This window comes from Peromyscus californicus, unplaced genomic scaffold (genome assembly GCF_007827085.1).
Source record: "Peromyscus californicus insignis strain IS unplaced genomic scaffold, ASM782708v3 Scaffold_19__1_contigs__length_69161282, whole genome shotgun sequence".
Classification (NCBI taxonomy): domain Eukaryota; kingdom Metazoa; phylum Chordata; class Mammalia; order Rodentia; family Cricetidae; genus Peromyscus; species Peromyscus californicus.
The window spans coordinates 52,797,781-52,936,100 of NW_026294491.1; the positions used below are offsets into that span (position 1 = coordinate 52,797,781).

At 46.8% G+C, this 138,320-nt stretch overlaps 2 protein-coding genes across 2 annotated transcripts; one reads left to right on the forward strand and one right to left on the reverse strand.

Moving 5' to 3' along the window:
* Window positions 1-706: 706 nt before the first annotated feature.
* Window positions 707-77,817, forward strand: Tram2 (translocation associated membrane protein 2). Its single transcript, XM_052745361.1, has 11 exons — window positions 707-911; window positions 41,088-41,151; window positions 61,309-61,418; window positions 61,942-62,058; window positions 67,089-67,147; window positions 67,880-67,964; window positions 68,457-68,527; window positions 69,851-69,955; window positions 70,249-70,392; window positions 71,221-71,387; window positions 72,629-77,817. The coding sequence occupies exons 1-11, from the start codon at window positions 792-794 to the stop codon at window positions 72,700-72,702; spliced, it is 1,116 nt and encodes a 371-aa protein (XP_052601321.1). The 5' UTR covers window positions 707-791; the 3' UTR covers window positions 72,703-77,817.
* A 4,323-nt stretch (window positions 77,818-82,140) lies between these two features.
* Window positions 82,141-121,639, reverse strand: Efhc1 (EF-hand domain containing 1). The gene is made up of 11 exons (XM_052745362.1): window positions 121,419-121,639; window positions 116,805-117,026; window positions 112,620-112,907; window positions 111,819-111,968; window positions 109,166-109,358; window positions 104,522-104,742; window positions 100,774-100,914; window positions 97,304-97,517; window positions 96,511-96,685; window positions 84,410-84,620; window positions 82,141-82,377 (listed from the first exon to the last, which is right to left on the reverse strand). The coding sequence occupies exons 1-11, from the start codon at window positions 121,545-121,547 to the stop codon at window positions 82,306-82,308; spliced, it is 2,016 nt and encodes a 671-aa protein (XP_052601322.1). The 5' UTR covers window positions 121,548-121,639; the 3' UTR covers window positions 82,141-82,305.
* Between the last annotated feature and the right edge of the window lie 16,681 nt (window positions 121,640-138,320).

Here is a 138,320-nt window from a genome sequence, read left to right on the forward strand (position 1 = left end):
AAACTAACTCAGGGTAACATCTAGCCTTTTAAATAAGGGGGTCAAACCTGGGTTACCTGCACTCCATTGTAAAGTAGGCTCTACAAGGGCAGGGCCTTTGGGGAGCTGCGGGCAGGATCTGAGCGGTTGAATCTAGCCCTGTGCAAGTCCTCCAACACTGGAGTAGCCAAGCATTCATTTAAGGTCCAGTGCGGGGCTAAGGCCAGCGAGCAGGCAGGCCGGCGCAAAGCTTCCCGCTCCGGGCCCTTCCTGCGGAGGAAGGAGCTGGGCGCGAGGAGTGGGATCCCGGCCCACTTCCTGTCCGACTGCACGGGCGCCGCCTCCTCCCGGAGCCGGAGGACAGGGCTTCCAATCCCGCGTCCCAGCGACGGTCACCCCTGTGTCCCCCGGCCGAAACCGCAACCGGGGCACGGAGCGAGGGTTAAGGGCTCCAGGCTCGCTCAGGGGGCGTGGTCGGTGGCGCTCGCTCCTGGGGTTTGGGGGGCGGGACCGGCGGAGGACGGGGGCGTGGTCGGAGCGCGCGCCTTGGCGGCCGAGGGGCGGGGTGGACGGAGGAAGGAGGCGTGGCCAGAGGCCGGCGCCTGTGCGGCCGCGGCGGGGAGCGGGCTGTGGCCAGGGGCGGTTCCGGGCGGCAGGCCGGGGGCGGGGCGGTCGGAGGAAGGGGGCGGGGCCCGAAGTTGTTCCGCGCTGGGCAGCGGGGCTGGCGGGCGGACCGGGCCGGGCCGGAGAAGTTTTCACTGCGGCTGCTGAGCGAGGGTGCGGGCCCCGGCAGGCAGTGCACGCCCGCTGCCATGGCTTTCCGTAGGAGGACGAAAAGTTACCCGCTCTTCAGCCAGGAGTTCGTCATCCACAACCATGCAGACATCGGCTTCTGCTTGGTGCTCTGCGTCCTCATCGGGCTTATGTTCGAGGTGAGTAGAGCGGGGAGGGCTGCTGCAAGGGACAGGCGGTCCCATCTCCCGTGCACCGCGGTGAAGACAGGGATTCCCTGACCTCATCTGGGCTAGAGCGCGCCTGGCTGTCCCGCACGTTATCTGCACCTCTGGCTTTGTGCACCGTATTCACCCTGGCCTGGACCTAGGACAGTACAGACAGCACCCCTAGCTCCTGGCTGTGCGGGCCGTGCCATGCTCTGTCGCCCCCTTGGGCACCCACCGTACCCTGCAACTCTCTTTCTACATCTCTGAAGCCCATGTCTGGCCTCGAACCAATTGCAGCGCTGCCTTCTTGGCCCCAGGATTGGGGTTTCCTTTCTGGCGTTCTGGTGCCAAGCTGGGAGACTCCCAGACCCGCAGTAATTGCACAATACCCCCTCCTCCCAAGTGGGGGCTGCCTGATCTTCTAGGTTCTTCCAGTGGGAGGGACCCTAACCCTTCTCCACCTCTCCTGTGGCTTTTTGGGCGTTCTTCACCCTAATCTCTGGAACTTGCTCCAGGTGTTCACGTGCGGCCCTGGCTCGATCCAAGTGGGGACCTTCTACGACCAACCTCTCTTTAAATATGACCTAAAGGGTTAGTTTTAAGATATCCTTTGGCACTTCAATTTGTCACTGTAGATCGATGTGTTAATTAGACCCAGAACCTCATCCCCTTTGCAGGATCGAAGAAAGTAGCAGGGCTACCCTCTGCTTTTAGGTGAAAGGTGATTCTCTTGTAGCTGCAAGCGTGTGGGGTGGGAACAGAGAATAAGATCCTAAATTCAGCAGTGTGCTGCTGTAGGCCTCAGAGAACTGTCTGTGTAAACCAAGGAGTCAGAATCCAAGGCGCTGATGGTCGTTACTATAGAGTGAGAAAAACGATGATATTGAAAGGTGGACTGGCGGACACTGAGTATGGACTTGCTGTGGTAGATATATCTTGTCTCAAGAGCGCCATATGTGACGTGATACACTCCCTCACACTCCCTGTAGTCTCCTGCTCTCCCTTCTGGGTAAGGTGGCTGATATGCATTCTGGGGGATATGGGAAGCTGTACCATTTAAAAGTTGACTGACCATCCCTGCAGCTACCGGTGTCTCCCCTCTGTTGCTGACACAGGTCCTATTTGGCTGATGAACCTGGACACATTCTAGTGGTGGCCAGATCTGGGCTGGATGCATGCCCTTGGCCAGGCTGTAGGGTTTGTAGGAGAGAAGCTGTGACTGGAGTCCACACTCCTGGTAATGCTGTCAGTTCACTGTCCCGCCTAGCCTCCCCTCATGTTTCCTGAGGTTCTGGAGAAGAATGTTTCATTGAAGACTGACGGCAGCCTCAGTTTCCCCATCATCGAAGAAGCCGTTGAAATCTGTCTTCCTTACAGTGATTGTAAAGCTTGAGGCCGAGATTATATTAGCAACAAAAGCCATGCCTCCCTACCGATGACTCTGTTTCTTGCTCCTGGACCCTTGTTATCATTTAACGTAATGGTTTAATGAGAAGGCAGGGGACCTGCCCTGCTTAGCATTGGCCTTATATCTATTTGTTGTCCTCCATTCTAAGAGGCTTCTCAGGGCCACGCTCCAGTTCTTGGAGGGTAGGGCTGGAATGACACAAGTGTCAATCATAAACCGCATAGCCATGTGCTCCGCAGCTGGCCTCGGTCTCTGGCTTAGCCCCTTAGCCCGTGGCTCTCTGCTATCTCTAGCATTTGTTAAGATGTTTTGGCTTTACCTGCCTTAGTGTTGTGCAAAAAAGAGACGCCTAGGGTTTGTACTCCTACCTCCTTTCTTCACTATCTCTAGCCTCAAGGAAAGTCTTTTGCATTGAGTCTATGGAACCAAGTGCAGACACTGTCATTCCTAGTACCCGATGGAAGAGAAAGGACCAAGGTGAGAAGAAAAAAAAAGCCATTTTGCTTTGAAAAGGCCTTAGGGTTGTAGAACAGACTTGGAGATGCCGGTCTTTCCACGGTCCCCGTCTTTTTCTGTACTACTTCAGCCCTTCGGGACTCACGGGACAGACGTTTCTTCCTGAAGATGCTTTGAAGACTCACCAGTCTGAGCTGGTTTAGGAGGAAGGGGGCTTTCCCCTGTACCTCCGCTATCAAAGATTCCTGATCTGTGTGTGCTGACTTTGTAATAGGTTTTCTCCATCTCTTCCCACCTACTGCCTGGAAAGAGATTGTGTCTGTCTGTGCGTGTGTGTGAGCGCACTCATGCTGTGCACGCACACGTGTGGGCTTGCATGTGTGTGATCAGTTATCTTAGAACTCTGATATCATTACTAAGTGAGAACAGAAACATCCTGGAAAGTAGGGGGTGGGGAGACACCTCAAAACCCAGCATAGGATGAACTGACTATTTCTGGGATCTTTCTAGGTGGTGGTGGTGGTGGTGTGTGCGCTTGTGTGTGTGTGTGTGTGTGTGTGTGTGTGTGTGTGTGTGTGTGTGTGTGTGTTTATAGGTAGACATGTAGTAGGAAGGTTTCTCTAGAAGTGAGGACAGAAGGAGCTGTAGGGGACCAGGGAGAAAAGTCATTAGGCCCCTGGGTTTATATCTTGGGCCAGGCTAGGGTTCCTTCCTTTGGGAAGTTGAACCAGGAATTGTAATTCTTTGAATAGAAAGTGACTTTTGTGATCACCCGCCTCCCTAAAGGCCCCTGCCTAGTCTCTGCTCTTTCCTCTACCTCCTCCCCACACCCTGGCAAGCCACGGACTTCACATCCACGTCCACCCTCCCTTGCTAGACGCCTCTGCAGCACTCAGGGGTTTGGATTTCCCTCTCAGGATCCCCAGGGCTTCGGTTCTGTCTTTAGGGAGATGTTGACGCCAAATTCCTTCCCTTGGGATCACTTCCTTTTGGGAACACATGAAAGGCTGTCTGGCCCGTGTTCCCCCAAGCCACACTCAGACGCACTTTTAGTTTAGTTTGGGGTTATCTTATTTCCAAGGCAGAGACAGCTTCCTCCCCAGCCCAGGTTTGGTCCCATCTTATGTCTGTTTGGAATAGAGTTGTTGTGTGCCGACACTGCACTTGGCTAAAAAATGTCAGGAATGTGGAACTTTATTCCCCCCCTCCTTCCTTTCCAGCTTTCTCTTTCTTCACTCTGCTTCGGGGAGAGGTGGTGCTACAGGCAGTCTGGACTTTCTTAGGTGGAGTGTGGTTCTTCAGGGTGCCGGTGGCCAGTTGGGATGTGGGTAGAAGTCAGATTTGAAAGTAGCCACCCGCTCCCCTTCCCTTCGCTTCCAGTGCCTGGTGCCACGTTTCCAGCCGAAACAGGCAGGGAAAGAGGAAAACTCTTTCATTAGTGAGTGGAGAATGAGAAATAGGGGGCGCCCGGAGGAGAGGAAGCCCTTTCTGTACCACCTTTAAAATGTCATCTCAAGACAGAAACTAGTTTCTTCCTCGGTGTCTGCAGCTGCAGGGAAATGGTCCTGAGGGTCATTTGTAAGTTTCGTGTTTGGTTTTTGTATAGGCCATGATGAGGGTGTAAGGGTTTAGGACCCAGAGGAGTTTGGGGACGGTAGCTGGTTTGGGCTTTTGAACTTCTTTCTGAGGCAGCTGTGGAAGGTAGCTCTCCGCCGCCCCCCCCCCCCCCCCCCCAGGAACTACTTTCTTCCCTGTTCCCGACCCCGTGACAGACTTGTCAGGAAGAAATATTTGCAGGACATACAATGGCAGCCCATGGCAGGTGTCCTAAGTGTTTGGACTGGGGTGGGATGGGGATTGAGGGGTCGGTCTGTGGCACCAGTTTATACTCAGGGATGTACCTATGGGTGTCATAGCCTGCCACCAGACACCCAGTCCTGTTTCTTGAGGTTGGGTGAAAAGATAAGTTACGAATTGTGAAAAGATTCTTCTATTGTGTTATTAGAAGCAAGTAAGTGGCACCTAGGAACACCTGTGGATGTCAGTCGGTTTTTTGTTTTTTTGTTTTGTTTTGATAACTTCTAATGCACTTTCGAGGATGTTACTTTGTCAGTTTTTATAATTCCTGACTTTTTGCTTCTCCTCTGGAAGCTTGAGACACAGTCTGCTGGGGATGCTAGAGGCCTCCAGCAGGAGTCCCTCATTCTCATGGGCGCCTTGTGTGGTTGAATTTCTGCATGTGGCGCTCAGTGATTTGAGCCACAGAACAGAGGCTGGCTGTTTGAGTTTCTCTCAATCAGGATTTTGGTTTAACCCTGGTCTGTGGGAAGAAAGGGCATATTCATTATCCTTTCCTTGGCAAAGTGAAGGATCGTATTGGTCAGCTGGTGAAATTTTGACTTCAAGTGCAACATGAAGACCAGTGTTAAAAGACCCCCTCCGCCAGCACAGGAGTACTTCAATGATGCTCTCAACAGTCACATTGATCACCGTTGGCTCTGGCTTCGTTATTGGGTCCGAGGGTCTGCTTCTGTCCCCAGACCTTTCGTTGAGGGCCCTGGCTTGTATTGTCATTTTAGGGATGACATATTTTGAGAAGGATACCTTTCTCCCAAATTCTCCCGCACTGGGCCATCTCCCATCCCAATGACTGTCCCTGACTCCTAATTCCCCTTTCCCCCAAAGAATCCCTGTGCTGTGACTGTGCCATGCACAACACGTTTTCTCTCGGGCATTTGTCTTATTGGAACACAGGGTGTGGGTACCAGAGGGTCTCGGCGATGCCAGTGTCAGCTCCAGAGCAGTAAAGACTATAGGGAAGCCGCCCTGGGAGCTAAATGGATGTCACTTCTGTTCTCTCTGTCTCTGTCTGAACCCTCAGTGGCTTATTTCTCAGAGGCACTCTCCAGGCTGGTCACAGCGGAGCGACTTAGTCCCCGACTGTTTGTGGAATAACATGTGTTGCTATGGTGAAAGCTTCCCCCTGGCAGGCATGAACTCCTTTTTTTTTTGATCTGCTTGGTCGTCGTCGTGGGCAGGGGCCCAGAAATCATTGCGTGGCGTAGCTGATGTACCTCTCATTCCCAGCCTGATAAGTGATGAAGCCAGAGGTCCGATAAGAGCGGATTAGAATTCCCACACGACAGAAACGCTTTCTAATCGGTCACTGTGCTATTAGCTGGCTTGGGAAACTCTACTACTGATGCTATCGGTCTCTTAACCTTCTTATCCAATGCTGTGTATCTGGTATCCTTTGGTACCTAATGGTTAAAGAGAGGAGGGGTGGAGGACAAAGAAAACAGCAGAACTACAAACAGGGCTCCTGAACAGCTCTCCTTATTTCATGGGCAGGCCATTATCCTCCAACCACTCAGTTACTTTGCCCCAATTTGCCTCTACTATCTTAGATGTCCCGCTGTAGAGGAGAACCAGATCCAGCTTAGGCACAGCTGGTCATGTTCTGAACTAACTGTGTGGTTTCAAGAGCTTTGCAAGGGGTTCTTCTGGATGGTGTACGTTCACATGGCTTTTCTTGCTTTTGAACAGAGGAAAGGGAGCCAGATCGTGAGTTGAGGGTACCAAGGCCTCCGGGACCCCTGGTGAGGTTGTTGGAGCCCCAGGGTTGTGAGGAGGGCTGCCACGTTGCCTCCTGATGTCTTCTTTCATTTGTCTGGAGGGACTGACAGCATTTTGCATCTGTGAAATGTTTTACTGGCCTCACCCTGTAATTGGGATGGTTTATGGGGGTTGTCATAGTCAGCCAGAGCCTGGCTTCTAGAGGAGGGATTTGGCCAATGACCATCCACTGTAAGTGAGAGTCAGAGCCAAAATAAGAATTCAGCAATGCCTGGCTCACATTTAGAACTCAGCTCTGATGCCTTCACGAATGGGGGGGCATCCGTGGAATGTAGCCACGGGCGGCTTTGTTTTCCTTTGTCTGAATGGATCTGTTTGTTACCTGGAAGTCACGTCAGTGGGCCGCTCCACTTGGAAGCCTTTCTGCCTAGAATGATCATTGAAATTCCCGTCTCCCTCGAGGAGACTATAGAGAATGACCCAAATGTGCGTGTCTGTCGTATGTGAACACCGATGAACGGACGAGAGCTTTACCCAGCACTGAAGTCCGTGCCTGCCATTATCCAACATCTGCGTGAGATAAGGGCTTTCTGGTTGTCGTTTGCTCACTGACCTTATCATCAAGTTAATATTGTGGTCATAGCTCAAGGGCACATCTATTTTATGAGTTTCTATTTTATGAGTTCATGACCTTAGAGTGCAACCTAAGAAATTATCTACTGTTTACAGAAAAGAAAAATAAGCACCCCCCCCCCCCAAGAGGTTGAGAGATTTGCCCTAGACAATTAAAGTCAATGTTTCACAAACCTGGAGCCACACCCAATCCGTCTCTGGTGCATCTTCTGTGTCTCTGCCCTGAACTCTAGACTTTGTCTTGGAATGCCAGCCTATGTGTGAAGTCTTGAAAGTGCTATATGATGCTGGAGAGCGCCGGACTCATTCATTTGTCAAATACTTATTAAATGGCAGAGTACCTGTGATGTGCTTGTGTGTGCTCAGGGAATGCAGAGATGAGGAAGGTCAGGGTTCAGTCCTCAAAAAGGTCACAGTGGGGCTGATACACTAAACTAGCCGTAGTGGTACAGGCCAGTGAGCCCAGCTACATAGGAGGCCGAGTCCAGAATATTAAGAGTTTAAAGCTAGCCTGGGCAGCATAGTGAGATACTACCTTAAAAAGCAAAACGTGGGCAGTGCTATAGCTTATTAGTGGAATGCTTGCCTAGCATGTGCAAAGCCCTAAATGCAAACTCGTGTACCACAGAGGAAAAAAAAAAGAAAGCAAACTATGGTTATGACTCCAGGCCTTCAGCTTGGTATGTGTGACAGGTGCAGCCTTACACCCTTGGGCTCAACCGCAAGCCACTGTGCTTGGTGGCAGAGCATTTACTGAGAACTAGCACCCTGGCCATGGGGATCAGGATCTAGAGGAAAAGAGGGAGATCTTGCCAGGCACATCTGACACTCATAATCTGTTATTACTTTGAGGCAGGTCATAGGGGCTAATATCAAAAATCCCATAGGGTTGGGGGCTTCAGACAGCAGCAATTCTTTATCACTGTCTTAAAGTCTGAGTAAATCCAAGACTAAGGCTCTGGCAGACCTTGTTTTGGGGGAGGGTCCGTCTCCTGGCTTGTAGTGGCATACCTACATCTTTACACAGCAAAGAGAAGGGAAGGAAGGACAGAAAGGGGTGCTTGATCTCTGGGGGTCTCTTTATTAAGGGCACTAAGCCCGTTCATGAGGGCTTTGTAATTGTGATTAATTATCCCCCAAAGTCCTACCTCTAATGCCATCACACCAGGGATAGGTTTTTCAGCCTAGGAATTTTTGGTGGCCAGCATCAAAAATTCTATCCGTAACAGACTGTATGGGGGGTGGGGAAGGGGTGTCCGTGTGAGCACCTGTGTCTGCATGAGTGTGAAAGCCAGAAGTCAACCTCAGTGTCTTCCTCTATTACTCTACCTTAATTTTTGAGTCAGGGTCTCTCACTGAACCCACAGCTTAATGATCTGGCTAGCCTCGCTGTCCAGAGAGCTCCAGGATCCACTCGTTACAGTCACAGACAACTTGCTTCCAGGCCAGCTTTGATGTGGGTGCTGAAGATCCAAATGTGGGTCCTCACGCTTGTGTAGCATGGGGGTTACCGACTGACCTATCACCCTGACCTGTCATATGATATCTTGAAGATTTTTGTTTCCAGGACTGGAAATGAGAAAGAGGCTTTGCACATGCTAGGCAAGTCTACCACTGAGCTACATCCCTTACTCTTGGATTTTGTTGGGTTTTTGTTGTTGTTGTTGTTGTTTTGTTTTTTGTTTGTTTGTTTTTTGGTTTTTTGTTTTTTTGGAGACAGCATCTCACTCTGTAGTCTTGGCTGGCTTGGAACTTGCTATATAGAGCAGGTTGGCCTCCAGCTCATAGAGATCTACCTGCCTCTGCCTCATGCCTGACTCCTTGCTGGGTTTTTGTTGTTGTTTTTGTTTGTTTGTTTGAGGTAAAGTCTCACTAATAGCGTGTGACTGGCCTTTTAAACTCAAGGCTGTCCTCCTGTCTCAGCCTGCCAATTACAGAATTACAGGCATAAGCCACCGATATCAGTGGGAACGAACTTTTTAATAGAACTAAATTTTACAGCGACAGAGTATGGCTTAACCAGGCCATTCCTCATCTTCTTTATGAAGATATTCTCTCACAGGAGTAAGTCTTCTTTTTCTTCCTCCTCCTCCTTTTTTTTTTTTTTTTTTTTTGTTAAAGAACTTTCTTTTTTTTTCAGGGAATTCTATGGAGTGGCTCACCACCAGCGTGAAGATGATTGTGGTTACTAGGGAGGGGGAAAGACGTGCCCTCCAGGACAGTGGGTAGATACAGATGGAATTTGTAGTGTTGTCTCCCCACCCCTGCTGGCCTCTGCTCCACGAACGGAGGACCGCTTTAGTTAATCAGCACACTCTGGCTTCTGGTTAGTACCTAGGGCAGGACCGGAATCTTCACCAAGTGGGTGTTGAGTCAGTGAGAGCATGGCTCGTGTTTAAAGGGGCCACGGATAACGTTAAGAGCCGTCTGGGGGCTCTTGGATATCTAGTCCTTGGGAAAATGGGCCTCCCCTCCAGCAATTCTTAGAGTTCCACAGGAAACCCCAAGGTCTGCTCCACAATGCCCAACTTCCGGCTGAGACGAATGCCTTAGAACTTGGAGCCGACTTGAACTTTTCAGGCCCCATACTTCTAGACTTTAGAGTGTGTTTTCAACTTGTACTTGGTGCTGGATCAACTTTTGACCTCAGTGGGCAAGGGATAACTTGTTTGTATGGATTCTGTGACTGCTGTGTGAAGAGGAGACGGTGCACTGGGAAAGAATGTTTGATGGTTGATTTATTTATTTCCCTTTTTCATTAGCACTTTTGTCTTTAGCATGGGCAAAATGGCTAGAGAGTTTCCCTCAAGTAAGAATTGGCCATTACATCCAACATTTGAAATTTTGAAATACTACAGTTTGGGGAGTTTCCTCAGGGATGGATTTGTGGCTAGTGCCTTGTGGAGGTGGAAGCCGGGAGGGAGGTGTGTAGTAAAAGCAGTGAGCTGTGGGACACGGATTCTTCCTGTAAATTGCTCTGTGGACCCTGCAAGACCCTTCTCTTCTCCTGGCTACCTGGCTCTATGTGGGCTGAGGTGAGTGGGTGGGTGTGGGGTGGCTTGGCTCTCCTGTCGCTCAGCCGTGTCTTCGTACCATGGGCCTGTCCAACATGGGCAGAGGCTGAGCACAGGGCCGAAATTGCCAGGAAGGGAGAGGAAGGGGATTGAAGGAGGAAGCTGCCTTCCTCCGCCCACTCTGATTATGACATTTAACTTGAGCACAGTTGGGCCTCCGTTAGATTAAGAGCTCCTACTTCTCTTTTTGATTTCCTTGAGTTGGAAACAGTTTCACACTGAAGTTTGACATCTAATTACAGTGAAGCAGAACCCAGGAGGGGAAGGAGAAAAATCCATATGAAAAAGGAGTCATAGTCCGACCCCTTAATGTCCTTCTCCGAGGTTGACCTGGGAAGAGTACAGAGTATATAGCATGGTCCCTGCCTGGGCTGACTTTCCTCTGCACTCTGCTCGGCCAGGTCAGGCTTTGTCACCCCAGCTCTCTGAGTGTGGTCTGGGAACTTAGACTTAAAAACTATTTTTCACGCCGGGCAGTGGTGGCGCACGCCTTTAATCCCAGCACTCGGGAAGCAGAGGCAGGTGGATCTTTGTGAGTTCGAGGCCAGCCTGGGCTACAGAGCTAGTCCAGGACAGACTCCAAAGCTACAGAGAAACCCTGTCTCGAAAAACCACACACACACACACACACACACACACACACACACACACACACACACAAAAAAAAAAAAAAAAAAAAACCAAAACCCTATTTTTCACATTTCATGGTAGATCGATGTCTGTGTGTGTATGTGTGTGTGTGTGTGTGTGTGTGTGTGTGTGTGTGTCTGCCCCTCTCTCTGCCTTTTTCTCCACATCCTGTCCCCACATTGTGCACCCCCCAAGGTAGTGTTCTATGTTGACCTTCCCACTTTATCTGTCCTCTTCTACCCTGACTCACAGTGGCATGCTTTCTTCCGCACAGTATTGGGAATGAACCCCACATGACAAGGAGTAGGATTTTTATTTTATTGTTTTGAGATAGGATCTCATTCTGGTCCACACTAGCCTGAAACCCACTTCTGAGTGCCAGATTACAGATGTGCACCGCTGTACTCACTGCATCAGTACTTAATGCTCTTCTAATGGCCGGTTCCAAGTAAGAATTAGCCATTACATCTAACATCTAAAACTTGGAAATACTACAGTTTGGGAGACCAGTGAGATGACTTTCTGTGGGGAAAGAGCCCTTGCTAGTGAGCCTGATGATTTGAGGTCAGTCTCTGGAATACATGTGAGTAGAGAATAGTGACTCCCACACCTTGTCTTCTGACTTACACGCACACACACACACACACAATAGATAAATGTAATAACAAAATGAAATACTGCATTTTTTTTTTTTTTTTTTTTTTTTTTTGGTTTTTTGAGACAGGCTTTCTCTGTGTAGCTTTGCGCCTTTCCTGGAACTCGCTTTGGAGACCAGGCTGGCCTTGAACTCACAGAGATCCGCCTGGCTCTGCCTCCCGAGTGCTGGGATTAAAGGCGTGCGCCACCACCGCCCGGCGAAATACTGCATTTTTTATTAACACTGCATTTTTATTAACCCCAAGCTGTTCATGATTGTGCCTATCAAACAACAGCCACTTAATTATCGTCATATTTCACTATTTATAAACTAATTTGAAAAAACAATAGAAACCCAGTTTTAGAGAATATTTTGTTCACAGAATGTTCTCTTGGATGGTGCTGCTTACTACATTGCTTTCTGACTTTGTTTTTTGTTTTCATAGTTACAAGATAGGAAGAGGTCCTTGTGACCTGGCTCTGTAAGGAAACTATTAGAGGCTATAGTTTACAGAGATCAAGGTCACTCCTAGACCTACAGCTGGGCTGCCAGAGTTTGCGGTCTGCTCCAGCCCTGCCATATTGGGTCAGTAATTTAACTCTTGTGTGCCTCAGTTTCCTCATCCTTAACATAGGACTAATAGTGTGTCATAGAGATGTCGGGAGTGCTGGAGGTGTTAATATAAATGCAGCACATAAAAGGGGGTTAGATACAGCTCCTTATAAGAGCCTCATACATGCTGCCTGTGCTGTTTCATTCAGAAAGGGCTGGATGGTGACTCAGCTGTGTGTAGCTCCTCTCTGTGGCTGTATCATCCATTTGGAGCACAGCCAAGAAACAGGATGCAGGTCAGAGCTGAGGATGGCCCTAAACTCCGAACTCAGCCTGCCCTCCGGGTCCAGTTCACATCTTACCTGGATTTAACCTGAATATGTTTATTGGTTGATACTATGGTAAGAGTTGGACACAGGGTATTGTGGATGCTGGCAAATTCTCTACCACCATGCTAATGCCCTTTCTCAATACAAATGAATTTCACGTTTGCAGTTGAGTCTCATCCCCAAGTTCTGAAGAAAGAAAGAGCCTAGAATATTTCCCAAACATTACAGGCATAGGCTTTTATATATCCACAACATTAGAGTTTGGAACCTAGAAATGGTCCTATTGGAAGTTAGGCTGTCCGGGACAATTCATTTCCAGAGTTCCTGGGAAGCACTAGTTTTATCACATTGAAATAAATAGTAGAACATGTCTGTTGCCTAGTTCGTTATCACCCTGAATTGTGAAAGAAACAGTTTTGGTGTCGTATCATGCTGCCTGGGAGATGTATTAATTAAGCACTTTTCACCTACCTGGGCTCTTCTTTACCACCCTCTTTCTCTCTAGCTTTTCCTTCCCCCATTCGTTAAATACGCCCACTCTGTGCAAGGCCCTGAAATCTGAATGGGAAGGCAGCTGACGTATTTGTTGACATACCTAGCTTGAGAAAGAAGAGAATGTGGTGTCACCTGTGGCCACGTTTCCCTGAGTTGCTTGAGTGGATATTATTCCAGGCATGGCAATTACAGCTTGCCAGATTGTCGTGGATCGCTCATCATGTCTTTAGCATTCAGCTGTCCGGTAGCCAGGTGCAACTTGTCCAGTGTCACTAGCCTCAGGGAGGTGGTCTGGAGTGAGCTGGTTCTTGTCCCTCGTTCTGCAAGGCGGATTGAATGCTCTTGGTCTCAGTCAGGGTTTCTATTGCTGTGGTAAAACACCATGACCAAAAGCAACTTGGGTAGGAAAGGCTTTATTTCATCTTATAGCTAGTAGTCCATCATCTTGGGACGTCAGGGCAGGAACTCAAGGCAGGAACCTGAAGGCAGGAGCTAATGCAGAGGCCATGGAGGAGGGCTGCTTACTGCTTGCTCCTCATGACTTGCTCGGCCTGCTTTCTTACACATCCCCAGGACCATCATCAGCCCAGGGGGGTGGCAGCCCCACAGTGAGCTGGGCCCTCCCACAGCATCAGTCAAGAAAATACACTGAAGGCTTGCCCCAGGCTGCGAGGGGTATTTTCTCAATTGAGATTCTTTCTTCTGAAAGGACTCTAGCTTGTGTCAAGTTGACGTAAAACCGGCCAGCACAGTGTTTTTGCAAAGCCATCGCTTTTGGGGGCTGAAAGCAGAGTGGAAAAGGATATGTACCACAAAGACATTACCTTTGCCCCTGGAAGGCAGGCAGATAAGAAGCAAGCAGTCACTTGAGGAGGTGGTGTGGGGGGTGGTGCTTTTGTATTGAGCCGCCATATTGGTATTCTGTGTGTAGTACCAAGTAGTGATGAGTGCATGGTCATCTACGAGAGAGGACGCTTTGAGAATATGAAGGAAACGTCCCTAATTAAGTAAGGCCAGGAAATAGAGTAGATGTGGAAGGACCTAGGCAGAGAAGCTGTGTGTCCTCATGAAGGGTGGGGCTAGTGTAGAGCCAGAGTGCTCAGCCAGTGGGGAATACTGGTTGTTCTGGAGGTAGGTGAAGGGGAACCAAGATTCAAAGGGGGATGTTGTTGAAGTTTTCCTGTGTCCCGCCTGGTCCACAGCCGCTCAGACCCAAGTGAACACACAGAGGCTTATATTAATTAAAACTTCTCCTCCATTAGCTCAAACCTACCACCGACTAGCTTTTACACTTAAACTCAGCCCGTTTCTGTTAATCTATCTGTTGCCACATGTTCCACGGCTTTACCTGGGTACCATTGCATGCTGCTCCCTAGATGGCAGGCTGGCATCTACTGACTCAGCCTTCCTCTCCCCAGCATTGCTTTCGTCTGCTCGCCCCACTTATACTTCCTCCCTGGCTACTGGCCAATCAGTGTTTTATTAAACCAGTGTACAGCAGCATTATCCCACAACAGGGGGAAGGTGGGGAAGGTCACAATTGCCTTGGCAGTGGTGCCCAGAGTTGAGCTCTTACCCTGGAGTTAAATCAGGTAAACTTGGAAGAGTTTCCACGAGGACAGTGGTGTGTGTGATGAGCTTGCTCTGGGACTGTGGAGAAAGGCAGGGAGGGTGGGATTGGACATAGCGCCTGGGCAGGTGGCTGTGGGACTGGCCCATGTGAGAATTCTTTCTGTGTCAGCTTCTGGCGAGGAAGGACATTGTAAGAAGTAGTAGGGACCCACATAGCTGAGCCCTCTCTGCCGTTGAATCTCCCCAGTCTTTTCTGTAGGTGTTATATGATCCAGGCCCTTGTGTCAGGTGGGGTGGGCTCGTGCGGTTGAAACTGTCAGTCATCGCTTGGAGACCGTACTGACAGAGGTTTTGCGGTTGAACAGGAATGTTGCTTCCCGAACATCCCGTGTCTTTCCCACCTTTGCCCCACACACCCTGCCCCCGCATCTCCTCCTTATCTCCTTTTTTTGATCCTTATTACCACCTGCTTCTCCTTTAATGCCCACCCCCCCCCCCCCCCCCCCACCTCACCAAACACCTCTGCTCAGGACCCTGTCCTGGCCGTCCTCTTAGGGAATTTATTCTTCCTTTAGGCCACTTTCACTGTTTCTTCCCCCCCACCCCCACCCCCAGCTGAGGACCGAACCCAGGGCCTTTCGATTGCTAGGCAAGCGCTCTACCACTGAGCTAAATCCCCAACCCTTGCTGTTTCTTATTTACCCAGTTAGCTAGGTTTGGCCTGAACATCTGCTGTCTACCAAGATCTAAAACATGAATAGAATAGGTGGGGGTGTGACAAGGTTATTGATAGCTTATGTATATAAGGTAACAGTGACAGTAGTAAAGGCAGCCCCACTCCAATCGTTTATATTGAAAAAGAGACGTTTATCTAGGCCTAAAGCATGTTGGTCAGGCAGACTTGTTATAGATAGAGTGGAAAGTGATGGGTATCCAAATTCCCCAAAATGTGTACTTGGGTATTTCTTACCATTTAGAAAGGGCCTTGCTTTGAAGTTGAAACTGGCCTTGACCCCATGACCCTCCTCCCTCAGCCTCCCCACGCTGGGATCACAGGTGTGTGCACCACACCTGGCTTTCAGTGTATGTGTGTGTGTGTGTGTGTGTGTGTGTGTGTGTGTGTGTGTGTGTGTATGGAAACACTAAGAAAGGAGGTACTGAAAGATGAGTCGGCTGTATCAGAGATGCAGCCCATCAAGACTTCGCTGACCAAAAGCCTGGATCTAGCTGTTGGCTTAGGTAATAGGGAGCCATAAAAGATTTCTGAAGAATGGAGTGACGAATCTACAGCACGCGCAGTAGGGCCTGTGTACGTTCTTGCACTTGCTAGGCCTCTCACACAGCAAGGGCAGGAATGGTTTCGCTCATTGTATACCTGGCTCTGTCCTCATGGTGACGGGAGTTTACCGAGGTGGTCCTGTGTACTCAGGAAAGCATGTGTCTCTCATGTTCTTTCTGTTACTGATGGCCATTTCGAGCTTGTCTCTCCATGCTCCCAGGTAACCATTGGAGGTGCTTGAGAGCACTGATAGATGCTAATTACTTTACATCTACAGAGAACTTGCAGTCTTAGCTTTCAAAGGCGGTGAAGGCGGGGGGGGGGGGGGGGGGGGGATTGCAGGCGGGGGGGGGGATTGCAGTAGTACCCTGATGACTCAAAACCAGAATTGTACCCCCCAACACCTGTTCTTATCCATCACTCCTCCGCCACCATCAAGAACCATTTTTGCTATTTTTGGTGTTTTCTTGTTGAGTTATTTAGGGCAGTGTTATCAGCCGTAAAAATATTACATAGGGCAAACAAGATTGCTTGGTGAGTAAAGGTGTTTTCCACATAAGCCTGATGACCTGACTTGGATCCCTGGAACCCAGGTAAAGGTGGGAGGAGAGGAAAGAATGGACTCCACAAAACTGTTCTCTGACTTCAACATGAATGCTGTGGCACATAGGTTCACACATATACCACTCTGACACATACACATGCACATACATACGAACACACACACAAATAACAGCAACAATAATAATGAAAATATGTTATCAGTTCAGTGTATCAGTATTTATGCACATATCTGTAAGTACATATATTGTCTTCTTTGTGGTGCACAGCAAGGCATAGTTATCTAAATTGATGTGCACCTAGTGTTTTCTTTGAAGTCTGGGAGGACTTCTTATCAGTGCAGAGACTCTCCTCATTCATGTGTTAGGGCAGATAGCCTTCCATTTGTGCAAATTGACCTGAATGCATTCATTGAGTTCTCTTTTGATGGATGTGTGGACTTGTTTCTAACCTTTTGTTCTTATAAACAGTGCTACAGAGTATGTGTGGATACATGCCTCACTTTGCTCCTGTGGGGAAACATCTTTCAGGGTGTTTTACCGAGATGGGGCAGGTGGGCTAAAGTGTAACTGCATTTGTAGTTTTGAGAGACGATGGCATCTTTTCCTGTTTTTTCAATACTGTGTTCCAATCCACGGATCGGTTAGCTACATGACAACATACTATAGTGTATAGTTAGATACTGAAAGCCCTGCCAGTTTCCATGTTGAACTTGCTTGCTGCTACATTCATGTTCTCACTGTCAAGCACAGCCCTGAATACGTAACAGCAACAACAACAACAAAACATCGAATTTTAAAAACTGTAGTGCTTCGTGCCTTTTGTTAAGGGAGCCGTTTCCTACTGATTTTCTTTTTTTAAAAAATTAAAAATGTATTTTTCTTTATTCTTGAGAATTTCACACATCTATACAATGAACTATGATCATATGCACCCCATTTCTCTTCTCCAACTCCCTTCAGGCCCCCACTCAGCATGTCCCTCTTCCAACATCTCTTTTTAAAAATAACCCACTAAGTTCAGTTAGGGCTACCCACATGTGCATAGTGTGGAGCCTTCCGTGGGAGCCTTGGAAATTTGCCAATGGTCACAGTCACACAAAAGAATGATACCCATCTCCACCCCAGCTCCATCCACCCCACCCTATCCCACCTCCTCTTGCCGAGTTTCTCGAAGATTTTCCTGTTGTTTCTCTTCCTCGGCTCCTCCAAACAACGTCTTTCCTCCGGACAAAGTCCTTTCTCTCCACAGCTGTTTCTCCTTCCTCACGCTCCACATGCCTTTTCTGAAAAAGCCTTCTCTTTCCCTGGGCTGGGTAGTAACTCCTTCCTCAGCTCCAAGGTTCCCTGGGCTTCCCCTCTGATGACACCCAACCTCTGGGTGACCCCTCTTCACCCCACTTGACTGGCAGTTCCTGGAGGATGGAAGTGTCTACGACAGAGCATTCGGCACCCTGGTTGTTCATGTCATATTCAGCAAGTAATTGGCGAAGTAGGATTACCTCTTGATAAATACCTTTTCGGACCCTTGTGCCTGAATTTTAAATTATGATACCAACCCGCCACTAATTTACTGTTTTAATGTAAACAGGGGCCAGTGCTTCTTAGAGCCTTCACCGATTTTTCTCGACTCACATTATCACAGCCCAGAACATTTGCCTCATTCCCCAAAGAAAACGTTAGCATTCATTTCTCATTGCGGCCTTCCTCCCCTGTCACCCACCCCAGAAAACCACTAATCTTTCCCTGGACTTGCCTATTCTGAACATTTTATTTAAATGCAATCATACAACATATGGCCTTCATGTCTGGCTTTTATTTAGCACAGTGTTTTTGAGATTTACGCACACTGTGGCATGTATCAATACTTCATCCGTTTGGTGCCTGACTTCGTTCCGTTGTATGGAGATACCGTGTTTGGCTAACCCATATGTCAGCTGATCAACATTTGAGTTGTTTCTGCTCTTTGGAAATTATGAATAATGCCTCCTCTGAGCACTCCTGTGTAAGCGTTCGTGTGGATAGCAAGTGTTCAGGGTCTCCTGAGTGTACTCCTCTGAATGGAATTGCTGGGGTCAGTAAATAATTTCCATGTCGGCAAGGAGCCAGGGTTGAAAGTATATTGAACGGTTTGTCCTTTTAATTCAAGAGTTTTTATCTTCAGGCAAGCATTGTGTATATTGCTCATCTCTTCTGCCTTCACACAGCAATTGTTGACGTTATATTTGATGGACTATAGACCACTCATCTGTAATTCACAGGCAGATGTCTGAGTTCCTATGACACCGTTTACTGCTTCCCAGGCGCCTTGTGCTTTGCTGACTATGGAGATGACAAACACTTATCTTGCCCTGACACCATAATTCATTTCAAGCCATCTAAATATCCATCTGCGTTGAGTCACATATTAAATTATGGTTATAGCCATGCAGGGGGAACGCTGTAGCTGTTTAAAACAGGTGAAGCCGTGCTTTATGTATTGGCATGGATTGATGCCTGTGAAAAGTGTTGTCTGTGGATTAGCATGTATAGTATCAGCCCATTTTAATACAAAACGTATGTTTATGTATGCAGAGGCAAAGCCAGGAAAGGTCGAAACAGACTGTCAATGTTGATTTTATTTCCAGGAGGAAGACGAAAGAAGACTTTTTAGCTTTCATTGGTGTTTCTCTTTTTTTAAAAAAAATCCCCCTCCCAGTAGGTGTGTATTGCTTTTAAATTGATTTCACATCCCCCACTTCTCTTTTGGGGAAACAAAGCAATTCAAATAAAATCATATCCGAAGCACTAGGCATGGATGGGTGTATGATGTGGGCTCCATTATCAGCTCCGCCTAGGGGCCGGCCGGTCTGTTCATGGCAAACACCATGTCTCACCAGTGCCTTCCCAGAGGAGAGAGGGAGAGCTTCTAGATTGTAGCCTGCAGGATGTCTTCCTGAGAGAGACTGGGGTTGGGATTGGCCCTCAGAAGATGGGGGCATGCATGTGGCAATTGACAGTTGGAGAACTGGAGGGTAACACGTGTGTGCAATGAGTTTGCTTCCACCGTGCCGAGCACTGTGATAAGGCCTTCGCCTATATTCTCCCATTTAGTCTTCGCAGCCATTCCGGACTGGAGATATTATTAGTCCTGTTAGACACACGGGGGTGAACAAAGAGTTAGAGTGCGAAGTTGACCATTGCTCGTAAATGCTAGAGCCAGAATTCAAAGCCACATGGCCGACTTCTCAGCACTGTCCTGTGCTCCATTTTAAATAGGAGACTGAGGCCCTTACAATGCCATGCACTTGGCCTCTGATTTCAACTCTGTAAGCTGGGAAGCACATGGAGCTAAGGATTTCCCCCAGAAACCTCTTGTTTCTGTTATATACATGGTTCCTTGGGAGTTCCCAGGACTGGCCATGGCGGGTTGGTAGGTTCTAGTCAGAGAGGCATGTGGGACTCCTCCTGGAGATTCACGTCATATAAATTTGTGGATTGTTTTGGGCTTTGGGGCTTTTGTTTTGAGACAGGGTCTCATGGAGCCCAGGCTGGCTTCAAACTTACTATTTAGCTGAGGTATTGAGCTCCTCATCTCTTGTCTCCACCTCTTGGTGCTAATATGACAGGCGTACATAGTTCATTATATCCTGTTTTTCTCAGAGCTGTGTGACCATCTCGCTTCAGTGGTATGTGGTGGCTTCTGACAGGTTTCACTTTGTAGATGGCCTCTTTGTAGCAGGTGCCGGATTACTGAACAAGCCGAGTGAACAGCACTTGCTCATTGTGTACAAATCTCAATTAGCAAGAGTGTTGGTTGGCACTGGTCTGGGTTGAAGTTGAAAAGCAGAGTTTGGGGAAGTTAGAGAGGGCAGCTTATTGGGTGGGTTTGGGCTGTATGTCTAGCCTCCTGTACACTTAATTGGATCTTCCTGCTTTAGGTCACACGGGAGAGTACCCATCTGCCTGTGCCATTTTGTTCCCATAGATCATGATTCATTGTTGATCAGTTACTTAATTGACTTTCCCCATAAATCCTAAATTCTCCAGCCTACAATCCCAAATTTGATTCAAGCAGCCATTTCTTCCTCCTCCTTCTTCCCCTCCCCCGTGGTCATCCTAATATGTATCAATATGTTCTTAAAGAGATTGTAGGAAAATATATATAATGGAAAGTCAGCCATCTTAGCCATTTGGAGGTATAGTTGCATGGTTCTGAGTGCAGTACAGGGCACAGTCCGTCTCAAGAACTGTTCTCAGTGGTTTCTTCGGCATTTATTGGGCACCTCATGGGCGATGGTGAAGATAGATTTCCTCTCGGGTGTGATGGTACACTCTTGCAACCCCAGCAGTTGGGAAATTGAGGTAGGAGGATTGGCATGAGTTTGAGGGGAGCCTAGGCTACGTGGTAAGTTCCAGGCCAGTCTCCGACAATAAAATTAAAAAAATAAATAAATAAATAAATAAAAGAGACATGGCCACTTAGTCTAGGGAGGATGAATCAGAAGCAGTGTTAGAGTTCAGCATGGCCAGAGAGGTGAAGCATGGCTTAAAGGACTGGATCCTTGGGGATCATCACCCAGAATTAAGGACTGCCTCTCCTCAGGCTCCCCATCTGAAGACACAAATTGTGCCTCACCCTCTCACTCCCTGGAGGAATTGCAGTTTGTGCTCCATGGAGCCCCGGGGAGTATTGAGAGCTATCACCACATCTGTGGATTGGGCCCGTGTAATGGTCAGGAACTTGGTTCTGCAGCTGCGCCCATGTGGCCTACAATGGGGGCAGGGCAGGAGGAGGACACCTCTACCAAAACCAGAACTTTACCAAACCCCAAATCAACGGTTTGCCCGAATATAGTCTCCTGGACCTTCAGCCACGATGCTTACGCTAAATATACTGTCTTTCTGTTCGGAGGCTCCAGGAATGACTGCTATAATTATTACCAAGTGCCTTTTCTCAATTTGTCTTGGAAAAATGGCCGTGGTGATGTGGCCCGACTCTTAGACAAGGGCCACGTGTAAACCTAAAGTAGATTAGAGAGGGCTGGCTCCAGGTGGCATATGGCTTTGTGCTTTTCCACAGTGGCCTCTCATCAGGGATACCCGGCGGTGGTATCGTGTGTGGTGCATAGAGCTCCCAGGCGGAAGGAGGCTGTTACTACGGAGGCTGCCCTTGCAAGCTCATCCCCTAGGAGAGAGAAACTTGAGTCCCCACTGATTTCTCTGTGGCTATGCATTGTGAATCTCCAGTTCCTGTTGCCGCGTTGGGTCAGGCTGATAAACGTGGGGGGGTCACATGTGCACATTGGGTCACATGTACGCAGCGCCACTGCTGACTGAATCCGGAGCCCTTGCTTTTCTGCTAGCTCCCTCACTGAATGAGACACCTTGCTTAAATTACTTAATTGGGCCCATTTTCTTCTCAGTAAAAGGGGCTAAAAGTACTGTACTGCCGCACTGAGGTCTCCACAGGGGCAAGAACGCATGCGCGGTGCTTTTAATGGCGCCTGATGCACAGTGAAGGCTCAGTCCATTGAGATTTTCATTGTGCGTAATAACTACTTCCTTGAATATTGCCTCTGTAGCCAAGCTGCCATTTTTCTGCATCTCTCCTCTTCCTCTTTTGAAGACAAGGTCTTGCTATGTAGCCCTGGTTGGCATGCATGGTACTGTGTAGCCTAGGCTGGCCTCAACCTCCCAACGTTCTTCCTGTCTCAGCTTTACGGGTGCTGAGGTTTTAGGGCTGTGCCTGGTTCTCATTTTCATACAGATTACATTCATCCCGTTCTGCCTGGTTGTGTCTACCCCTCCCAGACACGCCTTCCACCCCCAACATCACTGGGCGGGCTGCTGAAACTGGAATGTGCAGCCTGAGGAGATCTGCTTCGGGCTTCTCTGTGGTGGACTGTGAATCCCTTTTCTCCTGAGTCCCTGGACCCCCATCTATGGATGCCTCTCCCAAGTGCTTTATGCCTCAGAGTTACTCCCTTTCTCAGGATCACGTGGCTTTGTCCTGCTGTCTTTCCTACCATGAAAAAAAAAAAAAAAAACAAAACTCTTGAGGTTAAATTACATGGGGATCAGCTGCTTGAAGCATCTTATACGGAAGCGCGGCCTGCCGCCATAACTTTCGTTTTTTTAAATACAAGCAATTTTGCGTTTCACAAGGTTGTTATTGTTGAAGGACTTTTTGCTTTTTAGTTATGACTTCTACAAACAGATTTCCTTAAACTTTTACGTACAGTTTAAAGCCACCCTGGGGGGCGGGGTGGTGTTCAATGCGTGAGCCCTTGGGAGACATTTCCTATTTCAGCCACAGCATCAGAAAAAGGTTCAGTTAGGCTGCTTCTGATGGAAAAGGGAGAGAACAAAGTTGGATTCTTGGAAAAGCCCTTTACTTGGTGGAGAAGGGGATAGGTGTATGGGACTAGGGTGGGGTGAGCTGGCACACGGGGAGGTGTGGGGAGATGAGGGGCAGCAGAGCAGCTGGGAAGAGCCGCACACCTTGATCTCAGAGATGCCATTCTTGCCTACTGTGATGAAGGCTTTGATTTCTACAAGTTCCAAAGAGCGACTCATAGGTGAAATGGACATCTGAGAGAGCGGGTCTCCTGGTTTACTTGTGGGTCGAAACTGTTTCCTGTGGTCCCTCTAGCTGGGAGGAAGGGGGAGTTCTGGGTGGGGTTTGCCTAGCCACTCACCTGTGAAACCCAGTGTGTGGCTCGAGGACAGGAGAAGGAAGACTAAGTCACAGAAGACAAAACAACAATTCTAGGAAGCGAAATGAAACCAGATACGGCGGCTCCCCCTTGTAATCCCGTCACACAAGAGACCAAGGCAGGAGGATTGCTGTGAGTTTAGGGACAGTCTGGATATGTAGTGAGTTCCAGGCTAGCTTGAGATACAGAGCAAGACCCCACTGAAAAACAAAAAGGAAAAAAAAACTTTAATTTTCACTTGTTGAAGGCCTGTGGTGCTGTACCCAGCTCTGGATTAGCCCTTCTAATTCTGCCAATCGTCTCAGGTATCCTTGTGAGTGTGCTCTGTCTGCCCCAAGCAAGCCGAGCAACTCTCGATTTAGAGTTGGTGAGGGCAGAGTTGGGGTTCGGATGTAAAATCCTGGCTTGTAAGCCAGTGCGCTCTGCCATCTCTCCAGGCCCGGGGTACGTAAGATGTGAGGTGGCCCTGGGGGCTGAGGTTAGTATGGGAAGAAGGGTTCTAGACGTGAGGCCCAGGCTAGCCCACACAGGAAAGCCAAGGCGGAAGGACAAACGCAGGGGAAATCAGAGAGCTGGTGTTCCAGGGAAGGAAAGATGTTCAGACAATCATTGAAAAATAGTCAATAGGTCTAGCCTGACAAAAAGTGTTTCTGTGGCCGATAGGCTGGGCTAAACAAACATTTTTCTTTATTGCAAGACTTGTCAGAGCCTTTAACATAGTGCTGATTCCTATCTTGTGTCTACACCAAGCATATTCATTGACTCTGGGAAGCATTTCATGGAATGATAGTATCAGAATTTCCTTTATATACCCAGGGCAGTGGTACTGAGTCTGTATGGGGCTGTTATAATGGGATAGACACGGAAGGAAGGTATGGGGAGCCCTGAGCAGATCGTCTAGTGTCTTTGGCAGGCTACTGCCATGCGTGTGGATGCCTCCCTTACGGCCCTGGGAGGGAAGATGTATGTAATGAAACAGTGAGAGAGGGGCTAGAGAAACGGCCCAGTGGCTAAGAGCGTGCACTGCTCTTGCAGAGGACCCGAGTCGTTCTCAGCACCCATGTTGAGTGGCTCACAGCTGTCTGTAACTATACCTACAGAGGGATCCAAAGCCTCTGGCCTCATGTGGACCCCCACACACGTATACACAAATACCCATACCTGAAAATAAAAATAAAATCTTAAAAAAGAAAGAAGGATAGAAAGAAAGAGAGAAGGAAGGGGAGAGAGAGAGAGAGAGAGAGAGAGAGGGGGGGGGGGGGGAAGAAAGAAAGAAAGAAAGAAAGAAAGAAAGAAAGAAAGAAAGAAAGAAAGAAAGAAAGAAGGAAAGAAGGAAAGAAGGAAAGAAAGAAAGAAAGGAAAACCCGAACAAGGCTTTGGGGAAGGGCAGAGGACCAGATGGCAACCTGGGTAGGAGCTTGTGTGATATTGCTTCCTGGGTGCCAGCACTCTCGTGTCTTATGGGAGTTCCTGGGGCACTTGCTTAGGAAGGAACTGGGTAGGGAAGCTTGATTAGGGTATCGTTGGAATAGTGGTGGCCAATGGAGCAACAAGAGCAGGGGCTTGAACCCCTTCATCTGGAGGGGCATGTATGTCTCTAGAGGCTCCTAGAAGACTCTAGAGAAGCAAAGGAACTCCAGAGAGTGTCCTTAAGAGATGGGGACATCTGGCATGGAGAGGGGAGGGGCCAGAGACTGCAGAGAACAGGTGCTCTTGCTGCCCGCTTCCTCTTCTTGCTGATGGAGAGTGTACAGGTATTATATATAGCCTCTTGAGGTGGAGGTGGCTGCAGGTGGCCTTCCTAGCAGGTGTGTTCACGCATCCTGTCCTTGTCCCTCTCAGCATCTGCAGGGCAGTGAGGGGTGGTGTGGCTGACTGATCTTGCCCACTGAGCTATCCTATCTCGATGTTTGCCCTCGGGGCCTTGCCAAGGCAGCCGAAGTCTCCAAGGCTGGAAGCCAGTGTGGCGGCTGCCTGGGACTGCTGGCTCTCAATGCTCTCCCCTCTCACCCAGCCTCGGTTGGAGCTGCTGGTGGCCCAGGGCCCTGCTTGTCAGCACGTGGCTTGGGTTTCTGTGTTACAGGTCCCAAATTGGGATCGCAGAGGGGATCAAGTGTCCGAGTTGTGTGATCATGCTGAGCCTTCCCATGCGGCCAGCTGCAGACTCTTCAAAGGGCTGTTGTGTATTTCGTCTGGGAGATGCTGCGGGAGACGACGGAGACAAGGACAAAGAAGTCCCTTTTCAAAAAGCGATGAGGGCCACAGGCTTGGACACTGGGTAGGGCGGGGTGCCTGGGCACACTGGAACTCCTTCCTCTTCTCTTCATAGTTTCCACTTCTACAGCCCCTTTGGCGGTCCCTGTCAGCCCCCCCCCCGACCCTGCCCGTGTAAATACAGCCTCTGTGTCCCCCCCCCTTCATTATGCATTCCTTTAATCTGACCCATCTTCAGGTCGCCAGCTGGCAGAGACAGCGGATTCCAAACCCCAGCTGGTGCCAGAGTGTTTACACGGGCGGGAAGCTTGGCAGACAACTTGCCCCCAAGCTACTCAGCTGGAGGAAAAGGTAGAAAGACACCCCAGCGGGGGTGGTGGCTCATGCCTGGACTCCTAGCAAGGCCAAGGCCGGAGAGCTACTGTGAGCGGAGGCCAGCCTGAGCTACAGTGGGAGACCAGAGCTACAGTGGGAGACCCTGGTTCACTCCCTCCCTGCACCCCCCTAAAAAAAAAAGTGAAAGTCATCCCTGAGATAAATGGGGCTCTTGTTTACAGTTTTCCTTTTTTCGTTCAGCCCCCCTGCCCCTACCCTGGTCTACCCTCACTTCTTGCTGCTCTATCATGAAAAATAAGAGGAGAATCCCTTTGTGAAAGTTGGTGAATGGCTGGGACTCCCAGTAGCCCCTCACCCCACCCCAGGCAACCCTTTATATAGCTGTCAGTCTGAGCACATGAAGGTCCTTGCCTCCCGCTGCGCTCTGTGGTAGATCAGATAGTATTTACAAGACATTATCCAGCCGTATATAGCCAGTTCCCATTCGCGATGGGTGTGGTCTTTCTAAAATAGTAATAAAAGCTATGTGGCCGAGTGTTAAGCTGGCACTGGGATTTGTTGCTGCAGCCTGAGTTCAGCTCTCTGCATCCTACACCTCCTTTTGTGCCCAGCAAAGCCCCTGAGACACCCAGAGGGCAGCCAGCCCTGGTGGGTCACCAAGAACAGTGTGTGTGAGGCCAGATCCAAGGTGTTCTGGACTGGGAACCTGCGCTGGGAGCTGGTTATCAGCATTCAGCCTTTGGGTGATTGCTTGACTCCCATTGGACAGACGAGTGTGTCAGGAATGTCAGAAAGAGAGTTGTCTGTGGTAGTGTTGTCTCGCCCATAGTTCTGCCGACTGGGTCCTGTACTCTCATGTGGTGGTTGGTGTCTTGTGTTTTACTTGAGAAGCATGGCTGCATCAGTAGGTTCCTGTCAGGAAACAAGGAATAACCGAGGAATGGTGTTGAAAGCACTGTTAACTATGTACTGACTGGAGTGGAAAAGCGCTGGAGTGAGGACATCCTATATAAGCGGGGGTAGGAGTGGGGGGCCAGAACTAAGATGGCAGGGTGCTGGAGGTACCTGAGGCTCAGGATTCAGGAAGAGGACTGTAGCACTACCAGAGTTGCCTGTTAGGGAAGGAGCCAAGAAATGGATACTGTGGTGGTTTGCATAAGAATGCCCCCCCAGCCCCATAGGCCCATATAGTGGAATGTTTAGTCACCAGGGAGTGGCACTATTTAAGAAGGATTAGGAGATGTGGTCTTGTTGGGAGAAGTGTGTCATTGATTGTAGGCTTTGAGCCTTCAAAAGCCCATGCCATGCAGGTCTCATTCTCTCTGCCTGTGGACCAGGATGTAGAGCTCTCAGCTACTTCTCCAGCACCATGTCTGCCTGTGTGCTGCCACGCTTCCTGACTTGATGTTAATGGACTAAACCTCTGAAACTATAAGCAAGCCCCCAGTTAAATGCTTTCTTTTATAAGAGTTGCTTTGGACATGGTGTCTCTTCCCAGCAGTAGTACAGAGATACCTTGCTCATGGCCCTTAATCTTCTGCACATCCAACCTGAGGCCCATTGATACATCCCGTCAAAGCCCAGCTCTGTGTTCAGGTTGGAGAGCACTTAAATTCTACTTTGCCTCCTCTGTGAATTCTAACCTCATCCTCTAGGGAGGCAACCAAGGCGAGGTCGGTGAAACACGGTACTCTCTGGCAGCAGGCTCTTTGGAGAGGCATTTTCCTGATGGTAACAAGCCAAATAGTATCACACATCTGTGTTAAGCTACTCACTGCCTTGATTTCTGGTGCGACAGAATCACTCTTCCTTTTTAAAGCGGCAGCACAGTAAATGCCTCTACTTCCACCTTCTGCAGCAAGTTGAGATAACACTCAAGTGCCACTTAAACTCCTTCCCTCTGTTGTCCCCGTGTGTGTGTGTTGTGCACACGTAACCTTGGGACCAACAAGAACTTTCTGTGTAGCCTGATCCCTCAGACAGTTGCCCGTCGCTTTCAAAAAAATATTATTTACTTGTTAAGATAGGATCTCACTGTGTAATCCTGTCTGCTGTGGAACTCATTTGTAGACCAGGCTGGCCTTCAGCTAACAGAGGTCTGTCTCCTTGTGCTTCCCAAATGCTGGGGTTCAAAGCACGCGTCCCCACACATGGCCGAAGAAACTGCTTTCTTGGCAGGTCTCACAGGGAAGCTCGCGCTGACGGGCCCTTTAGACAACCAGTTCAATTGGTAGAGCGTATGGGGAGCATTTGAAGCTTTGTCCCAAGGTGACCTCTTTCACCTTGAGGGAAGGAGTCATTCCTCTCCCTGAGTTATCTTGGACAGCAAGGCTTTGGGATGTGCAAGGTGCTGGGACAGATGGTGTCCTCCCCATGAACAAGGAGACCAGCTGGTTCCACTCTGGGACCTGGAAGTCGGCTAACTTGCTTTCTGCCTTTTTTTCTTCCCTATTCCTTTTCCTTTCCCTTTTCTGTTTCCTTGTGTGCGTGCGTGCGTGCGTGCGTGCGTGCGTGCGTGCGTGCGTGTGTGTGTGTGTGTGTGTGTGTGCGCACGCGCGCGTGCGCGGGGGTGGGGGGGCAGATGACCACTTTGGGTATCATTCTTCCTCAGGTATCATCCACCTTGTTGTTTTTGTTTGTTTGTTTGTTTTTTGTTTTTTGTTTCTGTTTTTGAGACAGAGTCTCCCCTTGGCATGGGCCTCACCGAGCAGGCTAGGCTGGCTGTCCCACGAGGGTGGCCAGCCAGTGAGTCCCCAGGATCTGCCCATCTCTACCCCCTTAGCTTCAGCATCACAAATGTGTGCATCACATGCCCGAACTGTGCTGGGCCTTTCTGTGTGGGTTCTGAGGCTCAAACTCGGGTCCCCATGCTTGAGCAGCAAGCTGTACCGACCAAGCTGTCTCCTCTGCCACCTCAGCGCCATTGTGGCTTCAGCACAGTACCTGAAGGAAGGAATCAGTAAACGAGAGCCTAAAGGAACGTGAGGCTGAATTTCCCTTCCTTTCCCGTTCTAAGCCCGTGTATTCGAGACACACGGGCCGTCTGAGGACTGAAGTTGGACCACACTAGGGGCAGCATGACTACCTTCAGCTGACCCACCCCACCTCAGGCCTCCCTTGGTGCTCTCTCAGCACTGTAATGATGGCTGTCCTAAGCAACCGCTCCCCTCGCCTTACCCAAGGCTTCATTGTCCTGACTCTTATCATCCCTCCCAGAGTCTTTGAGAAAATCTCTAAGTCCCCTCCAAGTCCCCAGGACTACCCGATGTTTTCTGTCCCTTCTTCGTGACAAGGATTGTTGAGAATGTGATGATGAATGGACACTGTTGGTCTGCCTTTGAGCAAGGGACAGAACTGTCTCCATCTATCCAGTCCTGGCTCACCCCATCTTCATCAACTTTAAAGCAGACTCTCCCCAAATCACAATCTCATTGGGTCATTAGGTTCTGGGCACAGTGCTCAGGTAGCATGGGTTCCTGTCCTACTTCTGGAGTTTATTAGCTGTGTGCCTGTGGGCAAGTTTGTTGCTCATTTGAGCATCCCTTTTTTGTGTTCTCGGGGCACATGGGGGTTTAAAGGAGCGATTTCTGTGGGAGTTCAGAGCCCCTGCACATGGTAAGAGGCGGGCGGTCACAGTGCCTGGTAGAGCTGGGGGTCTGGAGGTAAAACAGGTGCTCTTGTGTGTAGGCCAGCGTCTGCCATGCTTAGTCTCACCCATTCAAACATCAATGCCGCACTTCCTCTCAGGCTCAGGAGTGAAGTAGTTCCGGGAAGGGTTTTGGTCTCAACTGGGTTGCCTCAAATGCTCAGAACAATGTGGTTTGCTTGACCAGCTCCGTCTCCAAGGGTGTTAAATTAGATTGATAACCCAGCTCCCGATTTGGGGCCCTGGACCCTTCAGGGAAGGGAGGGATCATGTCATTATTTGAACCTCTCTAGCACTATGTCTTACACAGATCATGTACTCAACAAATACCGAGTGAAAGATTGATTTAATCTGTATAGTGTATGTGTGTTGACACAGTCTCACACTATAGCTGAGGCTGGCCTGGAACTGATTATGTAGCACTGGCTGGCTCAGCTGGCTCAGTCTGGCTGTGATCCTCCTGCCTCAGCATCCTGAGTGCTGGGATCTTTATTTTATTTTATTTTTTTTAAAGACTTCATTTATCTGGAGCCTAGAAACGAGTCTAATACTATGTAAAGATGAGTTTGTAAGGGTTGAAAGTACCTTACCATTGAGCTTTGTGCATGTATACATTCATGTCTGTGTAAACACACTGATGCTTTCTTGCATGTATCTGATTAGAAAACTGACCTGGCCATTGTAAGATGGAGGAGAAGGAGGTGGCCCTGCCCTGTGATAGCTCACAGGGAGCTTATCTGTGTATGTGCTGGCTCTGATTGCAAACCCATCAGTCAGTCAAGAGATAAAGGCAGATGGACCCATAGGAGGCTGGAATTCTGGCTGGAGACTTTGAGGCACCCTAGCAACTAACTGTCCTCCTGGGAACTCACAGAACAAACTTATCCTCATGAGAAAGTGAAGTCAAGGCTGTGGAGAGTGACAGTCGAGTGTGAATTCAAAACAAAACATTAAATAAAAACAACAACAGCCCCCTCCCCCCCCACATCCCCAAACACATAAAAGTCCTTGGGCCCTCTGTCAGGGTAACCGGAAGGGGTGCCTCAGTCTGGCTTTTGCCCCTCTCCCATCCTCTTGTTCTTCATCTGCTCGGTTTGTTACCTAGGAAGGTTTACTGAGCATCGCCCGTGTCCAGTGTGTGTTACAGAGACAAGTGGCTGGACTGCGGAAGGCTCCTAGGGCCCTGGGGCTTGAGGAGACAGAAGTTTCTGGGAGCGGTGTTCCCCCTTGGCATCTCTTTCCTACTGTACCCCAGACTCCCAGGTTTCCCCTGCACCCCAGTTTTCCTGTCTCCCCATGTCTTTCTTCTTCATGGCCTCCCCCCAAACCCCAGGCTCAGGCATCCTTCTACCCCTTCCTTTGCTGTCCTTTGCTTTCCTTGGCAGACCAGCAGCCCGCAGCCGGTGCACTGGCCCCTGACCTCCCCTCAACGCCAGCTTTTGACCCTGCAAGGAAGGTACCAGTGACTCAGCTTCTGGGAGAACACAGAGAGGGCCCCTCGCCCTCATGGGTCTCCCCCTACAGTCCAGGATTGCCCCCCCCCACGCGCGCTTTCCAAAGCACCTGCGGGTGCCCAGTGGACTCCTTAGAACTTTGTCCTCCAGGACCATCCTGGCCTTTCCAACTACATCGTCTGTGTCTCCTCCATCCCCAGCACACTGAGTGACTGTCACCACAGTGAGCGTGCTTTATTTATTCATACATTTCTGGGTCCCTTCTGTCCCAGACCCAAACAGCACTGCTGACAACTCCCTTTCAAGTCATCCACTGCCGTCCTATCTGTCACCTGCGCCACCCCTTCCTCTACATGGTCGCTTCCAAGTTCCTGTGTCTTCTTGTATCCCTCAGGAATAGAGTTGCTAGACGGCCCTGATGGAGGCTAGGGAGGGTACCTGGCTTCCTGTCCTAGACCTTGCTTGAGGCTGGATTCATCAGCAAGCGGGGGTTTGCACGCTGAACACTGGCTGAGAAAGCTGGATGCCCCTCGTCAAGTCCGGGTGAGGTCCAGCCTCCCCTTGTCCCTGTGGTTTTCCTGCTTGCTACTTAGAGTTCCCTGCTGGGACACAGAGGGCTGTGATGGGACCGGGCCCAGCCTGCCTGACAGGAAGCACGAAGTCTGGGTGGGTGTTGGTTTGTGTTGCTCTTGTTGTTTTGTGACACTGAGGCTGGGACCCAGGGCCTTTGCACGTGCCGGGCAGGTCCCCGAACACTTAGCAATAGCCTCAGGCCTTTTTCAGTGTCATTTAAAACATGTCATTCAAATTAGAATACTGAAATTTCATAATAATGTAAATAGCAAAGTGTGGCACTTTAAGGAATTAGAATTCAGAGGTGGGGTTGAAACAGGGTCTCCCTTTATAGTTTAGGTTGGCTCGGAACTCACACTGTGACCAGGCTGGCTTGAACTCTTTCTTAGCTTTCCTCTTACCTCTGCCATCAAGTACTGGGATTATAATGTGAACCCCCGTGCCCGGCTGAAATACGGCGTTTAACCTAACATTGACATTTGCTCAGACTTTGGACCTTGACTAGGGCTGATGGGTGGTGACTCTGGCTTGTGGGTGGATGTGGCTCGTGTCTTCCTGAGGCCATGCCTCTGGTGCTAGAGTTGCGCTTCCGCTCATCATCTAGGAGATCTTGCCTTCCCTGTGCCTTTTCTTCTCTGTGGTGGATTAACTAAACCCCACCCCCACCCCCCCACCCCCGTAGGTTCCTATGTTTGAATGCACAGTCACCAGGGATGTTCGAAAGCATTAAAAAGATTAGGAGGTGTGGCCTCGTTGAAGGAAGTGGGTCGGATTTGCGGTTTTTCAAAAGCTCACGTCAGGCCCAGTCTCTCTTTCTCTGCCTGCAGATCTGGATGTAGCTCTCAACTACTTATCCAGCATGTCTGCCATGCTCCCTGCCATGATGCTAATGGACTAAACCTCTGAAATTGAAAGTGAGCCCCTAGCTCGGGAGGCAGAGGCAGGCGGATCTCTGTGAGTTCAAGGCCAGCCTGGGATACAGAGTGAGTTCTAGGAAAGGCGCAAAGCTACACAAAGAAATCCTGTCTCGAAAAATCAAAAACAAACAAACAAACAAATAACAACAACAAAAACCCAAATGTTTTCTTCTGTAAGAGTTGCCGTGGTCGTGGTGTCTCTTCACAGCAATAGAACAGCAACTAAGACACTGTATCTTGAAGGGACGATGTGTGTCTGGTATTTATTTGCACACAGGGATGTTTGAGTGCTAGATGTTTCTCATTAACCTTCGTGGCTTTGGTTTAAGGTTTTGTGTGTGTGTGTGTGTGTGTGTGTGTGTGTGTGTGTGTGTGTGTGTGAGAGAGAGAGAGAGAGAGAGAGAGAGAGAGAGAGAGAGAGAATAATCACCCTTAAGCTTTACCTATAAGGTGCCCTCATGAAGACAATTCTGGGTGGGTTTTTGCAAACTCCAGCGAAAAAGGGTTCATGCTCACCCAGATGTTCTGATGCTTCTTCTGTTGGTGGGGGATGCTGTGTGAGAGATAAAGGTGATTCAGAGCAAGACTCAACAGGGCCGAGCTCCTGGGCTGACCACTGTGTCTTCTAACTCCAAGCACCCATTGCTTCTTCTCTCCCCAGCTCTTAGCCCTCCATGGAGGAGCCCTGTGCTTAGCATTTGAAAAGCCTCATATTTAAACATGGTAGAGGTGAACACCTTCTTCTGCAGACCCTTACATAAACATCTAGGGCTGTAGTACTCGACCTTCCTAATGCTGCAACCCTTTAATACAGTTTCTCATGTTGCGGTGACCCCCAACCATAAAAACTATTTTCATTGCTACTTCATAACTGTAATTTTGCTACTGTTATGAATTATAATGTAAATATCTGTGTTTTCTGATGGTCTTAGGTGATCCCCTGTGATAGGGTCGTTTGACCCTCAGGGGGATAGAGATCCACAGGTTAAGAACCACTGATCTAGGGGAATCCTGAGGCTTCTTGTGAGAATGATCTTGACCCTGCTGGAAGGCTGGTTTATCTTCCCACCCCCCACCCCCCTACCCTGGCTTCCCTTAGCTCTGACTAGTGAACTCAAGGCTCATTTTCCCAGCAAGCTGCAGTCCATATGCCAAAACACAGGAGTCAACATGCTGAGTGGGAGGGTTCCCCAATGGCAAACTGTTCCTAAAAGCAGTTGCGGTAGATCACCAAGGACCCGGGTCTTCCTAGAAATGTGCAAATAAGCAAACAAAAGGCAAATACACCTGGCCTTGCCTCCCTTCTGCTGCTCTGGGTCCATGGACCCTGTGAAGTGAATCGCCCTTTTATTTCCCTCGATTCCGGCCAATGCCAAACATTCCTTGGGATGTTTTTACCTGGCGTCCAGTCATAACACTTGCCAGCAATCAATGACTGGCTGGCTGTTGCAGACCTATCTGAAACATTCTCGTTACACACACACACACACACACACACACACACACACACACACACACACACACCGGCTTTGTGCTTCATCCTCATGGTATTAAACATTTTTAAAACTATAGTTAAAACAACACTGATACACTAGAGTAGTGTGCTTCCTTTTCCATCTAAAAAACAAGTCTAAAAATGTTACCTAATATTGACTCTTTAAAAAAAAAAATCACTCACAACCCCTAATTCTACTCCCAAAAGTTCCTATCTGGGTTTTAAATTCACCGTAAAGATGGTATTGCAACTTACCATCTATCATTGGATCAAAAGTAAAATACTTGTTTCTGACCAATATGTGTGTTTCGCTCATATCCACACACAGCCAGTGTTCTAAACCCTGATGTGTGCATATGTGTTTCAGTACACTGATATTCTTTTTTAAAAAAAAATGTTTTTACATGAGCAACTTTTTTTTTTCTGGTTTTGTTTTTATTTAATTCTAAGCCCTCACAGGAAATGTTTTGTGGACATGTTATAATATCAAATGAAGGAAAAAGCATTGGGGGTGGGTTTAGGTAGGAGAGAAAATGAAGTATATGAACAAGTAAAGACTGTTCGGTTAGTTGTGGTGGCACCCACCTTTGATCTCAGTACTTGGGGGTGGGGCAGAGGCAGATGGTTCTCTGTGAGTTCAAGGCTAACCTGGTCTACATAGCAAGTTCCTGGTAGAAACTTGTGAGATCCCATCTAAACAAGAAAAGAAAAGAAAAGAAAAGGAAAACATATTCTAAACATCTACTTAGGGCTCTTTTTTGGAGAAGATTGTGTGTGTGTGTGTGTGTGTGTGTGTGTGTGTGTGTGTGTGTGTGTATGTATGTATGTATGTATGTGTACATTTGCATGTGCATGTGTATGGCTATCTGTGCCTCTAGAGGCCAGAAGAGAGCATCGGCTTCCCTGGAGCTGATGTTACAGACAGTTGTGAAGTGGGTACTGGGAACTGAACTCTAGTCCTCTGAAAGAGCCAACAAATTCTCTTAACCACTGAGGCAACTCTCCAGACTCCAGATCTCTATCTTTTTTAAAATTTTTTGTCTTTCATTTTCAAGATTATACTATAATGTCATCATTCCTTCTTCTAAACCCTCCCATATATCCCCCCTTGTTCTTTTTCAAATTCATGACCTCTTTTCATTAATTGCTGTTACATGCACATATAAGCATTTAAGCATATAACATGCTTGTAAAATGCAAGCACTTTTAGGGAAGGATTGCACTATTTCCCGAAAGTGCTTTGAGATTGCATAAAAACACAATTCTCTGAAGGTCATATGTTGTAGATATAAAGGAAATGGAAACGCCAGTCCCTCAGCTCTTCACACTTTATAGCACTTGAAATAGTGGGTGTGAACGACAAGTTTGAACAATCTATATACCATTTTCTTAAGCCCTTTCTTAAAGGTATTAAAAGGGCTGAAGAGATGATTCAGTGGTTATGAGCTTTTCTACGCTTGCAGAGGACCCAGGTTTGGATCCCAGCACCCGCATGGTGGCTCACAACCATATGTAACTGCAGTTTCAAAGGGTCTGGTGTCCTCTTCTGGTTTCTGCAGGCAACAGGCATATACATGGTACACACACATCCATGTAGACAAAACACTTACATAAAAGAGAAAAAAGTTAAAAAGCTCTGCATAAGGTGATGGCATACTCCTGTAATGCCAGCATTCCAGAGGCCAAGGCAGGAGGATGGTGGGTTCAAGGCCCCCGAGGCCAGCCTGGGCTACATAGCAAGCTCCTGAAGCCACCGACCACCTCTCCCTGTGCTCCGGTATAAATTCCTTTTTATCCTCGGATAGTTTAGACTTGGGCATGGTGGATATAATCAGAGTAGCATAACGTTATCATAGCCGTGGCAACAACAGAGTTTCCCACACACCTACACCACCGAACCTTGGTCTACAGCTCCATGACTGGTAACAGCTTTTCTGTTCAGCATCTTGAGCATGGCGGGCTCTAGAGAACCTGTGGGGTCTGTCCGTTTGGCTTCGCCCCATTCTCGTATCAAGGCAGCCTTTCAGCCCAGGATCCAGAATCCCCAGATGTTGCTCACAAGCTACACAGAAAGGTACTGTCAGAACTGTGTCCCCTGGGTCTCAGCCATTCACCCCTTTCCGGTCATCCAGAACGGAGGTTTGCAGAGTGCCAGAGTGAAAAAGCATGTTTGTCCCAGCGGTCTGTCTTCTGCGGAGCTGCAGGGAGTTGCAGACACCATCTCCTGCCATGACCATTGTGCACGAAGGTGATGGCAGACCCACCAGGTTCTCTGCAGGAAGCGGAAGCTTGGGGCACTCCAGAAAAGAAGGCTAAAGAACTTTTTTTTTTTCCCTCCCCTTACATCTCCTCCTCACCAGTTGAGTGTAATTTTCCAGTGTTTTCCTGTCTGTTTCACAGAAAGATGTGAAACCTGTTTCAGGACAGCTTGCCAGAATCATTTGACTTCCTGAGATCGCGGCCAAGCTTGGGAAGGAGGCAAGTTCCCCGGCCTCAGCAGGGTGGCTCTCTAGCCTTAGCTCAGTAGTTTCAATGAATGAGTGTCTGTGCTTTCTTCAGTGTGGGACCTGCGGCACTCCATGTTTCTGCCTCTCGGGCAGGATACCAAGGGTCCACAGCACTTTCCGCAACAGAGCGTTCCTCTTGCCCCAGGTTTGCGTAGTGGACCCATGCAGCCCCTTGCAAGATCCATTATGCTGATGTGTCTGTGGAGAGAAGGTCAGAATTAGCTGAAGTGAAGGATCCAACAGTGTGGTCCCTTTCCTCTTAGTTCTTTGCGTCTTTCTTTGGTGACTGCCATCGGCTTGCAGTGAAAGGGATGGTGCGCTTTGAAGCCCTGGTGTGCCAGTGCTTGGGACAGGCCATTGACTTTACTCTGTGAGGCAGGGAGAGCACCCAGGCTTCCGTTTTCAGAGGGAGAGAAGCAGCACTGTGCTTTAAGCTTGAAGACAGACCCTTCAGTTAGGCTGTGATTTGGGCGTTGAAGGTCAGATGGGTTCAAGAGTGACCGCTCTGTGAGCCTGAACAGAGTTCTCCACAGGCCTTCATTTCAGCCACCTCCGTGGACCTGATCATTTCCATGTCCGTCTGTAACAGTGTCGGTCCTTCCAGGGCCATTGAAGGAATTACAGTTGATCATTAGAACCGTGCCTGGCACTAAGCAAGTGCTTGGTAGCATCTGTTGTCACTGTTGTTAGTACTGGGGAAAGGAGTCCACAGAAGTGACATACACACCTTACCCAAGGGCACCTCGCTGGTCCACAGCAGACCTGGGACTGGACTCTCCATCCTGAGTGCTTCATGGAAGCAGCGATCTCCTGGGCATTCTTCGTATCTCTGTAACCAAGAGCTCAGGTCCGTGTGCCTCTAATAGAACATGGCATGTGGAAGGATTTTGGCTTTGTTGTGGCTGTGTGAACACACTCAACATCTCTGGCTTTGTGTTGCAAACCATGTTCCAGTTAAACTTGTAATGAAGCTCTCTCTTTCTCCTTGTGTGTGTGTGTGTGGGGGGGGGAGAGCCCCTCCCATGTAATTTAGTGCTTTCCTTTTGCATTAGTATATCATTAGCACATTGTCACTTTTAACCTTTCACCCACTGAGCTTGGCGTTTAATATGCTATTACACTCAATATTGTTCCTATAAACAGCCTTAGAGGGATGAGAAATAATTGGAGTGACGTTTTTAATAGGCCCCCCGTTTCTCAGCCTCCGTGCCACGCGAACCCCACATTGCACAGGGGGGGCTTGTTAGTTGTTTGATCCCTGACCTCAGGTCAGGAGAGAGTGATGGAATGAAGATTTGGGGTGCCAAAGGGCTTTCGAAAGCACACAAAGGGTTTTTTAATGAAGGCCACCCTGTCTCTCTGTGTCCAGAGTTTAACTTCTTTTCATGTGAAACAGGGAAACTGGCATCTGGGACACGCTAGCATGGGACAAGCATGATTTAGAGTTTGTTTCTACTGCCACAACCTGGAGGGCAGGTATGGAAAAGTACTGGAGTCTAGTATGTTTGCCTTAATTCTGTTCTCTTGGACTTACATTCAGAAAACATGTGTTAGACATTCATCTGTGGTTACCGACTACTACAGCTGCTTACAGTATGAGTTCATCAAGTGGGCATTTATGAGACCCCCTACTCCATGGGCAGCCCTGGGATGGACACAGTGAGAGAAAACTGTTGTGCAGAAACATAACTGTGAGCAGGGGACTGGCTGCAGCTCAGACAGTTCTGTGGGATGGCTGTGTCCGTGGGATGAGCATCATGTGATAAACGTGTGTTACCTAGCCAGCTCTGTCCTCTCGCCATTGTGAGTTACAGGTTATCAAGGCAAGTAAGTGCTTCATTCTTGTAGAACTTAAATTTGGTGATGTTAACCTCTACCAGGGCCCGATTAAAAAGAACTTGGTGACCCGTGAGACACCGGCAGATATAAAACACTTGCTGTGCGTGCCTGATGACCTGAGTTTGAGCCCTGCAACCCATAGTATGAGAGCTGGATCTGGTGGCTCACATCTATAATCCTAGCACTCTTGTGGGGCGATAGAAGAGGAAACAGGAGAATCAGCTCTAAGTGTACATATGCAGAAACAACAAGAGAGACTGAGTTATAAACAAGGTGGAAGGTCAGACCTAACTCCTGAAAAGTTGTCCTCTGGCCTCCACGTGTGTGCCTGTGCATGCGTGCGCGTGCACCCACACAAACACCAAACAAACAAACCAATCTTGGCCCTAATAGAATTGAAATTCAGGTTTGTCCCGATATGTTCAGCCATCACTGATTGTAGATTTCATCTGTGTGAGTCTGCTTAATTGACTAAAATTCGCCTGTAACCTCCACATTCATAGCTGGCGCTCCACGGTTGTGTACACAGGTGCAAAACCTTGATGCCAGCTCAGGTGAAACTAGGCCTGCCTTCCTGTTTCAGCTCTCGTACTGTAAACAAATCATCCTGGTTGAAGTCTATTTAGGGCCATGGTTTTGCATTTCGCGATGTTTGTGGGATTTCATTCTTTGTGTGATGGCCCCTAAGTATTTTCCTGAAATGCTACCTATGTTTCTAATCTTAAGTAAAAGACAATGTGCCTTAGGAAGAAACTGTATGTCCTCAGTTGCCTCCTTTGGGCATGAGCTACAGTGCTATTGACCATGAGTTCAGTGGTAATGAACCAACAGTCTGTATTAAGTGTGTATTAACTAAGGTGGCCTTTAGAAGCAGGCACCAAGCAAGGCTGTATGTTGATCTCCTGGTGAAAGGTGACTGGTTTGTAGTAACCCAATTCTGCATTTTTTCCTGGGCGCAGCGTTTCAGAGTTCCGTGTTTGCCACGGTTGCATAGAACTGCCGTGAATGAAAATTGACTGCATATGCAGGGCTAGAGCAGAAATGTATGTAATTCCCAGTCCAGATGCCTACTTCCTGCGCTTTATTTATTTGTCTTGTCTTGTTTGTTTGTTTTAAGTGTAATGGCTCCCAGACTTGGCTGCATGTTAGAATGCTGTGGGAGCTGGACCAAATGCTGATGAGCCAGCCAACTGTGAGGGTCTCGTGTAGTTGCCTGGGGGTATGGCCTGGATATAGAAAAAATTTCTAGTTCTTTCAGGAGCTCCGTCACAGGCATGGCTGAACAGTGGTGCTCCACACATAGAATTACAATGCTTCTGGGAAATGGATGCTGTCCAACTTAAAGAGGCCCTCTGGGGGCTCACACTACTGTAGGTCCACAGCTCCTCCAGGGACAGACAACAGATACCACAGCAGAAGACCTGTGGCACTGCCTAGCATACTCACCAGCCCCATTCAGGAGATACAAGCCAGGAGAGGGTAGCCTCAGAGTTGGATGGGTCCTAAGGAAAAGGCCATTGGTGACAGAGGGCAGTTCCCACTAGAGACTGGGGACCTGTCGTTAAAGGAAGCTGAGTGCATTTCGTTCTTCGTCTTGGCCAGTGAGCCGTACCTGAACACTCACCGAGTCTGGGTTAGCTATTTGGGAGGGCATGCGGTGAAAACTGAGATGACAGGATCCCTGCCTTCCAGGAGGTCATGGCCCTCTTTGTGGAGATGGTAGAACAGCAGAGTATAATATGGGCGCTGCTGCCTGTAAGGAAGTGACCTTCTCTAGGAGTAGCCAAAGGCCCTGCAGAGTGTCACATTTGAGGGGAAGCATGATGGATGCAAGAGACAGATACTGACAAGTTGTGGGGAGTAGCAGAAGAAGAGGAGCCTGTGAGTAGAGTCTTTGCGCTTGAGCCAAGCTCATTATTGTAAGGAACAAGCAGGCAGTTGGACTGGAAGGAGGTCAGGAATGTAGAACAAGGTCTTAAGGACCAAGAATCAGTTTCAGTGGGGGTGGGGGGGTGGGGTGGGGAAGAGCACCTTCTCATGCCTGATCTTATTTGTTCTTTCCCTACAAACTTGATAGAGCACACATAAGGCATGAACACAGATGTATGAACACTTTGTACATAGCTACCTCTAAGAAGTAAATGATACCTAACTATAGAGTAACGAGTCCTTTTCTCCTTAAAGGAGAAGGTTGACTCCGTAGAATAGGCTAAGGGTAGTCACCCATCCCTGCCTGATGTGTTTAGGAAGCCTTCCTTCACCTGTTTCCACACTGATTTGACTGTGGCCTGGTGTATCCCCCACCTCCCCCGCCCCACGCTGTGCACACAACTTTCTGCCCTCTGCTTTGGAGGAGAACCCATAACCCCTGGCTGAGGAAGTATCTTCAGAACCTCTGGGGAAGTGGCTTCTCCTCCCCTGACCTTGTGCGTGTCTCGCAGAGTGCTTCTTGGTCCTGTCTGTACATCTGTGGAATTTGAAACAATGCCAATAGAGAGAGAGAGATCATTGCTACTCCAGTCTGTAGCACGCAGCTGAGGAGCGGCACATATCCATGACTTTATAGACCAGGGATTTGGTTCTGGGTGTGGAATGACTTCCTCGTGGCTACATCTGCATCTCCACTTCAGACCTCCACATTTGGTCATCTCGCCCCTGCTGTAAACGGTCCCAAGTACAGATTTGACTATTCGTAACCAGATTGGGACCACAGTCTCTAAAGGCAGCTTTCAAAAATAACAAACCACTATCGTGGGGGTTGAGAGGTCCTTTCCCTGTTCAGTAGGAGGGTAAATGTGAAACGAGCTGCTGGAAGCCACCTTTTCTGAAGCTTGAGTTTAAAACATCAGGGCTGCTGTCCAGTGTGCAGGCAACTGAAATGTCTGGGAAGTCAGCTTCGGAGCTGTTTAAAGCTGTGACCTTCCACAGAGCCGGGTGCCCAGAACTAAATCAATACACGAACCAGTGAATGGCAGAACGGTTTGGACTACCCGTTGCCGATACAGCTTGCTTCATTCCATCTACAGTGAACACAAGTGTAGCCATTATTTGGGGCCCAGGATGGCTTTGCTTCCTCCCCCCTCCCACCCCCCCCCACCCCCCACCCCGCACAGGTCCTGGGAGGGGCGGATCAAAACCAGTGCTAGCTGTGGGGTAGGTAAGCACCCTGCATCCTGGAGTGGGAATGCTGATGTAAAGGATGGGCCCCAGGGCAGGGACCAGCCTCTTCCTGTTCCTTTTGATGTGGCCATGAAAGTAAACAGGAACTCTTCTCCTTTGTTTTCCAGGTCACAGCCAAGACTGCCTTCCTATTTATTTTACCTCAGTATAATGTTAGTGTGCCCACCGCAGGTAAGAAAAAGCACTGCTCTTTACCTCTCCTGGTCCTCTTAACCCCGAAGATGGGAGAAACTTCTCTTTTGCTTTAGACCCGGGAACTTTTCAGATTCTCTCTCTCTCTCTCTCTCTCTCTCTCTCTCTCTCTCTCTCTCTCTCTCTCTCTCTCTCTCTCGGATTAGAAGTAAACCGTGTCTTCCTTCACGCAGGGCCATTTCATGAAGGCCGCTGACCGTAATTGTCACACCACAAGCTGACCTGTATCTAGTCTTTGCAAGAGCAGCAGAGAGCCTAGCTGTCCTGGTTCCCAGTGCCACGTGGTCTTCACTAGCAGCTTCCAGTCCAGTTATGGGGCTCCAACTCAAGGAGTAGCAGGGCCACATGGGAACAGAGCAGGGGGAGAGTGGGCCCATTCTGAAATGATAGCTGCTGCTCGTTTCCAACCGGTCACCGGCCCAGAGGTTGCTGTAAACCCAGAGTGCCTATACGGTCACTCTTATCATCACTGTGACCAAATACCTAACAGAAACAACCTCAGGGATGATTGTTTCAGCTCACAGCTTCAGAGGGCTCCTGTTGTGGCTTCGTGGTTCGGTGTGCCTGAGCCACCATAATGGTGGCAGAAGCATATGGCCGAGAAGAGTTCTTCAGCCCATGGCGTAAAGGAAGCAGGGAAAGGGCTGACTACTGTTATGAGGCCTTGGTGGGTGGAGCCAAGGTGCCCCACAGTGGGTGACAGACAGAGATGCCATGTAGGGGGCAGAGAAATGGGGCGGGGGAGGGGGGGAGAGGGAGGGCGGGAGAGGAGTGGGGAGGTGTGCTACCCTGTGGCTAGAGGGCAAAGAGAGAGAGAGAGAGAGACAGAGACAGAGAGAGAGAGAGAGAGAGAGAGAGAGAGAGAGAGAGAGAGAGAGAGAGAGAGAGGAGGAGTCCTTTCTTAAAGGGTATAGAATGTAGGATGACCTCAGGATGCTGGGTGGGCCAGTATATTATCTGCTTACTGGCCAGGATTACAAGAAGTGGGTCTGAATGCTAACAAATACAGGAAGGGGGCTGGGGCAAGATACCTGCTGGGGTGCACACCCAGGAATCTACTTCTTCCAGGAAAGCTCCAGCTCATCTTGCCATTTGCCAGTGTTACCATCACATTATGACTGTATCAAGGGTTCATCATTTGAATAGGTCTGAGTCCTCAGGTTCTGACACCAGACTGACACACCAGAGCCATGCTCTCCTAATCTCCAGGCATTTCTCAATCTATTCAAGAAGACAATCAAGTTAGGTCATCACAATAGCTGAAGTTGTGTCTCTTGAGATAATTTTTATCCCAAGAGAACCAGAAACTATTTCTTCCTGTGTGTAAACACCTCGCTTTTTAAATGTTGGCAGCTAATTTTGTAAATGCCACAGAAAGTTAAAAAAAAAATGCAGGAAAGTCAATAGAAATAAGTCAATACATCTGCTGGCCAGGTTCAGCTTTTGGGCCATGTTTCTGCAGCCTTAGGGTTCTGGGGTCTCAGCCTAGGAATCAGGTTACAGTCCCTCTCAGCTGTAAAATAGTAAGGTCCCTTCCTTCCTTGATGAAGGAAGAAGGGAGTTTGGCTTCTTCTCTCACCATTTGGTAGTAGAGAGGTGAATGGACTTGACTTTTATATAAGGGTCCTTTTTCTGGCTCCAACAGGTATACCTCAAGGATTGGGGGGCGGGGGTGAGGGCGTCAATGCATGACTCTTTGGCCCATAAAGGTGTAGCCATGAATTTTGCCTGAGTTCATCCCTGCAGCCAATGTAAGCAGACACTGAGAGCATCCTTGCTGCTGCATCTGTAATACAGTTCCTTTTTTGGTGAGTCAAACTGAGAGATCATGGTAAGAGAGGGAGAACGTTCTTTGCTATGGGAAGAGAAACTTGAGGACCTCTCTCAGCCTGGGGAACCAGGAAATGCTATGGCCAGACACGTGTGCATTCCAGTGCACACTCTAGTACTGGCTGGCACGATGAATTTTGTTGCTCAGTGTGCCACGTGGTCCAAGATCAGTGTCAGGCTTCTTTCATTCCCGTCATCTGTCAGTTGTGAGAAACACATAGAACCAGTTGTACTTATAAGTGAGCAGTTTAAATATTTAGTTTTTAAAGTGTGGTAAAATAGCTGGGCATAGTAGTATTTCCCTAGTAGCTGGGCATGTTCCACCCTGTCTAGCCCCAAATTTATTATCGCATCCAGTTTTAAGTGTGTAGTATGATTGTATTAAGTACATTCACATTATGCTACTTTCCATATCAAGAACTCTTTTCATCTTGCAGAACTGAACTTTTAGTTACTAAACAATGACTCCCTGTAACAACCATCATTCTCTTTTCTCTATGAATTTGTTGCCATAGGTACTTACATGCATAGGGGTGTGTGTGTGTGTGTGTGTGTGTGTGTGTGTATGTATGTATGTTTAGATTTTTGTGACAGGGTCTCACACAATATTAAGCCAGGCTGGTCTTGAACTCAAGGAAATCCTTTGGCTCAGCCTTCAAGTGCTAGGAGTACAGGTGAGTCACCACACCAAGTCATAGAATCGTATATTATTTAACCTTTGGTTACTGGGTTAAAATTTAAATACATGTTCCCCCCCCACAATGCATTTACACAAGCATTACATAACTCTTAGAGAAAATGTATATAGTATAGACAAGAAGATAATGACCACATATGATCCCATCACTAAGTAAGAACTCCAGTTAAAATATTTTTAGATACTGATTGATACTTGCTGTTTTGCTATTAGAATGTGATGGATCTTTCCCATGTGATAATAATTGTTGTAGTCTGTGTTGTAAAAGGGCACACAGCGGCCTTGGTGGGTTTGAGCCAAGGTGCCCCATGGCGGATGAGGGACACCATGCAGACGTGGAAGGCAACGGTGTAGCGAGGTGGGAAGTTACTCACACCATGCAGACGTCATATCTGCATGGAAAGTTTTATTATTAAAGGGGGAAGGGAGAGGAGAGAGAGAGAGAGAGAAGGAAAGAGAGAAAGCGGAGGTGGTGCAGCCTCATGGAAGGAGAGAGAGGGAGAGAGGAAGGAATAGAAAGAGAGAGAAGGGGGAGGGGTTTTCTCTTAAAGGAGACTTTAGGTAAGATGATGTGGTCAGGACTCTGGGCGGGTCCCCGGAGGGGCAGGCCAGAATGCTAACATTCCCTAACAGTCTGACATTTTGAAAATCTTAAAAAGTGAGCAGCTAATGCACGATTCCTTCCTTCATCCCCTCCTCTCCCATCCCTTTTCTTTCTTCCACTGGAAGAGGGCTCTTCATGAGCCTTGCTGGGTTGGGAGCATTTTGTTTTTCCTCTTCCTTCTCTGAAAGTTAGACACAACTTTAGTCATTCCATTAACCCCATTGAACTATACAGTAACATCTCAGGATGACAAAATGTAAAATGAAAGAAACGTGGCTTCTTGATGATGTCACACAACTGCCACCCACACTCAGACTCACTGCCTCTGGGTTTCTGTTTCTCCGAAGTAAAATAAGAATATTCTTTTATGTGTATGGGTGTTTTGCTTGCATGTGTACATGTATGTGCAGTGTCCTCAGAAGTACGACACCATTGGATCCCCTGAAACAGGAGTTACAGACAGTTGTGAGCTACCATGAGGGTGCTGGGAATCCACCCTGGGTCCCCTAAAGAGCCACCCATGCTTTTAATCCCTGAGCCATCTCTCCAGCCCTAATTGTTATTTTTTAATGATGGGTTTCATTAGCGTTATCATACATTTGTGTTATTACGCTTTGTCCTTCCTCACCCCTCTCCCATGGTCTTCCCCCATGCCATGCCTTCCTTTTCTTGGTCCCCTCCCTTCTTGACACGGACTCCCTTTGCTTTCCTGGAACAGATGTTACATTACTTCTTTCTTTCTACTTTCATAAGACACACACACACACACACACACACACACACACACACACACACACAAGTTTAAATATAGATTCCTCAAAATTGTCTTGTTTTATTTAATTTTTTTAATTAAAAAAATTTTTTTTCAAGCCAGGGTTTCTGTAGCCAATTTTCTAAGTGGTTTTATTAAATAAAAAACACGGAGCCAAATATAGGGTGAAAGCCTTAGAGATCAGGGAAATAGTGAGAGCCACCAACCAGCCTTTCCTCACCAGCTCTGCAGCTTCCAAAATGCCACCACTTCCTGTCTACCCAGGCTTTTATTGCCTTGCTGTTCTGCCCTCTCATTGGCTCTTAGCCCAGCTAACTCACTTCCTTGTCACTGCCTGTCTGTACAAACCTCCAGGTCTCTATGGTTGGTACTGGGATTAAAGGCGTGTGTCACCATGCTTGGCTCTGTTCCCTAGTGTGGCCTTGAACACACAGAGCCCCTGCCTGCCAAGTGATAGGATTAAGGGCGTGTGCTACCACTGCCTGACTTTTGTGTTTACTTAAAACGCCTTGCTATTTCCTCTGATCTCTAGGCAAACTTTATTTATTAACATACAAATAAAATATAGCCACATTTCAGCACATAAAATATCACCACAGGTTTCTCTGTGTATAACAACTCTAGCTGTCCTGGAACCCGTTTCGTAGACCAGCCTGGCCTGGAACTCACAGAGATCTGCCTGCCTCTGACTCCCATGTCCTGAGATTAAAGGCGTGCGCCACTGTGCCTGGCCTGTCTTGTTTTATTTAACATAATCTTCAGCTCAGTCCATTTTATTGCAAATATCCTGATTTCGCTTGTTTTTATGGCTAAATAAAATTCCACATTTACTCTACTCACGTATCTGCTGATGGACATCTGTGCTGGTTCCATTTCTTAGCTAGTGAGAATAGTGCAATCATTTAATGTGGCTGTGCCAGCGTCTGTGTGGGATTCCGACACGGAGTCCTTGGGTGTATACTTGCACAGTGGCTGTGTGGATTTACGTGCCCACCAACACATCCCATATATCCTAGCCAGCATTTGTTGTCGATTGTTTTCTTGATGATAGCCATTTTGACTGGCGTGAGGTAGGGGTCTCCAGTCAGTTTTAATTTGAATGTCCTTAGTGACTCAGAATAGTAAACATTTTTTCAAATGTTTTTTTCCTTTCGTGATTTTTTCCTTTGAGAGCTGACTGTTTAGTTCATGAGCTCATGTCTGATTGGATGGTTGGCGTGGGGTTGGCTGTTTAATTTTTGCAGTTCTTTATTTATCCTAGATATTAATCCCCTGTCTAATACGTAGTTGGCAAAGACCTTCTCCCACACTGAGGATTAATTTGAGACAGAATCTGGCTGTGTAGCCCTGACTGAGCTGGAACTCACTAGACTCAGTAAGCCTTGAACTTGTGGCCATCCTCCCGTCTCTGCCTCCCTGGTGCTGGGGTTACAGGTAGGCACCGACACAACTGGTTTTTTTTAGGTTGTTCCTGTCAGGTGTTGTTACAGCCACACAAAAGTAAGAAAACTGAACACGCATGTGCCTAAGGCATCCTTTTAACTCCTTCTTGAAGAAATTAGACAGAAAGCAATGCCTTAAACATCTATTTCACCGTCGGGATGACAAGTGTAGACTGTGTTTCAGGCTAGGCCCAAGTCAGAGCTGCTGGGCATAAAGAACTTCCCATTGAGTCTTGGGAGTGTGCCACTATCATGTGTTATTAGTTTAATTAGTTAATTGCTCACTCTAGAGAAATAGTTCTGTGTGTCCTATGTGCCAGCCTTGGTTGTAAAACAATTTAAGGGAGATAAAAAAAAATGGATAATAAATAAGCAGATAATTATAATTGCGATGGGGTGGTGAGGGGAATACACAGAGCTATGAGGTGAAGAAAAAAAAAAAAAAAGCCTGGTGACATAGCCTTCCAAAAAGCTGATTTATAGTGGGATTGGAGAGCGTGCAGTTGTGAATATAGAAGACAGGACAGTCCTGAGGGATCGGCGTGTGTAGATGTAGACACTCTCAATCGAGAAATAAATGCCTGGGGTGTGCTAGTGGCTGAGTGTAGCCAGTGAGCCCACAGCAGCTGGGGTTGGCATCTTCCAAGATGTAACTATTGAATTCTGTTCCTGGTGAAGCCCTTCTAGGTCCGTGCACCCCTGGTGAAGGCCCATTAGAGTGCCCGCCAGATGGAGGGCTTCAGTTACTTTGGAAAGGGAAGGGAAGGGATGGTTCAGTTGTCTATCTGTTGTGGAAATCTTACCATTTGGGACTAGTTGAAATGTGACAAGCAAAAATGGCAGGAGCTAATTGAAATCAGAATAGCGCGCTTCATTTTGTTTTGAGTACCTGTGGTGACCAGCCCAGTATGGTAATGCCTTTTTGCCTGGCCGGCAGGAAAGCAAACTTCTCATGGGACAAAAACATTTTACAATAACAGGATTGTTAAGGTGATGATTTCTAAATCCCTCCTCACAAATCTCCTTAGGGCAGGAAGTGCTTAGAAATCTATCCCTTTTTTTTTTTTTTTTTTTTTAAGTATAACCAGAGTAAGCTCTGCCTTTTAAAAATCTCTTCTTTATAATGAATGTCTCATGAGTTCGTGTTTAAAATTGAATTTCGGTGAGGTGGAAGTTTTGTGCACATGGCAGTCCAGGAGCCCTGCTCTTCCCTGCTGCATTGAACCAACTCCTTCTCAGCCTCTCAAGCGCTGCGGTGATAGATGTGTGCTACCAGGCTCAGCTCTCCTTTGTGAATCCCTGGGTCTTCCTGCCTGGGGTTTTCAGGTTGAAGGAACTCAACATATCCGCGGTGTTGGAGAGGCTCTTCTCTGACCAGTCTTCCCGGTCTATTGTTTTTTTCCTACTCTCTTGCTCCAGCTTCAAGAATCCTACACTTCTCATCCTGAGTAAACTTAACGGCCTAATCATGGGTGATTTATTTTCTCTCGGTTTGGAGTCTTGGCATCTGAGATCCATGGGACTCAGGCCTTTCTCCCTGTGAGGGTATGAGGGAAGATCTGTTCCCAGCTTCTTTCCACATCAATTTCGCATGCCGCTCCCTCCATGTGCATACCAGTCTCTGTCAAATTTCCCTAGTCCATGATGGCCTCATCTTAACGATGATGTAAAGACATAGGTAAAGAGCCTGATTTCAAATGAGGTCACATCCTAGGGTGCCAGGAGGTAGTATATCAAAGTTTGAATTCTAAGAGAGACACAAATTAGCCCGGACCACGTTCCAGTTGCAAGGTAGACTAGCTGCAAATTGATGGTTTTGTTGCATTGTGATGGGCAAATGAGGCTCCTGCAGAGGTGACCACAGCAGTGACTGGGAGAGGCTGCAATGCCTGTCGTACTGACATCCTGAAGGCTGACCTTAATTAAGGTTGACACTTGATAAAACAGGAAGTCCCGCCCCATCCCCCCAACCAAATCCCAGCTCTTCTCAATACTTCTCTTTGGTATGCTGTGAGGGTTGCCAGAGTTTGCAAACACAAAAGCCAGGACTATTTGAATTTCACATAAACATATTTTAAAAAATATAGCTCAGGTAACGCATGGGACACAATTATAGAAAATATAATTATGAGTCTAGGAAATTAAAGCGTTTTTGTTTTGTGGGAAATGGGGTCTTGTTAGGTAGCCTTGGCTGGCCTGGTATTTGATCACCCTGTAGTCCAGGCTGGCTCAAACTCACAGGAATCCTTCTGCCTCAACCTTCCAGGTATTGAGATTATGGACATGTGTCTCACACACCCAGGAAAAATCAATCATTGTTTATATGAAATTCAAATTTAACTCTGTGGCCTGTGTGTGTGTGTGTATTTGGCTACCTAGTCTTAACTTCATTAGATACATTGAGTTTGACTTTCTCTTTAGAATTCCACAAGTATCTGGTATCATGGTCAGAAACTAAGAGAGGTTTGTTTCTTTCCCTCAGTGACTCCTCACCTGCTGGCCTCCCTTCTAATGTAGAATAGTTGAGCTTTTAGGTCCCAGCAATTTTTTTAAGTATTTATTTGGGTTGTGTCTCTGATCTGCTAAATGTTTTTGGCAAATGATTTAACATCTAGGGCACCCCCATCCTTCGCAAAACTGATGGTCATTGCCTCGACTAGAGGTCCCCTTAAGTATTTGCAACATAGATTTTCTGTAAATCAAGACCTTCAGCACGACCTGGGAACTCATTAGAAATGCAGACTCTTAGGCCTCCTTCTGTAGCAGCACCCACCTATAGCAAGCTCCCCAGTGAAAACTGGGGAGGAGTCTGTGCCCAATGAAGTTAGATAAGTTAGGTGTAAATTATGCAGGGCAGGAACTGCAGGTAGTCTCTCAAATGCTCCTGGGCTCTCAAAGGGAAGATGAGGAGAGCCATTAAGTCTGGTTACTCATTTCTATCTTTCTTTTCTCTTTCAGTTTTGGTTTTTTGTATTGTTTGATATTTCTTTTTTTTTCCTTTTTTATTTCTTTTTGTTTGTTTGTTTTTCGAGACAGGGTTTCTCTGTGTAGCTTTGGAGCCTGTCCTGGAACTCATTCTGTAGCCCAGGCTGGCCTTGATCTCACAGAGATCTGCCTGCCTCTGCCTTCCGAGTACTGGAATTAAAGGCGTGCGCCACCACCGCCCGGTGGTATTTCTATATTATTTGGTTTTTCTTAGTTACTTCACTATTGCTGTGAAGAGACACCATGACCAAGAAGAAGAAAATTTACTGGGGGCTTGCTTACAGTTTCAGAGGATTAGAGTTCACGGTGGGAATATGGCAGCAGGCAGGCATGGTGCTGAAGCGACAGCCCAGAGCTTGCATCTGGTCCCCAAGCACATGGCAGAGAGAGAGAGCTAACCAGAAGTGGTAACACACCTCCTCCAACAAGGCCATACCTCCTAATCCTTCCCAAACAATTCCACCAGCTGGGGACCAAGCATTTAAATATATGAGCCTATGGGGGCCATTCTCATTGGAACCACCACACTGTAACTATTTGGTGGGGTGGGGTGGAAGAGGAGGGAAGTATGACTGAGTAGACTTGGGTTTCAGCTGGGCCTGAAGCTCCCCAGAAATCATGAACACTTTTGTGGTACAGTGTATGTGCAACCTAGTTTTTAATGTCAGCTTGTCACAAGCTAGAGTCATCTGAGATGGGGGAACCTCAATTGAGAAATTGCTTCTATAAGATACGGTGTGGGCAAGCTTTTAGGGCATTTTCTTAATTAGTGATTAACGTGGGATGGCCCAGGTCACTGTGGTGCTGCCGCCCCTGGGCTGATGTCCTGGGTGCTGTAACAAAGCAGGCTGAGCAAGTCACAAGGAGCAAGCCAGAAAGCAGCACTCCTCCATGGCCTCTGTGTCAGTTCTTGCCTTTAGTTTCCTACGTTGTTTGAGTTTCTGCCCTGATTTTTTAACAATGAACAGTGATGTGGAAGTGTAAACAAAAATAAACCCTCCCCCTGGTAGCTTTGAGGGTCCTGGGCCTGCCTGCTGCTTTCCACAAAGAACAACAAGGCTGGCACGGAGGGATCTCTCTTCCAGGAGGCCTTATTTTATAATGGCCAAGGTGATAGACCCGTCCTCTCATTCCGTCCATTTCTGTCACTTTGACCATTAGTATCTACCACGCTGTGTTTTGCAGCATGAAGAGGTAGAAAGCCCGGGAACCTCCTACCCCATAGCTTGACTCCTGTTTTCTAGCCCTTTCTGGGATGAGACATACGGCCTGTGAAAACAGCCTCATTCAGCCCAAGGCTTTTGTCGAGGGATCTGAATGGCTTGTTTTCTCTGCTGGCCAGGCAGGCATTAGTACTGTCTCTTGTCATACACTTGAAAGATTGGCATCACATATCAAACCAAGCCCCTGTTGTAAGATGAGCTCAGAGAGAACAAAAAAGGGAAGGACAGGTGGGCAGCAGTGGCTCTGGAGATGGAAGCCGCTTACAGTGAACACGCTCCAACCTGGACCTGTGACCCTTACAGCTGTGGAAGATTGGGAGTGGCCTGATCCTTTTACAATGGGTGGAACTGGGCCCAGGGAGTTGATTGATGTTCTCATGGATGAGCAGGAAGAGCAGAGGGAGGCTGGACTGTCTGTACCTCATACAGCTCTAGGGCCCAGAAAACTGTAGAAAGGCTGGGTTTGTCACGTGGAGAAGCCAACTTGTGAGACACAGAGCTGGCTTTGTCCTCACCTTGTGCTAAATGGCTACCAAGACCACTTTTGGCTCAGGGTACCTCTGTATGAAAAGAAAGCTAAAGCCAGTCCCCCATTGTGTCCGCCGTGGGAAGCCTCCTCCCAGGAATTATGGTCAAGTCTGGACTTGATTTTCATTTCAATAACTAAAATTTAGCAAGCTAAACAACTGTTCAGAAGAAGGAACAAATCATAAGCACTCGGCTTCATGATGCTTCAGAAACTGAGTGAGTCCATGTACATGTGGATGTGTCAACTTCCAGCAGAGCCTTGATTCCATCCAGTCCCCTGTTTATAGCCTGGAGAGTTGGTGCCAGGGGTTCTCAGCCTTCTGAACGCTGTGGACCCTTTAATACATACAGCTCCTCATGTCATGGTGACCCCCCCCAACCATAAAATTATTTCATTGCTACTTCATAACTGTAATTTTGCTACTGTTATGAATCGTAAGGTAAATATCTGATATGCCACCCCGGTGAAAGGGTCATTCGAACCTGACTGAAAGGGTTAGTTGAGAAGCACTGGTCTATGCCATTCAGTGTGGAGCTTCCGCAGGCTTAACTTAGTAGAAGCTCTGAGCTGCTGGGTTGTTGGCTGGCTTGACCCTTGATGGGAACACTGGTATCTCGCTGTTTCCTTCCTTACCATACCCTCTGACTCAGACCCCCACCTCTCAGTTTGACGTAATTTTGTTTCTGTGATCTTTACCTCCCCGTGCCTCTAGATCGGAACTTTCTTGTGTTTCCTTGTGCTGTCTAGCTGGTATTTTCTTCTAGTCAGTTGTTTTTACAACAATTTTTTTTTTGTCCTTCGATTTACAGGTTTGCTGAGATTGTTATTTTGGTATCAGTAAAGGCCATGAATTAACTTAAAATTTAAAATGTAAAGAAAAACTCTACTTTTTTTGTTGTTGCTTCTGTTTCATGTAATCCTGCAGGAGTATGTAGCTGGAGTTATCTCCAGTCCCGCCTGGGCCTGCAACCACTCAGATCCAAATAAACACACAGATGCTCACACTATTTAAACTGTTTGGGCTAATGGCTCAGGCTTCCCGCCATCCAGCTCCTACACCTCAAATTAACCCATTTCCACAAATCCATACCTTGCCACATAGCTCGTGGCTCACTGGTACCCTACATCCTGCTTCTCATGGCAGCAGCTGACAGTGTCTCCTGACTCAGCCCTCCTGTTCCCAGAATTCTCCTCTCTCTTCGTCCCGCCTATACTTCCTGCCTGGCCACCGGCCAGCCAGCACTTTATTCATCAAGCAGCCAGAGCAACATATTCACAGCATACAGCTATCCATAGCAGGAGTGACTTTTTCTTCCTGACTCTTGGTGACTTTTTTTTTCTGAAGTCCGCGTGTCCCCCCATCCATAAGTGATCTGCAGCAGGACAGCCTACTGAATGTTGTGTCATATCCAGGGTGCATTATAAGAAACCACAGGCTGTGGATTAGAAGGATCTGAAGCACGTGTCTGACACTGGGAAATCCTTGATAGATTTCCTTGCAGCCTCACAGAGAGGGCGCTGGTTCTTCAAGGAGACAATCCAGAAGCCATGGCCTTCTGTTCCTAAATCCTCTGTAGTCTTCCCTCACCTTTGCTGCTTCTTTTGCATGCTATAAAAACATTTTTTGGTCTTCCTAAGTTGCTATCAAATGGAAGAAAATGAATTCCAAAACATGCACTACGAGGCCAAATGGTAGCCTGGGAAATTGTTAGCCAGGTCTTTCATTCTGTGACCCTTGCATAGAAAGAGAATGTGTTTCCTCAGGTCCCGGTCACAAAATGCCACAAGGCACAGTTTTGGGGGCTAGAAATCTGAATCCGTGGCGTCATCAGTGATGGTTCCTTCTGTACCTGTCGGGGAAAGAGCCCTTCTCATTGGCTTATGGATGGCTGCCACCTCCACGCCTCTTCATGTCATCGTCCTCCTGGGTGTCTGTCTCTGTGTCATTATTTCCTGGGTTTTTAAGGACACAAATCATATTGAAATGAATCCCCACCCTAATGACCTCATTTTAGCTTCTTACTCCTAGATAGACCCTATTCCATATAAAATATTATTGTGAGGTACTAGGGACTGCAACAGTATTTTTTGGAGTGTGGGGGCACAGTTTAACCCATAACTGTGTGTATATGTGTCCATATATCTGTGTACACGTTCACTCTGAGAACTATCTTTGTTTTATAATTAAGGTATCATCTTCCATGTTGGGAGGTCAGAGATGTTGAAACATGAGTGGAGGTCAGAATCTTGCTCCTGAAGGCTGTGTGCGTGTCCCCGCATATATTCTAGATCCTTTTCTCTCCTGCATCTCAGGGAGTAGATTGAGTCTTCAAGACTTAAGGAATGTACTGTACCTCTGGCATTTGAAGGGCAGTCAGGAAGCAGAGAGGCCTAGTGAGGAGAGGATGGGTTTGGCCCCTGGCTTCTGTGGTTGTGGCCCTCTCTAGCTACAGATCATTTGAGTACCGCTCCTGTTGTCTGTCAGCCACAGCTGCTGTGTCAGTAAACAGGGATAATACTCAGGATTACAGGGAGGCATAAATGATGTCATTTACCAGACATGCTCAGTATAGTGCCTTGCTAAGAAAGGGCTTATAATCGCCACTTGTGGTATTTATTCTAAATGAGTACATAGGACCGTTCTGTCCATCTTCTTTCTGTGGGAAATAGTAATGATAGTTACATCTATTTGTACAGCACTTTACAGTTTTATAAGTTATTTGTCTATTTTATTCTTAGAGCTTTGTGGTAAAGGGTAGTTTTATTTTAGTTTTAGTTTTTGTTTTTTTTTAACATTTACTTTTAATTATGAGGGTATGTGAGAGGTGGAGTAGACCCCTGTCTACTGCACTGTCTACATGTCAGTGCAGGTGCCCAGGAAGTCCAGAAGAGGGTGATAGATCCCTCGGAACTGGAGTTTCAGGTGGTTGTGAGCCATCTGATGTGGGTGTGGGAACCAAACTTGGGTATTCTGCGAGAGCAGTACATGCTCTAACCACTGAGATCTCTCATCAGCTCTGACATTTAACTTTATTTATTTGTTGCCGGGGAGGGTGCCACGCTGCATATGTAGAGGTCAGAGGACTACTTGCAGGAGTCAGTCCTCACCTTTATCTCCAGATCCATCTCACTTATTTTATTTATTGCTGGATAGGGTGGAGACAAGGTCTCATGTCCCACTCGGGCCCTGAATTCCTCTGCTCCTCCTGCCTCTCTCTGTCTTCCAGGTATTGAAAGGACAGGCATGTACCACCAGGCCCAGCAGGCGATTTGCTCTGTTCTCACTGTCCACATGGGTAACTGAGTCAGAGAGTCGTGGATATGTATATGGTGGCAAGGAGCAGCTCTAGAAATGAGCTTTAGACTTTTCATGCATAACCTTTATGAAAGAGTAAAATAAAATAGAGCAGCAAGGTGAAAAAGATGCCACCTTGTTCCTTTGCAGTGACGCCTCAGAGTGTAGCCTTTTAAAAGCTGCTCTGTCTTTGAGTAACCCCGATACATTGCAGGGTGAGCCTCGCTGAGTGTTTCCGATTCTCAGTGGCTTCAGATTGAGGAATATTTGCATTTGTGTATTAAGAACTTTCACGGGGGAACCCATGCCTGAATTAGACTTCATTTATATTTCATATTTGCCTTTCATTCTCTGAAAGTGACTTTGTATGGTATTTCTAGTGGATGTGAATTTTAAGTGCATTCTAATAGGAGCTTTGGTGTGGAATTGTCCAAATATGGCTTCATGTCCATACTTAACAGTGTTTCAGATTTTCAGATTTGAATTTCTGTGTTAACGATACACAGTCTATGTGTCTATATGTACCAGATTCCTATAGATGAAAACACTACAGTGTTGTTTTACTCTTGAAAGCAGCACTCTGGTTTATAAACAGGAGCATATGCCAAGCCTCCCATGGGGCAAGTACTAGCTGAAGGGTAAGTCCCCAAAAGTGGAACTGTTGCAGCAAAGGGTCAGTACCTTTGTAACCTCAACAGAAATGGCCACACGACTCTCCACAAAGATGGTACTATTTTGCACTACCATTCAAGACAGGGATTTCCCCACAGCCTCAGCAAGGCTGCATTGTTAGACTGGGGATTTCTGTCTATCTGATCAGGTATGAAGTGGTATCTCAGTGTGGTTTTAATTTAAATCTCTCTTCCGGATAAAGCTGAGCATTGTTTTCAAGGCATAAGAGCTGTCTGTGTTTCCTTTTTCTGTGAACTGTCTGTTTAAACACTTTGCCCATTTTTCTGCTGATTTTTGATCTTTCATCTAACTTCTAGGAGCTTTTTCCATTCTGGCAAGGCAAACCATTTGTCTGAGAACTGAAAACATTTGCCTCAGGTGGTTATTTGATACCTTTGTCTGTCTGTCTGTCTGGCCGTCTGTCTCTCCCTCTGTCTGTCTGGTTCTCTCTCCACCATCTCTCCCACCACATGCCCCTTACTTCCTTTCTGTTTCAGCAGGACTGGTGCTCAAGCATCCATACTCAGCCTCTGACCCACATCCCCAGCCCCATTTGCCTCCTGATTTTGTTCACTGTAATTTTTCTCACGTCCGTCCGTATTCTGGATTTATATATAACGGAAGAGATCTGAAATAATGTGGGAACTGTCATCACAGAAACCCATAGAATGTTGTTATTGGGAAGGGGTCGGGGGTCAGCCAGGCCACAGGTTGTGAACTGGTGGCTTGTGGTTGGAGTTTTCCTGTGGCTATGTTTTCTTTGGCTTACTTAGTGTTGGCCTATGCAATGTCTAAACTTTTTAAATTAGTCTCCAGCACTGTAAAATCAGATGATCTCTTTACTATAAAAGTACTGGGAATTGGCCTGCCCTGGGCTGTGCCTCTCCTGTGACCACAATGGGAAAGAAGCCACCTCCCCTCTCATCCCCACCCTGAGCACAAGCTCAGTCCTCCATTCCTCCCTTCTGGACCTGGAAGACAGAAGGTGCCCGTCATTCACCATTCGTCTATCCCTGTTTAACTGTGTGTTTCTCTTTAAAATGATGAAAAAGAGGTGGCACTTTCGTGAACTTGTTTCCTTCTCAAAGTTGACATGTGACAGACAGGCCGAGATGGTGATGTGGAAAGAAAGCTAGGTAAGAGCATATTTCTTGGTTGAAAGGCAGCACACTGGCTGCTTCCCGCAGCAGGTCTCCGTGCGGGGAGTGTGCACTTAACACACCAGGACCGCTTTCCCTGGAGACAGTGTGCTGTGACCCCTGACCTTTCACTTCACTGATTTGATAGCCTAAAGACGTTACCCTTCTAGAAACATACGGTCACCGGCAGCACTGTTCTTCGTGAGAGCAGTGGTCCACTTGGATAATAAGAGCAATGTGATTTTTTTTTAAACAATTCTTTTTTAGAAAGATTTATTTTTTAAATTTTATGTGTATGAGTATTTGCTTGCATGTATGTGCGCCACATAGGTGCAGTACCCACACAGGTCAGAAGGGGGCAGTGGATCCTCTGGAACCGGAGTTAGAGATAGTTATCAGCCACCATGGGGGCACTTGGAACCATACCTGGGTCCTTAAAAAGAGCAGCAAGTCCTCTTAACCCCGGAGCCATCTCTAGCCTCAGAAGCTGTTTTAGGTGTGTTAGTAAGCAATTGAGTTTAAAAGACATAAAAAAAAAAAAAAATCAGGTATGAGTTTGTGTGAGCAAAGTTCCAGTTTCCATAGCTCTATAGAAAGTAGGAGTCCAGACCATTTTTTTTCCTTCCTCTCATCAAACAGGAAGTAGATAAGGAAGAAAGCAGCAGAGGTGAGAGGTGACTCAATGTACCTTTGGAGAATCTGGACGGGATGTTGTTCCTCACGATTGTAGGGGGACAACTCGGAGGAGCAACATATTGCCGATGATGAAGCCAAGGATGGCATGGGGTGGTGTTGACCTTGAGGTAGCGTTTGGAGGCTGGGCCGGGGCTCTGGAAACTGGAAGCGCTGAGAAATGTCCACATCCCTGTAACCACCTTCCTCGCCCGCCTCCTGAGATGATTCCAAGGGTCGGTTATGCAGCACGATGCTGCTTGAAGAATTCTGAGGTGGTGAACGAGGCCTGCAGAACGCATCAGATCCCGAAAGGGCTTGAGGCCTGTTCCTGCAGCCAGTTCATCTGTCCGTCCCCGTGGGTCTCCCCACTCTCAGCCGAGAGCAGAGCCCGGGTCCATGCCCACCGTCTGGAGACCCACAGCTACTGACTGATGGCTGCCTCCCTGCCACCCTCGTGACTGTGTGGCCAGAAGTGGATCTTTGTAAGTCTCCTGCTGCCTTTGAGGAAGTCCACAGAGCTCACTGTGGTCTATAAAGCCCTCTGTGGGTTCCCGCCATGCAGCCTCCACCTCTGACCCCAGCCTGGGTCTACTTAAGCATTCAAAATGCCTGGCCACTGCCATTCTGTTGTGTTTTAGTTATGACAAACCACACAGCAAAATTTCTCATCTTAATTATTTTTAAGTAAACAGGTTAGCAATGTTAAGCACGTTCACAGCTTGTTCAGCCAATCAACATGAATATCTCAAATAATCTGAAGCTATAGCCATTAAACAACTGCTCCCCATTTCTTCTCTTTCTGCCCTGAGTGACTGCCGTTCTCCTTTCCGTCTGTAAAAATCTGACAGTCCTAGGGAGCCTAGGGATCCCACAGTACCAATGGGATCAGATATTTCTTATCATTTTGTGACTGGTTTATCTCACCTAACGTAATGTCAGTGTTAAAGCATGTGTCTGGATTTCCTTTCTTTGAAGGCTGAGAAGTATTTCGGTGTGTGTACACATCACATTTTGTCTGTCTATTCAGCCATTGATGGACACTTGAATTCTTTCTACTTTTTTTTTTTTGGCCATCCTGAATTACCACTTTGCACATGTACGTACTAATGTCTTTGCATTGGGGAATATTTGCATATATGTATTAAGAAATCTCAGGGCAGCGAGGGGAACCCGTGTCTGAACTACATTTCATTTATTTTTTGTATTGACTTTTCATCCACTGCAAGTGATTTAGTGCTGTGTTTCTAGTGTTGTTTTCTTTGTGTGTGGATGGGTATGTATGTATTTGTGGGTGGGTGAGTATATCTGGGGTCAGAGGTCAGCTTTGGATATCATTCCTCAGGAGCTTGAGACAGAGGCTGCTACTGGCATGGAACTTCTCAAATGGGTTAGATTGGCTGACCTATGAATCTGGCTTTTTCTACCTCCCCGGAGCTGGGATGACAAGCACATGCCACCATGCCCAGCTTTTCATGTCGGTTCTGAGGGTGGCACTCAAGTCCTTATGCCAGAAATACTTTGCCAACTGAGCCATTTCTCCAGGCCTGAAATCCTGTTTTCAATTCTTCCCAATTTATACTCAACAGTAATGCTGGGACCTATACTAATTATTATTTTAAATTTTCTGTAGTGGCTGCTCTGAGTTACATTCCCACCAACGACGCACATGGTTCCAATTTCTTCGCATCCCTAGCCACACATTTTTATTTTCTTTAATTGTAGCTGTCCTAGTGGGGAGGTCATTGTGATGTGCATTTCCCTGATGCTCAGTGATGTCAGGCACGATTTCCTAGGACTGCAAGCATGCAGAAACCACCGCACCGGGCTTATTTCACTAATTTTAGACTACGCTCACTTGGTTGAATGTGGGTCCCAGTTTCCCTAATGGTGATTTAGATGATGGAACTTTGTACATGCCTGGTTCTTCTGGAGTTCCAGAATATGCCTTAGATTTTCCCCCTTGCCCCTCATTTATGAAGGAGGAAGGGGAACAGAACCTAGTCCTAGAGGTGGCAGAACAGAGACTCTCTCTCTCCCCTTCCCTCCCCTCCCCCCTTCTCTGTGGGTGGATGAACACTTTCTGTCATCCCTACTCAGTCCTTGGCTGCCTTCTCTGCCTCCCTGTCTCTCCTGCGGCCTGGATTGGATCCTGTGGCTCCTCAGCTGGGTCCCGGGGTGGCTTCCCGACAGTGTCCTTACCTGTAGGCCTGTTCTTGTTCACTGCTGCTCAGTACATTTTCCACAATACAAGTTTCACCACTTGGCTGTTGAATTCAAGTTCTTGGATGTTTCTCCACTTCCTTCAGGCTAAAGACCACACCACTTCAGTGGCACATAGACTGTCCATGGTAGCCCTGGCATTCACCCTTATCTTGAGCACCTTTCCTGAGCCCTGGGCCTGAAATGCCCACCAAATGTGCCTTTACCCAGATTTCTATAACTTCCTGGTCTTCCTGGCCAAGAAGACCCAGTACCTGTACCCTAGCCGCTGCCCACCCTTGCCTGCCGTAACCATTGCCTCTCCGCAATGGGCCTGTCTGTAGTGTAACTGTTCCATTTTCAACCCCCAGCTCGATTTGGCCCCCAAGGGCAGGGACTTCACATTAGCCCAATGCCTTTCACAAAGCAGGTATTTGTAAAGAGGTGGAGGGAGATGGAAAAGGAAAGTGTGAGATTTCTAGATCCTGTCTCTGTCCTAGACGCTGCCCTCTGTCACGTCCTCTCAGTCCAGTGTGGCTGGAGGAGTTAGCAGGAACTCCCAAAGTGACCCAGTTCAGCATTGCTTCTTTCTCTGGCCACCGTGAAACAAACTGACCCTGGCCTACCTTCTGGTAAATGCATCCCAGCAGAGATGACTCATACGTGTGTGACTCAGGCTCAGCCGCACAGCTGGAAGGGCAGCCAGCACGTCTGCAGGGGAGGGCAGGCCCAGAGCCGGAGCCCCTGGCAGGCATGGGCTAGCCAGCCTCCTCCAACCCTCTGCCTGCTCACCGGAGCAAGGCTATAAGCTGTCCTTTCTCAGCTGGCATGGCAGCACTGGGTTCTGGTCAGGAGGCTGAGGCAGGAGGATTGCCACAAGGTAGAAGTCTACATAATAAGACCCTATCTGTACAAACAAACAATTCTGCCTGGTTTCAGAATTTTATCTAATAATCCACCATTTGCTAGAAGCCGGCTGTGAGTTTAGGTGCTGTGCTGTAAGCCTTGTCTCATTTAATCCTCACAATAGCCCAGCAGCACAATTAATAGCAAATATGTACCAAACGCCCCCCCCCCCCCCCCCCCCCCCCGCCGCACACACCCCACATGGCGCAAAAAGCGCGCAGCGCACACACACACACAACACACACACACACACACACACACACACACACACACACACGCACACACTTGCACGCTGGCAGGCACGCACTCACGCACACAAACCACACAACGTGCAACACTCTTACTGTCTGAAGTACTTTTCTCAACACAGTAACAAAGTATCTGAGGAAGGCAGGTTAAAGAAGAGAGGGTCTACTTGAGCTCACAGTGAGAGAGTACAGCCTATCATGGCGGAGACGGCATGGTACAGGAGTTTAGCTGGTTACACTGTATCCAATTAGGAAACACAGAGGCATAGGCTCAGCCCCCTCTCTTCTTCTCTTCCATTCCTTGGGGTGGTGCCATCCACATGCAGGGAAGGTCGTCCCTCTTCAGGTAAACATTTCTGGGAACACCTTCAGAGATGGACCCAGAAGTATGTTTCCATGGCGACTCTACATTCAGGCAGGTTGTCAGAATCATCCCACAGTACTTGCCCTGAATTCATCTGTTTTTTATAATACCGAGGGTTACAGGAGCTCTTATCTTTACTTCAGACATAGAAACCTGAGGCACCGAAAGAGACCTTATAGACAGAGGTGCCTCACAGTGACATAGGAAGGACAGAGCTGAGGCATAGGGGAGGAAATTGAGGCCCAGAGAGGTCAGTCATTTACCTAGAGACACATGGTGGGGCAGGGATGGGCCACAGCGCCCTTCTGCCACTGCTTCAGAATCATGCATGCATCACGATATGGACTTGGTTCTCCGTGGCCCTCCCTGTGTGTGCATCCCAAGGACCAAGTCCAGAGATAAGGCAGGATGCTGGGGCAGAGGCTTTCTTCTGAACCTGGGGTGCGGCAGTTGGGGAGCACCGAGAGAATGGTGTGTTTCCCATCTCTTTCCCCTTTGGGGTCTCAGAGCATCTCCTCACCTGAGGGATGCTGACAAGGTCCTTTTCACCCCACAGACAGCGAGACAGTCCACTACCACTATGGCCCAAAGGACCTGGTCACCATCTTGTTCTACATCTTCATCACCATCATCTTGCACGCTGTGGTCCAAGAGTACATCTTAGACGTAAGTGACGAGTTTGGGTTCTGCGGTCAGAAGCCGGGAGGTCCGTCAGGGTGGTGAGCCTTACCTTGATGAAAACCACAGCTCCGATTCGCTCTGTCTCCTAACTTAGCCCCTTAGTCCAGAGGCTAGACTCCTTCGCCACTGTTTCTGTCCTCTCTCTCTCGGATTTCTTTAGTTCACGTGCGAGACTCATAAAGAAATCTTTTTAGGTTTCTTCTTTAGTTCCTAAGGGAGGAAGCTGTCTGAAAGACACCAAGAGCATATTCTCGGGGTCTTTCAAACACAGCATGACTAGAATATGCTTTCTTTCCGTAGATGTTAACAGCCTTAACACCTACTGCTTTCTCAAAGTGCTAACCCGAAACTCAGTACCACAGGCATGCAGTAGACTTGTGCTAAATGGCTTGGGTTGTAAGGAGTTTGAACTACTAACTCTTTTGTAAAGGGGAAACACGGGAGCGTGTAATCTGCTGGGTATCTGCATGCTCATGTATTGACATGCGGAGTTTTCTTTCTTCTCTAGAGAATCAGCAAACGGCTTCATCTCTCCAAGGCCAAGCACAGCAAGTTCAATGAATCTGGACAGCTGGTCGTCTTTCATCTCAGCTCCGTGGTGTGGTGCCTCTACCTGTTGGTAACGGTGAGTGGTCCTCGTGATTGCTGAAGAGTGAAAGTCCAGCCACCAGGCATGCTCTTCATTGCTGATAAAATGACTGTCGGGGCTAGGAACAGGTGCCTTAGAGTTGGAACTCGTTTTGCATTCTCCTGGTACTGTGGGGAGTGGCTGGATTAATTAGTATAGATGCCACTGAATGAAGTCATCTTCTTTTACCAAAGTAAGCACTTTTTACAGTTTTTACCCATGTTACATGATACCAGGTATCCACATGGCTCTATATTGTTTTATCAGCCCTGTCTTCAAGCAATGTCTCACAAGGTAATTTTCCCCCCAGTACTGGGCCTTGTACATGCTAGATAAATGCTCTTCCCGTGAGCTGCATTCTCCACCCACAATAAATTCATATTCATGCAATACCCCTGATGTTGACGTAAGGGTCCCAAGTTAGTTTTTCCAGTGCGTCCGCAGCCACGTACTTCCACAACGGCAAGCATGGAAGCATGGCTTGGACTCGGAGGCCTGCCTCTGTTTGTGTCGCTCTGGCCGGATACCTGAGACAATCCACTGAAAGGAGGGGAGACTCACGCTGGCTCCTGGTTTCAGGGCTCTCCCTTTGTGGTGTCTGAGGCCACTGCTTTGACCCTGAGGAAAAGTGAACCACTGTATAGATCTTGTGGAACCATGTGGCTCGCCTCACAGTGGACAGGAAGAGAGACACAGGGAGGAATTGGGGTCAATGTACCCCCTTCAGGGGCATGTCCCAGTGACCTACTTCCTCCAGCTAGGCCCCACCTCCTCGTTTCTACCACCACCCCAAATACCACAATCCATGCTACATTATCCAGTCACTTCTCCAAAGCCCCAGCCCTGAGCATTGTACCGGGAAACAAGCTGTAAATACATGAGTTTTGGGATGTACTTCAGGTCTAATCAATTAACAAAGGCCAGCATTGCCCTTCTGCACATCGAACCTTTGATATAGAAAAAAAAAAAAATTCCTTCAGACAGGGACTCTGGACGGTCATTCAGGGTTCACTCTAAGGAGACCCTGCCTGCTTTACTGTCCTCTCATCTTGAGCAGCTTTTGTCCCAGCAGAAATCCCGGCCTGGGATTTGGAAATGTCATCAGCTCTCTGACCTCAGAGAGTCTTCGCTTCTCTGCTGCCTCGCCTCTGCTCTCCCTGCCAGAGATGGCCCTCCCATCCTAAGGAACCCTGTCTCCAGAGCCAAACGCAGACTGACTGCACGGACTCAAAGCGGGAGGCAACATGTCCCCTGTTGTGTGTTGCTTTGTTTCCTGTTATCGGTGCATCTCAGAACACTTTTTCTGAGCCGCACACTAGGAATTTTAAATGAGAGACCAAAGACTTCCGTCCTCTCAGAGGGGGCTCCCACATTCCTAACCCCAGGGGACAGATACAGGGCACCCCCAGGACCTCAGGCCTCTCCCAGCTTCCTGACCTTGAGTTCATGCCCACCTCTTGGAGGCCTTAGCTGCTTGTGGTAAAAGGGCCTCAGAACACCAGACGCTGGACTGTTTTGGGGGGAGCATTGCCTCATCTCTGAAGCCCTGCCCATGCACCCTTGCTGTACCATCCCAGCTGTGACCAGACTCACAGTCTTCCGGGGAAATTCCCAGGTCTTTGATCTTGTGGAGAGCCCATTCCCCACTCAACATGCTCGGCGAGGACACGGAGACCAGGGAACCACACAGGCTCCTAGTTACACTCCATGTACTCACCTCCTCCGTCCCAACCATCTGCCTGGGAGGAAAGACGCTGAAGAGTAGGAGAAGCCATTTTGTAAAGGGAGCAAAAACACCTGGTTTTCAAATCATAGTTCTCTGTTGCAATGGAAATCTGTCAGGATTCTTCTCTTTCCTTCCCCTCCCAACGTCAGCAGATCCTGCCCATCCTGCCCGCTCTACCTTCAAAATTCTGAGGTTCTCAACACTGCTTTTTCTACATGGATCACTCCCCCAAGTCCCGTGGGCCCCCACTCAGGTCAGATGTTGGTCGTATGCCCCTAGCATCCCTAGTTGGGGGTCAGAGATGCTCTTTTCTTTCAGTTCAGAGGACAGCCTCACAGGGAAGCTCATCTGCCTCCAGCTGTCATTAATGTAAAGGATGAAGAACCCAGGCCCCCTCCGCCGTTTGCCTACACTGCTGATTTCTTCCTTTCCCGGGGAGTGCGCATCCATTCCGGGCCCTCCCCTCAGCCCATTAACCGCTCAGCCAGATGGATCTCTTTAAAGCATGAGCTAAATCATGTGTTCTCCTACTTAAAATAAGTTCCCCTCACAGCTGCCCTGAAATTGTTTTCTCCTCCTTGCTGGTGTGACCTGGGTCCTGGAACCTTGCTGGTGACGTCAGCATGGACTCTCACTCCATGCTCAAAGTCTACTCCTCCAGTTCTGCTGGCCGCTTCCTTTGCTGGAGTGCTCTGTCCACAGACATCGTCGGACCAGCCCTTTCCTGCCATCCACCCTCCTCCTAAGTGTCACTTCCTCAGAGCACCCCCCTCCCCGTTTGCATTTTCCACACCATGCGTTGTCCACACCATGCCTGTTGTTGGTGTTTCTGCTGCTTCATGTGTGTGTGTGTGTTCTGCGTGTCTGACTCAAGCTGCCCGCTAGCAGGCACCATGCCCGCTCACCGCTGCACCCTTAGTGCAGTCCCTGGCACACGCCAAGACAGACGACGCTGAGGACGTCTGCGTCTAGGTGGCGGCCGGCTGTGTTACGTCTACCAAATTCTGCTAGTTTTGTGGTTCTTGTTTGAACACCAGACAGGAAGGCTGCTAGGAAAGTAGGAGGAGTTACTCCAGCAGGCTGAGGCCTCGCGTGGGTAGACGGCAAGAATCGGAAGAGAACCAAGTGTCGTCCCCCCCCTACTTGAGCCACCTGTCGAGGCCCTGGTTTGGGCTGGAAGGGGTTACAGTGCTTGCTTGTCGCCCGCGACCCCGGAACTCAGATGCCTTGGCATGCCTGAACTCGGAGGCAGCCAGCCCCAGCCTCGCTTCATCCTCCCTCAGACAGCTGCCTAGACAGGGCTGGAAAGGGCTCCTCACAGAGTGTGAGTCATTTCTCCTTTGACTCTCGGCTCCACCTCCTCCCGTCCCAGTGGACTGGACATTCGCAAGCAGGCAGCATTTTCCTGAGGAGCTTTTTTGGCTTGTTGGCTTCAAAGTCCTGACCTCTCTGTCTCCCAAGTGAAGAGGCCATTCAAGCAGTTCCTGTTTAAACACACAAGCCCATCCAGGCCTTGGGTCTCTGGCGTGCCACAGATCCTGGCCTATCTTTTTGGTAGAAATGCACCCCCCCCATACACACACACACACACACACACACACACACACACACACACACACACACTACCGCCTAGTCCAGGAAGTCCCACTCTACTCGTTAAATACATAGCTGCTTCCTCTAGGAAGGGGTCATCTCACCCTTCAGGGTTTCCTGGAATGAGGCAGTGTGGCTCATCAGGTGTCACTGCGCCTGAGGGCAGAGCTCTGACAGAGGCACATGTGTGAGTGGTATAAAGGGATTGAGACAGAGAGAGGGGGGTGGGTATGTCGAAGCTCACTGCTACCACACACACCCCCTCCCGGTGCCCAGAGCCGAGTCCCCAGAGCCCCGTACCTCTGTGCCTCACTGTGTGTGACTGAGGCGAGGGGGAGGTAAAGATGAGCAGAGATTATAATTGAGACGGTAAGGGTTGGGGTGAGACCTCCTTCCAATCCAGGCTGCCGTGTCTACACGGGTACGGGTGTCTGACTGGCCCTGTCACTTAGGTCACCTAGCTCGCTGTGCTCCTGGAGGCCCCGGGATGTAGCTTCAGGACTGTGGATGGTACTCAGAGTGCGTGGTGTAGGCCAGAGGGTGTTAGTGACTTGAGGGCGGGTGGATCAGCCCCCCTTGGAAACACGGCTTCCAGCTCTAGGAACCGGAGCTTTGAGTGATGTCCCTAGCTCTGTGGACGTTCTCATTCTGCAGCTCAGATTGCAGCTGGGCTACTGGACAAACCTCATCTCAGGAGGGCTTTCCTATCTGTTTCTTCATTTCTCTTTTTTTCCCCCTCTTCTTCCGAGAGGAGCTGTTGAAAGCATTCATCAATTACTCACTCGTTATTCCGTCAACTAACATTCTTATTGGACTTCTGCTGGGCGTGGACTCTTTTCTCCTGTGTCTTGTAATCTTATGTTAAAGTTTCGTCTTGCCTGTCTTTAGGAACGCTGTAGGTCTTTGGCTGAGGGGATGTCTTAGTTAGGATTTCTATTGCTGTGGTAAAACACCATAACCAGAAGCAACTTCTGGAGGGAAGGGTTTATGATCTGACAGCTGTTGTCCATCATCCAGGGAAGTCAGGGTCGCAGTGGTACCCAGTTAGGAAGCAGAGTGCGATGAATGCTGGTTGGTACTCAGCTCCCTTTCTTTCTCCTTTTTATCCTGCCTGGGACCCCAGCCCATATGGTGGTGACACCCACAGTATGAGTCTTCCCTCCTTAGCCTAATTTAGAAACTTCCTCGTAGATATGAGCGGCGGTTTGTCTTGTAGATGATTCTATGATGGTCAGTATTAACCATCACAGTGATGTAAGAAGCTTCAGTCTCCAGTGGATATTGTAATTCTAGTGTATTTAATCCTTTATTATGGAAACAGTTCCCGAGTGTATATATGGCAGATACCACACCAGAGAGTGTCACATAAACTCACATTTATTTCCAACAGTAACTCTGTACAGTTAGTATTTCACTTTACAGATGAGCCTGGGGAGACCAGGGAAACTACCGAGCTGTTTCTGTAGATGTAGCTACTGTCAGGCCCGTCTTCAGACACAGGTCGCCAGACCCCAGAGCATGGCATGTCCCTTCTCAGTTGGACAAGTGCCAGTAGGTCCTACACACTGGGGTCCTTTGTTTCCAAGAGCAGTTTGTTTCTCATGGTCGTTGATGGAGGCCAGGTGCATCCCTGATTCATGGACCAGTCACAGGCCCCAACAGGTACATGGTCACATCTCTAAATGCTTTCTCTTCTCGCCCACCATAGGAAGGATACTTAACAAACCTGAGAAGCCTCTGGGAAGATTACCCGCACGTGTACCTCTCGTGAGTATTTTTGTGACTCACTGGGGCCATTGAGGACCAGGTCATGACCTGAACCTGTAGAGCATGGGGCTGCGAGCAGTAGGTCTCTCTTCGAGAGTCTCCACTCAAGGCGTTATCTGTATTAGCTCCGTCCATAGACGTACCTAGTCTGCGTGCAACAGATGCAAACAGAACTCTCTGTCAGGGTCTCTGGCTTTGTGTCTCATTGGAGACCCCGTGAGTTCATAGCACATCTTTAAATTCATACTCACGTTCCTGTTTGTGATTCTGCTCAGACCTGGGCCTATCTCCCTCTGGAGGCCACCCCGTGTCCCTAAGGCTTCTCAGAGAAGCGACAGCAAAGGGTGTGGAGCTGAAAAACTTAGAGCCTCTCTGTTGTTGCCTTCAGTGGTTGCCATGTCCATGCACCGCGTGCTGTAATCGGCTTCCGCCTCAACTCTTCCTTCTCGGGGTTGAAGAAATGTGTTTGGTCACTACTGGTTCCTCCCGTGGACTTACTGTGGACCTTTAAGTGGTCTTATACGTGGTGCTGTGGGTGTGGTGGTCTCTGCCTCTCTCCCTCCATCCCTCCACCCCTCACTCACTCACTCACTCACTCACTCACTCACTCACTCCCTCGCTCCTCGTCCTGCTGGTCACCCACAGCCTTGGCTTAGGCCTTTCCTTGTGTTCTTGGCAAGTGCCGTGGGGATGCTCTTGGTCCCGCGTGTTGCTCAACCCCCTCATCTCCAGCTTCCAGGTGAAGTTCTTCTACTTGTGCCAGCTGGCCTACTGGCTGCACTCCCTACCCGAGCTTTACTTCCAGAAGGTGCGCAAGGTGAGCATGCCCTTCTTCTCCTGCCCTCTCCCCTACAGCCCTCCTGCTTTCCCCGGCGACCCCACCTTTCCCCTTTCTCTGGAAGCGTGATGTGTTGGCTAATGATGGAGTTAGCTCTTGAGGGAGTCCCACACAGACTGCCAAAGAGAACAGTGTCGGGCTCTTGACTCCTCCACCAGATGTGTGGCCATTGGCAAAACCTAACCTAATCTAGATACTGGACGGAGGAGATCTTGCCATCCCCAGCCCTTTGTGTAGTTTTCCTCAGGGTAATGCTGACAACCCTCTTCCAGTTCTTTCTTTCCCAACCCAGACCCCCCTCCTGGCACCAGGCTTGAAGCTCTTGCCTCAGTGTATGGGGTTCTGAGGTGACACGGGACTGTGCGGGTAGGGAGACCTGGCCCTTTCCTGTTCCCCTTACACGTCCCCTCGGTCCTCGGCATATTCATTTGGAGGATGAGCATGCTCACTCTCCGCCCCTCTCTCTTCCAGGAAGAAATCCCCCGCCAGCTGCAGTACATTTGCCTGTACCTGCTTCACATCGCTGGGGCATACCTCTTGAAGTGAGTGGGAGCGGAGCCAGCCCCGTTTCCTTGACCTTTTATGCCCCTGGGTCTGTCCACATGGTCTCTCAGTTAGCAGGCATTCAGTTGATACCAACTGTTTGAGGAGTACCATGCTGAGACTGTGGGATGCAGAACGTAGTAGAAGACCCTCTTATCTTCAGTGGTTCATTCCCCTCCTGGTCGGAAAGACCGTCCCAAGAGAGACAGGTGTGATGCGCTCTGCGGTGGTACGCACCACTAGCCATGAGAACCCAGAGCATTGGCCACCTCGGCCTGAGGCAGAGCCAAGGAAGACTTCCAGTGATGCTGTCCTTTGAACTATGAACTTTGAACTATGGCCTTGCAGCCACGGACTCCATGGGCGTCCAAATGCTGCTGGAGCATAGAGCTCTAGAGTTCATTTCAGTTTGGCTCGTAATGAAATAGACAGCAGTTGGCTGGGTAGTTGTTCTAGAAGTGGGGAGTGTCCCTGCGTGAGAGCTGGAGTATCTCTTACGGACAGTATATTGATGAACGAGCTATGGCCGTTGGTAACTGGGCTTGCCGCGAGCTTTTCACTTACAGAATAGAACCCAAACTGTGTGTAGGCTATCCTGTGAGAGCTTCGCTATGGTGGCCAGATGTCCTGGGGCCTTGTTTCTGAGGGACTCACAGCAGGCTTCCTGTGAGAATGACTGATATGGGTGAATAGTGCGCCTGCGAGCGTGTGTGTGTGTGTGTGTGTGTGTGTGTGTGTGTGTTGGAGTCCACCAGATCTCGAGCTCTGGCTTCCTGTCTCTGGAGGCCGAGGGCCATGGCAGGTGTCCCAGCTGTGCTCTGATATTGAATGCTCACAGCAGAGGGGTTATGGTGACTGCCTGGCTCACCAGCAGTGTGTGTTGAGCGCCACATGGGGGGGGGGGAGCTTCCTGCTGCCTCCGATAGTGCAAAGTCAGATGGCAGGAAATCTTCATAGATGTACCCACAAAGCTCAGCAACCTTGTTCAGGGCCCCCTTTGGTGTGCATGATTCTGGCACCGTGAGAATGGAAGGTGCCAGATACCATGACATGCATGAGTCAGGTTCACTGTGGGGACAAGCAAGGGTAGCTCACCTAGATGAAACAGGTCAAGGGCTGAGGAGTCAGTCCAGGCAACTCCCTGAAGGTTTAGTGGCCAGACTCTCACCAAGGATAAGGCATGGTCCCCACGCCCCCCCCACCCCCCAAGAAGTGGAAAACAGAACCCAGGCACAGGCACAGGGAGCAGCCTGAGCCACAATGCGCCAGCTCTCTGTGCTGAGACATTCTGCAGGGAAGGTAAGGCTCCTCTTTCTCCCCAGCCTGAGTCGCCTGGGCCTGATCTTGCTGCTGCTGCAATACTCCACTGAGTTCCTTTTCCACATGGCCCGGCTCTTCTACTTTGCAGATGAGAACAATGAGAGACTGTAAGTGGGGTTGCTGGGGGCTGGCCTGTCCAGAGACCTCGGGGGTGGGACCTGGGCATCTCCTGAGGTATCAGTGGTGGGAGGCTCCTGCCCTGGGCATCAGCTGCCCCCCCCGTACCCCCCCCCCCCCCGTGTGCAGGCAGCACCCTATGCTTATGTTCCAGAACTGGAAATGTCACCTTCCTGGGTCCTGTTTGACTTCCTCTCCCACTCTGGGTTACTTCTGGAGAAGAGGGTGAAGGTTCCCTGAGGGACCCTCAAAGCTGATGTTCCTTTTCTGCCCCCGTGAGCAGGTTTAACGCCTGGGCTGCCGTGTTTGGGGGCACGCGCCTCTTCATCCTCACTCTCGCCGTGTTGGCCATCGGCTTCGGCTTGGCTCGGGTGGAAAACCAGGTGTTTGACCCCGAGAAAGGGAACTTTAACACCTTGCCTTGCAGGTGAGTTGGCGGAAGCCTGAGGCGGTGAATCGGGGCTCTCTGAGCGCTGCCAGGCACCTCTCGAACATGGCACATCTTCCCAGAAGGTCAGGGAAGAGAGGAGCCGTGAGGCTCCCACATGGTGACGTTTAGGAGCAAGTCTATTGACGTCAGTCTCCTGCTCCCGTCAGACATTCTTCACTTCTCAGCTTTGCTGGGCTCAGACCGCAGTGAGGAAGGACCCCAGTCCAAATGCAGTGTGGACCCCTCTTGTTCAGCACATCATGATGCAGAGGACAGTTCTCATCCAGGCTAGGCTAGGTTGATCGTGACACCCTCATGAGACTTTGGAGTTTTGTCCTCCATGTCTTGCTCTGTGGCTTTCCCTAGCATCCAGGGAGGCAGCCAGGAAGCTATGTGATCCCTGAAGCTATAGGCGTCAGAGTGCATGCAGTCTGTCTGGGGTTGCTCCACTGGTATGTGACACGCTAGAAGAGGATTATTTCGGCACTCCCATAATTTAGTTCATTGGAATGTTACCAATACATGTAGAGCTTATATTGCCCTCCCTGTGGGCCATGCGTATGGGAGAGATACAGCTGTGGATCTGTAGGTGTAGGATGAGTGTGACTGTGGGGGTGAGCGTGCAGTGGCACCACCCTCCCCTCCCCTGGGGGGCCTTCCCCTCCCATTGCTGAAGTGTGCTGGAGCAGAGACGGGCCGAAGCTCACAGCCTTCCTGGTGCTGGTGGCTGTGAGGGGAGGGCAGGCCACAGGAGCTCCCCCACACCTCCTTCTGCAGGCTGGAGATCTGAACCTCACCCTCAGATCCGTCTCTCCCTGTCGGCAGGCTCGGCATGCTGCTGCTGGTGTGTGTTGTCCAGGCCTGGCTCATGTGGCGCTTCATCCACTCGCAGCTGCGGCACTGGCGGGAATACTGGAAGGAACAGAATGCCAAGCGCAGAGTCCCAGCCGCTGCCCCCAGGCTTCCAGCCAGGCCTATCAAGAGAGAACCTGGTGAGTGCCAGGACTGTGGCAGAGAGCCAGTGGGTGGGGTCTGTGCTGGGATGGGCGGAGAAGAGTTGGGACCTGGCTCTTAGGTATTCACAGACCAATCCTCTGGCTCCTCCTCCTTCTAGATACTTCTCTCTGGGCTTGGGGCTCGATGACCAGCATGGAGCTGGGCGTGAGCCAGAGACTCAGTGTGAGCAGGCAGGCCATAACAGGGCCTTGAGCCCTGGCCGCTATGCTTCGGGGCAGCAGTGGGTGGGGACTTCTGGAAGGAAGCATGTCCTCTGGGTGGCTCCTGGCGTCCAGCCAGGTTCTGCTGCTGTTGCTATTGCTGCCACCCGTGCCCTGTGCGACACAGTGCCTATGTCCTCACCTGCCCTTGTCCTCGGCATCCCGGCCCACCCCTGCCTCCCAGGCAGTTAGCTTCCCTTCTCTCTTCAGGAATGACTCACAGTGGCACAGTGTTAGGGGTGAGCCGCAGGGATGGGAAACCCCCATCTCCTCTGGTTCCTGAGCATCCTCGACTGGTCCCCCAAACCCCACAGGTCCTCAGACATCCCAGCCCTAATCTACTGCCCAGCCCGGGGGCCTGTCTGCATGCCTGCTTTCTGACTCACCTGCATTTTTCCAGGCCCCTGCCTGCCTGGCAAGAGCATGTGTGTGTGTGTTTGTGTGCAGCTGGGTGTGAGGAGGCCTGAGGGTCGGGCGGGGGTTAGGAGGAGGGGTTTCTGTGTGGCTGAAACTCAGCCTGAGTTTGTGGAGATACTTTTCTCAGTAAAAGATCGCACAGTTCTACAAAAGGGGTGTCAGGCTGCGTCCCTGAAGCATCTTGCTCTCCATCTCTCCTCCCCATCACCATCCCGGTTGCTGAGACCTATGGGTCCTCTGCGGGACTGAGAGACTGGGGACACTGGAGGAGCTAAGAGGTGGCAGCCAGTATTGCTCAGACGTTAGTGTAGGCTGCTGCCTGTTCCTCCGTTTCTGTGTGTCACCCCAGATGCCCTCCACTAAAAGATAGTCCAAGACTAAGCACCTGACGCAAAGTCACTCATCAAAGGCACTAGGACAGGTGGCAACCCGCCCTGAACTGTCTGCTGGCTTCCATTGGCCCCAGCCTGGTCCCTCCCTGGATGGTCTGCACGCCACACGGCCATCTCCCCAACCACCAGACTTCCCCACCCTCCACGCCTCCATTTTCCTACCTCAGTCTCAGCAGTCACCTCACGTGTGTCTCTCTCCATTCCCAGGTTACCATGAAAATGGCGTGGTGAAAGCCGAGAACGGAACCTCCCCACGGACTAAGAAACTCAAGTCTCCCTAAGGCCAAAGTGCTGAGAACAGGATCCACTGGGTGAGGGCCCAGCAGGGAGGCAAGAAACCCTGGCCCCCAGCTCAGCCTCTCCATCCTCCTAGCCCAGCTCCATCTCCATCAGCAGGAACCTTGGCATCAAAGGGGGAGTCACTCTCTACCTTCTTGGCTTTCTCTTCTTCCGTAAACCATTTTCAATAAAACCAAAAACCTTCCTCTCTCGCTCCCTCGGGCCACCTCGTGGCCTCACCTCTGTCCTGTATTGGGTCTTCTCAGAGGCCTAGATTTTCCTAGCCGTCTGTCTCGCTCGCCTCTTTCTCTTCCTTCATGGCTACTTCTTTTTCTCCTCACTTCCTGACTTTCATGTGCAATTTCTCGGATATTTTACACCGAGAGGGAGGGAGCTAAGATTGCAGTCCTGTCCATCAGTCCCAGGACCTGTCCATCCGGAAGCCTCTTGCCAAGGAGCTTCCCCTAGAGCTGATGGCAGATCCTCGGTGGCCTTTGTGTGGATGGGCCGGAGGAGGAAAGGCCCTCCCTCTTGGACCACAATATTCTTGGTGCTGACTGACTGACAAGATGTAGGACTCTGGTTCTACACGTCCCGTCCCGAAGTGGTTTGCTTTGGGACGCAGTGACTTAATCCAGAAAGACAGTGTTAATTAACTGTTGAGTCCCAGGACTCCAAAGAGCTTCCAGCGCGCTGCGTTTGAGTTGGAAACCAGCCTGCCTTCACTCTGGGGGGCGGGGGTGGGGGAGACGTACTAAGAAGGACGTGCCCTCCCACTTCCGTCGCAAGAGCAAAGCGTGTTGAGCGGCTTGCCTCTTCTGGAAAGGTGGCTGGACGAGAGAGACAGAAGCGTCCATCTGGAACTGTCTCCAGCATACCAGCTGACATACTTCCTTAACCCATCCACCAGCGTCTAAAACCAAACCAAACAGCAGTTACAAACCTGCCCAAAACATGCTGTTCCCAAGTCCAGAAGCAACCTTCCCCCATCGGGGGCCAGACACACAACCTAGACCGTCATCTCTCTAGCTGTGGAACTGTGAAGCCTCTGGCCCCGTGTGGTCACCTGGCCACCCTTCCTCTGGCCTCACCTGAGTGTTCTTTAAAATCATGTCGTTTGCTGATGCCTGATAACGGGATGCCTCAGGGTCACTCTTCCGGCTGTGTGAGCAGACACAGCCACGTCCACAGGAGTCCGTGGCTCCGTTCCCTTCAGTGTTCTTTCTCCTCTCTTCTACCTGAAGATGTGGTCACCAGGTCCTTGTGGTACCTTGTGAGGACTTCCAGAAGGGCGGCGGGCTTCAAAGGGCCCCTGAACTCCACGCTGGTGTAGGGGAGCCGTTCTTGGTGACAGAGGAATGTTAATGTTAACCTGATTACGCTGGTCTTCTTCTGACATCATAGTGGAGACCAGAGCTTGAATTTGTACCCATAAATGGGGAGATGGGTCCTTCATCAAGGCAGCTTCCCTCTCCGAGTCACTAACAATGTATGTAAGGTCTAACTTACCAGTATTTGAGGAATTTGGTTCCAAACATCACTGTGGCATTTCTCCCCTCCCTCTATGTCCAGGATAAGGGTACAGAATAGGGATGAGATCCCCTTGGCTGCTTCTGCATGTGCTTGGGAAGCCAGACAGAATTTTGAAAGTATCTTTCTCCATTCTCTGCCTCTTCTGCCCTGGCTCTTCCCTGGGCAACTCCCACAGAGTTAATCTGGCCCTTTTTAGCCAGTGCAGCCCATCTGTCCTGGTGGTGATTGTAACTGAGCTCATGCTTCTGACACTGCCCAGAGCTGGGTGGAGGTTCAGCCAGTGGTCCCCAAATTCACCTCATCCTATTAGTCTCGCTGTCCCCCTGGACCCTCCCCAAGCTATGTCACTGGCAGGCCCTTGCCAGCTCTCGGCAAGAACTTTGTCCCCAGGCTGAGCTGTTGATATTTGTGGCGAGCGTGTGATATGTGGTGGTCTTGGAGAAACAGAGGTACAAAAGAGCAGCTGATGTCTTGGATACAGCAGCCCCGTCCCTGTGTGTGGGTTTTTGTCGTTCTTTCCTGGGACACTTGGAAGCCTGACATGATGTGGCTTCATTCCTTAAATGTCTTGCAAGCTTCCTGTGTTGCTAGTCTGTTGGATGTATTACCAGGAGTCCAATGGCTGGGATGGATGTAGTCTCTTCTAGAACATAAGGGTTTTGTCAGTGGTTAGGAGTTTGGACAGTGTTCATTTCCAGAGAAAGGGCCTGAGACCGAGGGCAATTACCTCATCAGCCTCGACTCCAGGGGTGTTTGGGGGCTTAGGAGAACCAGAGGCTACTTTCTCATCCCCCCAGCCTCTCTGGCATTGATGTTGTAGGAAAGCCAAGACTTTGGTAACTTGGCACACACCCTGCTGCCAGAATTACAGTGACTCAGTTCCACATCATCCTGTGAGCATGCAGGCTAGCTTGTTCGAAGTCTCTCCTGTCCCCAAAGTGCCACAACCCTAGTGAAGGCCCTGCCGTGCTCCTCCAAGTTGAAGATGCTTAGCAGCATCCACCAAGACCCAGAAGATGACAATCTCTACCTCAGCAGCCACTGCCTGTCTCTCAGCATCCCTGGGACGCCAGCAGGCATCTGTGGCAGGAGTGGTAGATGGAGAGTTCCCTGCTGCCCGTTGCCCTGCGCAGAGGTTTGGTGATGGGACGGTTATTTACAAGTTGTCCAGGCTTGGGCGCCAACACTATGAGTAAGCTCTGTGTGCTCCTCCTACAGCCCAGTGATCCTGGGGAAAAGAGAAGCGGACCAAAGCCAGGAAGGGAGACTTTCTGCCATTCTAGTCGACCCTAACCCTGTGTGCCTAAACAGTTGTGGACAGTGCCATGTGATCTGTCTAAGGGTGAACTTAAATCACTTAAATTTAGATGTTCCTGACACAATGCTTTTTTGGAGTACCTGGGACCATAAGAGCCCATGAAGGTGGATACCTCCTTCCTAGTCCCCATTGGCATTTTTTCCTAAGTGATTAAAAAAAAAAAAAAAAAAACTGGGAGCAGAAAGAGTACATTCTCCAAAAAGTCTGCAATGCTCACTTAGATTCCATGCATCCTTAAAGAAACCCACTGACTCTTTCAGCTAGGGAAGGCCTTTGTGTGTATTTGTTTTTAATGGGCTTGAGCTTTCCCAGTGGGGTCTGCAGAAGTCTGCCGTGGGAGGAAGCAGAGGGTCTAGGCATAGCTAACTTTCTCTGCTTAAGGGCCTCCGTGTCTCCAGCAGACACATTTGCATTCTTGATCTCTGGCCTCTGTTCTTCACGGCTGTGGAATGGACTTGAGTAAGGCCTGGGGGTCAGGACAGTGAGGTGGTCCTCCCCCTCCCACAGCCTCCCGAGCTTGCAGGTTCTTTCTTCAAAAGAGGAATAGTATCAATGTCAGACTTTTGGAGACATCTGTAGGATCCCTCTCCAGCCTGCGGTTAGCATTGGGAGGATGCTGTCGCCGACTTCTCACCCTTCACCCTGCTCCTTGTGCAAGGGTTAATTCCATCCTGCACCCTTTCGAAGCCCCAAAGATGAGAAGGAAAGTCATCCCGAGCAGACTCTGCAAACTTGCTCTCCTTGTCCTCCGCAGGTCCTTGTTCTCTTGTGTAAAAAGTGCCTTATATTGCCTTGTGGCCTTGACTGGTACTGTATGGCCAGCTCCCAACTGCCAGGGCTCTAGGGCTGACCGGCACATGCAGCCAATGACACCATACCTCAGCACAGCTCCAGGTTAAAGGGACGTGGTTTGACAGTTTTGCCTCACTCGTTCTGACCCTCTTCTCCCTCATGCTTAGATCTCTCGTGTGTTCTCCTCTTTGTCTGTTGCCTTTGGGCTTGGCTGGGTGGCTAAGGAAGCCTGTGAGGTGGCCCAGCAGCAGGCACCCATGCCTCCTATCTAATAAGGGAAGCTTGGGGGTTGGGAAGAAGGTCACCTCTTTGTACCTCTGGCCCTCTGTGGCAAGCCCTGCTCTTCCAGTCTCCTCGCCACCACCCCAGGTTAGAAAAAGCATCCTCTTCCTGCCTGTTTTGCTTCCATGTAGCCCAAAGTTTGTATGAGGAACGCGTTCACTTGTACTCCTGGTTCCAAGTCATAGCTCATCGGTAACCTGCTTGGCTTCCTTTGGTCTGGTAGCTGCAAAGCTCCTGGGTTCCTGTCAGGGTTACCTTGTGTTCCTAGCACCAACACCCTCCCTGACCCTTGCATGCCTGCCTGTTCCTGCTCCTGCTCCTCCTCCTTTTCTTCCTCCTCCGGGTTGTGCAATAACCCTCCCAGCCAGTGGTCTTTCCCACAGGCCTTTGTCCCTTACTGTATCCTGCGTAGTGGGAGAGAGGGGACCCATGGGAGGGGTAGTCATCATCCCTTACACCTGTCAGTCCCTTCCCTTATATTGCTGTCAGTCTCACGATCCTGGGTGGGTTTCTGTGGCAACCCTGTAGAATGTGTAGTATCGTCTTAGAAATTCTTTTATTGTTTAAAAAAAAAAAGTTGAAAAAAAAAATCCTCAGACTGGGACATTTTCAATGTCTGGGAATAAGGTCTGCTCTGGTGTTGCCGGCATCACTGTCACCGCTGAAGGCATTCCAGAGTTTCTTGTACCTGTGGGGAGGGTAGAGATTTTTTTCCAAGAATCAGCCGCAGTGGTGAGCCCTGTCCCCGCACAGGACCTGGCTGTGGCTGTGGCGGTGAGTGCTGTCGTTCTTCTGGGTACAGATTCGTGCGCGTGATGAAACCTCACTTTTCAGTTACTCTGTTTCACACGCACCTGAAGAATGAGCTGAGGAGCTGGTGCCCTGCGCAACTCACAATGCAGCTGTGGACACATTGACTGTTTTTCTACATTAGCCTGTTTCGTGTCATGGACCAAATTCAACAAGGAACTCAAGGAAAACGTGTACCTTCGTATTGATGCTTTCATGTAAAAGGGTTGGGGGGGAGGGATGTCTTTATTTTTGGTGACATTTTTTCAAAGTCCCTTTCCCTATGTTTCTGTCTGGTTTTGGAAACAAGCTACAGTTTTGTATGGATTTTTTTTTAAATGTACATTTTGAAACAAATGATCAAATATTTTCTGAAATACCTGAATAAAGGGCATAGAATTATTGGTGGTAACGGTTTCTGATAGAACTCACTGATGTGTTTTTACATGCTAATATTTTTTAGTCCTGATTCTTCCATTTGTTTCCACTTTGAAAAAAAAAAAAAGAGTCCGTGTCAACTTTAGCTTTTGTGTCTAAAATTTTTCACTATCTAGTAGTTGGCTTAGTATGCATCATTTTTATTTCATCTATAACAATGAGTTGGAAAAGGGAATTTCCTAGCAAGTTTTGTAAGCTGGATGCCCCCCCCCGCCCCCCCCCGCTACCCATCCACCCAAGGAAGGCCTCCCGACTTGGACTGCTGTCCTGTGAAGTCATGCAGCTTGGAGGGGATGCATGAATGCAATGTCCCAATTTAGTAAGAATGGTGGCAACAGGGGGCCTGGCGTCATCATGTAAATAGCCTGCTATTGCATGCAGCTGCATTTTCCAGAACCATCCATGGGGAGTGCTCAGGAGGTGAGTGCAATTGCAGGTGGTGGTTAGCCAAGGGAAACCCACAGGGGTCAACGTCACCCAGGGACTTACTTGAGGTGAGAGTGGGCCGTGCTGACGGCAGCCAGCTTTGGTGCAGGTGGTTCCCGTCCTGCTCTGCATGGCATGCTGGGTGTTATCCCGCAGTGAACTGAGTTAGCTTAGCCCGTTTCTCTTCTGCGTCCTGCAGGTTTTGTTTCTCAGGATAAGGTGGCTGGCAACAGTGTTACGTTCATGGTACAAATAAAACGATATGTAATTTGTTTTTGAGAGAGGGTGTCTCTACATAGCTCTGGCTGGTGGTCTGTTGCCAGTGTCCTAGCCCAGGCTGGCTCAAACTCATGGCAATCCAGCCTCTGCCACCCAAGAGCTTGGATCCCAGGTGTGTGCCACCGTGCCCACTTTTAAATTGTTGGCTTTGTTTTTGGTTTTTTTTTTTTTTTTTTTTTTTTTTTTTTTTGAGACCTTGTCTTGCGATATAGTCTCGGCTTACCTCAACCGCGTTGACCGTCTAGACTGGCCTTGGACGTAAGCAGTCCTCCTGCCCAAGAGCTGGGATGGCAGGCCTGCACACCTGGCTAAATTGACCTTAATAAACATGCTTATACTTATGTGCCAACAGGATATTAAAAAGTCACATACCCAGCCGGGCAGTGGTGGCGCACGCCTTTAATCCCAGCACTCGGGAGGCAGAGGCAGGCGGATCTCTGTGAGTTCGAGGCCAGCCTGGTCTCCAAAGCGAGTTCCAGGAAAGGCGCAAAGCTACACAGAGAAACCCTGTCTCGAAAAAAAACCAAAAAAAAATAAAAAAAAAAATTAAAAAAAAAAAAAAAGTCACATACCCAAGAGCCCTTGGAGACAGTATTTAGAGAAATCATCTTTACCTGTTTGTCCTGAATGTACTGGAACTTTGTAGCCATGAAGTGAATCCCCTTAATCATGACCGTATGCTCAAGGCCCCCTAGTGGTGTATTTGAGGTATGGAACCTGGACTGAACAGTGACTTACCACCAAGCCAATCTCACCCACAAGGCAGCTTTTTTTTTTTTCTGTGCTGAAGCAATGACCTATCCTTATTAACCTATCCTTATTCATTTAAATCCAATGACTGTGGCTACCAGTGTGCTGCCTCTGCAGGTGGTAACTGGTAGTGCTGTGGCTTATTTGAAGGAGTGGTCATCTCTTAGTGTTGCGCATCCATCACCTGAGCCCAGGCCTCCAGATGCATGCCAGTTGTGACAGTAGCTTACAGTACTTAGTGTCATCTCGTGGTTCTGCTCCCATTCATGGGCTCAGGCAGAAGTGATCTGCTCGGATTTTGTAGTCCAACAGTGAGTAGGATGCTTCCACAGACATTCCCTTCAGCCCTGGTCGTCTATGAAATACCTCTCAGACCTTGTCAGGATAGTTGTTATCAGATCTCCCCAATCTTGGGGCAGTTTGGAAGATGTAGGATGAGGCACAGGAAACAAGCTTATGGAATATGAGTGTGTCAGGCTTACATAAGACCACTTTCTCTGTGACACTACAATGAGCAATAGAAAGAGCTGTCTGGATGCTAGCTAGTGGGAAAGACAATAAGTGGTCGGAACTGAGATTGGACGATGTGGTGGTTGGACTGGGAATGACTCCCCATGGGCTCATACACTTGAATGCTTGGTCATTAGGGAGTGGTGCTACTTGAAAGGGATCAGGAGGTGTGGCCTTGTTGGAGGAGGTGTGTCACTGGGCCCAAGTCAAGCCCAGAGGTTCACTCTTCTCTTTTTCTGTTGCCGGTGGATCCAGAGGTAGAATTCCCAGCACCTTCTCCCAACCAGGTCTGCCTGTGTGCCGCCATGCTCCCCACCGTGATGACGCTGGACTAAACCTCTGAAGCCGTAAGCCAGCCCCAGTTAAATGCTTTCCTTTGTGAGAGTTGCTGTGATCGGGGTGTCTCTTCACGGCATAGAACACTAAGACAGAAGGAGAGGAAGATCTAAAAGAGAACGCCTCTAGTTCAGCAAAAGCCCAAAGCCAATGGAAAAAGGTTAGGAAGCGTTTCCACATGCTACTAACTGTGCAAATCTGTGAGAGATTGCCAGGGAACAGGCCATAGCTTCTGTGGGCTTTCCTCTTCAATAGAAGACTGGGATGGCTGAGTAGAGACTAGAAAGTATGGATTTCTCAGAGGGCTTTCAGAATGCTGTGGGTACTGTCGCTCAACTTGCCCAAGTTTAAAGGTTTAGAAAATCTCTAGTGCATGTGTATATATTTGAGTGTGTGGGGCATGCTATGATGTGCATATGGAAAGCAGAGGACAGTTGTGGTCACGTCAGTCCCTGTCTTCTATGTTGAGGTAGAGTCTCTCAATTGCCATTGCATTGGGCACTCTGGGATAGCTCACCTATGAGCTTCCTGGGGATGGGACACTCCCGTCTCTGCCTCTCATACCACTGAAGAAATGCTAGGATTATGGATGCGTGGGACTGAAGCGGGTTGTACTTGGGTTCTGGAATTTGAACTCAGGCCATCAGGATTTCACAGCTACCACTTTTACCCACAGAGCAATCTCCCTGCCTCAGTCCTCTGGACTCTAGAAAGCATATTTGGGGTGGCTGATTCGTAAAGTATGTCTAAAGGAAAGGAATTGACCTCCCTAATTACCCTACCCTAGAGGGGCCCCCTCCCTGTAGACCCTTCTGAGGAAGCAAAGGTGCCTAAGGAGTATGCCTTTAGAGTTGAGCAGCTGGGGACTGGGACCATGCACAGGATTTCTTTGGAAAATGACCTAAGCGCTCCCTCAAGAACAGAGCCCTGTGAGTGAGAATAAGCCAGTCTTTGGCACATGCCACTTAGCCAGGCCTGGCTGCAAATGATATTACTAACCAATGAAACAATACATTGCTTCTCGAGCTTCCTGGTCCTATTCTTTAGCTCATCTTACATATTCCCAAGGTGAGTAATGGGATACAGCAGCCAGAGGAAGGACTAGACTGGTCTAGCACTCACTGTACCAAAGGCTCCCAGGTGAAGCTTTCTAAAAGGAATTCTTTTCTAAAGATATTTACATTATATCCCAGTAAATACACAGATCTTATGAAAATAGGCATCATTCTATGTACACCATACTATTTTATATTCCATTTTTTAAAACTTTATTTTTGATGGCATTGGGTCTTGCAGATACTATAAAAGAACTCTACCAGTGAACCAGACCTCAGGCTCCCAGTTTTTGTTCTACTAATGGGCTTAGAATTACACCCTGGAAAGCATGTAGTATATCTCCCTACAATACTGAGGGAAGTGGATAGGTGGGTAGAGAGGCCCTTGGCTCCAGCAACAGTGCCACTGAGAACTTTATTTTCAGCATCCCAAATACTTCCAGAGAAGTCTGTCATTCCTTCCGTGCTTCCTCCTTCTACATCTGTATTCACCTTTTCCAAAGAATCAGAAAACAAATTGTGTGTGCTGTGGGTAGTATGAGTGAGTGTGTGTGCTTGTGTGGGCTGAGCCTGCCAGCTGATCATAGCTGAGGGTCCAGCTCCAGTCTACTGGCTGCATGCTCAGGACACGGGAAGTTTCCACTGAGGGCCAGAGAAGGCTGTGTGGCCGTGGAAAGGCAGCCAGGCAGGGGGATTCTCTTACTCAGGGGTGGGTCAGTTTGTGTTTCTAGTCAGGTTTTCAAATTGCTGCTGGGGGTCTCCTTACTTTAAGATGTGTTTTCCTTGTCTACCAATCCAACTGTTAACCTCATCCCAAGCACCGTTACAGACATATTGAGGGTATTGTTTGACGAATTCTGGAACTCCCTGGGCCCCATAAGTTAAAACTATCACGGTACCTCTGCCACTCCCAATAAGGCCCCAGTCTTCCATTCTTTGAAAATCAATTTACTTTAGACTTTAGTAATAGTGAAATAGAAGAGCCAAAAAAGAAATACAAGTTCAGAAGTGATGCAAATGCCCGCACGGTAAATACAAAGTAGATTTCTCCATGTCAGTTCAGTGCCAACAATTCATATCGCACTCTCTAGTTCAGCTCAGTTCGAGAAAGCTCGAATAAAGTTATAGTAGTTAATCTTGCCTTCTCCGTGGGTACACATCCTGATTAACTGCAAGGGAACAAACAGGACAGGTGAGACAGAGCTCCCTTCGGCTTAAGTGCCAAGCGCCCTTCCGCATAAGGAGCCCCAGGTTTTGCCAACCCAAACAGAGTTCAGCCTTTATATCCTCAGTTGACTCTAAAGTAATCCTGTGATCCTGGAAAGTAGGTCAGACATTAAGCCCCATACTATACATAGTGAAACCACAGCAGTAATATCCATGTTTATATGGGCGTTGTGATTATCACAACACTTTCCTTTTTTCTTTATCTTTTGAGGCAGTATATCACTTTGTAGCCTCCATTGGCCTTGAACTCATGATCTTATTGCCTCTGCATCCCAAACTTTGAGGATACAAGCATGTACCAGCAGACCCAGCTTCAAAATACTTTTTTTGTTGCTGTTTTTCGAGACAGGGTTTTCCTGTGTATGGTGCCTGTCCTGGATCTCACTCTGTAGACCAGGCTGGCATGGAACTCACAGAGATCTGCCTGGCTCTGCCTCCGAGTGTTGGGATTAAAGGCATGAGCCACCACTGCCTGGCCAAAATACTTTTATTGCTATATTCAAATATAAATATTTTGCCCCCTCCCAAGAACCAAACACCCCCAAAACTACAGGCTCCTGCTGTTGTGGGATGGTCTGTATGTCAAATGTGTTGCTGATTGGTCAATGAATAAATCACTGATTGGCAGTGGCCAGGCAGGAAGTATAGGCGGGACTAACAGAGAGGAGAATTGAGAGAACAGGAAGCTGGGTGGGAGAGACACTGCCAGCTGCCATCAGGATAAGGAAGATGTAAAGTACCGGTAAGCCACAAGCCACGTGGCAAGGTATAGATTAATAGAAATGGATTAATTTAAGCTGTAAGAACAGTTAGCAAGAAGCCTGCCACGGCCATACAGTTTGTAACCAAAATAAGTCTCTGTGTTTACTTATCGGGTTTGAGCGGCTTGGGACTGGCGGGTGAGAGAGATTTGCCCTGACTGTGGGCCAGGCAGAAAAACTCTAACAACACCTGCTGTGGCAGCCTAATAGAAGATCTAGGTCTAGCCATGCTTTCAATGTCCCCGGAACTCAACAGTGATGGTAACAGTGATTGGCTGCGGTTGTCTGTACAACATCTGCCTTGCCCAGCCCCTACATGCCACTTCCCAATGGCTGCAGTTCCTTTCTCATGTTCGCTCCCGTGTCACACAGTATGAATGACTTGAAAATAAAAACTGAATTAGCCATGCTGTCAATCAAAGACTTCTAGAGCTAAATAGGTATTTAGCCCACACGAACAGGTACCCTCCTCTCATACTCATTGTCAACATTCTGTCTTCAAAAAGACCAAACAAGACCCTCCATCCTAGTTACTTAACCTAGTTACTTCAACAAAACCATTTCCTAAATGAAACTTAATTTCCAAACATTCCCTCTTGCTTGAAAATCTTCGGGAAGGTCAATAAAGCCTCCATGTTGTTAATCAATGAGCGTGTCTTGATATTAAGCTAGAGTCCTGGCCAGGGTGGGGTGAATTTTGTTCTGACTTCCAGCAGGGTCCTGGCCATCAGGATTTGTAGCGAATAAAAGAAATGACACCCTTATTTAACAATCATAAAAGTTCCAGGAGGAACACTTCCATTCCTTCTCCCCATCTTCAGCGAAACTTGTTACCCTACAGACACTGCTGCCTTGGGCAGTGGTCATACCAGCTTCCATGCTAATCCTGACAGGCTGACCTTGAAGTCTCTCAGAGCCCGCAAACATCCTGTTTATTAACTTATCTTCGGGTTCCTTCTTGGCAGCTGGTGCCTCACGATCACCTATGCTACCCTCCATCTCTAACATGCTAGTCTAGCAACTTCTCTACTATCTGTTCCCAGCCCCCTCTTAAGAGACATCCTGCAGCAACAATTTGAAAAGGAAGTTGATGCTTTGGTGTGGAAAATCCTGTCCTCAGGACAGAACGGGAAATCTGATTCTTGTAACTCCTTAGGAAGGAATGACCAGTGTTTTGTCTGTGCAGTCAACCCAAACCACCGTTCATACTGACCTCCTTAATCAAGGAGTCATCGACAGGGATATTAAGAGTGTCACAGACTTTAAAGAACACCTCTTTGTCCACAAGTCCTGACTCCTCCTTGTCATATATTTGAAATGTTTCACGGATGTTATCTTTGCAGGAATGGTCTTTCAGGTGCATCTGGATTGTGTCTATCAGGGTATCCAGGTCCTGTGCCTTGGGTTCCTCTGTAGCTTGCATGCTGTAAAGAGAAGGACATGATCGGATATAAATATATTCATTCTTGACTAATCTTACCTCAGTGAGCAAAGCTCTTATTTCGTGAAATCTGGGAAGCATCAATAATAATAATAATAATAATAAGCCAACCAGTTTTGACACACAGCTAACCTCCTCATCAGAAGGTCTCATGTGGGACAGTGTTTGAACTATGTCCCTTTTTTCCATCAGTTAAATCACTCCACCACAAAGAGCCAGCTCTCACGTACTGCCTTTTCCAATTTGCTATTTGTGGGAATCACGTTGGCCTCTACTGTTGCAGACTAACATTACCTCATCCAGACCCAAGTGCCTGAGTGCCTAGAAGTTATGCACATCACTATGCAGACAGAAATCAGAGTTTTAACATTCCTCCTTCAGTTCTCAGTGAGTTTTGTGAAAGGCCATCTGTGGGCGTTTGAAGACCGCTCTTGAGTATGGGCAGCAGTGCAGGCCTTGCGTTACTGAAACCACAGAGAGATTGGTAACAGAGCACTGGAAAGAGGGATGGCTATCCCTTCCCAACAGGACACAGTAAGAAGAAGCTCAATCTGTACTTCCTCTGAGAACGAAGCTAGTTATAAAACTAAAGAATGTTAGCTCCAACAAAGACTCCCTCATCTCCTAAATCCTTTCAGAACAAAATACCCTCCTGAGTGCTTACACTTAACATTTTTCAGTGATGAGAAAATGGACTTGAAGATGCTGGGACCTAGTCCCGATACCACATCAGAAGCTGGATCAGAACTCGTGTCTCCCCCCATTTCCAACAAGTTGTGGATCCTCGTTCCCTCTCACTGAGGCCCTCCCTCCATGACTCCACCATGGCTTCTCTGCTCTTCTTGTGTGTTACATTCAGAAACAGTGTAGCTTGGCTCCTGGTTCACTTTGGTTTTTAACCGTCCGTTTGTGTGTGGTTGTGTACACATCCGGAAGAAGGTGTCTGGTCCCTCAGAGCCAGAGTTAGATGGTTTCGGGATGCCAGTTTGTAGCATGGATGCCGGGAGTAGAACTCCCGTCGCCAGGACGGCATGGCAAGCACTCTTTACTGCTGAGCCGTCTCCCCAACCCTAGTTCCATGTTAACCTGAAGCTGCCACTGTGCAGTCTGGGCAGGTGAAAAGTAGTGTGATCTTCCAGGATCTCTTTTTTTTTTTTTTTTTTTTTTTTTTTTTTTTGAGACATAGTCTTACTGTGAAGTTCTAGCTGGCCTAAACTATGTAGACAAGAATGGCCTCCAGTTCATTGAGATTGCCTGCCTCTGCCTCCTGAGTGCTGGGATTAAAGGTGTGCACTACCACAGCCAGCTCCTAGCAGTGAATTTCAAACAATACCTCGTGAGAAAGAACCCTGGACTGCATGAAAAGACAGTTCACTAGACTGGTCAGCCTGAATGTCCAAAAGTAGGAAATGAGCCAAATAATTTACACTTTAATCATGTGATGCAGTAACGACAAAGCCACTGCCGCGCTGCAGGAAGGAAATGTGTTGTTAGTGTGAGATCTGAGGCCCCTGAGTGTGGACAGAGTGCTGGCTCTGGTAAAACTTACACAAGTATAAAGACAGATATTTGGATTTTCTTTTTTGTTTAAGGAAGCTGCTTTTAGAAAGAAAAGACAGAATGCGGGCCTGGACTCAGCAGTTAAAAGCACTTGCTGTTCCTGCAGAGGCCTTGGGTTCTGTTTCCAGCACCCACACGGTGGCTCACAACCACATGCAACTCCAGTTCCAGGGGATCTGATGCCTTTTTCTGACCTCTGTGGGCACCAGGCACCCATGTGATGCACATATATACACACAGGTAAAACACACTAATGAAAAAATATTTAAAAAATAAATTAAAAACAAAAACATGGAGCTGGAGAAATGACTCAGCAGTTAAAAATGCATCCTGTTTTTAAGATGACCTGAAGTCAGTCCAGCAGCTCAGAACTCTAGCTCTAAGGGAAACCAACACCCTCTTCTGTTCTCTGGGCCCTGCACTCACATGTGCAAACCCTCTCACGGACACATACACAAAAATAAAACTAAATCTTTTTTTTAAAATGAAAGTTATAGTCTAGCTGGGTGGTGGGAGTGCACACCTTTAATCCCAGCACTCAGGAGGCAGAAGCAGGTGGATCTCTGAGTTTGAGGCCAGCCTGGTTTCAGGATAGAGCCAGAACTGTTACACAAAGAAGCCTGGAGAGAGAGAGAGAGAGAGAGACAGAGAGAGACAGAGACAGAGACAGAGACAGACAGACAGACAGACAGAAAGCCATAGTCACCTGTGAAACAGAGGGTAGAAGTACATGGAAAATGTGAATGTAATGCTTACTTAAAGCATTAAACTGTTGATGCTTCATAAAACATTCTAAGATATCTGAAATGTTAATGATAGACTGCAAAAGCCAGTAAATAGCCCTCAAAAGTATTATATTTTATATGAATATTAAACAACAAAATATTAGAAGCAGTCATCTCTGGTTTATGAGTTTTTTGTTTCAAATGGTTGTGCTTACTTCAGCTTTTGTCACCTAAGTTTTATTACCTCTGTTTTGTTTTCCTTTCTCTTGTTTTTGAGACCTCTCACTGTGTAGCCCATGCTAGCCCTTAACTCCCGTTCCCCTGCAAAGCTTCCAAGCACTGGTATTACAAGTGTGTACCACCAAACCAGGTTTACTCCCTTCAATTTTAAGCAGATATTACTGTTATAGCAAGGTAAAAACAATAAGGGTCATAAAATTCCCCCAGTATAGAAAGGGTCCCTTGAATCACTTATTACAGAAGCATAATATGATCATCAGATTCATATAGGCAGGGGGCCATTTTAGTGACAGGAAGTACCCAAACCTCCATCTCCACACGCTCTCAGGAGGTAAGGTCTCCTGCCTGTCACATATCTGAATATATATGACTGAAGTTATAATTTTAGATCAGATCATTTGGGGGAAAGACAGTAGCTCTCTCTTCCCAGAAGAATCCAGACACTCATTTCCTTCAAACAGCAGAGAAAACACCCATGCAGCATGGAAGAAATGTGGGTGGATGGTAACAGGTATGCCGCAAGCCCCTCCTGGATACCTGTGTGGGTGCGGGTGTTCCAAAGCCCCTCCTGGATACCTGTGGGGGTGCGGGTGTTCCAAAGCCCCTCGTGGATACCTGTGTGGGTGCAGGTGTTCCCTAAGGGCCGGCTGCTTCTCCCAAATGCTTTTGCTGCCTTTGTTCATAGATGCTTTATATAACACTTTAAAATATTTGGCCTCGTTTCTATTTCGAAATTAATTTCTTAAGTTTTTCTGAATATCATTTAGATGTTTTCGAATGATTATTTTCCTAAAACCAGTTTATTTTGTAGTTTTTTAAAGTGTCCCCCTTTTACAACTGAATTCACATATTGTTTATTTATTTATTTATTTTTTTTTTTTTTTTTTGGTTTTTCGAGACAGGGTTTCTCTGTGTAGCTTTGCGCCTTTCCTGGAACTCACTTGGTAGTCCAGGCTGGCCTCGAACTCACAGAGATCCGCCTGGCTCTGCCTCCCGAGTGCTGGGATTAAAGGCGTGCGCCACCACCGCCCGGCTATATTTTTTTTCATACAAGAATTTAAATTGATGAACTGTTGGTTGGTTTTGTTTTTTTCTTTTTTCTTTCTTTTTTGGCTTGGATTTCAGTAGAGACGTGTTTAAGGGCAGAGTTCTTCTCAATATTTGATTTTTCTAGTGTTGGTTTGGCAAAGTGTTTCATGGCCTAGGCAATGAAATTAAAAAACTTGGTCGGTTTCTGGTAAATTCTGGGAAGGACTTTTTAAATTTTAATGAATTATAGTTTTGTTTGGTTGGTTGGTTGTTTTTGTTTTGTTTTCATTTGTTTGTTTTTTTTGACACAGGATCTCATACAGTGCAGGTTGGCTTTGAACTCCTGTCTCCAGCTGAGAACAAGTGTTGTCTGCCTCCAGCTATTGTAGGACATGAAAAGCATAAGCCAATGGGAGATTGTTTCTGCTGTTACTGTTGTGGGTACCAAGTGCAACCTCACTGACAGTCTGCATTAAGTCAAGGGAGGTAGGGATACTGAAAATGAGAGATCAGAAGCAAGAGGCACTGGAGGGTCAAACTAAAGAGCACAACAGCTTATTGGATGTGGTTTAAAATATAAGGGTCCTGTCAAGGACAGAGAGCGACTCACACCGTATCACAGGGAGTTAACTCTGTTAAGTTAGGCAAGGAGGCAAGCAGGAGGACAGATGCAGGATCTTGAGAAACAGCAACCCGGACAATGTAAATCGAAGATGCACCTGACGGGTTCTCAGAGCGGGGACACCAGACTCTGACTCCCCAGATCAAAGCAGAGGTTTCCAAAAGAGGGTGGTAAAGAGTAATTAATACTGTTTGTCCAAAAAACAAGCTAACCGGGAGGGGAGGGGTCAGGAAACTGTGGAACGGGCCAAATCTAGCTGACAACTGCCCTTTATTTGGAAAGGTCTATTGGAACACACCTGCTTTTATTCGTTTACCTTTGTCTGTGGCTGCTTTCATGCTGGAAGGGTGGGGTTGAGTATTCCCAAGAGACGCTATGACTGAATCACTCAGCATCGGAGCCTCTGCAAACAAAAGCTTGCCAGCCTCTGCTCTAGATCGCAGCCCCCGATTGTCTCACATATTTGCTTAAGCTAGTATGAATGTCAAGTCTAATGCAGGGGACAAGCGCAAATATCTGCTCAACTAATGCATTAAGTGAGACGATTATGTTTGAAAGCCATCAATGACCTTCAAGAAAGCAATTCATGAAGAGTGTCTGGATTCTCAAGTCAGGGAGAAAATGATCACAGATGCACAATAGAAGCCTTGCATTTGGAGAAGGTGAAAGAGGATGATCACGTGGACGTTCTGAAGTAAAGATGGGAGGACTGGGGAAGTGCCCACTGGGTTGCTTTATCTCACATTTGACTTTTGTTTTTTGTTTTTTTGGTTTTTTTTTTTTTTTGGTTTTTCGAGACAGGGTTTCTCTGTGTAGCTTTGCGCCTTTCCTGGAACTCACTTGGTAGCCCAGGCTGGCCTCGAACTCACAGAGATCCGCCTGGCTCTGCCTCCCGAGGACTTTTGTTTTTAAGGCTTACCTGCATATGTGTTTTGCCCGTGAAGAAACATGGGGACGGGGGGGTGGGGGGGGGGGGGGGGTGGGGGGGGGGGGTGGAGTCCGTGACGGTCTTTTTAAGGATTTCCCTGCACATGCGCATGTGGGCTTACGGAGCTATGCCACGCATGCGCAGATTGCGTGACCACGCTGTGCACGGATGATGTAAGACATAAGGCCCCTAACTTGGCTACCGAACTGTGCATGTGCACTCATGCAGCTAGGGGAGTGACCAGGAATTCTAACAGAGACTACCTGGAAACACCAAGGGAGGGAGGAAGGAAGACTCACTGAGTAGGAAAGGGGATCCACCTGAAGTTGAAGGGCACAAAAGAGTCCGCTAAAGAAAGGAGGATGTGGTCTGTATACAGATGTGTGTTCATGCTGGCCATACAGACAGATTCTGTGATAAAGTGGGCTTATGGGCCACGTGCATGTTTTTATCCTTAAATCTGAGTTCACAAAATTGCAAAGGCAGAAAGGCCTGGAGATATGGCTCCGTGGTTAAGACACTGGCTGCTCTTTCAGAGAACCCGGGTTCAGTGTTCAGCCCCCAGGTAACGGCTCACAACCATCTATGACTCCATTTGTAGGGGCTCCCATGCCTTATTCCAGGCTCTGGGTACCAGGCAAATACATGGTGCACAGACATAGGTGCAGGCAAAACTTCCATATACATAAAATAACATTTTTTTTTTCAATTGCAAAGGAGATCCCTTACTCCCTAAGAACTTCAAGCCAAAATCAGTATTCAGTTAATTTCCTATATGCTACACCAATTTTCTGGCCCAGAGAAAACAATGGCTAGCCGCTCAAAAATCCATCCTCTTGGAATTGTCACCTACCATAAAAATACACAGACCTAATCTAGACAGTGACTTTAATCCCAGCACCCCACTCCGGAGGCAGAGGCAAGCGGACCTCTCCGAGTTCAAGGCCAACCATTGACTACAGAGTGAATTCCAGGACAGCCAGGGCTACACAGAGGAAACCCTGTCTCGAACAAAACAAAAGAAAATACACAGGCCTGCTGATTCTTGGGAACCTCTTGAGATTATTAGCTGAATGAAGGATGTGCACTTCCTACTGCAGGGTTCGTTATAGATTGGGATAGGGAAAGGGCCAAAGCGGGAAGGGCTTGAAGACACAGGAGTGTGACCTCAGGATTTATGTCATCTTCACACATTTCCTCTCACAGAGGACAACTGACAGAAGTGAGGACGGGAAAAGGGACAGCAGCAGCCCTCTTTGTCCAACACCTGCTCTCCCTTCCTTTTATGGCTACAGAAGTCTGAGCCCTCGTGCACTTTTCCTCGTTGCCTGATATAAAATGAGGTTTTGCTGGTAGCATGCTTGAGCAAATAGCTCCCAGGGTCTGCTGGTATTTGCACAGACACAGGAGAATAGAAGGGGACCCTTTTGAGAAGGAGCTGAATTGAACATAATGGCCATGAATACCAAGTGGGCCCTTAGTGCTCACCATGCCGCCTCCCACTTTCCTGGACAGCCACACTACTTCAGTTCTCACGAGCCAGGGTGGAAAGACCGGACAGTGAAAGGGAGAAGGGAGAGGGCGAAAACCCTCACCCTCGGGTACCTGGATTAAGCCTCTCACCAAATGGCATCAAGTCCCTGGCAAAGGACTTGAAATCGCATTTTTGAGAAAAATCTCACAAGATAATGAACAGGTTTATAATCCAGACATGTGCCTTGGCTCCGTGTGACCTATGATATAGTAAGAATCCCTTTGACCTTGCGGGGCCTGAGGTTTGGTCAGAACTCCTTTCTCCTCTTTAAACATTTATAATGCATCTCATAAACCGCTTGATAACCTCAGTTAATAAGGAAGAGTTCTGTTTATTTATCTATGTACTTTTGCAACTCTGGAGATTAAACACCAGACCTCACACATGCTAGCAAGTTCTCTACCTCTGAGCGACATCCTCAGTCTCATTTTATTTTTGAGACATGGTTTCACTAAGTCCATCAGGCGTGCCTTGAAGATGTGAGCAGCTAGGCCACAGGCCTGTGCCCTAAAGTCTGGCAAGGAGAGTTCTTTAGAGAAAATAATTATACCAAAATATTTTTAGTTAATCTTTCAAATCCTTTGAGTAATGTGTTTTTAGTAGCCACTATTATTAATATATTATAATTATAATATACTAATATTAACATATGCACTATTATTAATATACTTAAATATGACTCTCCCCTCAGAATCCTGGGTCCTCTCTAGGGAATGTATAACAGTCCTTTTCTTCAAACCTCTCCTCGATCCTCCTTCTCTCCCCGCTTCTGTCCTCTCCTCTTCCTCTCTCCCTCTCTCCTCCCCCTTCCTCCTCCCCAGGCTCTCTCTCTTCTCCTTCCTCCCTCTTTCTGTCCCTCCTCTATGCCTTTGCTTAAATCTACATAAAAATCTCTCTTTTCATAAACAAATCTCAGCTTGGCTTCACACCGACTGGCCTGGAAATTCTTTTCAACAGCCTGGGGTTCTGGCTGCCGCTGAGCAGAGGACCCTGAAGAGAACTCCCCAGGCCGCCCAGAAGGCTGTGCCTAACCACACTACCTGCTCCCCTGACACAATGACAGATTTTCCCCACTTGTAACATCTCTGGAATTAAGATACATTTTTCAATTGATGGTGAATATAGATTAGAATTGGGCCGGGCAGTGGTGGCGCACGCCTTTAATCCCAGCACTCGGGAGGCAGAGCCAGGCGGATCTCTGTGAGTTCGAGGCCAGCCTGGGCTACCAAGTGAGTCCCAGGAAAGGCGCAAAGCTACACAGAGAAACCCTGTCTCGAAAAACCAAAAGAATTGGTCCTATTTTTTTCTGTTGCTGTAGTAAGTAAAATAACACTGTATTTTAATTTTTAGGTGTTCATTTCCCTTATGTTCAATATATAACCTATATGTTCAATAAAATAACACATTTCACAAATTCCTACTGTACTCCACACTATGACAAACACTTAGAAGCGCTTTCCAACCACATTTTTCTGTCTATGTGTGTCTGTTCCCTTAGGTTCTGACTTCATGTCACCAACATCAAAGTTTCTAAGAATAGTGCCTGGACTGCTGGGGTCTCCAAGGCCCTTGGAAGGTTCTCCAAGGTGAAAAACAACACCACCACTACTGTTTATCTTTTCCCTCCTCTTCCCCCACAAGCATACACAAATTTTCCCAAATATTACACAATAAAGGTTTTTTTTTTTTTTTTCTGGGCTGAATTTAAAAACATAAAAATTCAGCTGTCTTCTCTTAAGAAAACCAGATATTAAAGGTATTCTCAAAAAATTAAAGTGTAATTCTTCCCAATAGTTGTTTTTGTTTGGAAAACAGAAAACATAGTTATTTTCCACAGAGATTGTTCTCGTTTTTGTGGCTCAGTTCATAGTGTGCTTGGCTAGCATGTGTGAGGCCCTGGATTCGATTCCCAGCCCCATATAAAACCAGGACCGGAAGTGCACACACCTGTAGTCCCATCATGTGGGAGGCAGAGGCAGGAGGATCATAATTCTAGGTCAGCCTCAGCTCCATATCAGTTTCAAGGCTAGTTGGGAACACATGCAACTCTATCTAAAAAAAAGTTACCTTCGTTAGTATATTCTAAAAAAGTATTTTTACATTTCAGATATAATTTCTAATATGCTAAATATGAACAGATTAAAAGTTCTTAATGATCTTGTTATGGTTTGTATGAAAAAAAAATGTTCCTGTGATGGCTATTCTTTTTTGTCAAGTTGACTACATCCGGAACTAACTAAAACCCAAGAAGCTGGGTACACCTGTGAGAGATTTTTTAATTAGATGTTTTGAGGTGGGAAGATCCTCCTCTAGTCTGGGCCACACCTTCTGCATCCATCCTCTATCAAGGACACGGAAGAAGGAAACTTGTTCTCTTTGCCTGCTTGACCTTGGTCCCAATGGCAAGTCTATTTCTTCACTGGCATTGCAGAACATCCCTAGTTCTTTGGGATTCTGGTGTATCCTGAAGACCAGCTGAGACATCCAGCCTTGTGTACTGAACAACTACTGGATGCTTGGATCTTCTGTTGGTAGACAGCCATTGTTGGACTAGCTGGACCACAGCCTGTAAACCACTCTAATAAACCCCCCCTCTCTCATGTATATATGAGAGTTATATTCATATATCTATATTCAGAATATATATATATTCTGTAAGCTGTGTTCCTCTAGAGAACTCTGGCTAATACAGTCCCTCCATAGGCTCATGGATTTGATCACTTGGTCCCCAGCTGGTGGCACTGTTTGGGGAGGTTGTGGAACCTTTGTGAGGTGGAGCCTTGCTGCAGCAGGTCCAGCACTGGAGGTGGAGATCGAGTGCTTATCGTCTTACCCCACTTCCCGTTCATTCTCTTTGCCTGGCCCTCACACTAGAAGATGTGTCTCCTGCCCTGACATCATGCCTGCTACTTCCTGTTATGCCTCCCCCACCCCCACAATGGACTCTTACTCCTCTGGAATACGAGGGAATACCATAAGCCACATAAACTCTTCCTTCTGGAAGTTGCCTTAGTCATAGTATTTTACCACAGCAACAGAAAAGTAACTAATACAGGTCTACAGTGTTTTTTCAATCACGAGTGTCCTGAAACTAACATTTTTTAGGATGATTGCCCTAGATAAATAAACAGTGCTTCTACCCAGCGCCAAGTTCTCTCCACTGCTAAATCCCATCCATCCTGTCTCTCACACTTCAGCAACTCTGCCCATCTCTCACACATCTGTCAGTTCCTCCCCACTGAATTTTAACATGCACCAATATGATTTTGTTGTTTGAGACAGGGTCTTGCCTGTGATGACCTCAAATTCACAATAGTGCTGCTTGGCCACCTGATAGATGGGATCAAAGGCAGGTAGGTGGCTTTCGTATTTTTGTATTTTTTTGCTTGTATTTTTTTCCATCTTAAACCAAACACAAAACATAATTTTCAGCTGACTTTACCTCCTCTGCTAGCTACGGTTCCCTTTCTCTGTCCTCCTTTGAACAAAACTCCTCATAAATACTGTGTGTACATTTTATCTAGAGTGCCTCCCATCCTCCCTTACATCTACCTCTTTTGAGCTTTCCTAACTCTGCTGGAAATCTCATTGAAGTCCTTAGTCCCCTGCATAATGCTAGCACACACCTGGTTCTATTTTATCTCCTAAATATAAAATACACTCCAAACCCAAGTCTCTACCACACTCCCCTAACAAACTCCTGTATCCAGTTCTCACTGTCCCTATCTCAGGCGACAGTAAGTCCGTCCTGCTGCTCAGGCCCCATCTTAGAACCTTCTTTAACTCTTCTAGTTCTCTCATGCCCTGTAACTTATCTTTTGTCACATTGGCTCAGCCAATTAGATCATTTCTTCACTTCTCTGGCCTTCATGCTCTGCCATCTCCTACAGTATTGTTTCTAATCTCCCTCCCGATCTCTCTCGCACACCCTCTTTCTCTTCCCTCCTACTCCTTCTCAATCTCACATAGCTCAGGCTGGCCTCAAACTCTCTATGTAGCTGAGGCTGGCCTTGAAACTCTTGAGCCTTCTGACTGTACCTCCCAAGGGCTAGAATTAGGTTTGCACCACCACATGTGGCTCTGATTGGAGTATCAACGTGGCAGCGGGCTAGTCCTATAAAAGCGTATGTCAGACCCGGATCCTCCTCTACTCAGAGACTCCCAGTGCAGTCCAGCTCCTCGTTAATTTTCCTTTGTAGTTTTTTTTTTCCCATTAATTTTCTAATTTCAGCACTTACCCCTCCTCATCTCACTGGTCTATCCAGTTCCTTGAGCATGCTAAGTGGAGCATGCTACCTGGCAGGCTCTGTACTCACTAGTCCTGCATCTACATAGCTACCCAGAGAACTCGCTTCCCTTCAAGGGTTTGCTCAGAGTTGCCCTCGAAAGTGGCTCCCCTCTGCCAAGCAAGTGCAAACCACTGCCAACCTCCAGAAATGCTTGCCACCTACATTTGCCTTATTTTTGTATCGTGTATTTTGTATTGCCTTAATTTTGTATGCAATTTATCACGGATTGTGCTGTATGATGAAGTTTGTATTACTCTCTGTCAATTCCTGCTTAGGTCAGTCCAGAAAGAGAGCAATTTTGTATTTATTTTGTTTACTGATCAGACCAGTGGCCTAGTGATAACATCTGAAGCAGATATGGCAGGCATTCGTTCAATAAATATTTGCTGCAGGGGGGAAAACTGGAAAATTTCTAAGACGGTAATTATTATTTTGAGCCCAAGAAACCATCTACATTTGCCTGACAACTCCAACCTGGTAAAGGAAAGCTGAAATCCTAAAACATCATTATGCATCTACTTCGACAAGAATTCCTTTCTAGGATTCTGCAGGGATGACTCAGTGGGTCAGAATGCTTGCTGCGTGAGCATTCAGGTATGAGGAGCTCAGGTCCCGGCCCTTGTGTAGAAACAAAACAAAAAACCCTGAGTGTGGCTGCACCCTCAACCCCAGTGCTGCGGGGAGCAGAGACAAGGGGATCATCGGGTTGCTGGCCACCAGCCTAGATCCAGACTTAGTGAGAGGCTCTGCCTCAAAGAAATACGGCATAGCATGACCGAACAGGATACTTAACGTTCTCCTCTGCACACGAGTGAACAAGCATGTGTGCCTATGTACCTAGGCACACACGTGCACATATACCACATAAATACAACACACACAGGGTGGGATTGCTTTCTAAATAGCTTGCATGTGCCAAATCCTTACCCAAGGCAGTCAAACATACCTTTCTGATCCTGGTGCAAGAACATCCTGTGGGGGAGCATCCTGTGCGGGAGCATCCTTTCGGATACGGTTCTGGATTGAGGCGAGGGCTTCTGCTGAATACTGGGAAGCGTTGCTCTCCATGTATTTTAAAACATACTCATCTGTATCAAGGATGATGAATCGATGGCTGAACACTGAGGAGAGAGTAGCGTTACACTTAGTTCCGCTTTGCTTCTCTCATGCAGTCAGGAGCAAAACAATGTTAACCTGTTAGCAATAGATCCACAGTTAATCATTTGTGGCCAACTAGTGAAGTGTTTTGTTTTGTTGTGGTGGTTTTGTTTCGTTCGTTTGTTTGTTTTTTTTTTTAATTTTATTTTTTTTGAGACAAAAAGTCTCTCTACAAAGTCCTGGCTGTCCTGGACCTCACAATGTACACCAGGCTGGCCTTGAACTCACAGAGATCCACCTGCCTCTGCCTCCCAAGTACTAAGATTAAAGGTGTGTGCTATCACATCTGGCCAGACTAGTGAATTTTGAACATATACATTAATATTCAGTGGTTTCCTCGGGTTTCTTATGTTAACATCTAACAAATGGAGCCAATATATACAACAATGTAGTATCAACAAACTCAGTTAATTTAGAGTGTAACTGATAAGCAAGGAGATTAAGAAATAGTCATATTAGCACCATCTCAGTCAGAACACAGCCCGATTGCTTCTGATAAGCCTTAAGAATGAATTAAGTCATAGCTGTGAAGAATCCATTTTTCAAGCCAAGAGGAAACTCGGAGCCATGTTTAGACTTACCCTCAATCACGGCACCGATGAAGAAGTCACCTGGTCCATAGTAGACGGGGTTGTCAACTGAAGAGAATGGTTTAACAACTTTAGTCCGGCCCAGGAACTTGCCCCCGATGATACCGGAATTTCGAACAGGAGGTTCAAAGATACTGATCATATCAGTGGCAAGAAAATAAGAGAAGACAAACCGACGGTTTTTGTCTTCTGGGATAGGGGACTCCTAGGAAGATGGAGAAAAGAGAATATCAAGGTCCATGATCTTTCCAAGAACCCCCAAATGAAACCAAGCTGGATGCATATAAACCTGCCACATGTTGAGGGTCTGGGCTGGGACAGCCAGGCTTCACTGTGGGAAGGGAGGCCACCCTAACTCAACTCCCGTGGACTGCTGACTTGTGGGAGTGTAGGCACGGATGCTAAGATGCAGAAGAGAATCCCAGGAGCAAAGCCCTGGGAAAAAAACAGCCTGAGCACATCTCCCCAGCCAGCCACGCGGCTCCACAGCCAGGGGAGAAGTCTCACCCAAAAGGTAAGCCAGGGAACATGACAAGTCCACAGCCTTTACAAGGCTCAACTACAGTACGAAGGAATCCCCAGTTCAGAGGGCAGCAGCTGGGCACAATTTTGAGAATCTGCGGCTTTAAAACTGAGTTATCTGGAGGCCTGAGAACAGGCCACATACACAAGTATGGAGCCTGAGTCAGCCTGCCACAGACCCAGGGTCTACGTAGAGACCGCTCCAAGGAGCAGCTGTGGAGAGCAGGAGGGCTGGATGTTGACAGACTAGGAAGTGAAGATGCTAAGAAGCTCAGCCGAGGCAGGGAAGTGTACAGGGAAAATAGCTCCACCCTTGTGGGTCTCATCGATTGAGAATAAATCGGCTTTGTAGCCTTGAACTTCAGGTCAGGAAGTTGATCAACATCCGGGGTTACCTATTTGCCGTGACATTCACTACTGGATAATCTAAGAACTCTGACATTTCAGTGAACTACATGTACATTCAAAGCTATGTCCCTTCCACGGAGTGATTGTATTGCTTTTCTACTGCTGTGGGGAAAGAAAAAACCCAACAACAAGAAGGAGAGTTTGTTTGGGGCTCACAGTTGCATTAGATGGTGGAGCAGAGGTAGCAAGTGAGGGATGCTGGAGCAGCTGCGGAGGCATCACGTCTCTAGTCACTAGCAGGAGACAGAGAGAACTAGCTGGGAATGGGCTGGCACGGGGCATTGTTTTTGAACCTCAAAGTTCCACCCCCCCACCCCCCACCCCCCGCCGTGACACACCTCCTCCAGCAAAACCTCTTAAGCCTCCCCTAAAAATACCAAAACCTGGGAACCAAGTATTCAAATGCTAATGGCTTTCTGGATACATCTCATCCAAACCACCTCCGCGGTGGCCAATACTTCAGGGTCTTGGAAGTATGGGCCAGGTCTTGTGCCGCTCCAGGACTCAGTACGCAGTGGGCGCCGTCTCTGCTCCTGAGGTACTCAGAACACACTCATGGCCACAGTATTAGCTCCCCTGGGGTTATTTTTGCTTCCTTCTCCCTCAGGCCGCTCTAGCTAGAAACTCTCCAACGAGACAGAGCATAACGTGTGCTGCCAGTCCCGCCTCCCTTGTTCCTAATCGCGGGGAGTATTTCCTCCACATTTCATCACTGAAATGCTGTTGACAGTAGGGTTTGCAGATATATTTTATAAGATTAAGAAAATTCCCTTTACTTTCCATTTCTTAAGAGATTTATTTTAAAATGTAATGGACTGATCTTAACAAGTTTTTTTTTTTGGAACATATTTTTCAGTTTCATCCTGGAAATATAGTTCAAAACTTAAAACAGGGTGTTTTGTGTGTGTGGGGGGGGAGGTTGTTTTTCATTCTTTCTTGAAATCCTCAATCTTGCTTGTTATCTCCTTCAATATAATAAACAGATCTTTTTAAAGCTTGAGTTTAAAAAACTTTAAAATTTTTAACTACATCTTCATGCTTTTAAATGACTTGCTATATATTAAAGGCAGTGTCCAGAGAGATGACTCCGTAGTTCAGGACACTGGCTGCTCTCCCAGAGTCTGACCTGGGTTTAATTCCCAGCACCCGCATGGTGGCTTACAACCTTCACAACCATCTGTAACTCTCGGGATCTGATACCCTCTGCTGGCCTCTTGGGCATCAGGCATACATGTGGTACATTGTGGGGGGTCCCCATAGGCCTTCTGGATGGCAGGGGAATGGTCCACCAATAGACAAGAATGAATCTCGGTTCAGTCTGACCTAAGTACCGGCACTGAGCCAAAACTTCGAGTATCTGATACCAGTTCATTTATTTTAGCCATACTTAAGCCCAGCACAATTTTGGAAGAAGTTTTCTGATAACAATTAACTCAGTCCCACGAGTACAGGAAATCTCAAGACATTTACACTGAAGTTCTTTACAGAGTACATATGGCTTCATCTGTAAGATGGGTTCTGTTGACTCAGAAACAACGCTCAAAATAAGGGTCCAGGGAGAATGACTGAGATCAACATAAGACTTGTGGGAGTCAGGATTGGGCCAGGCCCTAAGATAATTTGTAAGTCACTTAGGCTGTGGTAAAGTACAAATGCATCTCTCACAAGGATGAGGTTTATGGTCTAGAAGTAATGCCCAAGGTTTTAGGAATCAGACACCCTCTTCTGGTCTCTTGGGCAGCAGGCATACATAGACCTTCACACAAGGTTTTAGGGGGAAAGGGTCTGGGATAAGTCAACAAATTTTTGGGGATATGGGTGGAGCCTGGCTCACCATACAGCAGAGGATCACCAGGCTGTAAATTACACCCATTTCCAGCATTCCAGGAGGAAGACATGTTAAATATCTCCCCCACTTTGAAGGATGCCTGTGTATTTAACTTTCCTGGCTTCTCCAGTACTTAACTGTGTGCACAAGGACTTTTTTGCCCTCTACAGTGCATGACCATACATGTAGGCAAACTACTCATACACATAAAATAATTTAAAAATTTCAAAAGATCTTTGTGAATGTAGTATAATTCAGCTTTTTATATGTAATATAAAATATATCCATATAGATATCATAGCTAGTACTAAAAATCGGTAAGACATAGTTTCTATTCTTCAGGAAATATACTCTGGAAGAGTCTGTCAATACACAGATGATTTGAATATGATATTGAAATTTACAATTGCTTAACAGAGGCAAGATGGATGCAAATTTTGAGGTATAAAAGGGAGAGATTATGGATGGCGTGTGGAGATCTAGGAATGGCATGTGGAGAGTCAGGAATTGAGCTGGGTCTTGGTTCAGAAGCACCGTACTTAGTACTACCTATCATTTCTGAAGGCTGGCTCCCATATCCAGTGTTTGCTGTTGGGAGCACATGACCCTGGCACTGTAATGCTGCACCCTATAGACAAAATGAACAACTGTCCAATGTACCGAGACAGAAGAAAAAGATCTTAGTGTATAAACTTTGCCTCACCAGTGCAGCTAGATAGCGGAGCACCTTGTTGTCATTCACCAACATTTTAATGATATCTTTTCTGGGAGCTTTGGGAATGAGAGCAAAACAGTTCTGAGCAGAATCTTCAATTAGTCCATAGCCATTATATGGAGGTAACTCCTGGAGAGAAACAAGAAGGAAGAAGTGAGGCTATCGGTGTTGACGTCGCACAAGAGATATCACTGTGAGTGTTTTCTTCAAAGTCAGCTCAGAAACACTTACCCAAAAGCAACTTTTGAGGACTGCAAATTCATGGCTAACCTAGGTTATGTAATTAGATCTTGTCTCAAAAATAAATGAATAAACATCCCATTCTCAACAAGTCACAAGACATATAAAAGAACTAGGAAATTGGTACATTGAAGGGGAAAAAAAATAAGCAACAGAGATTTTCCCTAGGAAAGATCCCAGGGAGGGTATGCTTGACAATGGCTTTAAAACAACTACCTTAAAAATGCTCCAAGAGGGCCAGCCCACGGGGTGGGGGTTGGGGTGGGGGCGAAGGGGCAGCACTTGCCAAGGAAGCCTCAGGACCTGAACTTGAACTCTAAATTCACAGTGGAAGCAGAGAACCAACACCCAAAAGTTCTCCCCTGACCTCCACATATATACCATGGCATGCACTCGTGCATACACACACACACACACACACACACACACACACACACACACACACACAATTTTTTTTAAATGCTCAAAGAAAGGGAGATATGGAAAACTTAAAGAAAATTAAGTATAAGAAAGTGAAATATCAATCAAGACACAGAAAACCTAAAATAAAACCAAAATTAAATTAAAAAAGGGTCATTGAGCTGGCCCAGTAAGTAAAAGCGCTCACTGACAACCTGAGTTCAATCCCCAGAACCCACAGCATACAACGAGAGAAACCATTCCCACCAAATTGTCCCCTCACCTCCATTTGCATGCTGAGCACACATGCACAAAATAAATTATAAATGTAAATTAAAGAAATTATGGAGCTGAAAATTAAAATGAACTAAAATGAAAATCTCACTCTTAGGATTCAAAGGCAGATTTGAGTAAACAGAAGAATTAATGACTCCAGAAGCCAGGTGTGACTGTGCATGTCTGTCATCCCATCGCTTGGAGGTACCGACAGGAAGGTCAGGAGTTCAAGGACATCCTTGGCTACATAGCTAGTTCAAGGATGGCTTACACTATATGAGACCCTTGGGGGGGGGTGGTGGAAGGAAGGGAGGGAGGGAGGGAGGGAGAGAGGAAGAAGGATGGACTCCTGAAGTTAGGCTAATGCAAACTATTCACTCTGAGGAATATAAAGACTGAAGAAAAATCCCACGGATGCTCTCAGGAACCAACATAAGCATCACATCTCATAAAAAGAGGAGAAGAAAAATGAGGGGAGAGAGTGTGTCTGAAGAAATAATAGTTTACATTTCTTCAACCAGCTGAAAGACATGAATAAACACATACAAAGAGCCCGAAGATGAGTTCAGAGACTCACGTTGTCAGACACACAATGACCAAATGTCCCGATGAGAAAGAGAATCTCGAAAGTGGGAGAGACTTGCCTAGTCACACACAATAGGGTTATCAGCAGATCTCTCCCAAGTGACTTTGGAGACCACAGGCACTGGGCCAATGTATCCAATGGGCCAATCGTAAAAGGAAATAAACCATGACAATGGGGAAATCTATACATAGCAAAGCTGTCCTTCAGAAACGAGGGACAAATCAAGATATTTCTAAATGAACAAAATCTGGGAGAGTTAGTTACCACTGCACCTGACTGGCAAGCAGTGTGCCCAGGAGTCCTTCCAAGTTAAGCAAAGGGACAGGACACTAGACGCTATCCAAAGGGTTCCATAATGGTGAATGCACAGAGGTTAACCGAGAGACATTACAAACTAATCTACAAGTAAGTGTTCTTATCATTTTAGGTTGTGATACCATAATTTCTCTGTCATGTAATTTAGGAGAGCTAGAGGTATTGCTAGGTAATAGAGGACTTGTCTACCATGTGCAACATCCCAGCTTTGATAGCTACCATTGAAAACAAGACAGAACAAAAGAAAACCTTCATGATATGGGAGACTAATTGACTTGAAGTGGGGAAACCACTTGGATCTACAAAATATGCTTTGGTTTAATACCATTGCACTAGGTACTTTAACATAGTTAAGATAGTATGCTGTGTGCATTTGAACATAATTTAAAATGGGAAAAAATTAAAACATTTTTAAAAGTAATATAGCCTTGCTATAAGAATCAAAATTAGAGCCGCACAGGGACTATCAGAAGGAAGTTCTCTGGTCATCCCCTTGCTCCACCTTCCCATCCCCACAAAGAGAAACCAGTGCCCACAATTGATAAGGCAGCTGTTTCTGACAGCTGTTTCTCAGCCTTTATAAACAGAGGTTATATACAGAAATGTAGATACTTATTCACTTAAAATACTCTATGGACATTTTCCATGTTAATATGCATGGACTTACTTTATCTTTTATGGGCCTTACAATTTTCCACTAGTATGGATAGATGTGTTTTGTCAACCTCATTTTCATCCTGCACAAAACATGTATTCCTTTATAGTCCTCAAGGTGTATTTTGTAGACCAAAGATAAACAATATTCTCGAGGGTCGAGGGAAAGAGAGTTTCGGGGAGCGGGAGATCCCAGCTGGATCAAGAACAGAGAGGGAGAACAAGGAATAGGAGACCATGGTAAATGAAAACCACATGAGAATAGGAAGAAGCAAAGTGCTAGAGAGGCCCACAGAAATCCACAAAGATACCCCCACAATAGACTGCTGGCAATGGTTGAGAGACAGCCCGAACTAACCTACTCTGGTGATGGGATGGCCAAATACCCTAATTGTCGTGCTAGAAACCCCATCCAATGACTGAGGGATCTGGATGCAGAGATCCACAGCTAGGCCCCCCGTGGAGCTCCGGGAGTCCAATTAGCGAGAAAGAGGAGGGTTTATATGAGCGAGAATTGTTGAGACCAAGGTTGAATAAAGCACAGGGACAAATAGCCAAATGAATGGAAACACATTAACTATGAACCAATGGCTGAGGGGCCCCAACTGGGTCAGGCCCTCTGAATGGGTGAGACAGTTGATTGACTTGATCTGTTTGGGAGGCATCCAGGCAGTGGGACCGGGTCCTGTGCTTATTGCATGAGTTGGCTGTTTGAAACCTGGGGCTTATGCTGGGTCACTTGGCTCGGCCTGGGAGGAGGGGACTGGACCTGCCTGGACTGAGTCTACCAGGTTGAACTCAATCCTCGGGGGAGTCTTTGCCCTGGAGGAGATGGGAATGGGGAGTGGGCTGAGGGGAAGGGGAGGGGCGTGGGAGGGGGGAGAACAAGGGAATCCGTGGCTAATATGTAGAACTGAATTGTATTGTAAAATAAAATAAAATAAAATAAACAATATTCTAAAGAATTAAACAGCACCTTCAGAAAGGTGATTCTACCTGACTTTCCTATCAACAGTCTACAAGAATTGCATTTTCAAAGAGACAAACACTAGGCACTAAAAATCTTTAAAATTGAGCAGACTATAAAACCTCATTATTGTCGCTCTGTATCTTTGATTGTAACTAGACTGCGGGTGTTTTCGTATGGTGATGGGCTCTTTGTATTTCCTCTTTTGTGAGCCTCTATCATAGAGAACTCATTCATTTTTATTGAGTTCTTTCCTCCATTTTCCACATCGTTTTCTTAGTGCATTTCTGTTCCATTACCTGTTTTACAGGAGGTGGCTCATGCTTGGTCACGTCGATGCGTGGTAAATCGGACATTCCAAACTTGTCTTTGTAGTACTGTCGGGTGAACTGATCACAGTCGTAAATGAAGAAAGTCCTCCCGAGGATGGTGAGGGACTTCCCCACAATGAAGTCCTTGGCAGTGTACCACTCCAGCACCTCTTGATCAGAGATTTCCAGCACACACTGAGGGAAGTTCTCTAATAGGAGATGGGGTTAGAGGGATGAAGGAAAGTACAGAGGAAGAAAGCTGAACGTAAGCACTGGGTATTCTTGATGGCTGGCTCTGGTTTAGGGTTGAGCACCCACTGATTTGCCAAAGGAATATAAGGCTGTATATGTCAATCTTTACAAAATACACAAATAATATGACAGATATTTTTCATGAAATCTCTCTTCTACATTCAGCTATCACTATCATCAAAAGCCTCCAAGATCCACAGAATTACTACTTGGTCATCTGAGACATGTAAGAGAGTTGGCTCTGGAAGGGACCGAGGTCACTGGGTTCTAACTCGCCACCCAATTTCCCACACATCCAACAATTATTAGGTCTACCTGTATACAAAGTGCACTGCTAACTACTGAGGCTACACAATTAGCTGTGTAAAACCAACTCCTGCCTTTGAGGGGAAAATATCCTGTTTGTTGAGATAGATAATAACTTAGATAATGGGTTCTCCTACACACACACACACACACACACACACACACACACACAGAGTCGCCACTGCTATCAGGAGAGTATGACATAGTCATACACATGAGGTAGGGGTACAGACAATTAATGAGATGATTACAGTAATCCACTCCCACAGGAATCTCCTTCCGATATTGAATGAAGCTTGCATTTTGGAAACGAGTCCAGTTTTATCAGTGTGTTGTGAGAACTAAGGGTTAACTTATTCCAGATGGATTTAATGCCGAATGGCCTCTATGAACATCACAAAGGCCAGTCAATTCTGGTGGGGTACCACACTACATAACCGTGACCACAATGCTGAAATGCTCGGAGCCAGAAGCAGGGCAGGGCTCTCCTGACGGGTAATTACTGAGATGGGAAATTAGAAAAAAAAAAAAAGATGGCATTTCTGGAGTATGAGAAATAAATGCTCATTCAGCAGCCCTTTCACTTTTCCAACAGATCCATAAAAACATAAAAATTGTACGTATTAATAGGGTATCATGATGTTTTAATACATGTATATATTGAGTAAGTGATTAAATCAGGTTTAAATGTGTTGATGTTTTATTTCTCTATGGTAAAAATAGAATATTTTGTTTTTCACTTTTTCTCCTTGTTTTGTCCAGCTTGAAACAGGGTCTTGATATGTAGCACAGGCTTTCCCTGATCTTGTAACAATTATCCTGCCTTAGCCTCCTATGGGCTAGCACAAGCATGGCCTGATGTGACTGTTGTAGCTTTTTGAAATATATAGATAGTATGGACTTGTGGTCTATAGTCACATTGGTATACAGTAGCAGAGCAACTTCTTCCCACCTCTCCTCTCTACTTCTCTGTTCCCTGAGTATTTGGTGTGTATGTGGTGTGTGTGTGGGGGGGGATGGTGTGTGTGGTATGTGTGGTGTGTGTGTGTGTGTGTGTGTGTGTGTGTGATGTAGATGTGGATATTGAAAGAATGCTTGTAGGTTCACATTCATGTGCACTACCCATTTGGAGGCAGGCCAGGGGTCAACATCAAATGTCTTCCTTGATTTACTAGACTGCTGGGCCAATGAGTTCTGGGAATTGGCCTGTTTCCTGCTACCACCTCAGGTCCTTAACTGCTAAACCATCTCTCCAGCTCGCAATAAAGAATTCTGTTGGAGTGAGGGAATATTTTACTGTAGTTTTGAGTTGGAATTGTATGATGATTACTAATTTTGAACACTCATTCATCTAATTGTTGGCCAAGTGTCTTTTTCAAAATTTTTTTTGCATGTTTTTATTTATTTATTGGAGGGAGTGTGTACCACGGCAAACACGTAGAGTTCAGAAGATAACTTGGGGGAGTCAGCTCGCCTCCTTCTACCATGTACGCCTCCATCAGGGACTAGATTCCAGCTGTCAGGCCTAGTGACAAGCACCTTTACCTGCAGAGCCATCCTGGCAGTCCTGTATGACTTTTTTTTTTTTAAAGATATAACTATTCATTCAGGTTGATTTTCTATTCTTAATTGGGTCACATGTTGTTTGTCCGTCTGTCTGTCTGGTTTTGCTATGAGTATTTTCACTTTAGTTCTGTAGGTATTTGGGATACTAATCCCCTGCAGAAGTCTAGTTTGCAAATATTCTTTTTCCCATCCTATGTGTTGTCTCTCCAAACTTTCTGTGTTTCTTTGTAGCACAGAAGCTTTTTAACCCCATAATCCCATTGGTATAATTGGGTTTTGTTTCCTAGGCTTTTGGGATCTTGTTAAAAAAAAAAAAATTCTTGCCCTTTCCTGTCTTAAACCATTTTCTCCTGTTTGTTTCATGTCTTGCACTTGCATCATTACTCTCTTTTGAGTTAATTTTTGTAACTGGTAAACGTGAGTAGCCATGCCTTGTTTCCCATCTTAGAGAAAAAGTGTAGCTCTTCCTCCTTCAGAATAATGCCAGGTTTATCATACATGATCCAGATTGCATTGAAGCACATTCTGTCTAAATAGAATTTGTTTAGCGATTTTATTATGAAAAGATGTTGAACCTTATACAATGCGTTTTCTGCAACTACTGAGATGGTCCTGTGGTTTTAATGAAGGACTTTATACTACTAATTCAGTCTTGGGGCTTGTTTTGGTCTGTTCGTTAAAAAAAAAAAATTCTTATGCTGATCCTGTCTAAGAAAACTTGCATTGTCTAGGAATCTGTCCATCTCTTCTAGATTACCCAAGTTTTGGTGTACAGGAGTTCACAATGATCTGTAATGAGCTTTAAACGATATTTATTTTCTTTCTGATTACGTGCATGTATGTGTGTCTGTGGAGAACAGAGGTGTCGGGTCCTGGAACTGGAGTTACAGTTGTGAGTCACTCTGTATAGGCACTGAGAACTTAGCCCTGGTCCTCTGCACGAGCAGTGTGCACCCTCAACTGCTAAGCCATCTATCTAGCCCTACAGTGAGATTTATCCTGCTGTGGGATCTAGTGTAATGTCTCCCTTCTTATCACTGATTTTGAGTCTTCTCTCTCTCTCTCTCTCTCTCCTTAGTCCAGCCACTTTTTAGCTTTTTAGACAGTCAACTTTCTTCGTCTTTTTGGAGAACAAACTATTTTAATGATCCTTTGTGTTTTTTCTTTTTATCCATTTCATTTAGTTTTGCTCTGATCTAATCAATCTCTCTCTCTCTCTCTCTCTCTCTCTCTCTCTCTCTCTCTCTCTCTCTCTCTCTCTCTCTGTGTGTGTGTGTGTGTGTGTGTGTGTGTGTGTGTGTGTGTGTGTGTGTCTGTCTGTCTGTCTGTCTGTCTGTCTCTGTCTCTCTCTGTCTGTCTGTCTCTAAGTTAAAGATTGGTTTGTTCCTGATTTTCTAGTTCTCTGGTATACCTTGATTGCTTATTTGAGATCAGCATGCAAAAATGGTTGTCCATCTCCCCACATCTCTAACCAGGGTAAAGATAGGTCTAGACACTTCGGCCACAGGTCCCACCCTATGTCCAAACTCAAAAGTTCTTTGCCTATATCTGGGCAGAATCATCACAGTGGAACCAGCCCCAGACTCCTAAATCACAAATATGCAGCTTTTTAAGTGAATGTCAACTATGGATACTAAGAGTGAATTTTACTTTACGCAAATGTTGTTACAGAATCTAATTTTACTCTCTGTTTTTACACTGCCTAATAATGCTTCTTAAGACCTAATTATTTGCTTTTTGTATAAATCTTGTTTATTGCTTCCAATTACTATATGGAAATCAAGATATAAATCTGGGCAAGGTGGCACACATCTTTAATCCCAGTAAGTTCCATGCCAGTCAAGGTTATCTAGTGAGACATTGTCTCAAAAAAAAAAAGTAGTTGACCTAAGACTCAAAGGCCAGAAAGCATATGATGAAATACATTGTATAATCCGTGCTGCATAGGCATTAGGGTATAGGCCTGCAGTCCCAGTTAATTGGGAGGCTGAGGCAGGGGTGAAAGAAGGAGGCCAGGCTGGGCTGCAGAGTGAGGTGAAGGCCAGCTTTGGAAATTTAGTGAGGCTCTGTCTCAAAATAAAAAATACAAAGAGGGCTGGGGCTATAGTGGAGTGGCAAAACGCTTTGCTGGCATGCACCAGACCCTGGGTTTAATCCCCAATACCACCGAGACAAACAAGCAAGTCTAACACTAAATGGGTTCCATTAAGAAGCCTTGCTCTACCTGTCTTTAAATGAATCACCTGTTATATGTTTTGTTTTGTTTTGCTTTGCTTTGCTTTTATCTGTTAAGTCACTACTTCTAGAGTGTCCAGGAGGCATGCCTGGACTAAGAGGCAAATTAGAGAGGAAAGTTGTAGAAAAAAAAAAGAAAAAGCATTGTTCAAACCTAAGAAAGCTCTGACAGAGCCAAGTACAACAGAGTGACCGCACTGACTACTAACTTCCTAGAACCCCGCTCCCCCCCCCCCAAACCTGCCACGTAACAGAGGCCACACTGAAACTTACTTGCATTCTCCACCAAAATCTTGGGCATGTGCTGGCGGTTCATGAGGAGTGGGAACGGATCTCTTCCGTTGTTCCGTTCATGGACCTCTCGAATCTCCACTGTATCATCCATGAGGTAGTAGTGAATGATGTAGTGTCGGCACTCCCCAAACAAGCTATCCGTGTCATCCCAGATGGCATAGAATCGAAGAACCTTTGAGGAGTCCAAAGTCATGACTTAAGTTTCTAAAACAGAGTCTTAACTTCACTATGACATGTGTCTATCAGACAGTGATGAATAGTAGCTGAAACACTTTCAGAGAGTAAATAAAAAAAAATCAAAGATAGGAAAATATCCAAAATCATGTACTATGTATTAGCAGCCAAAAAGAATAGTACAAGGCTTCTAAGTTTGTGCCAAGACAGGAGAGCTAACTTTGGGCCCAAAAATTATTAGTCTTGGAAAGAAAAGCTGAATAAAAAGAAGAGTAGGGTTGCCTCTAAAGGTAATTTATGCATAGTAACCAAGATATTTGGTAAATTGTGTGTACAGAACTGGTGTGGAAAGAATTCTCAGTAATGAGCCCATCTTTCTTTTGGTACCATAAAAACACATCCACTAGTAACAGGATGGACAGAATCTTCTAATTTAAAGTAAGGACAGAAAGCCAGGTGTGGTGGTACACACCTGTAATCTCAGTACATGGGATGCAGAGGCAGGAAGAACACCAGTTCAAGTCCAGCCTAGGGTATATAGCAAGTTTGAGGCCGGCCTGGGCTATTTAGTGAGACTTTGTCTCAAAACATACACACACAAAATAAAGTCTGGTGTGGCGCGTACCCTTAATCCTAGAATTCTGGAGGCAGAATTCACAGAATTTCTGTGAATTTGAAGCACCCCCTCCCCCATAGAGAGCTCTGAGCCAGCCAGAGCTATATAGTGAGACCCTGTCTCAATAAAACAAGCCAAAAAATAAATAAAAATAAAAATAAAATAAACAAAATCTCAATCCTAATTCTATGCTAACACTGGGTAGAAAAAGAAGTCAAGCTTTCAGGAAATTAAGACAAAAATTTCCGAGTAATCTGTTATTTATTTTTTCCCTTTATCAGTGAAGGAAGATTCAGATCTACTTCTCCACTGTAGCTCACAGGTGGAAATCTGGGAAGAGTCAGAAAACACTCAGAACATTCTGTTCTCTAACACTAATGCAGTATTCAGCAGGGATGCATTTGAGATGGGGTTCCTGGGAAATCAACGAGCATAACTATTTTAATTAACTACTTTATTTTATTTTAATAGCTATTTACTATCAGAACATGTAACAGCTGTAAATTTTCCCCCAAATTCATCTAAGCCTGCCCAGAGGATTCTGTGAAATTGACTCATTTGGGGGCTAGTGTGCCAGCTAGTTTTTATGTCAACTTTATACAAGCTAAAGTCATCAGAGAGGAGGGAGCCTCAGTTGAGAAAACGTCTCTAAAAGATCTGGACTTAGCCAAGACAGTAGGACATTTTCTTAATCAGTGATTGATTCTGGAGGACCCACCATGTTATGGATAGTGCCACTCTTAGGCTGGTGGTCCTGGGTTCTATAAGAAAACAAGCTGAGCAAGCCATGAGGAACAAGCCAATAAACAGCACCCATCCATGGCCTCTGCATCAGTTCCTGCCTCCAGGTTCCTGCTCTGTTTAGTACCTACTCTGACTTCCTTCCATGATGAACAGTGATGTGGAAGTATAATCTGAACAAAGCCTTTCCTTCCCAGGTTGCTTTGGTCATGGTGTTTATCACAGCAATAGCAACCCTGACTAAGACAGGAGAAAAGTAATGGGGGATTTGAAATGGAAAGAGAGAAGCAGGGCGGTTGTGGCTCACGCCTTTAATCCCAGCGCTCGGAAGGCAGAGGCAGGCATATCTCTATGAGTTCGAGGCCAGCCTGGGCTACAGAGTGAGTTCCAGGACAAGCTCCAAAGCTACACAGAGAAACCCTGTCTTGAAAAACCAAAAAAAAAAAAAAAGTATTCTTTAGCCGGGCGGTGGTGGCACACGCCTTTAATTCCAGCACTTGGGAGGCAGAGGCAGGTGGATCTCTGTGAGTTCGAGGCCAGCCTGGTCTCTAAAGTGAGTTCCAGGAAAAGGCACAAAGCTACACAGAAAAACCCTGTCTTGAAAGAGAGAGAGAGAGAGAGAGAGAGAGAGAGAGAGAGAGAGAGAGAGAAGCAGATAGATGTATATGGCTCAGGAATTGCTTTACTGTGTGAACATATGCAGGGATTCACAAGATAATGCCACAAGCTCCTTTATATCTCTGATGATAAAGCTGAGGGCCTGCTAGATGGCCCATCAGGTAAAGGAACTTGCTACCAAGCCCAACAACCTGGGTTCGATTCCCAGGATCCACACAACAGAATGAGAAAACCAATGCCCAGAAACAGTCCTCTGACCTTCTCTAGTAGGCTATGGCACATACAACATACATTTACACATCCCCTAATTAATAAAATGTAGTAAAATTTTAAGATAGTAAAAAATAGAAATCCAGGCATTGACATGTTTTCGCCCTACAGGAAACAACTATACGCCAATGGTTAAATTACACCAAAACATCTTTCCAATAAACACACATCCACACTCAAACAGGACTAAACCTACTCTATTACATCACTTACTTGTTTGTCAAAGGTGAGAAATTGCTTCAGCTGGTCAAAGTCTGATGGGGTGACGAATTTACGAACAGGCTCTTTCCGGAGTTCAGTGTAAGGGTCGAGAGCCATCTTCTCTGGTGGATTTAATTCAATTCCTTGACTTTTCAGAAATTCCTAAAATTTCAGAATCAATGTCAATTTCCTTCTGAACATTTTAAATGATATAAAATAATGTTCTGAAAATAAGTGTGATGGAAGGAACGACTTGTTGACAGATTGGGCATGTCTTAGGCTATCTCCAAGGACCCACCTATACAGACAATAGCTGATAACTGCCTGAGGCATTCTTTATTATATATATGTTAAGCTAGTTGGAAGGCATTATGATAAGATAACTAGGATCTTAAATATGAACTTATATCAATCAAGTTAGGGGCCTAGCAGCAAAATTCTGGCATTGTTTTAATACAAGCATCTGGTACCCAAGCATTGTTTCACAAAACATGTGTTTTACTTTTGCTATGGAGGCAAGTGCACCCAGGGCGAGGTTAAGATGGAATAATGTTCCCAAATGTTCTAATTCACTTAAAATAAGTATATAATTACTTTTTAAAAATCTAAGACAAAGTTGGCATTGGTTTCCTGGTGTTTATACTTCGTACAAAAGAAAGGTGCGTATGTGCACACTCACACGAATACTAACCTGCTTAGTAACTCCCACCCACAGTCACCAGTGTCCTTCCCATCCACTAATGATGTCATGAAACGGATCCCACCAGCCAGAATGCTGCTGCAGTGTCCCAGCCCACAAAGAACACACTATACCTGTGTGAACTGGTCACAGTCAACAACTCGGAAAGTCTTGCCATAAATTGTGATGTTGATTCCCCGATTGAGGTCTTTCCAATGGTAATGGTCTCCCACGTCGTTCTTGGCTAGCCGCTGGCGTTTGATTAGCTTGCCTTGTGGGATTCCAGAGTTCTCCACAACCGGCTCTACGACGGACATGCTGTCATCTTCTAGATAGTAGTAAATGTTCACTTGGCGGATTCGATAGTGCTCCTCGGTTGATATAGGGACATCTTCTTGGAAGTAGGCGCTAAATTTCAGCACCTGTAACACACAAGAGAAGGGCTTTAATTATCATCTGAGAAACACAAGCTACTGTCCTTAAAAGAGAACGTTACAGGAAAAGTTGAACTCCAACCCGCCATAGACTCATTGGGCAGCATCTGAAAAAGTACCCTCACTGTGTTCAGAAGCATGAGCATTCTACATAGACCAAAGCTTAGTCTTCCGAGGAGTATTCATTCAATGTGAAGTCAGAATGGCTTATTGAGTATACATTTAAAAATATATTAAAACATACGTGTTGTGGGATTACTTTCCATTTCTGGTACTTTATTTTATTTAGTGTTTCTGTTCAGAGGGACAAGGCATTAGAATTATGTTCTAGGTAGTCAGAAGAGTTTACCCAAACCCAGTAAGGGGAGAATGGAGGAAAATCAAGATCCTTAAATTAAGACACATATGTGTCTTAATCAATGAAAACATAAAAGTACAGATTTTTAAAAAATAGAAAATCAAGATAAAAACCAAAAATAACTAGCTACTGCTTAAGAAAACTACGAATATAAAGAAGAGAAGTCCTTAAAATCCCAAAGAGAAAGATGAAAGGGATACGTACAGTGATGTATTTAAAGAAAAAGAAAGGGGAAAAAGAACAATTTTCAAGTAATAATTTGAATTAAATGCAAAAAAAAAAAATTCTAAAGGAGAACACCACTCTAGTAATGCAGAGGGAATAGGGTGAGTTTGAACCACAGATTTATAAATATATGTAACATTAAAGCCAGAATTCATCATCTGGTTTCACGTCACTACTTCTTCGAAAGAAGAAACTTAGAATCCAGACTGGTGAAGTGGCTTTTCCTGGCCATCCATGAGCCGGAGCTGGGACCAAAACTCTACTGGGCCCTTGCTGTCTTCACACCCTCCATCGCCTTCTAGATGATGGAGGCTCCGGTGATTCAGAGGAGGAAAACATATGGAAAAGTGGTCCAGTAGTACTTCAAACTGACAAGTGTTAAATTGGAGGGATGAGAAAGTTTTAGATGAAGCTGAGAGGAAAAGGGCAGGATTCCAGGCAATGGTGACAGAAGGCAGGGGAAGGGAACTCAGGAGCGACGGGCATAGTATGGAGGCTAAGTGCCAGCCCTTTTAAAGAACAGGTCTGCAATAAGAAGTGTGGTGTCCACAACGCAACAGCAGGAGGAGCCTGACTGGATTGATGGTGGGTATGGGGGTGTGGAGCAGTGGACACCAGATGAGGTACTGAGGAAAATACAGTGTTAGCGACACAGCTGTGACCCCGTAGAATGGTAAATACAGGGAGAAGACGGCCTTAACAATGTGCACGGCAAGGTGAAATTTGAACGTTTTAACTTACGTGATAGCACAAGCTGATGCTGTAGGATTAATTTAAGACACCGGAGTGGATTAGGGAAATGGAATTTGTATTAAAGAGCAGACAAGGATGACTTGAGCGTTTTGGCCCTGGAGACAGGGTTCCCATCACGTTGGCAAGGGTGGACGGGATGGCGGCAGAGCACATCAGAGGGGAGAGGTGTGAGAAGATAAAATTAGCAGCTCCATTTTCGACATGCTTAGTCTGGACTGGGTATGGGGGAGGTAGCAATATAGGCAGTGACAGACGCATACGTGCAGGGGACACCTAAAGTTCATAAGGACACAAGGACACTTGTCAGAAGAGTGAGCTCAGAGATGAGGACCAAGACTGAAACTGGGGTCATAACCATCTTCCTCAACCACGCGCTCTCTACCCCGGAACGATGGCATGTCTTTAACAATAGGACCTTGACCTCCGACCGGGAGCCGATACATAATATTTGGACTTGTGTTAGAAAGGCCATACAAGTAGAAATTTATAAGTTGTTACTTTAAAAAAAACACAAGAGATAGCAAATTCATTTAATTTTAGATTCTCTTACTCTATGAATGTTTATTTGTGTGTCTGCTGAGTCACCTGGCACTCAGGTTACAGATAGCTGTGAGCCACCACATGGGTCCTGGGAATCAAACCCAGGTCTTCTGCAAGAGCAACACATGTTCTTAACTGCTGAGCCATCTCTCTAGCCCCTCAAGTTCTTAAGAATATACTTTTTAGCCCCTAGCATATGATCAGTGTAGACTAATCCTAGTCTCCTATCTTGGCACATCTACAAATGAACTGTTATTATAGGAAAGTTTTGTAAAAATTTAGAAAGGCTAAATAATGTATATACCTTAGTTCTTGCTTTATAGTAATTTTATTACATTCAGATTCATATTTTAAACTTTATTGTACTTATTTATTTATGTGTGTAAGTGTGTGTGTGTGTGTGTGTGTGTGTGTGTGTGTGTGTGTGTGTGTGTGTGTGTTTGCACATGTGCAGGTATCTGAGGAGGACAGAAGAGGGCATCAGGGTCCCTGGAACTATAGGTAGTTTGGTCGTGAGTCACCATGTGCAGCCAGTGCTTCTAACCACTGAACTCTCTCTCCAGCCCACTGACTGTCCATTTTAAAAACCATTTGCCTCTTCTCTTATTAAGAATAAAGAGTTCTAGGCCCCTATAAGGAAGCAACTGATAATAATGCTAACACAGAAAGCTCTTAACGGGTGGTTAGGATAACATCAGCTGTGCTAAGTAGGATGAGAACGTGATAGCATGTAGAAAGGAGGGGAAAATAATATTTAGATACTCCGCTTAAAAAATATCTGTTCACTGAATTTTACAGTGGCCTTGGCTCCTGGAAGTGTGTTCAAGCCTCCTGAGCTTGTAGAGATCATATTGCTTATTTGAACTTTGAAAATGATAGAGGAAACAAAAGAGAAATACTTGGCTTGGCATCTCATTGAATGTGGGGAGAAAATGTCAAGAATGAACGCTCAGAATCCAAACCGAGAGAGCAGATCTAGTGGTTCTCGGGGCTGGGTAATGGTGGGAGTCAAAGAAAATGCAGAGGCTAGGTGTGAGGAACAGCTCACCCGCATGAGGGTTTCCCACTCTCAGGAGCGGCCTGTGGCTAAGGTCTGGAGTTCAGTGAGGTCAGAGCTGAAAAGAAACACTGACAGCTGTCTGCACTGAGGAGACAGGCGAAGCCACAACAGTAGGTGAGATCTCCGAAGAAGGGACATTCAAGAATGAGCACAGAAACTTGCACATGCTTACACCAAGGAGTCAGGGAAAGCCGAGAAAGAGTAACCTGACGGACAGGAGTGGGAAACTATGAGAGCGAATAATCATGTGGACAGGCAGAGCAGGGCCTGGGAAGGAAGGGAGGAGCAAGAGGGAGAGCCGGAACAGGGCTGTGGACGCCTGTCCAAACTCAGCGAACAGGCTACCACTGTGGTCTTTGAGAAAGCAGTCTGGGGCTCAAGGACTGGATAACATTATCTTCTTAAAGGAATCACAGGCAGAAGGGGTTTTGTGGTTGTTTCGTGATAATATGAACTTTGCTAGAGAAAAACAGTCACTAGAGTGTTTGAAATAGAAATAGCGCCAATGCTGAAAGGGTGGATGGATGGATGGATGAATGAAGAAAATCTTGTAAAAAAAATAATAGCCGACAAACAGATGGAGACGTTCTCCTGCTCTATTGACTTCATAGAGGTTTAGGACTCACTGTTGCAGGATAGGTGGGACACAGAGCAAACGAACACAGTGCAGCACGAATGTGGGATTTGGAATTCAGGCGACTTTTAACTGTATTTGGAAAATATTCTGGGGAAGTCTATAGGGAATTTTTTTCTGTAATCTGCTTCCTGCCCAGAGAAGGCCTCTTCCAAGGCCCAGTTCCGCTGTCTGTGACTAAGGGTTGAGGCATCTGAACAATTTTCTCTCAGAGTACTCAAGGAATTCTGTAGTGTACTGATAACATTTCTGCAAGTGGTCAAGTCTTAGACATCTGAAGTCAAGGGGTACCCTAAAATCCCAGACGATAGATACCTTTTTGTCAAAGGCCACGTGAGCAGGAACAAACTCCGCAGGAGGGGGCGGCCTGGGTGGACCATAGGTTAAGACAGGTGCTTTATTGGCCAACTCATCCAGCTCAGCCTGAGAGAGCTGGTTGTAGTGGAGCCGGTCTCCGCCTATGCCCACGGTCGGACGTCGGGCAACTGCATAGCCATTCCTGTAGCCGAGCGTCTGGCTTCTGTGGAATGCTGTTTTCTGTAGGAAAGATTTATGCCATTAATAGCCTCATACAAACCTTTAAGTAAAACAACTAACTTCCTAAATTATCACAGCTTAAAACTTTTGCTTTAAAAATAAATTTTAAAATTATGAGTATGTGTGTAGATGTGCGCAAGTGAGTGTAGATGCCCTCCGATTCCCTGGACCAAGATGGCTATGAACCACCTGATGTGAGTGCTGAGAACTGAACCTGGGTCCTCTGTAAGAGCAGTTCTTGCTCTTAAAAGCAGAGCAATCTCTCCAGCTCCAAATGTTTGCTTTTTAGCACCACAAAATGTACATCAAAACGTTTCACTGCATTAAAAGTTTTTTTAAAAAAAAAACTTATTTCTTTATTTATTTTCTATCCCAGCCTCAGTTTCCCCTCCCTCCTCTCCTCCCAGTCCCTCCCCCCAAAACTGAAACACTTGCTCGGGATCAAGGAAGGAAGTAGAAGCCACCCAAGGCTAAAAGAAAACAACCCTGCTCTGTGATGTCTGGCTTTCCTTACCTCTACCCACGCCATTTCATCTATACTCTTTTTTATTTTTAATCTTTACTTTTGCTAATCTTGTTTTCCTTCTTCTCTTGGTGGTCATGAACAATAGCCTTAGAAGATCTGGTTTTCTGAATTTTAATTTTACCTCCAGCAACAGCCCTTCTTACTATATTGACACTGACACATTCATGTAAGTCTTTGGAAAGCGGCTTGCCGGCATATCTGGAAACATCCGGTAATCCTGCCCTTATGCACTGAAGTTTTAAAGATACATCACAAAATTACAGGAAAGAATGATATGCTTGAAGCTGATTATAATGGTGGCAAATATATGTGTGTATATATGATGCTTAAATGTTGGAAATCACCTAAACAACAAACATAAAGAAAAAAGGAAATGATGGGAATTTCACTCACAGGATTACGATGGAGGAATTAAAATGGTTTTAAATACTATGCAGCAGCCTGGTGAAGTACTTACAATGTAATAAAACAAAAAAGAGCATTATATACAATTATATAAATACACTGCAGTTATAAGCATGCAAACTGGATTTGGTGAACATTCTGTATTCTGGATTTCTGGATTTTGTTCATTTTCTGCAATGAATACACATTCGTTTGTCATTGGAAATGTAAAAGACTAATTAATTTAAATAAAGGGACAATGAAATTGAAGTTATATTAATTCAGTGGGTTTTATGTTCTTTCTGGGGTTATTTTTAAATTATATATGTAATATAGTTATGCACTATGCATCTATGATTTATAAATAATCATAAATTTTATTTTTATTAAGAATAAAAAGATTTCTTCCAAGTCCAGCATACTATCTTTCAAGGTCTGTACTACCATCAAAGAAAGAACAGCATGAACTTCTGCTAAAAGGTTTATGGAACACAGACCTTTCTTCAAGGGACATGTGTTCTGGGTTCCAAGTCAGTTGGCAGGAGCTGCCCCAGATTCGTAACACACTGACATAGAATAAGATGTACTGAGCTGGGCAATGTGCATGACTTCAAGTTCCTCTTTGCAGCCCCTAAAGACAGGCAATGCCACTAGAGGCTGAGCGTATAGCTTGGTGATGGTGTGCTTAGCATGTTCAAAGACCGAGGTTCGATTCTCAGCACCAAAAGAGGGGAAGAGGGCTGAGAGGTGGCTTGGTAGGTAAGGGCTACTTACCACCAAGACTGACCACCTGAATATGATCCTTGGAACCCACATGGTAGAAGGAGAAAACTCCCAGTCATTGTCTTATGACCTCTCCACACGTTCTACGGCAACCCCTCTCCCCGCAATTATGAAATAAAACATCAATAACTTCAGTTCATTTTCTTTGTGGTTAGCAGATGTCTCTAGCATCAGTCAACTATATCATGGGGCACCCCAGGCAAAGCACCCCTCAGGCCTCCCACCCTTCTTATTTATTAGGGTTCACCTTCTGGCCACGTTTTCTTTGGAGTTACAACATTCCTGCACTCATGAGGATGCAATGGTCACGCTTTTTCAAATTTCAAGCAAGGATAATTAGTCACTCAGTATACTTCATATGAAGTATGTCCAAGGCAGTTCATCTTTTCATATAAATATTTAAAGTCTGGCATTTCTATCCACACCTCTATAATTTCCCAAATCAACTCAACTCTGCCTTGTGGGTAACCCACACTCACCCACACCGAATGTGTAAGCTGATTCTGTTCAGCATAGGAAAATGTCGACAACTTTTAAATGATATAAAATAAAAAAGCTCATCGAGACAGAAAATCTATGGTGCTAGCCAAGCACAGTGGCTCACACTTTTAATCCCAGCACTTGAGAAGCTGTGGCTGGAGGCCATTTCGAGTTTGAGGGCCGCTTAGGATACATAGTGAACTTCAGGCCAGCCGGGCTGAAAAGCGGAGAGACCATGTCTCAGACAAACAATCAAACAACAGAGAAACAGACTTAGGGAGCTTGCATCTTTAAAATAAATGACCATGTTCTATCTTAACACAAGAGTAGAAGAGAGTCAGAATCCAAAGTCTCTCCACACTTGCAATTGAAATTGTTGTCCCCTAGAAACCAAGTAGACCAAATAATTTTCCTTCAGAATTGTGAAATGTAAGGGTCTGAATGATTAAACTATACACATCTAAACCACTACTGGCTCACCTATGTGCATCACTCTACTGAATCTCAATGTTGATTCCCCAGAACATTTGTGTGACTCTGTTAGAATTAAGACAAATGCTGAGTGCATTTAAGAGCTAGGGTTGGGGGTACAGCTCAGCTGGCAGAGTGTCTGCCCGTCACTCACAAAGCTCTGGCTTTGGTGACCTGACTGTAATCCTAACACTCAGGAGCCCAGAGGATAAGTTCAAGCTCACCCCAAGCTATATAGTAAGTCTGAAGTCAACCTGGGCTACAGAAGACCCTGTCTCAAAAGAAATGAATAAACAAATAGTTAAACTATGTCAAGAGGAAACCATGAGCCCAGACGACCATTGCAGCTGGGCTTTGATCTGAGGTATTTTTATTGTGTTGGTGGTGGCGGCGTGTATTTTTCTGAGCATGTGTGTGTGTGTGGTGTGCACATGCCTGTTTGTATGCATGTGGGCATACATGGGAAAGGCCGACGTTGACATGGGGAGGCTGCGTCAGATCAGGGCCAGTCTAGCTAACCAGCTAGCTTGGGTTCCCATGGGTTCTAGCGACCCGAACTCCACTGCTCACATGCGGGCAGCGAGCGCTTCATCCTCTGAGTCACCTTCCCAGCCTGGTTTATGCTTTCTTTTCGTGCCATTCTTGTTCTGTCTGATTTGGATTTGTTGTTTGGAGACAGGGACTGGCTGTGTATCCCAGGCTACACTCAAATTGGCCATCCTTATGCCTTAGCTTCCCAAAAGCTGTGATCCAGGATGTGCACCACTACACTGCACTTGTTTTTATTTAATTTCATCTAGACAGTGAATAAAAACAGCCAGGGGTCGGGGGGGTGGGAGGAAGGAGGAGTAAGATACAATCTGAACAGGGGCCCTCTGTGTTGGCATGCCTTTAACCTGAGCATTGCTGGAGGCTGAGGCAGGTGGTTTTCAAGTTCAAGGCCAGTCTGGGCTGCATACAAGATACAACAAACAACCCCACCCCCACCCCAACACACACACACACACACACACACACACACACACACACACACACACACAGTCTGAAAAGGAATCATATATATGTGTGTGTGTATACACATACACATATATATGATTATATGTTATGGACACACACACACACACATAATGTTAAGAATGTAAAACACAGGCTACGGAAAGAGAGAACACCAAGTGGTCCACGCGGTGGAGGAAAGTGAGACGGGAGAAATACAAAGCAGAGAGAAGGAAGATTGGCACTCCTTAAAGTGAAACCACAAAGAAAACCAAGATGAGCTGGGGAGGGAGGGATTCGGTTCTAGAGAAGGCTGAAGCTGGAGAGAAAAGGGACCCATAACTCAAAAGCTCAAGAGACTGGGGGAAAGACTCATTGGAAAGGAGTGCATAATAAGAAGGGTGCGTATACACACAGGAAAGGGGGCTAAAAGGCGGCGATCCTGAGGATTCAGAAGAGCTTGAGAATGAGGTTGCTGGGGAGAAGAGGTAGGAGAGGATGAAGGCAAAGAGGCGCTGAGTAGGGTAAGAATGCATCTGGGGAGAGGCGTGGAGACGGCCTGGGGTAATCGGGCCAGAAGGCAGGTAGGTGAGGCAGGAAAGTGAGAACAGGGTCGCAGTGGGGACCCAGAAGGTGTGTGGACTACCAAGAGGCCGAGCAAAGCCCGCCGAGGCCGCAGAGGAGGGCGGTGGAGTCTGAGCGATGGAGGAGAACAGAGGCGCGCCGCGTGGAGAACCCTTGGGACCGGCCCTCACCGTGGAGTCCGTAAAGGACGAGCCCGGGAGAAAGGGCAGGCCGTGCACCGGGTTGGTCACCATCGCAGCCCTGCAGCCGCCGCCACGGTTGCCTTCTGCCGCTCGGGTTACCCTGGCAACAAACAGCATCCGCGGGCCTCCCCAGACTCCATGGTAACGCCAAACACTACGCTAGGGAGGGAAGAGGCTCGGAAACAGGGGGAGTCGAGGGGAGGAGGCGGGGGCCAGGTCTGCGCGTGCGCACAGGGCTCCGGAGGCTCCTGGCCACTGGACGTGGCTAATGGGTGTGTCAGAGGCGGCTCCGCCCCTTCCTTCCACACCCCTTCCCTTCCTCCTCAACCCCACTCGGTGGCTCCCAGAGGATGCCACCGAGGAGTTGTTTCCATGCAAGGTTGAAGGAGGTTGGTGTCCTCAGGCCTTGGCTCGTGCAGTGAGGCTGGGGGTGGGGGGTGGGGTGGGGGTTGGAAGACGTGCTTTTAGATGAGTTACAGAAAAGTTCCTTCCCGTTCCACGATAGTCCTTCCCAGAGCTCAGGAACTCTTTCCCAACTCTGGGAAAAGAGCTGCTGTCCTAGTTCACACATAACATAAGTAGTTGCTCCCCAGTGAAAGCGCTAATGACTTCAAACACATGCTTCTTGGGGCCGGGGCCGTGGATTAGACGATAACCGACTGCATTCTGTTGCTCAGACATGGTTTGGACACCCCCCACCCCCACCCGGCTCTTTCCCAATGCCTCCACGGCTTCCCGGGTCCCCTCGCAGCTGTCTATTCCACCCTGGTTCCTGGAGGCTGTGTGCTGAGGTCTCAGAACTGTACTGAGTATCTGTGGACTACAGAGCAGGAGAGTGCCCATCTCAGTCCCTGCTTTATAGCTACAGAAGCAGTGATACATCAGAGCCACAGAGAAAGAGTGCCCCTTCAAAGCAGTTAAGGGCAGTGAAATACTGCTGAGTACAGCACTTTCTGAACAACTTAATATTTTTCATTAAAAAAAGAAATGACCCCATTCATGAAACATCACCAGGGAAAGAAAGAAATCAAGAATCCATTAGCACGGAGAGCTTAAAAATAAAAATGAAGCCAAGATGCCCAGGGGTTTGGATTCATTATGTCTCAAGTTTTCCCAGGAGTCTGATCTTCAAAACATGGGGTTATGACCTATGAATTTAGAGACACGATAGAGTAGTAAGCCTGAGGGAGAAGACATAACTCAGCATCATGGGTCACTTGCTGCCACCAGTTCAAATGGCAGCTGTATTAGTCAGGCTTCTCTAGAAGAACAGAACTGATAGGATGAATCAACACACACACACACACACACACACACACACACACACACACACACACACACACACACAGATTTATTAGAGTAGCTTACAGGCTGTCGTCCAGCTAGCTCAACAATGGCTGTCTACCAACAGAAGTTCCAAGAATCCAGTAGTTGTTTAGTAGATGTCTCAGTAGGTTCAGTTTAATGCCAGAATCCCTTCTTTAAGTAGGCTCTAATGCCAGTGAAGGAATGGACTTGTTAGCAAAAGCGAGAGCAAGCTGGCAGAAAGCAAGCCCCTTTCTTCCACGTCCTTTATATAGGCTGCCTGCAGAAGGTGTGGCCCAGATTTAAAGTGGACCTTCCTACCTCACAGATCCAGATTAGAAGTGGGTCTTCCCACTTCAAATGATTTAATTAAGAAAAATCCTTCGCAGGTGTACCCAGTCACTTGGGTTTTAGTTAATTCCAGACATAGTCAGGTTGACAACCAAGAATAGCCATCACAACAGCTTTGCCTTTATGGCTGCTTACCACAGCCAATCTTCCTGTGGGTCACTAACGGCATGAAGTTCCAGGGGCCAGGATAAGAACGTAAGGCATCTAAAGCCATCACTGGTGACTATTACACCTACCCATAAAAAACCTTTTCTGGTACCTCTTCATTTCTCCTTACTACTGTTTCTTGTTCTTGCCTGTCTGTGTCCTCTTCCTCCTCATTTTCCTCCTCCTCTTTCTCCTCCTTTTTTTTTTTTTTTGTTCTTGTTCTTTTTGAGACAAGGTCTCATTATATATATCCCTTGCTGGCCTCTTGGAACTCTCTATGAAGACCAGACTCACAAAGATGTACCTGTCTCTGCCTCCTAATGATGGGATTAAAGGCATGCAGCACTATACCTAACATCAGTGTCTCCTCTTCCTCTTCCTCCTCCTCTTCTTCTTTGGATAGTCTGGGTTGTATGTGCCAATATACCCAGCTCTTGTCCCTTTAAAAAAAAAAAATCCTCTTTCTCATTTCTTTTTCTTGTGTACATTAGTTTAATTAGGACTCCCCTACTATTTAATTAAAACCCTCCACGAACTGATTAGCACCCACTGCAGTCACTGAAAACATTAAAAGCACCTGGATGTAGTGGGTAGCCATTCCAGCTTTGATCTGGAAGTTCCAACCCCCATTGAGACTTCGGCAACTGTCACGCCTACAAGGCAGGGCCAAGGGAGGCACCTGGAGACCCGAGATCTGGATGGGCGGCGGGCTCACTCTGTTCCGGGACCCTGGACGGTGGAGGTGGGCCAAGCAGAGCTCCAGAGAACACCGCTGGACTGTGATACACCTTCCCCAGACCCCGCAACCTACCTATTCCTTAATTTGTAAGTTACACCATTAAATAGATCTCCTTTTAACTACGTGGAGTGGCCTTAATAATTTCACCAATACCTGCTGTTGCACGGTACCTGAGACACTGACTAGAATGGTTACTGGGGAGAATTAGCCATGATGATAAACTCAACCCTTCAGTTTTCCACTCCTCTGTACCTCACTGCTACTGGGTAGCCAGCATCACTGGTTACTGACTCATCGTGATAAGCTTAAACTCTTACAGGCCCACTGTGGTAGTTTGAATGTAATTGGCCCCCATAATCTCACAGGGAGTGGCACTATTAGGAGGTGTGGCTTTGTTGGAGTGGGTACAGCCTTGTTGGAGGAAGTGTGTCACTGTGGGGGCAGGTTTCAAGGTTTCCTGTGCTCAGGATACTGCCCAGTGTCTCAGTCTACTTCCTGCTGCCTGCAAGATGTAGGACTCTCAGCTACTTCTCCAGCACCTTGTCTGTCTGTATGCCACCATGCTCCCTGCCATGATGATAATGGACTGAACCTCTGAAACTGCAAGCGAACTAACCCAATTAAATGATTTCATTTATAAGAGCTGCTGTGGTCATGGTGTCTCTTCACAGCAATAAAAACTCTTCACTAAGACATAGTGAGTGGCATTAGTAGGAGGTGTGGCTTTGTTGGAGTAGGTGTGGCCTTGTTTGAGGAAGTGTATCATTGTGGAGGTGGGCGATGGGGTCTCACATGCTCAAGATACTGCCTAGTCAAAGGATACAGTAAATAAGACAAAAACGACAGTCTACAGAATGGGAAAAGATCTTCATCAACCCCACATTTGACAGAGGACTGGTCTCCAAAATATATAAAGAACTCAAGGAACTAGACATCAAAATACCAAACAATCCAATTAAAAAAAATGGGCTACAGATCTAAACATGATTCTCAACAGAAGAATCCCAAATGGCCGAATCACATTTAAGAAATTACTCAACATCCTTAGTCATCAGGGAAATGCAAATCAAAATGACTCTGAGATACAATCTTAACACCTGTCAGAATTGCTACGATCAAAAATACTGATGACAGCTTATGTTGGAGAGGATGTGGAACAAGGGGAACACTCTTCCACTATTGGTGGGAGTGCAAACTTGTGCAGCCACTTTGGAAATCAATATAGCAGTTTCTTAGAAAATTGGGAATCAATCTACCTCAAAACCCAATGACACCACTCTTGGGCATGTACCCAAGGGATGCTCAAGCATACCACAAGGACACTTGCTCAACTATGTTCATAGCAGCATTATCTGTAATAGCTAGAACATGGAAGCAACCTAGATGCCCCTCAACCAAAGAATGGATAAATAAAATGTGGTACATATACATAATGGAGTACTACTCAGCTATAAAAACAATGACATCATGAAATTTGCAGACCAATGGATAGAACTAGAAAACATCATCCTGAGTGAGATAACCCAGACTCAGAAAGACTAACATGGTATGCACTCACTCATAAGCTGAAACTAGATATAAAGCAAAGAATAATCAGATTACAACCCACAGCTCCAGAGAAGATAGGAAACAAGGAAGACCTTAAGAGGGATGTACGGATTACCTTGGGAAGGGGAAACAGAGGAGATCTTCATGAGTAAACTAGGGATGGGGGGGGTCAATAGATGAGAGGGGCTGGGGAAAAGAACATGAGAGAATGGGATGGTTCAGATTGGGGAGGGACAGAGTGGGAGAGCAATGAAAGAGATATCTTGATAGAGGGAGACATTATAGGGTTAGGGAGAAGCCTGATGCTAGGGAAATTCCCAGGTATCCACAAGGATGACCCCAGCTTAGACTACTAGCAACAGTGGTGAGGGTGCCTGAACTGGCCTACCCTGGTAATCAGATTAGCGAATACCCTAACTGTCATCATAGAGCCTTCATCCAGTAGCTGATGGAAGCAGATGCAGAGATCCACAACCATGCACCAGGCCAAGCTCTGGGAATCCAGTCAAAGAGAGGGAAGAGGGATTCTATGAGCAAGGGAGCAGGGGTCAAGATCATGATGGGGAAATCTACAGAGACAACTGAACCAAGCTCAAAGGAACTCATGAACTTTAGACCAAGAGCTGTGGAACCTGCATGGGATCAGACTAGACCCTCTGCATATGGGAGACAGTCATGTAGCTGGGTCTGTTTGAGGGGTCCCCGGCAGTGTGATCAGGAGCTATCCCTGGTGCATGAGCCGTTCTGGATCCCATTACTTATGGTTGGACATGTTGCTCACTCCTGATAAAAAGAGGGAGGGGCATGGTTCTTTCTCAACTGAATGTACCAGGCTTTGTTGTCCCCCCATGGGAGAACTTACTTTACCCTGTTGGAGGAGGGGATGTGGGGGAAGTGGAGGGGAAGCAGAAGAGGGGATGAGAGGAGGATCTGTGGTTGGTATGTAAAATGGATTAAAAAAAAGATACTGCCTAGCGTCTCAGTTCACTTCCTGTTGCCTTTTCAACAGTAAGCCACCACAATTAAATGTTTTCCTTTATAAGAGTTTTGTGGTTGTGATGTTTCCTCACAGCAATAGAAACCCTAACTAAAATACTCACAATCTCTCCATCCATGTCAGTTCTCTTAAAGGAAATCCCAGGACATAAGAATACACTTAGAAGCCTTTCTGGCTAATCTGCCTGACTGCTCTGGATCTGTCTTCCCTGGTTTGGGAAGGGAAGAGGTTTGTGGGACTGGAAGGAAGAGTAAGTCACACCTGAGCCTACTGCTCATGAGGAATCTGTTTGTGTTTGAGGAATGACTTCTGTCCATGTGCTTTCTTTTCTGAGAAACTCCTACTAGTCAAATGGTTAATGGAGTGTCTTTTATCTACTTCTGTACCCCAGAATTGCAAGAGCAAAGACAACTCTTGTGGTCTGTGGCCTTCAAAAATTGACATCCATTCTAAGGGAGGCAAAGCCAGGCAGGGTTGCAGCAACGGTTTGAACATGCTCTGTCCACTCTGGTGCTTATGTTGAGATTTAATTGCTATGGTGGTAATGCTGATCGTGGTGGTAGAAAGTTTTGTCTTTAAGGTGACTAGGTCACGGGGTTGCTGCCTCCTGAATGAATTAAAGCCTTTGTCTGGTTAGCAAGTTGTGACTAGTTATTGTTAGAAGGGGTGTTATAGATCAAGGGTGCCTTTTGTTCCCGTCTTCAGCTTTCTCAAGGCCAGTTAGTAGCACATTGACACTGAGTAGATGCAGCCACCACGTTCTTAGATTGTCCCAGCCTCCTGAAACACGGGTTCCAACATTTCTCTGTTCTATCTGGGTGCAGTGGTACAGGTCTAGGAGTCCAGGACTCCGGAGATTGGAACAACTTTGAGGCTAAACTGAGCTACACAGTGAGAGTCTGTCTCAAAAATCAAACCAAAACAAACAAAGCAAAAATCAAATCAAACAAACAGAAAAACCAAAAGCAAGCAAACCCAAATAAGATGGAAAAACTGTAAAAGCTGAAGGAAGAGCGGGTGCTGTGGAATGCTGTCTTTGGGACGTGGCATGGCCTTTGCATTCGTGAATGACAGCAGCTTTCATTTCTTGCACAAGACGTGTGCTGTGGGATGGTCTTTCTGTATGCTGTGAATATGTGTGGCTACCATTGGTTAATAAAGATGCTGCCTTGGCCTATGGCAAGACAGGTTATAGCCAGGTGGGAAATCCAAGCAAAGGCATGGGAAGAAGAAAAATGGAGTTGGGGGAGATGCTGGGAGCTGCCAGGGGAGCAAGATGTAATAGAGCACAGGTAAAGCCATGAGACACATGATGATACATAAATTAATAGCAATGGGTTAATTTAAGATGTTAGAGCTAGCTAGCAATAAGCCTGAGCCATAGACCAGTTTGTAATTAACATTCAGCCTCTGAGTGCTTATTTTATAAGCTGTTGTGGGGCCAGATGGGACACAGAAAAGCTTCCAGTTACAGACTTGACTAAAATTGGGTCCTTCAACATTCCATCATAGATGGAGGAGGAACTCACAAGGCTGGAAGATGTCTCCCAGGGAACCTGATTGGACAGGCCATGAGAAGTTCCCTCTAGGGTACTGGTGAAATTATTAAGGCCACTCCACATAGTTAAAAGGGAGATTTATTTACTGGTGTAACTTACAAATGAAGGGATAGGGAGGTTGCAGAGTCTGGGAAAGACGCAGCGCAGTCCGGCAGTGTTCTCTGGAGAACTCTGCTCGGTCTACCTCCAGTGTCCAGGGTCCAGGAAACAAGAGAGGGGGGTGCATCTGGGTCTCGGGTCTTCAGGGCCCTCTCTTGGCCCCACCTTGTAGGCGTGATAGTTACCGAAGCCTCAATGGGGGTTGGAACTTCCAGACCAAAGCTGCTGGAATGGCTACCCACTACACTAGGGACTATTTAATTATATATATATAATTATATATATATATTTACACATATATAATTATATATAATATAATATAATAAATATATATCACTTCTGTTATATATATCTCACTTCTGTTATATATATATATATATATATATATATATATATATATATATATTTATATCACTTCTGTTCACTCTTTGTCCAGAACTGACTTTACAGTTTTTGGTCCCATGACATTCCTACTCCAGTTCCTAAATTCACAGGACAAACTCCAAATGGCTATGTCTGTGTCCTGGATTATTTCTATTGTTTCTACAGGTATTCTCTTCCTTTCTGTTGGACAAAAACAGTATACCTTGATTCTGTGTGGCAGTGAGAGGAACCACTGACCAGCAGCATGTCCTCAGAGTGCCCTCTCATATTCATTTCCACTGTCCTCATCCCCTGGAAAGTCTTATCTTCCAAGAGGGCTGACTGACCTTGCCGAGTGGCTCACACCTATGAACTCAGCATTCTGAAGGAAAACAAGAAGATCACAGATTCCAGGCTACAAAGTAAATTCCAGGATATGAAGTGTGCTGGCTAGATATGTCCACTTGACACAAGCTAGGATCACCTGAAAGGAGGGAGTCTCAGTTGAGAAAATGTCTTCTTGAAATCTGTCTGTAAGGCATTTTCTTAATTAGTGACTGATGGGGAAAGGTCAAGCCCATTGTGGGTGGTGCCATTCTTGGGCTGGTGGTCCTGGGTTCTATAAGAAAGCAGGCTGTGTGAACCAAGGGGAATAAACTAGTAAGCAGCCCCACTCCATGGCTTCTGCATCAGCTCCTGCCTCCAAGTTCCTGCCCTGTTTGAATTTCTGCCCTGACTTCCTTCAATGATGGACTATGATATGAAAGTATAAGCCAAATAAACCCTTTCCTCCACAACTTGCTTTTGGTTGTGGTGTTTAACCACAGCAACAGTAACCCTAACTGAGTCACACAGTAAGGCTCTGCCTTAGAAAATAGTGGTTGGTGGGAGATGGCTTAGTCTGTAAAGTCTTGCCAGGCAACCATGAGGACCCGAATTCTAATCCCTAGCACCCATGGTGTCTATCAATTAAATGAGAAAATTCCAGTGGGCCGGGCAGTGGTAGCGCACGACTTTAATCCCAGCTCTGATCTCTGTGAGTTCGAGGCCAGCCTGGTCTACAGAGCAAGTTCCAGAATAGCCAGGACTACACAGTAAAACCATGTCTCAAACAAAACAAAAAACAAAAACAAACAAAAAAAGAGCCAAGGGAATCCTTACCCCCATGAGAAATGAATGGGGGTGGGATGGAGGGGAGGTGGTGGGGACAGGAAAAGTCGGGGAGAGGGAACAGTGGTTGGTATGTAAAATGAAAAAACATTTAAATAAGAAAGAAAGAAAGCCGGGCGGTGGTGGCGCACGCCTTTAATCCCAGCACTCGGGAGGCAGAGCCAGGCGGATCTCTGTGAGTTCGAGGCCAGCCTGGACTACCAAGTGAGTTCCAGGACAGGCGCAAAGCTACACAGAGAAACCCTGTCTCGAAAAACCAAAAAAAAAAAAAAAAAAAAAAAAGAAAGAAAGAAAAAAGAAAGAAAGAAGAAAGAGAGAGAGAGACAGAGAGAAAGGCAAAAAGAAAGAAAATTCCAGTGACTTCACCTAAGGCTCACAGTATAGCCTGGGGTCATTTAATTTACCTCCATGGAGGGTGGCTGGTCAGCTAAGTACTTTTACTCCTGTTGGGATAATGATAATTATAACAGCCAATGTAAAGTAAGCTGCAGTGTCGATGGCTAGACCCTACAGTCAATATGTGATAAACTCAAACAGGAAGCAAATTGATGTTAGAGCTCAGAATATCTCCACTGTGGTGGTTAGAGTAAGAAAGGCCCCCACAGGCTCATCTATTTGAATGCTTAGTCATAAGGGATTGGCACAACTTGAGAAGGTTTAGGAGGTGTGGCCTTGTTGAAGTAGGTGTGGTCTTAATGAAGGAAGTGAGTCACTGGGGATGGGCTTTGAGGTTTCAAAAGCCCAACCCAGTCCCAGTGTCCCTCTCTTCCTGCTGTCTATGGAGTCAAACGTAGAACTCTCAGCTACTTCTCCAGCACCATGTCTGTCTGCTTTCTTTCTTTTCTAAGAGTTGTCACGGTCATGGTGTCTCTTCACAGGAATAGAACACTGAGTAAGACATCCGTGTACTCAAATATTATTTTTCACCCATGTCGTAAGGAACAGCATGAGAAACAATGCCACATTCTGTTAGGACTAGAACATACGCTTCTGCATGCACAGAGAATCAAAGCAAGCGCTGACAGAAAGCAGAGTCACCCCCTTCTGCAGGGCCAAAGAAAGTGGTACTAAACATTTGTTCAATTAAAAGCATTACAGCGTCTGGAGCTAGGACTGATAATAAGAGGTATAGCTGCAGTAAGAACTGAGCATTTGAATAAGGAGTTTGATACTGTCCTGGCAGGGGGGCTGTACTAACAACTGCAGTAATAAAATTCATTGTACCTAGAGTTGATGACACACCAGGTTATGCGAAGAGAGAAAATGGTTCAATAAATGCTTTGTCGTGGGCGAGGTTTCCCATTAACAGTGGATAGACAGTTTAGCCCGCCCCTGCTCTTACCTCAACTATAGGGAGAAGTCGGAACTGTGTATTATTAATCTGAAGGAAAGCTGTACAGGAAGTGCTGATCACTCAAGGTACCAACTAGTCACTGAAGCCACTGATTATTGTAGATATTCCGATGAAAAGATCGTAACAAATCCATGGGCGATAATGAGAACATTGTACATTTAGTTATCATCTAATAGGGCTCCTGATTGATTGGTCTAATTTTGCTCATATTAGATGGCTTTTGGCAGTACCTCCTTTCCCTGCTCACTCCCCAGCTAGAAGCTATGAGGTCCCTGTATCTTGAGAATAATCATGGGTTTGTGACCATAGGCACTGTGGCTAGGTAAACATTAAACTCTAAGTCTAGAGACAGAGGTTTAAGGGATCGAGGAACCATTGGCTGGGGACTGTTTCCTAACTGAATATTTTTTACCTTAATCTCCTCACACCCATGAAAATGAATGACATTCCTCATTTAGCACTGGAGACATCATTGAACTCATCTCCTGCTTGTTAAATGACTCCGGAGTAATAAAACTTTCAGATGAATACACCCAGAGGATTGTAAAAAAAAAAAAATGTGTGATAGTAACATTGAATATAGTTCGGGCTTCCAAATACAGACAGAAAAATGTTGGCTTTAAAACAACAGGGAAGCCAGACTCTGTGATTCTAGCAATCAGGAAACTGAGGCAGGAAGATGATAAGTTCAAGGTCAGCCTGAGCTGTTTAGTGAGTTCAAGGCCAGCCTGGTCAACCTGGTAAGATCCCATTCCATAAAACTAAGGGTTTAGTTGTAGCTCAGTGGTAGAGTGCTTGTCTAGCCTATGCAGGCCTCTGAGTTCATTCCCTAGGACCACAGGACCCCTGCCAAAAGTACACAGGGAATGGCCGGGATGGCATCAGAATATCTGCAAGTCTTCTGCTCCCCCACCACGTGTGCAGTACGGAATGGGAAACAAAAGAGCAGCTTGGATTCTTGCAGCCATATTCTTACCCAAACTGGTTATGAAGATTGTATTTGAGTACACTGAAGCCAAACACCTTCTCGAGTCTTCTGTTTTCTCATCTCTCAAATAAGATGAGAAGTAGTGCTCACTAGTTGTTCTTAACTTACACAACTGTCTTGTTTCTTTTCTTGTTTCTGTAATAAAAAACAAACAAACAAACAACAACAACAACAAAAAGCACTCTGACAAAGGCAACTTAAGAGAAAAGATTTTTATTTTGAAGCTTACAGCTCAGGAAAGAGTCGGTCATGGCAGGAAAGTTAAGGGAGGAAGAGCTTTAAACAGTTGGTCACCTCACATCCTCAGTCAGGAAGCTGAGAGGGGTGAATCATGCTGCTGCTCAGACCCCTTTCACCACTTACACCGTCCAGTATCTCAGTCAGGGAAAGGTGTCAGCCACAGCGAACAGGTTTTCCCACCTCAATACAATCAGCATAACGCCCCATGAGATGCCCAAGTGACTATCTCCCAGGTGATTCTAGCTTTTGTCCATGTGACAGTGAACACTAGCCATCATGGGAATCATGTAGGAAATCACAGTCACTCAAACCAATACATTACATTTATTTATTTATCTATTGCATGTGTATATGTGAGTGGGGGGGTGCCATGGCATGTCTGTCAGTCAGTAGACAACACAAGGCAATTGGTCTTCCACCGTGTGGGTTCCAGAAGTTGGACTCAGGTCAGAGGTTTGGTAGCAAGTGTCTTTACCCTCTGAACCACTCTCACAGGTCCCGAACCAATGTATTTATATATGTAGACTTTACTTACATCATGTAGTCAGTGAGTGAGTCCTGTGGGTCTATGACTCATCATCAAGCTCTTCCCTGAAGTCTGTGGAGTGAGAAGTCCTGGCGGAATCCCGAGACAGGGTGAAGTAACTTTTCCAGGACATGAGAGCTTGCTCTGCTGAGGAATTCCAAGGGATGTGGCAAAGGGGAGTGAAGGGGAAGGGACCTTGCAGATAGAAAGAAACATAAGCAGGCAGCCCACTGACGGCAGTGTGGCCTCTGCTGGGACCTTGATCCAAGCTAATAAACCTCATGTTAGTTAGTTAGTAGAGTCACTGGGAAGCAAACAGCGGCTATTTAATGATGTCAAGGAACTGTCTAATATTTTAGACATGGTAGAAGCTTTATGGTTTTACTTTGAAAAAATTCCACATTAGCCAGATGCTAGATCCCTGTAATCCCTGCACGGAGGCAGGTGGATTGCTTCAAGCTCAAGGACAACCTAGGCTACACAGAAAATTCTAGGCCAATCTGGGTCATAAAACAAGACTCCCCATCTCTGAGGAAGTACAAAAGTAAACCGATAAATAGATAAAAACGAGAAGAAAGGTCCATCTTTTAAAAATAAACAACGAAGTATTGTGGGGAAAAGTGCATGATTCACTTCAAAATACTATGTAAAGGGGCAAGCGTGGTATGGTGATATAAATAAAATTAGATTATTTACGAGTGGATAATTGTTGATAATTACATAAGGATTCGTTATACAGTTCTGTCTAATTTTGTCTGCGTTTGAGGTTTCTCCATAAAACAAGAGCTAGCAGAAGGGGAGGGGCAGGGGAGAAGGAAGAAAAGTAAGAAGAGGGGAGAGAGAAGGAGGGGGGGCAGGGAAGGGAAGAGAAGGAAGGGCATGTGGACAGCCTCTGAGCAAGGCCGGAGAAGCACAGATTCTGATTCGGTTCTGTGACTCACTGGAAGTTTGTTAATCTCTCCTAGTTGCAAAATGGGCTAATAATAGCCATTTCCCAGAACGTAAAGTTGTTGTGAGCACAGAATGAGTAAGCACATGTCAGCTCTTGTGGTAGCTATTGGCATCTTGTAAGCACAATGGGAGTGGTAGCCATTGTCGGGTGGAGAATTTCAAGCGGACCGTTCAAAGAGTGTCTGGGGACTGGGAAAGCTAGAGATGGTAAAATTAAGGCACAACTAAGGAACATAAGAGGGGAGAGGATGGGGGGCACTTGAAAAAGCATTTATTTTTATGTGTATGGGCTTTTGTTTGCACGCGTGTCTGTGTGTCATGCGTGTACAGTGCCTGATGAGGCCAGAAGAGGGCATGGGATCCCTTGGAACTGGAGTTACAAGTGGTTATGTGCCACCATGAGGGTCCTGGGAATTGAACTTTGGTGCTATCCATACTTTGACTTGTCAACTGTTCTCTATCTGGGGGTGAATAGACATTTATGCACAGCTCCCCATGAGTAGTCACACACACACACATGAGCATGCACGCTCAGGCATATGGAAGCGATGGTAACAGCCTCAGGGGGATGTTGGAGCTGTCTGCTCGTTTTGAAGCAGGGTCTCTCAGTGGTTTGGAGATTGCTAACAAGGCTGACTGGTCAGGGAGCCCAGGGATCCTCTGGTGTCCACCTCCCCAAGCACTGGGATTACAAATGTGCAACATTATATCCATTAAAAAAAAAAAAACATAGGTTCTGGGGATTTAACTCATGTCTTTGGGCTTGCACCGTGAAATATCATACCTGTTGGCATACTTTTTGTGAGACACTACACAAAACAAGTTGGAATTAAGATGCAAAAAATAAGGGGACTGTGAGGTTTCTCCTGCAGGCCAAGAGAGTTTGGGGACCACAGTGACAAAGGATGGTAAGCCAGCCTGTTTGTGGTTTGGGGTACTGATAGAAGACTTACCCTGCCCCCCGATGCCTGTGAGAGTCTGTGATCATGAGTACTGAGTATAAGGGAAGAAATATGGAAGAAAACAAAAAAAAAAAAGAAAAGAAAAGAAATTACTCCCCAAGACACAGAAGAACTCTCTCTATCCCTATGTCCCTGGAAGGATGACTCGCTTCATACTGGTGGAGAGAAATTCTTCCCAGGAGAAAAGGGCTTCTGCTCTGGAGAGAGATGACTGGGACCCCAGAGAGAGGGTCTGGCCTTTACATAGAACCCATAGCATTCTGCTCATTGTGAAGAGATGGAAGTAATTGTAACAGCAGTGACTGCCTCCAGCCTTTGCTGAATGCAAACAGCCCCAGGAGCCGAGCTACAGTATTTTTCCCATAGCAGAATCAGATTCTATGAGAAAGTCTGTGGAATGTTTGACATATTTCTTTAGCTGTCTTTGGGAAAAAGAAATTGGCTCAGTCTGGAATAGTGCTCAGATTTACTTTGATGAGCAATGGGATCCATTTACCACATCCTGTGCACTGATCCACTTCAGTTATCCTACACACTAAAGAAGTATGGAAAGATAATTCGAGGCCAGTTGGTGGTTCTTTAAGCAGGTTTATGGTCTAGAAACTCTTTCTGGTGATTATAGATGAATCCCAGCACTGGGCACATATGGAATTTCATCTTTGGTACCCACCACCCAGCAGCATCACTTAGAGGAAAAGTACGGCCAACCTGTGTAGGAATGCAGAGAGAACTGCACATGCAGGGTTGTTTTACTTACTGAAGAATGGAGGAGGGGGACTATGTCACATTGAAAAGCTTTTCTAGTCCACACAATGATGTGTGGGGAAGAATTTTCTACATTCCCTTCTTCTGATGGGGAAGACTGAAAGCTTCACATCCAAAGGCTCAAGTTTTGGGGAGATTCTGTTACCAATCAGGTAGTCCTGGGTTGACTTATTTGTAAAATAAGCTACATTTTTGTTTGTAAGTTATAGTCCTTATTTGTAAAATAGGGGCCATAAAAAATGGTAGTAGTCAATGCCAGGCGGTGGTGGCGCACGCCTTTAATCACAGAACCCCAGAGACAGAGGCAGGTGGATCTCTGTGAGTTCGAGGCCAGCCTGGTCTACAGAGTGAGTTCCAGGACAGTCAGGGATACACACAGAAAAACCCTGTCTTGAAAAACCAAACAACAACAAAAAATGGTAACTACCAATTGTTATGGGGGAGTGAAAATTCATCTCAGGATAGGTTGAGTAGTGTAGTGTAGATCATGTAAGCTGTTGCTGTTGTTTACAGACTCTCCCCAGGGTGTGCCATTCCATTTCTGCCCAGAAAATTACCCAGAGGACAAAATTACTGTCAACCCAATGAAGAAACATTCCAAGTCTTTCTAGGAATCGGAACCCAGTGTCTTAGGCAGTTTAAAAATACCCTGGGAACAATCTTTTTCCCCCAAGAGGGTGCCCACCTGAAGGCAGAGCTGGTTGGGCCAGGCCCATGAATCAGAAAACTTAAAACAATAACGTGGTTTTGTGTAAATTGAAGGAAATAGAATCATAATGAGTAATTGGTAACTAAAAAAAAAATTAACAGTGACCCCGAATACTCTCCCATTTCCTGAAGTTACAATAATCTCCTCATAAAGTCTTACAGGCTTCATTCTTACCTCCTACCTCTGTTCTTGCCAGGCTCCCTTCTAATCTGGCGTGCTTTGGACAAAACACAGCTGGTTTCCCATCCCTTTCAGTGGTCTTCCCTAATCCTAGTCAAAATTAAGGGGGCTGGGGGTCTAACTCACTTGGTAAAACAGTTGCCTAACAAGAAGCCCTGGGTTTAATCCTCATCACTGCGTAAAAAACTTCCATGGAAGCGCTTGCAAGTCTATGATCCCAGCACTCTCAAGCTGCAAGGAGGGACCAAAGTCATCCTCGGCTCCATACCAAGTGTGAGGCTAGCCCGAACTGCGAGACTCTATACAAAACCAAACGGGCTGGAGTGATGGCTCATCTGTTAATGAGGAGCCGCTGGCCGCTCTGGCAGGGGACGTGGGGTTGTTACAGGAGACCCAGTGCCCTCTTTTGGCTTCCACGGGCCCTGTACAAATCTGGTGCACAGGCAAAATACCCATACACGTAGAGGTAAAACCAAACCGAACCTGTACACCCACCCAGCCTTTCGGCCGATCCCTCTTTGTTCTCTTTTTCTCCTGGACCAGCACCTTCTAACACAGCACATACTCCGTTTACCTGGTTTTCTGTTTCTCTGCAACTACGAGGATTAAATGTTGCTACTGTGTCCCAGGTGCTTGGAGCCACGCCTGGTTTCTGGCAGTGTTCCCTGTTTGGGGGATGACTATCAGTGAATTCACGTACTCAGTTCACAGGCTGGGCTGGCTGGGCTCCAGCGAAGGTCTCTCCAGCATAGCCCTTGCTGGGCATTTGAATCTGAGGAGGTATTTCACACAATTCTTTCAACCAGAGAGCGAGTGTATCACGGGCTTTGTTCGCTAAACTGGCATCATCAGATTACCTACATAGTGTAATGTCAGAGGGAGTGTAATGGAGCTCCTGGTAGACCTCTAAACTGAACTGAAGACCGTTGATTTTATACTTTATAAAGCGAAAGTACTAGGTTGCTTGAAATTTTTACTTCCTTTTTATCTCCTCCCCCAGGAAGCTACATATGGCATTACTAGTTTATATTTTATGATGAAAATATTTTGATAAAAGCTTTACTTTTCCCCTAAAATATTTTATTTTATTAATGGGTTTAGGGGTTATCTTTTCTTCCCATTTTTTTTTACATTTTCTTCAATAATCAGATATTACTTTTAAAAAAAACTTTCTACTGACCTAAGAAATCTACACAGCTTCTTGAAAGGAAAAATTTAAAATTTCGTCCTTATATTCTTATCTCTTGGGGTGGGGTAGGGAGACAATTGCTTGGGCAACAGACAATCCCAGTGAAATGTGAGAAGGATTTGGAATTAGGCAAGATTATCAGACAACTTTCTCATGAAAGGATCCGACACGTCTCAAAAACCTCAGTGGATTTGACTTTGCAGTCCAGGCTGACAATGGACAATGGGCCTGTGGGCTTCTGAGGCCTCTGTAGTGCGCGCAATGCTTTCTTTGACATCCAAGAAGATGGTGTGGGGGTGACTTTAGCCGAAAAAGCAATAGCACAGCCGTGGCCACTTGTGAGGTGTTCAGAACCAGAAGTCCCAGTGAGATTATGGAAAGCTGCACGCTGCAAAAGTCTTGCTGCAGATATTTGGAGCTGGCGTTTCTGGTTAGCTGGGCCCTGAGGTTTGCTGAAGGGAAAAATATTTGAACATTACAGTGAGTTGTGTGTCTTGGGAACATCACCACCGTTCCCATACTCTCTAGAGCAGTGGTCCTCACTCAACCTGTGCATCGCGATCCCCTGGGGGTCGAATGACCCTTTTACAGGGGTCACCTAAGAACATTGGAAAACACAGATGTTGACATTACAATTCACAACTAGCAAAATGACAGCTGTGAAGTAGCAATGAAAATAATTTGATGGTTGGAGGTCACCACAACATGAGGAACTGTATTAAAGAGTCCCAGCAGCCGGGTGGTGGTG

What these genes read in the sequence shown, in the direction of transcription:
- Efhc1 (XM_052745362.1), bottom strand. Translation starts at nt 121,547, where the DNA reads ATGCTGTTTGTTGCCAGGGTAACCCGAGCGGCAGAAGGCAACCGTGGC. An exon ending in AGCCACCTCCTGTAAAACAG is followed by an intron (nt 100,915 to 104,521) that starts GTAATGGAACAG and finishes GTTTCTCTCCAG; the next exon opens with GAGTTACCTCCATATAATGG. An exon ending in TCCGCTATCTAGCTGCACTG is followed by an intron (nt 97,518 to 100,773) that starts GTGAGGCAAAGT and finishes CCATCTTCCTAG; the next exon opens with GAGTCCCCTATCCCAGAAGA.
- Tram2 (XM_052745361.1), top strand. Translation starts at nt 792, where the DNA reads ATGGCTTTCCGTAGGAGGACGAAAAGTTACCCGCTCTTCAGCCAGGAG. An exon ending in GATGAGAACAATGAGAGACT is followed by an intron (nt 69,956 to 70,248) that starts GTAAGTGGGGTT and finishes CCCCGTGAGCAG; the next exon opens with GTTTAACGCCTGGGCTGCCG. An exon ending in TTTAACACCTTGCCTTGCAG is followed by an intron (nt 70,393 to 71,220) that starts GTGAGTTGGCGG and finishes CCCTGTCGGCAG; the next exon opens with GCTCGGCATGCTGCTGCTGG.